At 42.1% G+C, this 144,179-nt stretch overlaps 1 protein-coding gene across 1 annotated transcript; it reads left to right on the top strand.

Annotated features, from left to right (window-relative positions):
• Positions 1–9,134: 9,134 nt before the first annotated feature.
• On the top strand, positions 9,135–115,505 carry GCNT2 (glucosaminyl (N-acetyl) transferase 2 (I blood group)). Its single transcript, XM_073631041.1, has 3 exons — positions 9,135–10,339; positions 98,508–98,597; positions 115,126–115,505. The coding sequence occupies exons 1-3, from the start codon at positions 9,424–9,426 to the stop codon at positions 115,314–115,316; spliced, it is 1,197 nt and encodes a 398-aa protein (XP_073487142.1). The 5' UTR covers positions 9,135–9,423; the 3' UTR covers positions 115,317–115,505.
• Positions 115,506–144,179: the final 28,674 nt, after the last annotated feature.

Consider the following 144,179-nt stretch of genomic DNA (forward strand, 5'->3'; position numbering starts at 1 on the left):
CACCAACAATGGAGCACTATTCCTCCCACTGACAGCAAGGATGCGGCACTATTTCACCTATTGACACCGTTGATGGGGCACTATTGTTCCCAAGGACAACAACAATGGGGCACTATTCCTCCCACTGACACTAACTATTGGGAACTATTCCACCTACTGACACCAGCTATGGGGTATTATTCCACCCACTGACACCAATGATGCTGCACTATTCCACCCATTGACACCAATGATGGGTCACTATTCCTTCCACTAACACCAATGATGCGGTACTATTTCATCCATTGACACCATTGATTGGGGTCCTATTTCTCCGACTGACATCAACAATGGGGCACTATTCCTCCCACTTACCCTAACAATGGGGAATTAAAACGCCCCCCATGACACCAATAATGGGCCACTATTACTCCCAATTACCCCAACAGTGGGGCATTATTCCTCCTATTGACACTCAATGATGGGGGACTATTCCTTACACTGAAACAAATGATGGGCCACTTATGCCTCCCACTGACACCAACAATGGGGCACTTTTTCTCCAACTAATACATGTGATGGGGCACTATTCCTCCTCCTACCTAATACAGGTGCTATGCAATTTTTTAATAGAAAGACATTCTTCATATACTTATGTATTCATGCACAGTCATGCCCTGTTCACACGATAGGATTTTCCGACAACAAAATCCATGGGATTTTTTCCGACGGATGTTGGCTCAAACTTGTCTTGCATACACACAGTCACACAAAGTTGGTCAGAAATTCCGAACGTCAAGAGCGCGGTGACGTACAACACGTACGAAGAGCCGAGAAAAATGAAGTTCAATAGCCAGTGCTGCTCTTCTGCTTGATTCCGAGCATGCGTGGCACTTTGTGCGTCGGAATTGTGTACACACGATCGGAATTTCCGACAACAGATTTTGTTGTCGGAAAATTCGAGAACCAGATCTCAAATTTTGTGTGACGGAAATTCCTATGGAAAATGTGTGATGGAGCCTACACATGGTCGGAATTTCTGACAACAAGGTCCTATCACACATTTTCCATCGTAAAATCCTTTTGTGTGTACGGGGCATTAGACTTTCTTGGACAGGTTTCTGTTAAAAATAGTGTAGGAATGAAATAATATGCTTTGTAATAGAAGAAATACTATATGTAATATTTCTTGCTTTACAGGATTTTATTTCATACTCCAAGAGAAAAGGCTGCGTTTTTACAAAGACATTTTAGGAAGGGGTTTGTTCAGCAATGAAAAAAACTGCTTTGTAATAAAACAAACATTATATAATTATTCCTCAAATTTTTTTTTTGGTCCCTATTGAAAATAATAAACCTGCAGTCAGATCAGTAAACAAAAAAAATACTTTGAAATGCATTTTTTTACGCCCGTGGCATAAAATTCTTCATTTTTGCAACTTGTTCTAAATTATGTACAGTATCTCACAAAAGTGAGTACACCCCTCACATTTTTGTAAATATTTTATTATATCTTTTCATGTGACAACACTGAAGAAATGACACTTTACTACAATGTAAAGTAATGAGAGTACAGCTTGTATAACAGTGTAAATGTGCTGTCCCCTCAGAATAACTCAACACACAGCCATTAATGTCTAAACAGCTGGCAACAAAAGTGAGTACACCCCTAAGTGAAAATGTCCAGACTGGGCCCAATTAGCCATTTTCCCTCCCCAGTGTCGTGTGACTCGTTAGTGTTACAAGGTTTCAGGTGTGAATGGGGAGCAGGTGTGTTAAATTTGGTGTTATCGCTCTCACTCTCTCAAACTGGTCATTTGAAGTTCAACATGGCACCTATTGGCAAAGAACTCTCTGAGGATCTGAAAAAAAGAATTGTTGCTCTACATAAAGAGGCTATAAGAAGATTGCCAAGACCCTGAAACTGAGCTGCAGCACGGTGGCCAAGACCATACAGAGGTTTAAGAGGACAGGTTCCACTCAGAACAGGCCTCATCATGGTCGACCAAAGAAGTTGAGTGCACATGCTCAGCGTCATATCCAGAGGTTGTCTTTGGGAAATAGATGTATGAGTACTGTCAGCATTGCTGAAGAGGTTGAAGGGGTGGGAGGTCAGCCTGTCAGTGCTCAGAACATACGCCGCACACTGCATCAAATTGGTCTGCATGACTGTCGTCCCAGAAGGAAGCCTCTTCTAAAGATGATGCACAAGAAAGCCCACAAACAGTTTGCTGAAGACAAGCAGGCTAAGTACATGGATTACTGGAACCATGTCCTGTGGTCTGATGAGATCACAATAAACTTATTTGGTTCATATGGTGTCAAGCGTGTGGGGTCAACCAGGTGAGGAGTACAAAAAAAAGTGTGTCTTGCCTACAGTCAAGCATGGTAGTGGGAGTGTCATGGTCTGGGGCTGCATGAGTGCTGCCAACACTGGGGAGCTACAGTTCATTGAGGGAACCATGAATGCCAACATGTACTGTGACATACTGAAGCAGAGCATGATCCCCTCCCTTCAGAGACTGGGCCGCAGGGGAGTATTACAACATGATAACGACCCCAAACACACCTCCAAGACGACCACTGCCTTGCTAAAGAAGCCGATGTTCTCTAACATCCACCAGCTCTGTGATGTCGTCATGGAGGAGTGGAAGAGGACTCCAGTGGCAAGTACTGTAGTGGAGGAGCCCGGCAGAAGAACCGGAGAGCGGCAGAAGAACTGGAGACCTGAAGAAGAGGCCGGAGAGCGCGGAGAAGAAAGAAGAGACCCCCAGAAGTCGGAAGAGACCCCCGGAGCTGACTAATAAACTACTTTAAAACCCTGGATAGTGTTTTATTTTTGACACTTTTTTCCCCAGGTTAATGGGTAGGGGTACGATGTACCCCATACTCATTCACATAGGGTGGGGGGCCGGGATATGGGGGCCCCCTTATTAAAGGGGGCTCCCAGATTCCGATAAGCCTCCCGCCCGCAGACCCCAACAACCAACGGCCAGGGTTGTCGGGAAGAGGCTCTTGTCCTCATCAACATGGGGACAAGGTGCTTCAGAGTGGGGGAGAATTGCCCCACCCCCAAGCACCTCCCCCCATTTAGAGGGCATGCGGCCTGGTACAGTTCAGGAGGAGGGGGGGCTTGCTCATCCCCACCCCCTTTCCTGACCGGCCTGGCTGCGTGCTTGGATAAGGGTTTGGTATGGATTTGGGGGGGGGGGGGGGCACGTAGTTTTTTTACCGAAGGGCCTGGTATAACGCCAATTTTTTTTTTCATTTTGGTGAGGGCTCCTCTTCATCCTCAGAACACAAGTCGCACCGCAAGTCGGATCATGATGATCCGACTTGCAGTGCGACTTCTATTCAACGCATGCATTTTCATCCCTGACCAGCTGGGAAAAAGTTGACGTGATTCTCATTGAGCTTTGCCGAGTGTAATTGCAGTTCTCTGCCCCCTTCTCTTTTTTTTTGACAGTCCAATCAAGCTTTATAAATTCTGCGCTTTGAATGTATGTAAAGAAGAGAAGATTTCAGATTAACAGGTACGACCTGAAGGGGTTATACTGCAGGCATCACCACCCCCACCCCCCATACCGTTTTTTAGAGCCAGCGGTTGGCTTTTTAGTGACAACTGACAGTAACAACCGATGTTGCTAAAAAGCCGCTCGGCTGTTATCCTAAGGAGCGGGAGGGGATGCAGCCAGCCGACACGTTTTACCAGCTGGCCGAAGACCGAATGAAGCTGGAATCGGCTCCAATTGGGTCTCCTATCTAGTAACCTGGAAACAATGTCATTTCCCTTCCGCTTTACTCGGCTGCCAATGGCGCCGAGTTTTAAAAATCCCTAGTATTCCAAAACCCAGATTTTGGCATTTTGAATACTTTAAAGTGCAAAGGAGGGATAAGGGGCCTTATAGACCCCAGATTCCTCCATAAAGAGTACCTCTCACTGACTATTACTGTCACTAAGGATGTTTACATTCCTTGTGACAGCAATAAAAATGATAAGAACAGTGTAAAAATTAAAAAATTTAAATAAAATAAATAATAATTAAAAAAATTGAAAGCGCCCGTCCCTCCGTGCTCGCATGCAGAAGCGAACACATACGTAAGTCGCGCCCACAAATGTAAACGTTCAAACCACACATGTGAGGTATTGATGCGATCAATAGAGCGAGAACAATAATTCTAGAACTAGACCTCCTATGTAACTCCAAAACTGTAACCAGTAGAAATTTTTAAAGCGTCTCCTATTGAGATTTTTAAGTACCATTGTTTGTCGCCATTCCACGAGTGTGCGCAATTTGAAAGCATGACATGTTAGGTATCTATTTACTCAGCGTAACATCATCTTTTACATTATACATAAAAATTGGGCTAACTTTAGTGTTTTTTTTTTTATTGATGAAAGTCTTTTCTTTTTTCCCCAAAAAATTGTGTTTGAAAGACCGCTGCGCAAATACCATATGACATAAAAGAGAAAGATTATATATAATGTTTGGGGGTTCTAAGTAATTTTCTATCAAAAAATACAGATTTTATCTTGTAAGCAACAAATGTCAGTAATAGGCATGAAAGGATTAATGCACTTTTGCTGTGCTGGGAAAGTGCGTTTTAGAGCGGCAAAAGTGCACCAGTGTGAACGGGGCCTAGATCCCTGTGAACCAGCAGAGGACAGAGAACATAGGTATAAACAGCTCAAAAAAAAAAAAAAAATAACACTAGGTTCACACCTATGCGTTTTTACAGGCCGCGTTTGCACAGGCAGGGTAGCCCATTCAAATTAATGGGCTGCCGTGCCTGCATTTCTGCAAAATATAGATGCATGATCCTTTTCAAAAATGCGGTAGCATGAAAATCGCATGGTCTTTTTGGCCATGCATTTTCCCTGCAGTTCCCACACCCGCACTGTGATTTTACATGCTGGCACCCCTGCGCATTTTCGCAGAGCAGTGCGATTTCACTGAGCAGCGACACACAGAAGTGTGAACCTAGTCTATTGCCTGGAACACACGAATGAGAAGATCGGACGAAGGATCACTGTTTTGTTTTTGTTTTTTTTGCATGCTAGTCTCATTTCGAAGATCAAGAGTTTACTAAAGTTACGTAAATTCTCGTAGGACAGAATAAAAATTTGTAAGCAATGTGTTGTAGTCTATTAGTATTGTATTTTTGAACAACAACTTTACTAAATAAACAAAAATCATTTGTTCTGGTATCGTACAACAAAATTTTTCATGCTTGTCCGATCGGATAATTTTGCGTGAATTGTCGTGATCGACTCTCGAAAGATGCGGAATTTTTCATCCGATTTTCGGAACATGTGTACGGACTATAAGACTCGGTTCACATATGTGCACATTGGATGCGTTTTGAACCGCATCAGGTTCACATGATATGTGAAATAACATTGATTTCCATTGAAGCTGTTCACATATATGCGGTGCATCTGCAGTGCGACTTTTAAAGTAGTGTGTTTTCTGATCACTGCGGTGCGGTTCAGGTGCGAATTCCAGGCTCATTGAGTTCTATGGGAATGCATATGAATTGCACGTGTTCAGTTGTGTTCAGAATTCCGTTCAGTATTTCAGCATGGATTGCTCTCCTACTACAGGAGTTGACACACTTTATCTGCTATGTATTGGCCAGAATTGAAATCGCAGCTGTGACAAAAATCCGGCACTGAGCCTTGCAAATTCGGATCAGAACCGCATCGAAAAAACACACCTGGACCGCTGAACAAATGCTTTTTTTTTATTCCACTCAATGAGAAAATTGTACAAAAAAATACTACTTTCAAAGCGATCCTATGATAATCTGATCCTTAGTACACAGCTTTCGAGAGCCGAACACGACAGTTCATGCAAAATTAATAATAATAAATTATTATTATTATTATTATGGGACAAGCACGAATATTTTTCTTATACGATACAAGATCATATGACTATCATTCAGGGCCAGTTCACACCACATGCAGTGCAGTGTGGGTTTTTTTATGCATCAAAAAACGCTTGGAAAGTAGGTTATATGATTTCCAATGGCATAGTTCACACCAGTGCTTGCAGTTCCAGTGCGTTCCAGTTCCAGAAAAAAAGTAGAGCATGCTGCATTTTTCCTGCACTGGAACGCTGTAAAACGCATCAAAAACGCACTGAAACAGACACGTCCTTATTTAGGGCCAGTTCACACCATAGAAAAGCAGTCCAGATGCGTTCCAGATGCTTTTCTGCATGCATGTTATTGAAACGTTTTTGATGCGTTCCAGTGCATTATTGATACAGTCCAGTGCATTTTTTCCCCATCCTTTTTCTTAACCTTAAAAAAGGACATGTGTGTTCCAGTGCATTTTTGGTGCTTTTTACAGCGTTCCAGTACAATCCAGTGCAACAAAAATGCAGCATGTTCTACTTTTTTTCTGGAACTGCAAGCACTGGTGTGAACTAAGCCATTGGAAATCATATAACCTAATTTCAATGCGTTTTTGATGCAGAAAAAAAAACGCACTGGACTGCACATGGTGTGAATTGGCCCTACAGGTTAAGGAAAAAAAGAGGGGGGGGGGGGGAATGCACTTTGGACTGCATCAAAAACACACCAAAAACGCACTGGAACGCTTTAAAAACGTGTCAAAAACACGCACGCAGAAAAGCATCTGGAACGCATCCAGACTGCGTTTCTATGGTGTGAACTGGCCCTTAATCAGTACAAATAAGATTTTTTAAAAATGGTCGCACTCTGAGACTCCAAAATATGCTTAATGTTACCTTTGTCACGAATTTGTCAGACAAACACAGGGAAAGCAGTTGATGTGTTTCACAAGCGATAGCTTCCTTGTTCACAACAAAAATAGCACTCACCAGGCAGGCTATTTAAGGAATTCGCCCCAATCAAGCTACACCCAAAAGCACCTCAGGTGATGCTACCTGCAAAAAAAAACATTTCAACTGAGATGCTTAGAAACATTGCAATGTTTAACCACTTGACATCTGCGCTATGGCCGAATGACGGCCACAGCGCGGACCTGAATTCCCGGGAGGCCGTCATATGACGAGCTCCCCTGTGCACACTGAGACTCGGGTGATCACCGATCTAATGCTGGCCATACACTATACAGAAAATCGGCCGAACCCATTTTCGAAAAACGAACGTTCGACCGTTACCGCAAACGATCGTGCCATCATATAATGTCCGATAATCTGTTCAGTGGACATGAATAAATAATCTTTTGTTCGTTTTTTTACATATACCTAGTGCAGGCAGTTCGGACGGGAAACACATTAACCTTGCAATTTATCGTACGTTCGGCAGAAATTTTCCAAACATGCCGTTCGTTTTTTTTCCACAAAAACGTCATAAACGATTATCGATTTGTACCCACTAACTTGCCGAAAAACGAACGAAGTGTCCATACGAACGATTTTTCGGCCGATTTTTCGTATAGTGTATGGCCAGCATAAGGATGGGGCCGGTCCCGGCCCCTTATCATGTGATCAGCTGTCAGCCAATGACAGCTGATCACATGATGTAAACAAAAGATCGGTGATCGTTTTTTTTTTCTACTCATGCTGACAGCGCGAGTAGAAAAAAAAGCCGATCGCCGGCTCAGATGTGAGGGACATTGGTCCCGAAGTGGAAGAGGCACATCTGCCTCATCAGTGCCATCTAATAGTGCCACCTAACAGTGCCCACAGTGCCACCTAACAGTGCCCACAGTGCCACCTATCAGTGCCCACAAGTGCCACCTATCAATGCCCTCAAGTGCCAGCTATCAATGCCCACCAGTAGTGCCAATCAGTGCCACCTAGCAGTGCTGCCTATCAGTGAAACTGATCAGTGCCCATCACTGCCACCTATCAGTGCCCATCACTGCCGCCTCATCAACGTACATCAATGAAGGAGAAAAATTACCTGTTTTAAATTTTTTATAACAAAATATAAAAAAAATTACCACCAAAAGAAAGCTCTATTTGTGGTGAATAAATGATAAAAATTTCATATGGGTACAGTGTTGTATGACCGCGCAATTGTCATTCAAAGTGCGTCAGCGCTGAAAGCTGAAAATTGGTCTGGATAGGATGGGGGTTTAAGTGCCCAGTAAGCAAGTGGTTAAAAATGTATATATATATATATATATACAGGCATACTCCACTTTTAAGTACGCAATGGGGTTTATTTACTAAAGCTGGAAAGTGCAAAATCAGGCTCACTTCTGCATAGAAACCAATGAGCTTCTAACCCCAGCTTGTTCAATTAAGCTTTGGTAATAAAACCTGGAAGCTGATTGGTTTCTATGCAGAAGTGAGCCTGATTTTGCACTTTCCAGCTTTAGTAAATAAACCCCATTGTGTACTTAAAAGTGGGGTATGCCTGTATATATATATATATATATATATATATATATATATATATATATATATATATATATATAATCAAACAACGACAGACCTCAAAAATAATAAAAAAATAAAACCAAAATGTATATAATTCATCATTTTGACCTTGAACAGGACAAAAAAACAAAACACAAAAAACAGAGAAAAATAGCCAGTGCATTGCTGTCTGGCCTCTTATTACCCAAAAACCACGTGTAAATGCACAACAAAAAACACCTGTTAAATTAATATAAAAATATATATGTAAACCTAATAAATATACAGGTGTAGATAGTAATCAGTACAGTCGTCATCCAAAAATACAATACAAATACACTACAACGCATTACATCACTTCCATATTTTTATTCTGTTGTAGGAGAATTTTTGTTTTTCTATTTTCCATATGAGACTAGCATGCATGCAAAAAGAAACGGGTGATCCTTCTTCCGATAATCTCATCGTGTGGACCAGGCATAAAAGATAAATATTTTCTTTTTTTTTAATATTGTTAGGCATGCTATGTGAATGGGAACACATAACAATCCAGTAGCCTGGGTATTTTTCAAATTGGACCACAAAAGTGGAAATACACATGAAACTTTTTTCCTGTAAAGAAGGGAACCAAGCCCCGCTTATTACACCCACAGTAGTTTGTTTTCTGTTAATCTGCTCCCAGCGAAGAGGGAGAGAGCCTGCATGTTGAAATCTAAGCAAGGAGAATAGGAAAGGACAGATTATCGCAGTCAGTGACATGCAGCTGGTTGCCAGAGCCTTAACCAATCAGTGCTGTGAATGTTTCATATGCAAATACTCAAGTGAACAGAAGGTCATCAGTGCCTCATGCAGCTTGCAGAAATTCATATGAAGAAAGGGAGACAACGAGGGCTGGTGCTGCTGAACAACACTGAGATGACACAAACACATTGTCAGGCGGACGACAAACGCTTTTCGCTGTCTTCCCAAAGTCACAATGACCTGCTCAGAAATCTGGGAGCTGACAGCAGCTGAGAAAAAACCTTTGGGTGGAGGTATAGTTTAATTTTTCATTTTTTTTTACCGATATATTTATTTAATAATGACTTCTTGGGTGCGCTACATGTTCCCAATCCCAGTGCTAAGCGTGACGCTCCTGTTGTTATACTATAACAGTAAGCTGTTAACGTGGAGAGCTTTTCACTGGTATAACGCCACCGAAGAAAGAATCCTACTGCTGGAAGCTTGTGATTCCTTTTTTAATGGGAGGAAATCTTCCTTTGAACCTACAGTGACAAGCTTGTATCACAGCTCTAACTGTCAAGAATATAAAAGACAAAATCATTACATCACAGACCCCCTCTCGGATGAAGAGGCAGCCTTTCCTTTAGCTTATATGATGGCAGTCCATAAAGAATTTGACACGTTTGAGAGACTGTTCAGGGCCATCTATATGCCGCAAAACATATACTGCATCCATGTGGATGAGAAGGCGAGCGCGGATTACTTGCAGGCGGTAAGTGATTTAGTGGATTGCTTTCCTAATGCATTTTTCGCCTCGAAAATGGAGCCTGTGGTGTATGCCGGGATATCGAGACTCCAGGCGGATCTGAACTGCATGAAAGATCTGCTGAAATCAAAGGTCCAATGGAAATATGTCATCAACGCGTGTGGACAGGATTTCCCTTTAAAGACAAATAAGGAGATCATTGAGCATTTAAAAAAATTTAAAGGGAAAAATATCACGCCTGGTGTGCTGCCCCCCGGTCATGCCATCCCTCGGACTAAATATGTCCACCGTGAGGATATTGTACATTCCTATGTACTAAAGACTGATACCTTGAAGCCCCCTCCTCCACACAATATGACCATTTATTTTGGCACGGCGTATGTTGCGCTGACAAGGGAGTTTACTAAGTTCATCCTGGAAGACCAGAGAGCTGTAGATCTACTGAAATGGTCTAAGGACACTTACAGCCCCGACGAACACTACTGGGTGACACTGAATAGAATTCCAGGTATGTAACAGTGTCCTACAACTCCTTGTTCAGTTTGTTTATTGGGGTAAAAAAACAAGGTACAAGATAGTGCAAACATTACATCAAAGAATAACAGTCCTCAGTAAAGTACAAAAGTAGCCATCGGGGTACATTGTGACTATGTTAGTGTCCTACAACTCTTAAGAGCCCTTCTTCCACTGTGTTGAAGGTAAACACAAACTGACATTTTTTACTATGTATTTCTGTATAGTGTGTTATGTTGTTGTCAACACCATTTGTGCTTTGGCAATATATATATGTAAAGCATGTCAGTTTGTGGGTCAGAAGCCATCTGTGTTGCAAACATGAAATACTTGTACGAAAAGTCATTAATAGTGCACCTGTCAAAAAAATCTTCAGCTGCCTTTGATGGCCAACTGAAAACCCTGGTTGCTTTGTGATGTCTGGCTACGCTACTTTTGAGTCAAAGATCCTAAATGAGTAGACATCCAGTAAAGGTTAGAATAAGAATGCATTATTTCTATATGTGTTCCAAATCACTGATTCAAAAAAGGCTTAAAGTAATATTGAACCCAAAAATGTAATATATTGCAGCCTATCAATACTTAGATGTGGTGGCCCCATTCATTTATTTGTTTGTTTTGGCATTTTTCACTCGGTTTTCACATGGTGATTTGGCCAGTAATACACCTTCTGTATTAGAGGATGAAGGAGAACAGGGGGCACCTTTGGACTGCAGCATTGTAGAGGGTAGATGTACTAGCAGATTTCAATTCTTTAACAAATTGAAGCTGAACTCCAGCTAACACTTTATAGGAAGTTACAGAAAACAATGGGATAAAGATTTTGCATGAATAAATAAAAGCTGATCATTGTAGGCATCTTCATCGGTCTTAAATGTTTTGTCTTATTCCTGTACCTGCTACATCTGCAAGACAGCTTGTTCGAAAAACAACAGACTAAAAAAGAAAACAAATGCAGCCATCACATCCAAGAATTGATAAGCTGCAATATAATAAATGTTTGATTTTGGGTTTTAATATCGCTTGAAGCCAACGCTAAATCGTGTGTCAGTGAACTAATGTTTTAAAGCTGGTGTTTAGGTGGGGTGGTTTGGGGATACAGCGCCAACCACATTACTTATTTGTAATGGTGTTTATCCCATTACATGTTACATGAAGCGGCTGCTTCTGGTAAAAATCTATGGTTTAGTGCCTTCTTTAGAGCCACCGGATTCAGCACTGAGCAGCTGTCTTCCAGCTTTGCGAAGGATAAAGTGGTTCTAAAAGCTGGAGGTTTTTTACCTTCATGCATTGTATGCATGAAGGTAAAAAACCTTTAGTATGCAGCTTCCTTCTCAGCCCCCCCTTATACTCACTTGAGCCCAATCCCGATCCTGCAATGTGCATGAGAGCAGAAACATTCCCGGGTCTCTGCCATCTCATTTGGCTCCAAATACCGAAAATTTTGCCCTTGAGACTTTAAATGAGGTGTGACTGGTATTGATGAAATAAAAAACAATAGATTTATTGGTTCACATAAGATCTACAGTAGCCACAAACAGATGTCAGGTATATGAACAGATTTGTAATGTTGTACACATAATATTACAGTAAAATATGATTTTTTATGATAAAGGTCCAAAATAAGTACAAGCAATGCATCCTAGTTACCCGATGTGTTTCGTGAACACCTGTTCACTTCCTCAGGGGTTGATGCAAACTTTATATCTAGAAGGTAAAAACTGTATAAATATATACGAAAAAGTAAAAGAATTGTATAGGGTCAAAAGGTTAAATGACTGCTATATTGTGCCCAAAATTACAAAACTGTTAGAGGGAATACACATGCTCATATTCACTGGACTACCGCTGAGAAAGTCCTGTCCCAGGAGCTGTGGGTGTATGATCCAAAAAGGCCTGGTAGGCCAAACAGGGAGGCCCAAACCAACATAATGGCCTCCATGATGATGACTGTGAAAGACATATCAGAAAATAAACCTCGCTGCCACAGTGTGTAACTATAGTGACCGAATGAAACAATGAATATGACGCTGAACAAAAAGTGCAAGTGTATGTCAATATCACTGAAGGTGACTGAAGTGATTTTAATATGTCAAATGCTCAGACAAGCCAGTGAGGAGGCAGCTCAGGAGTGACATAAAAACAGAGAGGCAGCTCAGGAGTGAGCACACATGGGTGCCCCCATAGCAAGCAGCTTGCTATGGGGCACTCAGCAGGTGGGAGGGGCCAGGAGTGCCAGCAGGGGATCTGAGAAGAGGGGGATCAGGGCAGCTCTGTGCAAGGGTAAGTAAGTATAACATATTTGTTATTTAAACGAAAAAAAGCTAAACCTTTACAAACACTTTAACAGCAGCTGCTGCTACTAGGAAAAGTTCACAGAAGTCATATTATTATTTTCCTGCAATGCATCCCATTTTGTGAATGGAGGAGAATCAGTGGAATGACGGGATCTCCACCGCCCATTCACAGAATGTGATGCCTTGAAGGAGAATAATAGTATGGGTCTGTGAATTGCAGGGAGGGCAGAAGCAGCAGGGGTGAATGGTGCAACTTTTCTCAGTCACAGAAGCTGCAGTAAACTCTCACAGCTCTGGAAGACAGCCTGTCAGAGCAATATCCAGCAGCTGTGAATGGTAGATTTTTACCAGAAGCAGTTGTCTGTGGGTAATGGGATACACACCAATACACTTAACAAATGGCGGCACGGACATTTGTCTCATGGCAGGTACACTTTAAGTGTATGGATCTGAAGCCCTCTAGTTCACTCATTTTCACTGGATATTTATTTTGGCCAATGGGCTGTGTACAGATGGTTGCTAAGTTTGTGCTTACAAGGCCTAATATTTGCAAGTGGTTACTGTAGTATAAGCATCACTTTTGGTGTATGCAGTAGCAAAAAATCAGGCATGATGGAAGCACTCATCACTCATAAAAAAAGACTTCCTTATGCCCATTCAAAAATCTGTCATTCGGACAGATTGTTTGTTTTTCGTCCAGTTAATGGGCACAAATCAATAATCGGTTGTGACGTTTTTGATCCAAAAAAATTGAAGAAAAAGTCTGGAAAACTTCTGCCAAACAGACTATAGATCGAAAAGTTAATATGTTTCTCAACCGTTAAAAAAAGAACCGTTGGTATTGCGCACGTGGGAAAAAAACTTTAAGCTGGAAGATAAACGTTTGTGTCAACAATAAAGAGCATAGCAACAATACACACAAGAAACATACAACCATCAAGATAGCCAGTCTTTTATACCCATTTTATTTCTATGAATGTTCCCGTAAAAAAAAAAAAAAAAAAAGTGATTGTAAACGCTCATATACCCAGCAAAGTGACAACTCTCAGGTGATACAAAGATATAAAACACATCCTCCTACAGATACTGGATTGATTCCTCCTTCGAGTGCCCAGCCATAGCTGCAGTTGCACAATGAGACCTATGACTTCACCAAGTTTAAAAGATAAATTTCTCAGGCACGGGGACATTTTAACATAAAAAATGCCCATTTATCTATGTTACATATTTTTACAGTCAGGTTGACAAAAAAAACTCATAATATACCCAAAAGGCAAAACCCCAATAAAGCATGTTCCAATTAGCTCCAGTGAGGGAAAATAATCCCTTGCTTCCTGATCCCACCGGTGGCAATCAGATATTCCCTGGTTCCCTGGTGTTATGACCTATTAATGTTAAAGAGTAATTAAGGTGCGCTATGAAACATTTTTTTAAGGCCCTCAGGTGGGTTATGCCATAATGTGCTAGAATGCACAGCATATTAGTACATTATGGCAGACTTACCTGCGATATGGTGTCCTTCAGCGCAGCGCTGGAACCGATCCGGCGGGCCCCCCATCGCTTCCATTCGCTTTAATTCGCCCGGTCTTCCTTCCGGGTCCTTTGCCTTCATTTGATAGGCCAGGCCGCGATGACACCAGTCACATCACCGCAAAACGAATCGGGGCCCATCGTGCCGAAACTGTTTGCTGATCTGCGCATGAGTGGCTCGATGAACATGACAGCTGACTGGCAGATGGATGCATTTATGGCAGAAGAGACCATTAGGCTCTTTTCTGTCATAAATACCCTGCCTGTCAGCCACTTGTTTATCCAGTTCAGCTCTAGAAGGTTTTACCCCCTTCCCGACCAGGCCATTTTTTGCGATACAGCACTGCGTTATTTTAACTGACAATTACACTGTCATGCGACACTGTACCCAAATAAAATGTATGTCCTTTTTTTCCCACAAATAGAGCTTTCTTTTGGTGGTATTTGATCACCTCTGCGGTTTTTATTTTTTGTGCTATAAACAAAAAAAGACCAACAATTTTGAAAAAAAAAAAATATATTTTTTACTTTCTGCTATAAAACATTTCCAATAAAAAAAATGTAAAAAATCTAATTTCTTCATGAATTTAGGCCAATATGTATTCTGCTACACATTTTTGGTAAATAAAATTCTCAACAGGCGTATATTGATTGGTTTGCGCAAAAGTTATAGCGTCTACAAACTATGGGATAGATTTAGGGACTTTTTATTTTTTTTAATATTTTTTACTAGTAACGGTGGTGATCAGCGATTTTTAGTGGGACTGCGGCATTGTGGCAAACAAATCTGACACCAAGTCACACTTTTTGGGGACCAGTGACACTAATACAGTGATCAGAGCTAAAAATATGCACTGTCACTATATAAATGACACTGGCAGGGAAGGGGTTAACATCAGGGGCAATCAAAGGGTTAAATGTGTTCCCTATGTGTGCTTTCTAACTGAAGGGGAAGTGCTTTGACTAAAGGACAACAGAGATCCCTGTTTCTGCTTAGCAGAAACAAAAAAAAAAAAAACAATCTAGTGAGCTAGCCAGAACTAGTTCTTGAGGGGGACCATTTCACATTCTCGCAGCTCTTACTGTGAAAAAGCCTTTCCGTATGCGAAGGTTAAAAAGTTTTTCCTCCAGACGTAAACAGTGCCCCCTTGTTCCCTTAAATGACCTGAAAGTGAATACCTCTACACCAAGTTCACTATATGGATATTTATACTGTACATGATGTTCATATCCCCCTTAATCTCTTCTTCTCAAGAGAGAAAAAAATCAGTTCAGCTAATCTTTCTTTATACCTGAGCTCTTCCATATCTTTTTTGAGCTTGGTTGCCCTTCTCTGTACTTTCTCCAGTTCTCCGATATCTTTTTTGTAACCTGGTACCCAAAACTGAACTGCATATTCCATTCTTTAAAGTGGCATCTGCATTTAAGCACCACAAATCAAAATTGCTTTTTAATTCATTTTTAATATTCAAATAACTCCATCCATCCATGTTTCTATGCTTTATTTTGCTGAGAAACAACTTTGAACCCCCCCCCAGCATTTCGGGCTGAAGTTATTTTGAGTTTGGGAAGATGATTGATGTAGCATTTACCTCCTGGAATCCATGGTGTGGTATCGTTTTCAGCCAAGGAAGCTGCCATCTTTGCCTCTGTTTAATCTACAACTGCCATGATGCTGCACATGTGATCAGTTATGACACCAGCCATTGGATGGTTTGAGAGTTTGGTTGAGAGCACAACCAATGGGAGTGTTACATTTCCAGCACATGCCGAAAATGAAACTTTTTGAAACTGGTAAATGGATGGGTTTACTTCCACTTTAACTAAGAAAACCCCTCCTCCCCTCCTGAAGACTCATGGGATATATGACATCATTTGCCTAGGCCTCGAAACCAGGAAGTAACTGAAGAAATGTAAAAGAAAGTTTAAAACAAGTAAATATATACTTTGTAAGTATATACTTTGCTATCCAGCTAGCAGCATAATACCCTGTACACACGATCGGACATTCCGACAACAAAATCCATCAGATTTTTTCCCGACGGATTTTGGGCCAAACTTGTCTTGCATACACACGGTCGCACAAAGTTGTTGGAAAATCTGATCGTTCTGAACGCGGTGACGTAAAACACGTACATCAGGACTATAAACGGGGCAGTAGCCAATAGCTTTCATCGCTTAATTTATTCTGAGCATGCGTGGCACTTTGTGCGTCAGATTTGTGTACACACGATCGGAGTTTAAACGATCGGCTTTTGTTGTCGGAAAATGTTATATCCTGCTCTCACACTTTGTGTGTCGGTAATTCAGACGGAAAAAGTCAGATGGAGCCCACACACGATCGGAATTTCCAACAACACAATCCGATCTCACTTTTTCCATCGGAAAATCCGACCGTGTGTACAGGGCATAAGAATTACAAATGGTCAATGTTGATTGAGAGAGTAAAGTTCTGCTTTAAATGTTTATAAAAAAAACTGCAATTAGTTTAGAATTATTGCCCCCTTCTTTACAGAAAAAGACAAGACCCTTTCACTGTGCATTAGGCCTCTTTCACACGGGGCGGAAACCATCCAAGCGGAACTGCCTGCTTAGCAGATCGGAGCAGAGATCAGTGAAGTGTCATAGATAGTGATCCCCACTAAGCAGGCGGATGACAGGTCCGTATCAGCTTCGCCATGCAGAGCAGACACGAACACAGCCCACTGTTCTCTATGGGGCGGTTGGATGAAAACGGACTGTCTGTTTCCTTTCGATTGTCATCCAATCTGATCCGTCATATGGATGGCGAAAGTATCCTCATCTGTCTGTTTTTAGATCAGCTGCCAGCAGTCACATGTTCGCTGACATCTGCCGCCTTGTTGAGGTGGTCCGATCCAGTCCGCCTAAAAAACGGACAGGTGGACACGATTGGTCCACTAGTGTGAAACGGGCCTGAATTAAGCCATACCTGAGTCTGCTAGAAGAGTAACAACTGTCTAGTGATCACATTTAAAAAAAAGCTGATCTCTCATCATACATTGATCTTAATGAGATCAGACTAGTTGTGATAATATACAGATATAATAATATCTGTCTTATACAGTATATTACAGTATATATATTACAGTATATTACAATAAATGTAGTGTGCAAGTTCTGCAGTCTACTTTCACTTTCTAATGCTGGCCATACACTATACGAAAAATCGTTCGAAATTTGGTCATTTAGACAGTTCGTTCGTTTTTCGCCCAGTTAATGAGCACAAAATCGATAATCATTGGGACGTTTTTGAGCAGAAAAAACGAAGGACAAGTTTGGAAATTTTCTGACGAACGAACGATAAATTGGAAGGTTAATGTGTTTCCCGTCTGAACTGTCTGCACTAGTGTTAAATAAGGTTAGGGAGTCTCCAAATCAAGACCATTTTCTGATAAGACAGCGAGTCCAAATCAATAAAAAGGAAACTGTGCTTTTATTCCATACACGGCAGTGGAGAAACACAATACACAGTTCTCAATAAAGCAGTAAAGTGAAAGTGTTTCTTACTTACACACATCAAGTTTAACAATATATACGTATGAATACGCATAAGGTCTATGCGTGTTATAGGTGTGATCGTATAGTTTAGTCCAATCAGCATTCATATCTTCTTAGTAGCAAGGGGACAGTTAAATGGGTGGTTACATCATGTGACTGGCAAAAAAAAAAGAGATTTCAGCAGTATCTGGTCAGTTCAGACTAGTTTTGGTATGAAAGCCTATTTTGAGCAGTTTTCTGGGTTCTTATCAGTAGTTTGTGTCGTCACATAGCCAACAGTTTCGATTTCCCAGGAATTGAAACAAGCCATCTAAGAAGGAAAAAACAAATCAAGCATATTATAAGTTCTTAAAGTGACAGTCTCTATATACATACATATATACATACACACATATATATATATATATATATATATATATATATATGTATATATATATATATATATATATATATATATATATATATATATATATATATATATATATATATATAAAAAACTCAACATTATCAGCAGACCCATATCATTCTACTCACTAGGTATATGTATAAAAACGAACAAAAAGTGCATTCATTTATATCCACTTAAAGATTTATCGGTCAGTACATGATGGCACTATCGTTTGCACTCACGCCCGAATGTTCGTTTTTCGAAAATGGGTTCGGACGATTTTTCATATAGTGTATGGCCTGCATAAATGTGTCTTTTCACGTTGTGTTAAATAGTAGTTCCCCTTTAGAAAGTGAGTATGCACCTACTTTTGATGCTTCCTAAGCCTATCATTTACATGCAGTATGTATTCATAAAGGCTGAATTGTGCTTTATTCATATGCTTAAAAGATCTTTTAGGAAGGCAGCTTTTGTAGAATTTTCCTTTAACCGCTTGCCGACTGCTTCACGACGATATACATCGGCAGAATGGCTCGTACAGGCAGAATCACGTACCTGTACGTTCCCCTTTAAGATGCGGGCAGTGGGCCGCGTGCTCGCGGCAAGAGCCGTGAGTCGGGTCGCAGGTCCCGCGGACTCGATCGGCGCGGGGATACCCGCGATCGCCTCACGGGGAGGAAGAATGGGGAGATGCTACTGTAAACAAGCATCTCCCCGTTCGGCCTAATGACAGTGTCACTGATCTCTGCTCCCTGTCATCGGAGCAGAGATCAGTGACATGTCACACACAGCCATGCCCCTCACAGTTAGAAACACGCCCCTAGGACACACTTAACCCCTATACTGCCACCTAGTGGTTAACCCCTTCACTGCCAGTGTCATTTACACAGGAATCAGTGTATTTGTATAGCACTGATTGCTGTATAAATGACAATAGACCCAAAAATGTGTCAAAAATGTCCGATGTGTCCGCCATAATGTCGCAGTCACGATAAAAATCGCTGATCGCCGCCATTTAAAAAAAAAACATATGAATAAAAATGCCATAAAACTATCCCCTATTTTGTAAACGCTATAACTTTTGCACAAACCGATCAATAATCGCTTATTGCTATTTTTTTTTTTACCAAAAATATGTAGAGGAATACAAATTGGCCTAAACTGAGGAAAAAAATTTTTTTTTTTATATATTTTTGGGGGATATTTATTATAGCAAAAAGTAAAAAATAATGCATTTTTTTCAAAATTTATATATTTTATTTTATATATTTTTTGTTTATAGCGCAAAAAATAAAAACCGCAGAGGTGATCAAATACCACCAAAAGAAAGCTCTATTTGTGGGGAAAAAAAGGACGTCAATTTTGTTTGGGAGCCACGTCGCACGACCGCGCAATTGTCAGTTAAAGTGACACAGTGCCGAATCGCGAAAAATGCACTGGTCAGGAAGGGGGTAAATTCTTCCGGGGCTGAAGTGGTTAAAGTAGAACTAAAGTCCAGAAATAAAATATATATCACTATGGCTAAAGTTATATCTGTAGTGCATGTTCAAACCTTAAGTGCTGGTTCACACTTGTGCGATGCGGGAACCCTGCAAATCTACTGCGGGTTCCCGCATCGCACCGAACTCGCATGGCAGTTCACACTGCCATATGCGAACTGCCGGGAGTGTCAATACAATGTTAATTACACCCCCATTTCTGCTAACAAATCGCACTGCAAACTGTCAGTTTGGACATGTTCGGGCGTGGACCAAAACGCACATCGGACTTGATTTGCACTGAGAGCGCAGAAGTGTGAACCCGTGCTAATAGCATAATAAATAACGTTATTCGATTTTTACTCCAGGACTATATAATGAGTTTGGAAATTCTAGAGAAATAATTAAATAATGCATTACAGTTTTACCTAACCCATTACATTTTAGTCGACAAAAATGTACTGGAGATTTTAGTTGACTAAAATACGCCTAAAACTAAAACAATTCAGAAGACTAAAATATAACTAAAACTAAAATGGCATTTTAGTCAAAAGACTGACTAAAACGAAATCGAAATTTGACATCAAAATTAACACTGGCAAACTTACTGTATGTTGTTCGCTACATTTGCAGCAATTGAACCTGTTCCTTTCTGCGATGCAAACCTGACATGATGCTTAAAAAATTTTGAATGGCAAAAGTAGTATACCTGATGTGCTATGGGTGGCAGACTTTGGGAAATCAAACCTTACTGATATTGTTTCAGATGCAGTATCAGTTACAACCAGGGCTTTTTTCTCAGAAAATAGGTGCAGGAACTCAGCCTCCCCACCCAAATCCCCGTCCACACCCATGCCAAAACTCCTTCCCCAACCACGCCCAAACCCCACCCCCAGACACACCTTCCTTAGAGGAGAGAAGTACAGTGGCGCCAAATAATTGTAATAAGTGAAGGCTTAGAACTGCGTATCACACATGGTTTAGGAATGTGTAACACACTTAATAACACAAAGGGCTTAGGAGTGTGTTTTGTGCAGTTGTGAGCAGAGCATATCACACAAGGCGCAAAAAAAAAAAAATCAGCAAACAAGATAGTAGGGGTGCTGAAATTAATCGTTGCATCGATGCATCGCAATTCGGGTGTCCCCGATGCGGCATCGATGCATAAGGACCGGAAAATCGATGTCCAGTGACGTCATTACTAGCCCCGCCCCTCCCGGGAAAGCGCTCCGAGCGTATTTTTAAAATGCCTTTATTTTAATGAATGTTGTATGACAATAGATGCTGTGCCCCCGCTGTATGTGCTTTTTAAAAAACAATGTGGCTTTATACCGAATTTCGCCGTAGTAGTATGATCATGTGACTCCCGGCCCATCCCGCCCCTCTCCGCTCTCCTCTCCGCTCTCCTCTTTCGTCTCCTGAGTCCTGACGTCAGCGGGGATTTCTCAGTCCCGCCCGCCTCTCTTCTGATATGATAACTATAGTCAGCGGGCGGGACTGAGAATTCCCCGCTGACGTCAGGACTCAGGAGACACGTGAGAGGAGAGCGGAGAGTTACATGATCGTACTACTACGGCGAAATTCGGTATGTGGTGACATTGTTTTTTAAAAGCACATACAGCAGGGGCACAGCATCTATTGTAATATAACATTAATTAAAAGAAAGGAATTGTGTGGGGTTAGTGATGGCTGCATTTAATGGGCACAGGTGGCTGCGTTTGGGCACAGGTGGCTGCGTTCGACGGGCACAGCTGACTGCGTTTGGGTACAGGTGGCTGCGTTTGACGGGCACAGGTGGCTGCGTTTGGGCACAGGTGGCTGCGTTTGGGCACAAGTGGCTGCGTTTGACGGGCACAAGTGGCTGTGTTTGACAGGCACAGTGGCTGTGATTGACGGGCACAGTGGCTGCATTTGATGGGCACAGTAAGGCTGCATTTGATGGGCACAGTAAGGCTGCATTTGATGGGGGAGGTTCAGTATTTTTCAGTTTGTTTGTGCCCCCCAAAAAAATTTTGAGCACCAGCTGCCACTGGTCGAGCACAGAGGCAGTACAGGGAACTTCACAGGGCTGTTTGTCATCTGTGGATTCTATCCCTTCTGACCTCCAAGCAGCCGTGTGTGTGTGAATCTCTGTACCCTGTAGTGCACCGGATTAGTGCACTTTTTAGGGAGTAAGGTTATTTTTAATTCAAAGCAGAGTTCCAGTCAATTTTTTGTTTATTAGAAGTCAGCAGCTACAAAAAAAGTGCATCTTCTGACTTCTAATAAAAAGACACCTGTCCCACAATCCAGCAACGTGGCCACCCAAACCCTCCATTCTCTCCCCTGCCTGTCCACAGCGCTGGCAATACTACTGTGGGCATCCGGCTGTGACAGCTTGCAGCTTCACATCCGGGTGCGCATGTCTCACTGCGCTTTCCTAGATAGCCGGGCAATCTTTTGGGAACTGTGATGTGTCCCAGAAGATTGCAGGGTGGAAGGGCCGCCTAGGTGGCCCAAGCGGAAGTGGGGGCTCGTCAGTAATCGTGATGCATCGTGATGCATCGCAGAATCGAATCGAATCGTTGACCAGATAATCGTAATCAAATCGAATCGTGAGACCAGTGAAGATGCGCACCCCTACAAGATAGTACTTACATTTAATGCAAAGCGTCCCTTGTTCTCAGAAATATGGAGAATATAGCCCTGTGTACAGAGTGCAGGGGTCAGGAATGTGTAACATAGAGCCCAGCACACAGAGAGCAGTGGTAAAGCGTATGTAATATGCAGTCCACCATACAGAGTGGCTCAGGGGTATGTAATGCAAAACCCATTGTGCAGAGTACAGCATTAACCACTTAAGGACTAGCCTTGTTTTGCATTTTAGGTGTTTACATGTTTAAAACAGGTTTTTTTGCTAGAAAATGACTTAGAACCCCCAAACATTATATATGTTTTTTTTGCAAGACAGAGGAGGTGTAGGGCTAGAATTATTGCTCTCGCTCTACCGGTCCATATGCGGGCGCTACTCGCGTAAGCGTTCGATTCTGCGCGCGAGCTCGTCGGGACGGGGGGGTTTTAAAAATTTTTTTTTTTTTTATTATTATTTATTTTACAATATTTTATTTATTTTTACACTGTTTTAAAAAATAAAAAAAATGGTGTCACTTTTATTCCTGTTACAAGGAATGTAAACATCCCTTGTAATAGAAAAAAGCATGGCAGGACCTCTTAAATATGAGATCTGGGGTCAAAAAGACCTCAGATCTCATATTTACACTAAAATGAAATTAAAAAAAAAAGTCTTTTGACGTTGCTTCCGCCCAGCAGTGTCATGGAGACAAGTGGGCGCCATCTTAGCCTCACTCGTCTCCAGACACAGGACAGAGACGGATGTGATTGCCTCCGCCGCTACCGACGGCTCCGGGTCGCAACGGGAGGGGGGTGGCCCCTCTCCCGCCACCGATAAAAGTGATCTCGCGGCGAATCCGCCGCAGGGACCACTTTTATCTGAAAACCAGCCACCGCACGAAAACGGGGATACCGGGGTTATGGCAGCTAGCTGCTGCCATAACAACGATATCCGCCGCCAAAGTTTGGACGTACATCGTCGTGCGGCGGTCGGTAAGTGGTTAATAATGAGTACCATCCAGAGGCCTTTAATATGTAACATACAGTACAGCATACAGAGTATAGCAGTTCTGGGTATGTAATGCATACTTTACTTTACATACTCTGTATGCTTTACTGTCCCCCAGCAAATTTCCCTGGCTTCCCCCTCAAGTATCCCCCCAAAAGCAACCATCAATTCCTCACTTCTGCTTATCTCTTTGCTTACATCCACTACATCCATTACATGTCCCCATCCACACCTAACCTCTGCAACCCTCATCCACAGCTCACCTCTTCTTTCCTGTCCACAGCTACACTCTGCACCCCTATCCACAACTCACCTTTGCCCCCCCCATAAACATCTCACCTCTGCACCCCTCTAACTATAATTACACTTCCAGTCCACAACTTGCCTCTGCACCCCCATCCATATTATCTCTGCTCCCCTTCTGAACCCCCGTCTACAGCTCAACCCAATCCACAGCTCTCACCTTTGCCACCCCCCGTGTTTCACCTCTACACCCCCAGCTTCCCCTACAGCTCTCACCTCTGCAAAACCTCCCCCACCCTCCACATCTCTCACTTTGCACAACTTGCCTTCTGCCCTCTGCAGTTCTTACCTCTGTATAAAGCTCCCCCATTCCCAGTTCTCCTCTCTGGACAAATTGTGTGAATAGGGCAGTGACCGGTCTCAGTAGGGCAGTGGACGGTCTCAGTAGGGCAGTGGACGGTCTCAGTAGGGCAGTGGACGGTCTCAGTAGGGCAGTGGACAGTCTCAGTAGGGCAGTGGACGGTGTCAGTAGGGCAGTGGACTGTCTCAGGAGGGCAGTGGATGGTGTCAGTAGGGCAGAGGATGGTGTCAGCAGGGCAGAGGACGGTGTCAGCAGGGCAGAGGACGGTGTCAGCAGGGCAGAGGACGGTGACAGTAGGGCAGTAGGTGGTGTCAGTAGAGCAGTGGACCTCCATCCAAAAGCCTGAATCAGCTCTACTGAACCCAACCCCATCCAAACTGTTCACAAAGCGGTATTTTACAGCCCTTTCAAGCACCTTTTAATTACAAAAAAAGCCAAAAAAAATCCAAAGCAATCCACAGGCACCCCACACATAGAGAAGAAAATATCAGATAAAGGCTACTGAGTGAGCACAGGAAAATCTAGTAAAGATGCCAGGATAGGACTACAGGGGAACTAGACTGCGATCTTCAATCAGCAGCCATGTCCCTGGAAAGACCAGCATGACAAATCCCCTGCTGGAAAGCTTGTGGACTGTGAACTTCAAGAAAGTAATGCAATAAGGAGGAAAGGAAGGACCCTCAGCTCTGCACTCAGCGGTTGTGTCCCTTAGCTTACGCGGTAGGCAGGCTCTGTACACTGGCTCTGTGTCTGTGGCGCCCACACTCAGGACAGATCATACTCGGCTTGCAGAGAGGAATAGCCCGGGGCTGTGTGTCTGCAGACTCTGCACTGAGCAGGCACTGGCACGCTTCTCCCCCCCTCCCCCTCACAGCACACTGTGTGCTGCACACAACACCGCACAACTCACACAGAGCCGGGGACTCAGGCAGATCGCCGAACAGCGTAGGCAGGGGAGGGAGACGCCTGCACGGAAAACCCCATTCAAAACCCGTACTGTCCAGGTGAAGAGGGCTGCCATAGGTGCCGGAACGGCATTCCGCCACGTTTCGGCAGAAAAAAAGCCCCGGGTTACAACATGATACAATACTGTGAAGTTCAACTATACATAAACTCTAAACAGCAAACTTGAAAGTTTGAAATGTTAAATATCCTATTAAAAAATGTTTTGTTAGATATTTTCTATAAGTGCACAAATTACCTGTTGATCGTTCCATGAATCTATTGATTTGGGATCACCCAGTGAAAATAAAGGAAAAAAAATCTGAGAAACAAAAACAAATGCAGCCACTACATCTAAGGGGTGGTAAGCTGCAATATATTACACTTTTGTTCTTGGGTTTGGATATGCTTACAGTTTTCCCTTCATTCTCTTAAAACTTAAACTGCACATTTTGATTTTTTTCTAATTCAATCTTTATTATAGGAGACTCTTAAAGAGGCCTCCACCAAGTACATATTCACACCCCCAAGTACAATTTAGTATAGGTCACATACAAAAAAGAAAACACAACAATTGACCTACATAAGCAGAGCGCACACAGACCTGTCACCCGTCTGCTCAGCGGGCAGATCCCTCACTGAGCAGGTGGATACACTGGTGGAGTCCACCCATGTGAAAGAGCTCTAAAGCAAAGGAGCATTTAAAGCGGGGTTCCACTCAAATTTTTAACTTATTCTTACCCCCTTCAGTTAATTGCATAGATGTTCAAATGCCGCATGAAAAAAATTTTTATCGCTGTAATTACCTTTATATTGTACTTTATTGTGGCACTTCCTGTCTCTCCTCCCATGGGAGAAGGCGTGTTTATTGCCTTTCCCCGGAGCCGCACTGTCTCCTGGGAGCTTAGTGTCAGGCTTCCCAAGATTCAGTGCGGGAAACAATGATCATGCGTGTGAACAAGCTGCGAATGAACAGCATTCACCGCTTCCAGGAAATCAATGCTTGTGGGCTTCACATGCCCACAAGCAAGATGGAAACAGCCAGCATCACATTTTTTAAGTTATTCTTCAGTACGAAAACAGACAGAGGCGGAAATATTACACCCAAATTGTGAGTATTATTTTGGGGTTAGCAAAGTGTCTCAATGACCTAAAAAAAAAAAAAAGATTGGTCGCCGGACTCCCGCTTTAAGTCGACTGAAAATAAATATCCTCTAATTGTATAAATGAAAATTTGTGCAAGGCCCTGCAGAAGACAAAAACCATATTCCATGGAGAAGCAAAACTGACACCAATCATGCCATGTTCTATGGAAGTTCTCCTCTTGATGGTAGAGTGAAGCAGTTAGATCTTTCATCTGCATAATCATGGAGATTCAGCTAAGCCAATGTCACACTGTAGGCTTTTTAATATAGTGTAAAAAGACAAATGAAAAATGTGACAGACTTGTACCCTAACAGGAAAGTACAAGGTATCTTTTCTTATAATTGTATTGCATACTCTGTACCTTCCGCACTGATGCTTATATAAGGTGTTCCTTCAAGCCAGCCATACATGGATGAAAATGTGGCCCGTTCAGCAAGCATCAGCTGAATTCGGATCCATGTATGGGCAGGGAGGTTCTACAGAAGTCGATCTACCGGTCAACTTCTCTACAACCACCCTGTCGGATTTTCTACACTTGATCAGCACCGCCAGCTTCAGCCGGCACCATGCACTAATCAGTGTATTCTGATGGCAGGGAAGTCTCCCCACTGTTAGAATACAAAGGCTCAGCAGGGAGGATTTCCCCATCCACCTCAAATGGATGGATGGGGGAACCAAGTCATTTTTTTTGTTGTTCAACCCATTGGTTGAATGACAAAAAAAAGACTCCTCTATGGGCTGTCTTACTGAAACAACCTTTGGCAAAATAGGCAATTTAAAGATTATGTACCAGCGAGTGTCATTTAGCAACATTGGTGTCATAAACCAACATTGTTCTTCAAAAAAATTGTGTTAAAAACATGTGGAAATTAACAAGGTGCATGGTTTATTAACTAGTTTCAGCTTTATTTATTGAGTTAGCTAAAGATTGGGTCTATTATGCCTGCAAATGTTATCAAGATCCCATCTCTCTTCTGCAGACTACTGAAAGGGTAAGATACCAATGTACCCTTTGTTCTATGGTATATTTATAACATACAGTTTCTGTTATGCTTGATAAACATGCCTATGTATCCATGTCTGCTCAAATGCTTTAAAATAAGCATTGCTCTCATTGCCTTGTTGTACCTATGTACAGTATGTTCTTGTAAGCAAAGAAAAAAACTTCAATAAACTCAACTGTTTAAAAAAGCATATACAGTATACAGCCCAAACTAAAAAATCCAAGATGTAATTTGTCACCAGAACAAAAGCCCCAAAAGAAATACCTGTTCTGGTGACAACTAAGAGGGGAATGTGGCGAAATTCTCTCTTTTTGACACAGTCCTCAATAGATAAAACACAACTATACCTTCATTAGCTATGCTGATTTTTACGTATTTTTTTTTTCCCAAAAACAGCAGCTATTAACTCCATCTCCATCTTTAAATCAATATTAAACCTAAAACCAAAATGTAATATATTGCAGGTTATCAATCATTTGGTGTCGTGGCTGCATTTGTTTTCTTTTTTGTAGACTTTTTCCCTCTGTTTCTATCCGGTGATCTGGCCAGTAACACATCTCCTGTATTAGAGTGCACCCACACTGGATGGAGGAGCTACAGAAAGCAGCATTGTCAGTCTGGGTAAAAGGGGAGTGTTAGATGTACTAGCAGATTTAGATACACTAACACATTGAAGCCAAGCTCAGGGTTGGTTTACATATATGCGAATTGGATGCGGGCTTCCCCGAGGCGAGTGTGACCGGCTCTCAATAGAGCTGGTTCACACAGGTCTGGGGTGGCCAGGGTCTGGTTTGCAGAAAGGTCCGGTGTGTCTTTGGGTCCGGTTCAGATGTGAATTCAGGCAAAAATTTGAACCTGAATCGACCCTGAACCGGTGAACAGACACGCACCAGACCCCAGACACAAACCTGCGACCGCATATATGTGAACCCGGCCTCAAGCTAACACTTTTTAAGCAGTTAGAGCCTCTGTTATTTTCTTTGGGGATAAAGGCTGATCATTGTAAGCACCCATATCAGTGGTAAATGGTTTGACCCAAACCATTAACTGCTTTACCTGCAGCAGGACAGCTTAATCTGCTGAAAAGCAACATACTTACTGGCAGGATCACCAGGTGAAAATAAGGGAAAAAACAGGCTGTCCTTGTTCTTGCTGATGCAAAACTGCTTAATTGCTATCAAACTCTCATTAAAGCGGAGCTCCACCCAGAAATTGAACTTCCGCTGATCGGATTTCCCCCCCCCCCTCCGGTGCCACATTTAGCACCTTTCAGGGGGAGGAGATACCTGTCAAATCCAGGTATCTGCTCCCACTTCCAGGCATAGATCGGCACACCTTGTGCGGCGAACTACACAATGTCCAGCCCCTCCTCCTTCCCCCCCTGCTGTCTTCTGGGAGACACACAAGAAGACAGAAGGAACCATTAAGACCGTGCAGCACAACTCACGCATGTGCAGTAGGAAACAAGCTTAGTAAGGATGTCGGCGCCTGCACCCAGAAGCCAACATCGAGGGCTCCCTGGACAGATAAGTGTCCTTATATTAAAAGTCAGCAGCTACAGTATTTGTAGCTGCTGACTTAAAATATTGTTTTTTTTCCCAGGCAGGACTCTGCTTTAAGAGACTGAAGATGATAAACCAGTAAAAAAAAAAATTGCAAACCCTTTAGGTCCAAATTCATGTGCGATTTCTGTGCTATTCACTGTGGTGCGATTTTCTGGCCATTCATTAGAATGGGCTGAAATGGCACTGCATTGCATCAAAAGTAGTGCATGCACTACGTTAAAAAACAGGCAGCAGCCTGGTCACATGGTACTTCAGTTTTTTGCGTTGTATTTGCGGTCTGTGTTTGGGATGCCGTTGCCCAGTGTGTTTTTCATAATAAGCAATTGACAAAATGCAGTTTTAATTTGTTTAGTAAGAAATGTGCATTAGAGTAGTACAGTGGAACCTCGGATCCATTCCAGGAGTATGCTCGTAATCCAAAGTACTCGCATATCTAAGCGAGTTTTCCCATTGAAGTCAATGGAAGCAAAAATTATTTGTTCCGCATTGACTTCAATGGGGTGCAATACCGCATGCGGCCAGAGGCGGGGGTCGCCGGAGAGCCTCGGAAAAGGGCCGAAAAGGCCCATAGACACTTCGGCTGACCTCGGCAAACCCTGGAAACCTACCCAAGATTTGTCAGCAGTGCTGTACTCGGGCCTTTCCGTGCATTTCCGAACGACGCCGATCGGCGACGTTCGGCTCTGCTTGGCTCCAGCGCCCCCCACCTATTGCACACTTCTTTGGCTAGAATCGTACTCGCAAACCGAGTTATGATTTTTAAAAATACAGTGCTCGTATTGCGAAACGCTCGTTAACTGCGTTACTCGCAATCCGAGGTTCCACTGTATATAGTAATTTCATATATATCATCGTATAAAGAGGTGGGCAAAACAGCATCCAAACGTGCTAACGCGTTTCAGCCCACAGGGGATCTAGTCATGACTGAAACACGTTAGCACTTTTGCTAATTTGTTCACCCCTTTATAGAAGATAATAAAGATTGCAGTTTTATGCAAAATCACTGAGTTGCCGGCTCTTTTTTTACCGGTTTACATTTGCTGTGATTTGTGGAGGCTTTTTACTAACTGTCACAAGGGGGCTTAGCCCCCTGTGTGATAGTAGTGACAGGTCCTCTTCAATGAGACATCATGGATCTATGAGATCTCTAATATCTCCTCTGTCACAAGCACAAACAAAGACAGAGAGCTCAGCCACTGGCTTCTGTGCTGGTATTTTGACAGATCTAATAACTCATGTGCTTAGAGCTCTGCACTTCTAGGTTCAGCCTCGGGCAATCTAGGTCCCAGAAAATTGCCCGACCTGCGCATGTGCAGTGGGCACCTGGCTGTGAAGCTGCAAGCTGTCACAGCAGGGTGCCCACACTTGAAATGCTGGCGCCGGGAAGAGGCAAGGGAAAGAACCTAGGGTTCGGGCGACCGCATCACTGAGTCGTGGCACAGGGGAGTTTGTGTTTATTAAAAGTCAGCAGCTACAGCTTTTGTAGCTGCTGACTTTTAATAAACACAAAAATGACTGGAACTCTGCTTTAACAACTAGGCTCCTTTCACACTAATTTCTGCAGCTGTTGTCATGTGTTCCCACATCAAAAAATGCAATCAAAAGAAATAAAATTCTGCACAGACAAAACGAAACCATATACATAGCATATAAATCTCTTTCACATGCATGAATAATAAACCAGTGCGACTAAAAAATGATCTGAATATCTTCCATCGCAAAATGTAGTGATAAAAAAATATATATAGTGAAAAAAGTGCATATGTATGTGTATAATATATATATATATATATATATATATATATATATATAGGAAAAAACAAAGGGACACATTCTCCAATGCAAAAATCGTATATTGTATCAATTGCTCTCAAGGCATAAAAGGTTACAAATGGCTAGTAACCTTTTATGCCTTGAGAGCAATTGATACAATATACGATTTTTGCATTGGAGAATGTGTCCCTTTGTTTTTTCCTATTGAATATTGGTGGAAGTTTGGGAGGCCACCCTGACATTGATCTCCACACGAATCCTCATAGAAACAGTAGAAGTAACCCAGCCAAAGATTTATTTTATATATATATATATATATATATATATATATATATATATATATATATATATATATATATATATATATATAAAATCTCACACACACCTATATATACACACACACAGTATATTAATAGTCCACCTCCTTTTTATGCCACCTTTTTCTTCCACTTACCAAGGGAATTATTTAACTTTGATCAGAGCTGCACAGTTTGATTTTATCTACAGACATCACTTATCTGTATAGACAATTTTTTGGTAAAGGTGAACTATGCCTTCATACCATACCATAAAGGGTACGTTTGCATTTTTTTGCACTTTCCTGTGGAGCACGTTAACAGTCCATTCATTTTAATGGGCTGCTAAACACACCAGAAAGTGTAAAAAAGTACAGCAGACGAGACTTTTAAAATCATGCCGCACCAAACTGCATGCTGTGAACACACCAGCATTTGCAAGATGTGTAGGGGTGCCAATAAAGGTTATGCAAAGCTCTATGATTTACAGCAATAGGGTTGATTTACTAAAACTGGAGAGTGCAAAATCTGGTGCAGCTGTACATGGTAGCCAATCGGCTTCTAACTTCAGCTTCTTCAATTAAGCTTTGGCAAAAAACCTGGAAGCTGATTAATTTCTATGCAGAGCTGCACCAGATTTTGCACTCTCCAGTTTTAGTAAATCAACCCCAATGTGTTCCAGTGGCCGTAAATCGAACAAAACAAGCATTGTAGTGAAGTTCGCAATAAAGCAATAGCTCATCCCTGGTCTACACATCTCCTCAAATCTCTGTCCAAAGGCATGGGCGTCCATTAAGGGCGCCGCCCCCCCCCCGCCCCCCGTCCATCGCCACCTCCCCATCCATGTATCTGGCCACTTTCAGGACACCAGCGCATGGATTCCAATGCAGAGGGGCTGTTTTTTTTTAAGCACCGATTAGAGCCAGAGGCTCTATTAGGCTTCAATATAGGGTGGGCTCGGGTCACAGAGAGTGTGCTCCGAGCCCACCCAGGTGTGTTACAACAGCGAATCATTATTCACTGTTGTAACACTGATCCTCTTCCCAGCCAATCAGGAAGTGGGTTTTGACACCGGTCACCGATTGGCTGAAAGGACAGGCGATCCTATAGGACGCCTAGGAGGAGGAGGGAGGAGCTGCACGGCGGAAGCCACCTTGATGCAGAGAGGACACAGAAGCCACTACCGGCCGCCCACAGGAGCCCCCAACCCACTGCCCATCGGAGCCCGCAACCTAGCCACTGCCTGTAGGAGCCTCCGCCTGCAACCAATGGGGAAAGTGCCGGGGTAGGGGGGGTGCCACCAGCCAACCAAAAAACCAGGGGGAGGGAGGGTGGTTGTTTTCCGCCCCCCCCCCCCCCCAAAAAAAAAACAAAAAAAACACCAGCTGCCACTGACCAGAGGGCATTTCAAGCACATCACTTTTGCATTTGGCTAATCTTTAATGGGATGTACGACAATGATGTTTAATTACTTTTTAGCAAGCAGCTATAATTATTCCTACATTTGATAAGCAACCGGCAAAAAACAGAGATCACATAAATAAAGGTATAAATAGTGAACAGCATTTATTTTCATTTGCAATTTAAAAAATGAGGTCCCTGTTTGTCCTGAGGATATTTGTAAAATACTATATTGTTCCTAGTACAGCAAACAGCATGAGCCATTTCAAACAATTGGGCCCCCACTGTTCCCATAGCCTGGGCTAGAGATACAAAATAATATTCGGACAATAGGTCAGCTACAGACAAAACCCAGACTGTTCAGGGGTTAAATCAATTTTCTCTTGCGAGGGGTTAAATATTAGCCACTGTATTTCAGCTACAAATCAATGACAGGAAATCAGGATTTGCGATAGGAAACCTGCTAAATTAGTAATGATTCACAAGTAATGTTTAAACGTCAGGTGAGATTAAAAAACGAGGTCAGAATGCAGAAAAAGGTTGTCTGAGCAGGCTCCATAATATGGAAATAATTAACTTTCTAGAAGATGCATGATGATTAGCATTTTGTGACTTTGTTTCATCATTCTCTATATATTTTTGACTGGGGATCTGTAAAGGATTGCTGGAGTGCTGAAAAGTGGATAATTACAACTCTTAAAGAGTATGTAAACCCAGCATTTCATATTCTGATATGTGCCTGCTGTACCATGTACTTGTATGAAAAAAGTATCCTGTTCTCTTTGCATTGCTTCCTTTGTGTGGAATCCCTGATTTTCCTGCCAGTCCCTCTACTTTCCTATTAAAAACTGACCACACTAGGCATGAGAGCACACTGTGGTCAGTTCTCTAGCTGTGCTGGGACCTCAGTTTGCTTTCCTCAGCTGGGTGAGGAGATACAGCAACACATTGATCTTCTCAGTGACCCCCCCCCCACACATCCTTTCACTGAGAAGATCAGTGTGTTGCTGTATCTCCTCCCCCAGCTATTATGCAGCTGAGAACAGCAATATTTTATATGAAAGGGAACAAAAATATATCATTCTTTTTATATCTATACACAAATGTTTTGCCCTTCATTTTTATTTTAACTGAATGGATTGTTTTACAAGGTGAGGGTTTACATTCACTTTAAAGTGTTAGTAAAGTCGGCTTTGTTATTTTTACCTACTGGTAAGCCTATGATGAGGCTTACTGGTAGGTAAAATGAATAACTCCTAAATGGGCACCGTTTTAGAGAGATTCACACTGGATGTAGCCGGTGTCCCCGGAGCATGAGCTTTGAAGCTCCGGCATACCGCACTGGATCTTCAGAGCACCGTGCCAGAACCGAGGCCTCCTGCGCGCATGCGTGGGAGTGACAACATCATGGCTCCTGCTACTCACACAGCTGGAGTCCGCGAAACTGGAAGGAAGACCGGGGGAAGAAGTTAGCCCTGTCAGCGGTGACAGTGTGCCGCTGGAGGGCTTTGTTCTAAGGTAAGTATTTCATAATGTACTAGTATGCAACGTATACTAGAACATTACGCAATTGTCTTACAGGGGAAAGGTTTTTTTTTTTTTTTTCTACAGCGGTTGAAAGATAATTTTATAGGGATATGACGGTTATGCCTCGTACACACGATCGGACATACCGACAACAAAATCCACGTTTTTTTTCCGACGGATGTCGGCTCAAACTTGTCTTGCATACACACGGTCACACAAAGTTGGTTGGAAATTCCGAACGTCAAGAACGCGGTGACGTACAACACATACGGCGAGTCAAGAAAAATGAAGTTCAATAGCCAGTGCGGCTCTTCTGCTTGATTCTGAGCATGCGTGGCACTTTGTGCATCGGAATTGTATACACACGATCGGAATTTACGACAACGGATTTTGTTGTCGGAAAAATTTGAGAACCAGATCTCAAACTGTCCGAAGGAGCCTACACACGGTCGGAATTTTCTGACAAAAGGCTCCCATCGAACATTTTCCCTTGAAAAATCTGACCATGTGTACGGGGCATTATAGTCCGGTCTATACTGAGAGCCAGATTTCAGTTACATTTACTCTTGCACCACTTTAAAAGAGAATTTCCTGTATCCACATAGATTTAAAGCCTCATAGTTCCCAATACCTAATTTTTTTTTGTGAAAGTATCTAATACATATAAGGACTCATGCTGACTGGGCTTAAAAAACATCGCTTGTACGGGTGTTTGACTTTTTTTTTCCCACGTGTAAATCACCCATATGTCAGACTAGGTGTCCATGCACACACACATAGTTTACAGTCAGATTAGAAGAGGAGCATCTACAGGCTAAAAAAAAAAATATATCAAAATAAAATCACCAGCACGTTCGGGAGAGGAGCTTTTGAGCAGAAAAAAAAGCTAGTCTAAATGAACGCTAGATGTATTTAGGTGCATTTGAGCATTAATGCATTCCAATGACCAGAATAAATTAATATTCTGGCCAATGAAATCCATTGATGCCCAAACATTTGACGTGCCTAAATGCGTGTGCAATATGCAGCTTTGGGAGCATTTTTTAACCGCTTGCCGACCAGCCGCCATCTTTATACTGCGGCAGTTTGGCACGATCCCGCAAAATGCCGTAGCTGTACGTCGGCTCGCGGGACCGAGATAGCAGGCTTGCGCGGGGGTGCCGATGCTCGCGGCCGACGGTCACGATTACCGCCGGCCACGAGCGATCGCGGGCACGAGAGGCAGAACAGGGATGTGTGTGTGTCTAAACACACACATTCCTGTTCTGTTCTGTGAGGAGAGACAGATCGTGAGTTCCTAATAGCTAGGAACCACGATCTGTCATCCCCTCTAGTCAGTCCCCTCCCCTATAGTTAGAAACACACACAGGGAACACAGTTAACCCCTTGATCGCCCCCTAGTGTTAACCCCTTCCCTGCCAGTGACATTTTTACAGTAATCAGTGCATTTTTATAGCACTGATCGCTGTATAAATGCCAGAGGTCCCAAAAATGTGTCAAAAGTGTCCAATGTGTCAGCCATAATGTCGCAGTCCCGATAAAAATCGCAGATCGCCTTAAAAAAAATATATAATAATAAAAATGCTATAAATCTATCCTCTATTTTGTGGATGCTATAACTTTTGTGCAAACCAATCAATATACGCTTATTGCGATTTTTTTTTTTTCACCAAAAATATGTAGAAGAATACATATCGGCCTAAACTGAGAAAAAATTTGCTTTTTTTAGAACAAAAGGGGATATTTATTATAGCAAAAAGTACAAAATATTGTGTTTTTTTTCAAAATTGACGCTATTTTTTTGTTTATAGCGCAAAAAATAAAAACCGCAGAGGCGATCAAATACCACCAAAAGAAAGCTCTATTTGTGGGAAAAAAAGGACGTCAATTTTGTTTGGGTGCAACGTCACACGACCATGCAATTGTCAGTTAAAAGGATGCAGTGCCAAATCGCAAAAATGGCCTGGTCATTCAGCAGCCAAATCTTCCGGGGCTGAAGTGGCTAAAGTGGCTGTAAATCTTTACAACATTCTATTCTAGTAACCTAAAATGAAATAAACTGTCAATTGTTCTGAAAAGGACTTTGATCATTTTGCCCCATAAAGCCTTGTGTATTGGACACGTTGTGTTTAATGTTCAGTAAGGGATATTTGAATAGCACTATGTGGGAATGAGTCTTCATTTCTTTTTTCCTGGGTGAGCAGTTGTCCTATACCTTCAAGTGTTACTAAACCGAGTGATATGAAAATAGTTCCTCCCCCCCCCCCCACAGTGCCCACAGCTTATAAATCTTCTTTTTACATTAAAATACTGCCACTATATACCTTTTTGGCAACAGTCTTTAACAGTTCCTAACACAACAGTTCTTTCACTTTTACTACAATCGCTCCTTGTAGTTCTTCAGCCCACTGAGCCCTCGGTCTCTCACTAGACCCACTGATTTACTGCCACTGAATCCCTTGAGCTCCTCCAATCTTCATGGTGGTATCCTCCTCAAGCGTCACCCCCGCTTCTCTGCTGGGTCCCTAGCTTGCCACTCAAGATACCTCTCAAGCTTCATCCCACTGGCCTGCTCGGTCCCTGGCTTGATACCCACTGAAGTTTCCTGATTCTTCACCGTCCCCGGTTGGTGAGAATACTGCGCCAGTACTTGCTTCAATTACTCATGGTGGTCCCTGGTAATTAGGCTAATAGTCCCTTAATGGCATCAGCTTCCCCTCTACCTCCGACCACAACAGGTTCTCCGACCACGACAGAACCGTCACTTTTGGTTGGACTGCAAGCTGCAGTGCCACCCCTGCGCTGCTCTCTTGCTTCTGGATAGGCCCTCAGACAGCCTAGCAGCCAGATGTGCCAAGGATAGGCCCAATCTCCAGCCTAACAGCCCGGGCAATACAACACACGTCCACACAGACAGCCATCCAGGTGGCACAGAACATAGATCATCTGACTCCACCCAAATTTATAGGCTCTCCCAGTAGGCCAAGGGATCCAAGAAAACCCCTGCCCATTGGCTGAGATACCCCATATACCCATAGCCTGACCTTCGCATTGCGCTTCTCATATCTAGTACCACCAAGTACCACACCTAGTGCCATCTAGTACCACACCTAGTGGTAGAAGAGAAAAGTGCAACAAGGCCAAACTTAGGGAGAAATCAATAGATCTCTAACAATCAACCAGGAAAATTATTCCTGGCAAGTAAATTTATGAGGAGCAACCCTGCCTAAACTCCAGGGTGCTACAAATGAAATGCCATCCATTGAGAGCACAGTGCGCATGCACCGGTGACATCACCACCAGCTGCTACTAATTGGAATATCTCCTAAAGGGTGCACGGTTAGGAGATATTCATTTTTATCCAGTTCAGCTCTTTGGACATACAAAACCTTTAATCACAAGCAGTAGCAGCCATCAGTTTGTGCAGGTTTTGTTCAGCCAAGTCCCGGCTTGAAAGTGAAAGTGAGAGCCCGCAGAGCCGTGCCTCCCCCAGTGGGCCCCCCTCCTCCTGTGGTCCCCTTGCTCTCCCACTCTTACCAGAGCCCAGGAACACAACCACTGGCTAGGGGCTGTGAGACCGAGACAAATCCATGTCTCGATCTCACATGCAAACAATGAAAACAGAAGTGATGTCTCTTCCAGCTTCAGATCCACCATTTCCTGGCCAGTACAGTCAGGGGACACTTCTAACCAAGCCGATCTGTGCTTGGTTAGATGGTGTAAAGGGCAGGGGAGACATTGGGGTCCAATAGACCCCTAATGTGTCCATAAAAAGTACCTGTCAGCTGCCCAATGCCATACCATAGCTTGTGATAGCAATCAAGCAAAAAAAATAAATACGTTTAAAAAAAATATACAGTAAATTATAGTATATATTAAAAAAAAAAAGATTACCGTTACCCTGTTAGCCGGTTAAACTTGTGTGTTTTTGCATTAAAATTCATTTATTCATATTTTTTCCTGTAAATTTGCGTTTAATAAATCACCTTTTTATTCTACAGGGCCTCTGCTTTCAGAAAATATATAATGTTCTGGGTGTTTAAGTAGTTTTATTGTAAAAAATTAGGATTTTTTACATGTATGCGAAAAAAAAAATTGCTGTGGAGCCGAACTGGTTATTATAAGCTTACCTGTAGGTAAAAGTTGCAAAGCAGACTTTACTACCACTTTAAATAGACTAAAGGCTCAGGGCTGTAGCTCCCTGCTGGTAAAGCATTGGACTTTCATGTTGTGTCTGGAGCTACCAGAGTAGAGAGGCATTGTAAGCCAAGCTTGTTCCTCTGACAGTATAACTGTTGAAAAAGATCTATTCCTATTGAGCGATACCATATGTAGAGAAATCTAGAAAGCCCTTGCAGGATTTTGAGGCTTAGAAGAACTGGCTGGAGGGGTGGACTAGAGCCATGATACACGTGGGATTAAAATACATTTGATTTTGTGCTTGCTCTGTAGCTGATTTAGAAAAAAGCTAATTTCTTGTATTCACACTGGAATGGTCACATGATCCTTAGTGAACATGATGTGACCCATGATGTGGCCATTGGTGTCTGCCGGTGCACTTATCTGCCTCTGCTGGTACAATGTATGTGGCTACTTATACAATACATGTGAAACAGTGCATGTTCGTGGTCAGCAACAGAAATGATCTTTTGAGTTTTGGGCCTGTTAAATCTCACCACCCTCAAAGCTTTAAATTTGTGACTACTGTATTGCACAGGATTATTGTACTGCTCTAACAAAGGACAAAGCACTTCTAGTTATAGAGCGCAACTAAACTGCATCAAACTGAAAGCTCATTTGTAATGTTCAAAGCAAACTCACCCATGTCTTCATGCTTTATTTTGTTGAGAAATCCCTTTGAAAAACACCATCCTAGCATTTCTAGCCATGGCCATCTGGAGTAAGGGCAGTGAATTCATGCAGCATTTACTTCCTGGAATCCACCGGCCCTTAGTTCAGCCATGCAGGCAGGAGGGTGTGCTTAGCTAAGAAAGCCCCTCCTTCCCTTCTCCAGATGAAAGAAAAAATGCGGCCTCCTGGGATGTACGACATAGTTTTGTATATGACTAAGCACAAAGCTGTGTGAAACGCGTTAACCACTATATCCGTGGATTCCTGTGGTTTTATCTGTGCACACTACAATAAAGAAGTTCACATTTGGTATTCTATTATGGTGTGCGGCTGTCTATCCTGAGTTCTACTATGTATCGCGGTGACGAGCCAGGCCAGTATCTGCTGCGGGACTGATATCCCTGTCTCACCCAAAGCGGTGAATCCTCTTCCTGCATATGACATCATTTTGACCTAGGCCAAAAACCAGAAAGTAACAGAAGAAATGTAAAAAAATAAAAAGGTTAAAAGAAGTAAATATAATTTACCTTCCTATCTATTTACTAATTCTGGCAGCATAAGGATTTAAAAAAAAAAATGAAATAAGAAGAACTCCGGGATTAATCTCCGACATTTATAAAATATTAAATGCTTACTCACTGGATACACAAGGTAAGCATCTCTATATGACTAAGTGGGAGAAAGCCCTCAAAGAGGATATCCCCTTAGAACAATGGCAGGTGATATGGTCTCAGGCAGCAAAGAGCTCACTCTGCACACTATATAAAGAGAATGCATACAGAATAATTTTCTTCTGGTACATGACCCCAGATGTACTCCATGCCATCTACCCTGCCAGCTCAGATCGCTGCTGGAGATGCCTGGGAGCTAGGGGCACTCTCCTCCATATTTACTGGGGATGCCCACTAATCGACACCTTCTGGAAAGAGGTCCAGCAATTGCTGACCAATCTTCTAGGATTACCAATCCCTATGACCCCTAAATTCTTCCTATTAGGTTTGTCCCCGCTAAAGATCTCCAAAACTAACAAGAAATTAGTGCGCCATATTCTCACGGCTGCATAATGTCTTATCGCATTAAATTGGAAAAAGAGATCTTCCCCTACTCCTGAGGCACTGTACACTAGAAGTAAAGATGTGGAGTTGATGGAGAAAATGACGGCCAGGATGCAGGACAGATTGGATGCCCATGACAGGGTTTGGAGGCTGTGGCACCTTCGGGAGGACCCTTCATAACCAGGTAAATGAGCTACTCTGGTGACCTTCCCCCTCTTCTCTCCCTATTCTTTTCTGTTTCTTTACTCTTCCCTCTGACTACTTTTGTTACTTTTATTACATTATATAAGACGTTATTTCTTACCATGTGATATTAATATGCAGATATGACTACGCTAGACAAGTAACTGCAACTGTTTTAGAATACACTAAAGGAAATATCCCACATATGCTTGTAAAACTGATTTATATCACGAATTGTATTTTTTTCTTCATTACACCTCTTTTTTTAATGTAAAAGCTGATAACAAAATAAATGTTATTTGAAAAAAAAAAAAAGAACTCCAAGCAAAAAAAATGTTTTCCAGGCAGTGGGGCTGTGCCCACACAGCATGGGTTAACTGCTTGTTTTTGTCTAGGGGTGAGGAGTGCGGAGATATACTTACCTAATCAGCCAATCCTCCGTGCGCAAGACTGGTCCCCGCCACTCCTGCCTCCCCCCTGCACGATTGTGGTCTTGTGCATTGACTGTTCCTGACGTCATCACGCCTATAGACTGGCTTTGGACATGAGGACAGAATGAACAGTCCTCTGCTGAACAGGAGAAGCACTGTTTTCTGGAAGATCGGGTAAGTATAGCTTTTCTTTGCGCCCCTGGACAAAACGAGCAGTTAACTCATGCTGTGCTGACACAAGCCCCACTGCATGGGAAATTTGGCCAGGAGTTCTTCTTTAAAGTTGATTGAGAGGGTTTTCCACTTTAAAGTTCAGCATGCCCTGTTTTGTGGTCATCTAGCAATAAAAGAACAAAACACCACATTTGCAGACTGACTCATAAAGCACAAAGCCAAAGTTTTACTATGCTGATTACTTGTACCGAAACAAGAATGTCTGATTTATGGGAAATAAATAAGGTTTCGCAATCTTTTTTGTGGTTTTAAATCATGTGATTTCTAAACTACTGATGGATAGTACCACAGTTGTGACAGGCTCAATATGACATTTTATGTAGTGATTTCAGATGACAAAGATTGCGCTCAGATTTCCAGGAGTACATAGAGAGTATGTTGTAGCCCAGGCAAAAACATGGCTATTATACGGTTATTGTACTTGGCAAGCACAGAGCACTGCATGAATTTATGGACATACAATGATGGACACTGTATAGTTAATTTTGTATATGTATGTATCTATCTATCTATCTATCTATCTATCTATCTATCTATCTATCTATCTATCTATCTATCTATCTATCTATCTATCTCTCTCTCGAGAGATAGATAGATAGATAGATAGATAGATAGATAGATAGATAGATAGATAGATAGATAGATATCATTTTTTAATTTCCGACAACGGATTTTGTTGTCGGAAAATTTGAGATCCAGCTCTCAAATTTTTGTTGTCGGAAATTCCCACAGAAAATGTCCGATGGAGCCTGCACACGGTCAGAATTTCCGACAACAAGCTCCCATCGAACATTTGTTGTCGGAAACCCCGAGTGTGTGTACGCGGCATAAGAGTGTAAGGGTAGCAATGGCTTGCACACATACTGTATATCAGTAATATTTGTATTGGTTGTTAAATTGTTTTTATCTGAGGCACAGGTTTGTTGCTTTATCTACTTTAAAAAAAGCAGAGTAGTTCCAGCTATTTATTCATATTCATATGCATATGCTGTACAAATGTATACAAAAAAGGATTGTAATGTAATAACTGCAATCATATTGGAACCTTTTCTGGTAGAAGAAATATGGAGGTCATAGACCTTTATTCCTGGATCACATTCACACTAGTGTGATTTCAGATGCGACTTCAGTTGCACAGAATCACATTTATTTAAAAGGTGCCTATTAATATCAATGTATGTACATGTGCTACTTGGTGCAGTTGCAGCATGATTTTGGCCCCATAGACTTCAATGGAAATGCACCAAAAACGTGTAAAATTCATGTTAAGCACCTGTACATGTGTTTTTAGTGCATTTTGTGGCAGAGTTTTATAATCCAGTCTCCTTCATCAACAAATAAAAAATCATGAAGCATTAAAAAAAAGTGTCAAAAACATGCAAAGTCACACTACAAAACTGCATTGGAAATCGGATCGTGTTGCAGCTGCATTTGTGTAAAACTAGACTTATACAATTATACTTCAAGAAGAATGTGGCTGTTATTGAACACATACAGTATCTGCAAACTGGCAGTGGTATTTACATAGTCAGCCTCAAAATATTTTCATTTTCTCTTGAAGTTGTATATTAACCAACCCAGGCTGATGGGGTGAAAGGTAATATTTAAGACTAGAGTTTGCAGAAATGAAACCAAATGTTAATTTCTCACTATGACTGGCTCACTGCTGGCAAATCCATAACCTAATATGACTTGAAAATAGTCTTCACTATGGCCAGTTGGTATAGAATATGCTTTATATTTGTTTGTCCTTTTTTTCCCCCAAAATATCATTTAAAATGTAACTGAAATGATATTTTTTCCTCCAAAAATGCCACCCCTCGTCCCACCCAAAGTAATGAATAGAGGCCACAGACCAGATTTTATTGTTTCAAATGGTAGACCCCAAAATTTTGGCTTGGTTTAAATCTGTACATCCAAAGTAGCTAGGTGCAGTCAGCTGCTTAGACCTCAGGTGGACAGTTTATACATAGATGCATCTATGGGAAGTGCAGAGATAGCCAATGAAAGGTCATCTCTGAGGTATACTTTTCATTACTAATGTGCTACAGTTCAAAGGGCGAATTTTTTTTTATTAATAATATTATTATTATACAGGATTTATATAGCAGCAACAGTTTGCGCTGCGCTTTACAACATGAGGGCAGACAGTACAGTTACAATACAATACAGGAGGAATCAGAGGGCCCCGATTGTTAGAGCTTACAATCTAGGATGGAGGATCAAGTGATACAAGGTAATAGCTGTGGGGGATGAGCTGATGGAGAAAATAAAAGTACAGTTGTTAAGTGGGGTCAGGAAAGGCTTCTCTGAAGAGAAAAGTTTTAAGGGATAGCCTAAAAGTTGATAGAGTAGGAGATATTCAGACAGATTGGGGTAGAGAATTCCACAGGATGGGAGAGGCGCAGAAAAAGTCCTGGAGGCGATCATGGGAGGAGGTGACAAGGGAACTAGGGAGCAGGAGGTCTTGGGAGGAACGAAAAGAACGGTTTGGTTGGTATTTTGAGACTATGTTAGGGATGTAGCTGGGGGCCAAGCTGTGGATGGTTTTGTAATTTGTTGTTAGTATTTTTAATTGAATTTGTTGGGTGGCAGCCAGTGGAGGGATTTGCAGAGAGGGGTAGCAGACACTGAATGGTTTGTAAGTTAGATGAGTCTGCCAGTAGCATTCATGATGGACTGAAGGGGGGATAGCATATGTAAAGGTAAGACAATGAGGAAGAAATTGCAGTAATCGAAATTACCAAGGAGTGGACTAGAAGCTTGGTGATGTTATTGGTTAGGTAGGGGTGTATTTTGGAGATGTTGCCGAGGTTGAGACGGCAAGCTTTGGAAAGTGATGGGATGTGGGGCTGAAAGGAGAGTTCAGAGTCCAGGATTCCACCTAGCACCCTGGCATGCGGGGATGGGTTTATGGTTAATTTTATGGGAAAATATGTAATTTCTGTGTATTTTAGACAGTACTGCTCATGTCACACTAGCAATAGTTAACAAGAGGATCTACATGCAAAGCAGAGTAAATACTTATATGGCTCTACTTGCTTCTGATGTAGGCATCAATAAAGTGACTCACTGAACCAGGGGAGTATTTGCAATGCAGCATGACGCAACCTTTATCAGTATGAATATTTAGTGCAGTTTTTCCAGAAGAAGGCTTCAACCTTCACCAGCTTATGAGCGTCACCAAAATATAGGAAGATGTGTATAGCTCTAGTTACTATAAAAGATAACACTAACCATTTCAGTATTGTTACATTTTTAATGGTATATTAAAAATCGGCATATTTATTATGTTTTTCCAGCCCAAGAGAAGTCTGCAATGCAGCAGGTGTTCTTAGCTGAGGTCAGTACCATGCACCTGCTGGTTGTGGGCAGCTTTCCTAATAAATAGATCAATAACGCTTGTTTTTTTAATGCCATATACTCGTCTTCATGTGGTGATTCTTTGCATACTGTAACCCCCTACACTGGTGGTCAGTGTAGGTGGAAGGACAATTTCCACTTCTTTTTGCTGAGGGTATCCCTATCAACCTTGGAGGCGAACCCTAGGTTTCCTTGGAACCCTGGTTTAAAAATGCTGTGCTACTCTGAAAGGGTTTATTTTGTTTACAATCCAAGCAGTCCATTACAGGCCTCTAGTGTTTTTGCGGGGGCGGGGGGGGGGGGGGGGGCATTAGGATAAAAAAAAAAACTTCAGTGTGCAGCAGCCCCCCTAATACTTACCTGAGCCCCATCTCGATCCAGCAATGTTGCATGAGAGCCTCAGCTGTCCAGGACTTTCCCTCCTTAATGGCTGAGACACAGCAGCAGGCGCCATTGGCATCCGCTGCTGTCAATAAATGTATATGAGCCAATGAGGAGAGAAAAGGGGCAAGGCCGAGCCACGCCTCAATGTCTGAATGGACACACAGAGCATCGGCTCGGGTGCCCCTATAAAAAGCTGCGTCCTGTGGGAGCACTCAGCAGGTGGGAGGGGCCAGGAGCGCCAGCAAGGGACCCGAGACGAGGAGGATCGGGGTGCTCTGTGCAAATTCATTACACAGAGCAGGTAAGTATTCTCTAAAAAAAACAAGACTTTAATATCGCTTAAAGATATGTACTCCCTTATCAATCTTGTAATTAATAATTTACTACAAAGTAATACAGTTTTCAAAATGACAGAGGAATTGCAGGATGGTTCTCAACTTCATGCTGACCCAGACATTGGAATAATTGTGTTCTTTTATAATGCTTCACCAATTTTTGTAATTATATGATCATTAACATTACATTTAAAACCAGAATTTTCAACTGGAGGCCGTCTGCCTTCCAATTTCTCATTTACATGCATAGCGGCCTTTATTATTTACAATTATCTTATCAAGAGTCAGTTGTTCTGTTAACTAGAGATAGACTCCTTCAAGGTTGTGTTTCAATAAAGCTGAACTCCAGGCACAAAAACTTACAATAAATATGTACTTCAATAGCTACAGAGCATATAAATTGACTTTGTGTTCACCTTTGCAAACCCAAATATTACTATACAGAGGGGACGGAAAGTATATTGCAGCCATTTGCTAAAATCATTTAAGTTCATTTTTTTCCTCATTAATGTACACACAGCACCCCATATTGACAGAAAAACAGAGAATTGTTGACATTTTTGCAGATTTATTAAAAAAAGAAAAAATGAAATATCACATGGTCCTAAGTATTCAGACCCTTTGCTCAGTATATATTAGAAGCACCCTTTTGATCTAATACAGACATGAGTCTTTTTGGGAAAGATGCAACAAGTTTTTCACACCTGGATTTGGGGACCCTCTGCCATTCCTCCTTGCAGATCCTCTCCAGTTCTGTCAGGTTGGATGGTAAACGTTGGTGGACAGCCATTTTTAGGTCTCTCCAGAGAAGCTTAATTGGGTTTAAGTCAGGGCTCTGGCTGGGCCATTCAAGAACAGTCATGGAGTTGTTGTGAAGCCACTCCTTCCTTATTTTAGCTGTGTGCTTAGGGTCATTGTCTTGTTGGAAGGTAAACCTTCGGCTCAGTCTGAGGTCCTGAGCACTCTGGAGAAGGTTTTCATCCAGGATATCCCTGTACTTGGCCGCATTCATCTTTCCCTCGATTGCAATCAGTCGTCCTGTCCCTGCAGCTGAAAAACACCCCCACAGCATGATGCTGCCACCACCATGCTTCACTGTTGGGACTGTATTGGACAGGTGATGAGCAGTGCCTGGGTTTCTCCACATATAACGCTTAGAATTAAGGCCAAAAAGTTCTGTCTTGGTCTCATCAGACCAAAGAACCTTATTTCTCACCATCTTCGAGTCCTTCAGGTGTTTTTTAGCAAACTCCATGCGGGCTTTCATGTGTCTTGCACTGAGGAGAGGCTTCCGTCAGGCCACTCTGCCATAAAGCCCCGACTGGTGGAGGGCTGCAGTGATGGTTGACTTTCTACAACTTTCTCCCATCTCCCGACTGCATCTCTGGAGCTCAGCCACAGTGATCTTTGGGTTCTTCTTTACCTCTCTCACCAAGGCTCTTCTCCCCCAATAGCTCGGTTTGGCCGGGCGGCCAGCTCTAGAAAGGGTTCTGGTCGTCCCAAACATCTTCCATTCAAGGATTATGGAGGCCACTGTGCTCTTAGGAACCTTAAGTGCAGCAGAATTTTTTTTGTAACCTTGGCCAGATCTGTGCCTTGCCACAATTCTGTCTCTGAGCTCTTCAGGCAGTTCCTTTGACCTCATGATTCTCATTTGCTCTGACATGCACTGTGAGCTGTAAGGTCTTATATAGACAGGTATGTGGCTTTCCTAATCAAGTCCAATCAGTATAATCAAACACAGCTGGACTCAAATGAAGGTGTAGAACCATCTCAAGGATGATCAGAAGAAATGGACAGCACCTGAGTTAAATATATGAGTGTCACAGCAAAGGGTCTGAATACTTAGGACCATGTGATATTTCAGTTATTCTTTTTTAATAAATCTGCAAAAATGTCAACAATTCTATGTTTTTCTGTCAATATTGGGGTGCTGTGTGTACATTAATGAGGAAAAAAATGAACTTAAATGATTTTAGCAAATGGCTGCAATATAACAAAGAGTGAAAAATTTAAGGGGGTCTGAATACTTTCCGTCACCCACTGTATATGAGTAGCTGAAGGTATTTAGACAGTTTGCTGGAGGATAAGAGCACAGGAAGAACCTCAGTAGTGCAATGAAAAATGCCACTTTGCAAAACTAATATAACAATTGCTATTCATACCATTGTCTAATTTAATGTATTAAAAAAAATATTTCAATCTACAGCAGCTCTTGATAAAACTTTGATAAAACTGTCAAAATTTGATATGTCCCTTCCTTTTAATATGGCAGCTTGGGGGTGCCAAATACAACCTTGGAGTATAGAATGCCTCCAGGAATCTTATTTCCAGTGTTTGTAATTAGCTTTCTACTTTTCTTAAATACAAATTTCAGGCATCCCCTGCAGTATGTCATTTTTTGCTGGGATAATCTAAAGCTTTTACTCTTCTAAAGAGATGCAGAAATTGCAGCTTTTTTCAGGGCAACACTGACTTTGCTTAGACGTTTAAAATAAAGGCTAACCTCCAAAGGGGACATGATTTGAGGAAGGCACAGGGGAAAAAACTCTGCATTTTTTCAGAAATAGAAATAAATAAATCTAAAAAATTGCTAAAATGTTTGTAAGGTATAGAGTTAACTGGAGCTACACTTTAATAGTCCATTGAGCTGGCTAGTTTTAATGCTTCCACTCTGCTATTGATACTATAAAGGTGCCACCAGCACCGACATGTGAACATAGCGGATCACAGTTTCCCCTTTTTTTAGATCCCATTGCCAGCTTTCTTGTAGAAATGATTTTCATTTTTTTTAGAAGCAGCCAGCCAGGTAAAGATACATGCAGGAGGCATGTATATCCTTATAGATAACCCCTATGATAGTAGTTTAGAAAGGATGACATTGGGTTTACATCCACTTTAAGGAATTAGTCACAGTCAGGTCAAGGTCCCCTGAAATAACAATAGGCATGTGGAAACATAAGGAAAAAGCTGTGCACAAACATGGACAGTCAGTCCTGAAGCATACACAGGGATGCATAATATGTAGGTCTGCAGCAGCAAAACCTCTCTGCATTGGAGGGCACCGCTAGCAGACATGAAGACTCAGACCTCAGCCAGTAATATAACATTCTTATGATTGTGCATAGTAAAAGTAAGCCTTACCATAAATGTCCTCTGATCTTGTGTGCCCCCAGGTTACAGCCGTCTACCTATTGACGGCTGTAACTCAGGGGGCAAACAAGATTAGACGACATTTATGGTAAGGCTTACTTTTACTATGCATACAGAGAAAATTAAACCAGAGAGTTTAAATAAGGGGTTTCAAAACACACTGCGGAATAGGTACAAAATTTTATTGATACAAAAATCAGAAATATAAACACACCATATGGCAAAATAGCCAGAGCAATTAATCAGAACCTTCACCAATAGAATGATTAAAACTTAATAACAACATTGTCATGATTAAAAAAAGAGTGTGCTGATGAACCATCAGCACACTCAGTCACTCCACATACACACGGGGATGGCTGATAATTCAAAGCCTGACATAAGGCATCCAGTAGCACCAAATCGCAAGAAATATTTTGTTCAAGGATCCCTTAAATTCTATGACACACAGTGGTGTGTCATAGTCTACGAATGCAACAGTTAAACCTCATACACACGCTCGGATTTTCCGACGGGAAATGTGTGATGACAGGCTGTTGGCGGAAAATCCGACCGTTTGTATGCTCCATCGGACAATTGCTGTCAGATTTTCCACAGACAAATGTTGGACAGCAGGCTTTAAAATTTTTCGCGGACAAATGTCTGTTGTCGGATTTTACACGAAATTAGCAGAAGGAGCCCAAAGGGTGGCGCTAAAGAGCTGAAAAAAACACGTAGTACATCACTACGTTCGTGATTGTTTGCCAACAATTGTGTGCCGTGTGTATGCAAGACAAATTTGGGCCAATGCCCTTCGGACAAAAGTCCACGGTTTTGTTGGCCAATAATCCGATCGTGTGTACGAGGCTTAACAGTCATCTCTAGAACAGAACAACTTTTTTGCGAGCATTTTACAGTGCTATACAGTATCTCACAAAAGAGAGTACAACCCTCACATTTTTGGAAATATTTTATTATATCTTTTCATGTGAAAACACTGAAGAAATGGGACTTTGCTACAATGTAAAATAGTGATTGTGCAACTTGTATAACAGTGTAAATTTGCTGTCCCCTCAAAATAACTAAACACACAGCCATTAATGTCTAAACAGTCATTAATGTCTTCTGGCAACAAAAGTGAGTACACCCCTAAGTAAAAATGTCCAAATTGGGCCCAATTATCAATTTTTTCTCCCCAGTGTCATGTGACTCATTAGTATTACAAGGTCTCAGGTGTGAATGGGGAGCAGGTGTGTTAAATTTGGTGTTATCGCTCTCACTCTCTCATACTGGTCACTGGAAGTTCAACATGGCACCTATTGGCAAAGAACTTTCTGAGGATTTGAAAAAAAGAATTGTTGCTCTACATAAAGATGGCCTAGGCTATAAGAAGATTGCCAAGACCCTGAAATTGAGCTGCAGCACGATGGCCAAGACCATACAGCAGTTTAACAGGATAGGTTCCACTCAGAACAGGCCTCACGATAGTTGAAGTTGAGTGCATGTGCTCAGCGTCATATCCAGAGGTTGTCTTTGAGAAATAGACGTATGAGTACTGCCAGCATTGCTGCAGAGGTTGAAGGGGTGGGGGGTCAGCCTGCCAGTGCTCAGACCATTTGCCGCACACTGCATCAAATTGGTCAGCTTGGCTGTTATCATTTTGCTAAAGACAAGCAGACTAAGGACATGGATTACTGGAACCATGTCCTGTGGTCTGATGAGACCAATATAAACTTATTTGGTTCAGATGGTGTCAAGCGTGTGTGGCGGCAACCAGGTGAGGAGTACAAAGACAAGTGTGTCTTGCCTACAGTCAAGCATCGTGGTGGGAGTGTCATTGTCTGGGGCTGCATGAGTGCTGCCGTCACTGGGGAGCTACAGTTCATTGAGGGAACTATGAATGCCAACATGTACTGTGACATACTGAAGCAGAGCATGATCCCCTCCCCTCAGAGACTGGGCCGCAGGGAAGTATTCCAACATGATAACGATCCTAGACCCACCTCAAAGATGACCACTGCTTTGCTAAAGAAGCTGAGGGTAAAGGTGATGGACTGGCCAAGCATGTCTCCAGACCTAAACCCTATTGAGTATCTGTGGGGCATCCTCAAACGGAAGGTGGAGGAACGCAAGGTCTCTAACATCCACCAGCTCCGTGATGTTGTCATGGAAGAGTGGAAGAGGACTCCAGTGGCAACCTGTGAAGCTCTGGTGAATTCCATGCCCAAGAGGGTTAAGGCAATGCTGGAAAATAATGGTGGCCACACAAAATATTGACACTTTGGGCCCAATTAGGACATTTTCACTTAGGGGTGTACTCACTTTTGTTGCCAGTGGTTTAGACATTGATTGCTGTGTGTTGAGTTATTTTGAGGGGACAGCAAATTTGCACTGTTATACAAGCTGTACACTCACTACTTTACATTGTAGCAAAGTGTTATTTCTTCAGTGTTGTCACATGAAAAGATATAATAAAATATTTACGAAAATGTGAGGGGTGTACTCACTTTTGTGAGATACTGTATGTACTTATTTTCCATTTTTACTGTTCTATTAAACTTTACAGCTCCTGGAAACATTATTACAGTAAATCAGTTTGATATTTGACTTTGGCTTTTTAGACAAAGTCAAGCACAACAATGTCAACTTATAACCTATAATAAACAGCAAGACGCCTTGCTTCTGAAGTCCTGAATATAGCAGACATCTGATAAGACTGGCATGCAGTGTACGTGGTATTTGCTTATGAAGTTCAGTAGTATGGAGCAGGTTTCTAGGATTATATCTGTGCACAAGTGTAGCATACTTTACCAGTGACCCCTGATTCCGTATTCTTTTAATTATGGAAATAAGGCATGGTATACTCGTGACCAGTTTTGTTTTGTTTTTTGTTGCAATGATCCTAACATGCATGTAGACCAGGATACAGAACACACGTTAATGTGCAACTGAGGGGACCAGATAATCTTTCAACCAACAACAAACACATTCTCAGGTAGCCAATATAACCATCATGAGGCTTTTAATATATGTGCTATAAATTATTATTATACAGGATTTATATAGCGCCAACAGTTAGCAAGCGCTTTACAAAATACGGGAGTATTGTAAAGTTACAATACAGTTCAGGACAAGAGGGGTAGAGAGGCGCTGCTCATAAGAGCTTATAATATAAAGTTGATATGATTTGCTATAAGTTGATATTTTGATCAATCTACCATCATCTCTGAATACTTGCTTCAAAGGTTGGTGTAAGCTATATAAAAGAACTACATTTTATGTGGTTCTAAAGCCTTAAAGCGGAGTTCTGCCGTTTTTTTAAAAGTCAGCAGCTACAAATACTGCAGCTTCTGACTTTTAAAATATGGACACTTACCTGTCCAGGACGCCCGCGATGTCAGCACCGAAAGCCGATCTGTCCCTCAGCTGTCAGGAAGTGAAGCATCGAGGCTTCACTTCCGGGTCCCTACTGCGCATGCGCGACTCGCGCTGCTCTATCCCACTGGTCCCTGCTGTTTTCTGGGACCCGTGTGTCTCCCAGAATACAGCGGGGAGGGGGGGATGGAAAGTGGCGTATATACCCGCAGGTGGATCGGTTATCTATGCCCGGAAGTGGGAGCAAAATACCTGTATTAGACAGGTATCTGCTCCCCCCTCCCCCCTGAAAGGTGCCAAATGTGACACCAGAGGGGGGAGGAACCGGAAAAGCGGAAGTTCCATTTTTGGGTGGAACTCCGCTTTAAGGTTTTCTTTACCTTAATGCATTCTATGCATTAAGTTTAAAAAAACTTTCTGTGCTACAGGATCCCCCCAGCACCCCCCCCCCCATATACCTGAGCCCGATCTCGATCCAGAGATGTGCACGAGAACAGCCGCTCCCCCAACTCTCTGCCTCCTCACTGGGTAAATTGATAGGAATGGGATCAAAACCTGTGATGATGTGAATGGGGGCAGAACCAAGACGCAATGTCTGTGTCTTAAAATAAAATACATTTCCCCCAATTCTATGAAACCTCCACCAAATTACATCCCTTTGCCCTCCCTTACCTCCCTCTCCTTCCTCACCCCCCCTCCCTTATTAGCGCCCCTCTCACTTATTACGCCCCCCTCTACAATCACTGTAGTACAACCAACGGTCCTAACCAAGGCCGACAGCAGGACTGTCAGCCTCGAAAACATCCCCAACTCCAGTCACTTATAATAAAGGCCATTTGACACCAGCAACACTAGAAGTATATCCACCATATTACCCCATAGGCTCACGAACAAATAACCCGTTAAGTTTTTAAATAACCGGTCCTATCCGCAGCTCAGTCAATGTTAAGGCAACACATATCTTTATATAGTTCAAGTACTTTCTAGCCTTAAAGGAATGATTCTTTACTCTCCCTATACTAATTGTTCAACATATCAAGATGTTCTAATGATTTCCGTTTTGTTATACATTTGCCACATAACCGGTAAAAACGTCTCGTTATTATTGTGAATACTGATCTTCAATGTATTCTCAGGCCATTGGGCCCATGTACCCTATGTTCTACCTTCTATTCTCCATATACCTACCTTTATATTCCCTCAATAAAAATATTTTGGTAAAAAATAAAATACATTTTACTAGACTAGACCATGGAGCCCAGCGTTGTCTTGCTTGAAGCAAAAGTTCTCACTTTACGTATCTTCTCCAGCTCCGCCATGTTTCATTAAGATCTAGCACATATGCAGGCACGCCATGAGTCTCTGTCAGGTCTACAGGGGGGTCGGCAGTGGATAGCGCAACTGAGTAGACATCATCCTGGCCTGCACCTGAATTTAGGAAGTAAGCTCTTCTGTTTTCTTCTTGGGTCCTAATCAGGTGTTCATATCACTGCCTGCATAATGTGGACACCTATTGATGGATGCAACACTTCCAGCCACTGGGTCCTTTCTCATAGGCTCCAGAGGCAGGAGAACTCATGGGGGTGGTGAGGGATCAGTGCTTCCTCACTGGACAAATTGATAGCAATGGGAGCCATTGGCTCCTGCTGTTGTCAATCAAATCCTGTAATAAAAGGAGTGGGGGCAGAGCCTAGATGCAATGTCTGTGTCCTAAAATAAAGAAACAAAATCACCAGACTAGACCATGGAGCCCAGCGTTGTCTTGCTTGAAGCAAAAGTTCTCACTTTACGCATCTTCTCAAGCTCCGCCATGATTCATTTAGAGCCAGCACATACGCAGGCATGCCAAGAGTCTCTGTCAGGTCTACAGGGGGGTCAGCGGTGTTTAGGGCGACTGAGGTGACATCATCCTGGCCTATGCCTGAATTTAGGAAGTAAGCTCTGTTTTCTTTCTTGAGTCCTAATCAGATGTCCACATCAATGCCTGCATAATGTGGACACCTATTAATCGAGGCAACACTTCCAGCGACTGGCTCCTTTCTCATAGGCTCCAAAGGCAAGAAAACTCATGGGGGTGGTGAGGGAATCAGTGCCTCCTCACTGGTCAAACTGATAGCAATGGAGCCATTGGCTCCTGCTACTGTCAATCAAATCTTATGTCGAAGGAGTGGGGTTGGAGCCAAGATGCACTACCTGTGTCATAAATTAAAAAAATACTAGACTAGACCATGGAGCCCAGCAATGTCTTACTTGAAGAAAAAGTTATCCCTGTACGCCTCTTCTCCAGCGCTGCCAGGATTCATTAAGATCCCCAGTACATGGGCAGGCATGCCATGAGTCTCTGCCAGTTGTGTGGGGGTGGGGGGGTGGTCAGCAGTGGTTAGAACAGCTGAGTAGACATCATCCTGGCCTACGCCTGAATTTAGGAAGTAAGCTCTTCTGTTTTCTTCCTTTGGTCCTAATCAGGTGGCCACTTCACTGCCTGCATAATGTGGACATCTATTGATGGAGGCAACACTTCCAGCCACTGGGCCCTTTCTCATAGGCTCCAGAGGCAGATGAACTCATGGGGGTGGTGAGAGGACTGGTGCCCAATACAATAAGAAGCAGTGAGAATGCCTGGTCCCCAGTGCAGGAAACTAGCTTTACTAATAGAGGAAACTGACTTAGATCCATTAAACTGCAGGATGGCCGACTGAGGAATAATTTAATTGATGCACAATGCACCATTTAAATTTCATTTTTGCTTGGAGTTGAGCTTTAAGCTAAGAAAAAAAATGACTTTGCCTGAACAAAGCCCAGCCAATTTTTTGTATTCTCCATAATCCTGTGAAGGAAAAGCACAAACACCCCTCTCTATACAGAATCAGTAGATGGACATTATGAGTTTACTCCTGAAGCTTGTGCTGTGTATAGTATCTTCCTCTCTCTGCTTCAGCATCACCATTAACAAAAAATATTTTGCCGTAGCTTCCTCAGAAGGGTGTGGCTCAGTGTTTCTGTTTGTGAGAATCATCACCAGCAGATGTGTTCCATTCCATTCCAGCACGAAAAGATAACAGACACGTACAGAATGTACTGTATATCAAGCTTTCATTTATAGTTTTGACTGGTGTATACATTAATAATTTAATTATTAATAAATAATAATTGTACGTTTCAAACCAGAAAACTAGAAAGATGCCACATGTTCCCAGCAAATTGTTAAAATAAACACTTAGCAAATTAAATACATACAGGCTGCCTGTATTTGCACATGTAACCCGGGCACCCAACTGCGACAGATCTGAGACAAATTTATCATTGTAGATGAGATTGATTTATAGAGGTAATGATAACTGTAGGCGCAAGTATAACAGTGCATACAATACTTGGGATAGGCATTTAGTCCATAGCTATGATACTGGCAGTCCAGGGGTTAAATCGGTATCTGACAGTTCAGAGTTTATAAAAACTGATATAGTGGTTGATATGAAAGACGGCTGCTGTCCTCAGAGAGCTGGCTCTGTAGTAGGCAAGAGAGGGGTAGAGAAAGGAAGCGCTACCTAAGTGCAGTATTAGGACTACGGTGTTTTACATACGTTGTGTCATTAAAGTTCCCACTAATACTGCACTTAGGTGGCGCTTCCTGTCTCTACCCCGAGATTGATTTATACTCCAGGCAAATCCATAATTAACCATTCCCTTTCTTAGGCCATATATATATATACTGCCTTAGGTTTAAGTGGTTAGACCAGGATCTCGGCTGCAGTTTCAGCCATGATCCTGGTATCATTTTTTTTGTTCAGCAGACGACCAGCTTTCCAGTAAAAGTGATCAGAGTGGCTATAAAGCCACCCAATGACTTTTACAGCATTCAGAAGGGGCTAAATGTAAACCTTTTTTAAATAAAATAAATATAAAACATTTTTTTAAAAGCACCCCTGTCTCCCCCTGCTCACGTGCAGATGCAGAGTGCATGTACTGTAGGTTCCGCAAACATATGTAAACAGTGATTGCGCCACGCATGTGAGATATTGCTGCAAACATTAGAACGAGAGCAATAATTTTAGCACCAGACCTCCTGTGTAACTCCAAACTGGTCACCCATAAAGGCTTCTAAAGCGTCGTCTATGGATATGAATAGATACCATAGTTTGTCCCCATTTCACATGTGTGCACTATTTTAAATCTTCACGTTTGGTATCTATTTACTTGATGCAACCTCATCTTTTATATTTTACCAGAAATTGGGTATTAACTACTTATGAACTGCCTGCTGCAGTTGTATGTTGGCTGTTTGAAGAGGAATACAGTTGTTATGGCAGTAGATAGCTGCCATAACCCCACTATCCTTTTCTTCAGCGGGTGGTCCGCTTTCAGAAAAAAGTGGTCTCAGCGGCGCATTCACTGCAAGATCACTTTTATCGGTGGCGGGAGAGGGCCCCCCCCCTTGCCACGCTCCAGTCGTCTCTGTCGCTTACGAGAGCTGTTGGTAGCGGCGGAGACGATCGAGTACTCTTCCCTCGCAGGCTGGATGCGGAGTGAAGGAAAGATGGCCCCCACTCCGCTCCACACCATTGGATGACGGAAGCGACGTCAAACGCCACTTTCACCCAATGGTCTGTAAAAGCAAAAAAAAAAAAAAATTTAATTTTTTTATTGCATTTTAGTGTAAATATGAGATCTGAGGTCTTTTTGACCCCAGATCTCACATTTAAGAGGTCCTGTCATGCTTTTTTTCTATTACAAACGATGTTTACATTCCTTGTTAAAGAAATAAAAGTGACCCAAAAATGTATTTTTTAAAAGGACAGTGTAAAAAAAAAAAAAAATTTGAAAGCGACCCGTCCTGCCAAGCTTGCACGCAGAATCGAACGCATACGTAAGTCACGCCCGCATATGAAAATGGTGTTCAAACCACACATGTGAAGTATCGCCGCGAACGTTAGAGCGAGAGCAATAATTCTAGCATAGACCTCCTCTGTAACTCAAAACTGGTAATCTGTAGAAATTGTTAAACGTGGCCTATGGAGATTTTTAAGGGTAAAAGTTTGTCGCCATTCCATGAGCGGCCGCAATTTCGAAGCATGACATTTTGGGTATCAATTTACTCGGCGTAACATTATCTTTCACAATATAAAAAGAAGATTGGGCTAACTTTGTCTTATTTATTCATTCATAAAAGTGTATTTTTTTCCCAAAAATATGCGCTTGTGAGACCGCTGCGCAAATACGGTGTGACATAAAGTATTGCAACAACCGCCATTTTATTCTCTAGGGTGTCTGAAAAAATATATATATATGTTTGGGGGTTCTAAGTAATTTTCTAGCAAAAAAAATTATTTTAACTTGTAAACACCGAGTCTGAAAAATAGGCCCGGTCCTTAAAGTGGTGTTCCACCCAAAAAAAACAAAATGCATAAATGTGCCTAAAAAAAAAAAAAAAAAAAAACATTTAGAAGAACATTTTTTTTTTACTCACCTCTAAATTCCTGTTGCTAGGGGGTCCCTCGTAGTCTGCCTCCTTCAGTGCCTGGGCTGGTGACATTATTTCCCCTCGGCGCAGGAAGGGCTCAGCTCTGCCCCCTCCCTCTTGTCAATCATATGGGACATGTGACAGGTCCCATATGATTGCGTGGCCAATCACAGCACGCGGCGCCGCTCGCGCATGCGCAATGGGTTCCCTGCTGTGAAGCCACAGCCGATCGCCAACAGTTGCAATGCTGGCGCCGCCGAACGGGGGGGAGACGAGCGGGGCTTCCGATCCCCCCATCGCTGGACCCTGGGACAGGTAAGTGTCCAATTATTAAAAGTCAGCAGCTGCACTATTTTTTTTTTTTTTTTTTAGTGGGAACTCCTCTTTAAGTAGTTAAATTGTGTTTGTGTGCACTATAATTCATTTTTAATGAGTATTTTTCATGTGTATTTTTTGTCTGAAAATTTGTATTTGATAAACGGCTGCCCAAATATGCAACATAAAAAATTGCAGCTGCCACTATTTTATTGTCCAGGGCCTCTGCTTTCGCAAAATGTAAACTGTTTTGGGGTTCCAAATAGCAAACAAAAATGCAGATTTTTAACATGTATGTGAGAAATGTCAAAATTGCCCCGGACAGAATGTCATTTGGGGTAGTTGTGAGCTAAGGTCATTACCAGGTTGTACAAGCATCAAATCAAACTAATCCTGATTTGATCTAAAGCTTTGGAGGGTAGAGGAGAGATCTGGGGTCCAACTGACCCCAGATCTCTCCATAAAGAGGACCTGTCACTGCCCATGCTATCATGTTGTTCATCCCTTGTGATAGCAATAAAAATGATTAAAAAAAACTTAAGGAGACAGTGTAAAAATAAAAAAATTCCTAAAATAAATCGTAAAATGCAAAAAATGTTTAAAGCGCCCCCATTCCCCCTGTGCTTGCACGCAAATGCGAAAGCTTGTGTCAGTCCCGAACGCAATGTAAACGGCGATCGCACCACACGTGAGGTATTGCTGCAAACATCAGGGCAAGAGCAACAGTTCTAGCTCCAGACCTTCTGTGTAACTCTCAACTGGTAAGCTGTAAAAGCTTTTAAAGCATTGCCTAGGGAAATGTTTAGGTACCGTAGTTTGACGTTGTTCCACAGGTGAATGCAGCTTTTAAAGCGTGGCATGTTTGGTATCTATTTACTCGCATTACATCATCTTTTATGTTTTACCAAAAAACTGAGTATTATTATAGTCCGCTGTGCAAATACTGTGCGCAAATACCATGTGGGGGTTCTAGATAATTTTCTATAAAAAGTAGTTAAAGAGGTTGTAAAGGTAATTTTTATTTTTTTTATATATATAACAAACATGTTATACTTACCTTCACTGTGCAGCTCGTTCTGCACAGAGTGGCCCCGAACCTGGTCTTCTGGGGTCCCTCGGCGGCTGTTTCAGCTCCTCCCCGCAAGAACTAACCACCTTAATGCGAGCTCCCTCGCATGGTGGTTAGTTCTTGCGGGCACGCTCCCGTGATACACCCGGCGATTATAGCCGCTCACTGTATCACTCGGCCCCGCACCCCGGCGCGCCGTGCCATTGGATGTGATTGACAGCAGCGCGAGCCAATGGCTGCGCTGCTTTCAATCCATCCACTGTAGCCAATCAGCGGCCAGGCTGAGCAGCTTAATGGATGTCGGGAGCGAGCAGCTGACTTTCGAGGTGTCAGGTAAGTAAAACGGGGGGGGCTGGGGGGCGGCGGTATTGTCGGAAGTTTTTTCACCTTAATGCATAGAATGCATTAAGGTGAAAAAATTTTTACCTTTACAACCCCTTTAAGGCCTCATGCATACCGGGCATTTGTCCATCTCTCCTTTCCCATCTCCTTTCCTCGTGGCAGCAGCATTTTGGCAGGAAAAATGCTAGAAGCTTGCAAATGTGTGTAGACATGTCTAGAAGCATTTAGACACGTCAAGCACTTAGGCATTAATTCAATTCATTAGCCATATTAATAATTTATTCTGGTCATTGGAATGAAGCTCTTAACACGCCTAGTGTTAATGTGCGTTTAGAGCAGGAGTCTCAAACTGGTGGTCCTCCAGCTGTTTTGAAAAACTACAAGTCCCATGAGGCATTGCAAGGCTGACAGTTATAAGCATGACTTCCACAGGCAGAAGCATGATGGGACTTGTAGTTCCGCAACAGCTGGAGGGCCGCCAATTTGAGACCCCTGGTTTAGAGGCATTTACAGTAAAACCTTGGTTTGAGAGTAACTTGGTTTAAGAGCATTTTGCAAAACAAGCTAAATTTTGAAATAAATTTTGGACTTGATATACAGGCGATGTCTTGATATATAAGTAGCGTCATGTCACATCTAAGTGTAAAAGAGAGGAGAGGCGCCTCTAAGTGTAGCAATATGGTTACATTTAATGAAGGTACAACATTTAGCAACTCACATGGTTGATGATTAAAAGTCTTCCCGGTCATGATTGCAGACTGACAGCGTAGAGAGCCGGCGGTGTGGGAGATGGTCAATGTGGACAGCTTTACCCCGGATGCCTGCATACTTAGATGTGATTGTTTTAATCATCAACTATGTGAGTTGCTAAATGTTTTACCTTCATTAAATGTAACTATATTGCTACACTTAGAGGCACCTCTCTTCCCTTTTATACTCTGTAGCTCCTTCTGGATTTTGCTTCTAATCCCCTTGTGGAGGCTTCCATTTGTGGATGGACATTTTATGGTTACACAACCTGGTCACGTTGCTATAATCTTTTTATATGGACTATAAACTAAAGGACCTATGAATAAATGGTTGTGGAATGAATCATCTGAGTTTCCATTATTTCTTATGGGGAAATTCACTTTGATATACAAGTGCTTTGGATTACAAGCATGTTTCTGGAACAAATTATGGAGGTGTTGGCAGTGGCGTTTATTTTTCGGCCTCTAAACTCCCCACCTCTAAATGCCTATGTGTGCATTGGATGCGTAGCCTACCATTCAGGAGCATTTAGAGACAGAAAATAAATCGCCAGATGCCACTAACAGCAGTGTTAAAAGTGTCCAGTGTGCATGAGGCCTAAATGTCCATTTGTTTATCAGTAAGGCAGCACAGTGGCTTAATACTTAGTTCTGCCTTGTAGCACTAGGGTATTTGGTTTGAACCCCAAGCATGACACCAGCTGCATGAGTTTGTATGTCCTCCCTGTGCTTACATGGGTTTCCTCCCAAACTGCAAAAACATGCTGGTAGGGTAATTCGCTCCTGTCTAAATAGGCCCTAGTATGTGTATATGTGAGGTAGGGACTTGAGATTGAGGGCAGGGACTGATGTATGTACAGTATACAGCCAGGGGCGGACTGACCATTGAGCAACTCGGGCACTGCCCGAGGGCCCTGGGCCACTAGGGGGCCCCATCAGGGTTGCCAGCCTCAGTAAAACCAGGGACAGTATGTATAAATCTGTGTTTTTTTACATCTGTCTGTGTATACTGTGTGTACAATTATGTGTATACTGTGTGATTGTATACTGTGTGTGTGTATACTGTGTGGCCCCATAATCTCTGATTGCCTGGGGGCCCCATAATCTCCTATTGCCCGGGGGCCCCATGAGTTATCAGTCCGCCCCTGTATACAGCACTGTGTAAATTGGCATTGCTATACAAATACATGAAATAATTATAAAATAAATTAGGTCCATAGCAACACAGTTTACTACTCATTCACAATTTCTGATAAATAGGAGATATATAAGACAAGATGATACCCTTATGTCTAAAATCTTTACAAGGTCAGAGCTCAAGTCACTTGTTTTACACTTAAAGCGGAGTTTCACCCAAAAAATGGAACTTCCGCTTTAAGGGAAGGTAACCCCCCCACATTTGGCATGTCATTTTGTGGAGGGGGGGGGGCGCCCACAGTGACAATGCCCTTTCCGCAGATAGGAGGGGGAGAGGAGCGGGGCTTCATTCCCCCACATCGCTGGACCCTGGGACAGGTAAGTGTCCAATTGTTAAACGTCAGAAGCTGCAGTATTTGTAGCTGCTGACTTTTAATTTTTTTTTTTTTTTTATTGGAACTCCGCTTTAAAGTATATGTGAAAACCCACCTGGTAAAACAACCCATTCAGTTTAAAACAGAAAAGAAAGTCAAAACACGTATATATATATATATATATATATATATATATATATAAAAATGATAAACACCTTTTTTCTAAGTGATCAAAAACAAAATGTTCTCGGCTGCATAAGGAGCTTAGAGAGCTGGGGGAGGAGAAAGAGCAGAACACTGGTCTTCCCAGTGAATGGCTGTGCAGGAGAAGTGATGGGGGGGGCACATAACAATCATTGGTGGAGAGCAGGATAAGTTCCCAGCACAGCCAGAAAACTGACCGTGCCTAGTGTGGTCATGTTTTAATAGAAAAGCAGAGGAACTGGCAAGAAGACCAGGTATTTTACACAAAGGAAGCAATGGTACATCGCTGCCTATTTCCAGGTTTGGGACGCATGCATGTGCCCCCACCCGCCTACTGCCCTGGGATTTGACACAGCGGGAGTTCATCAACAGATTCATGGCCGGGACCTTAAGTCACAGCCTAGAGCTCTGTGTTGGTAAAAAACACAGAGCTCTATACAGAGGAAGTGATCACTTTTGTTTCTTTTCCCTGCTAAGCCAGGAAAATAAATAAATTGATCTGTAGTACAAAGCAGCACACAGGAAACTCATTAACACTTGTTAGGCACCCCTTTCCAGCCAGTGTTATTAGTACAGTGACAGTGTACAATATATTTTTAGCACTGATCACTGTATTAGTGTCACTGGTGATGTCAGTGTCATTTAGTCAGTGCCCACAAAGTGTCAGTTAGTGTCAGATTGCTCACTGCACTATCATAGTCCAATTATAAGTCACTGGTCGCCATCATTCCTAAAATTAAAAATTACTTATTAAAAAAAAAAATGTATTAAAAAAATTTCCAGTGTATGTATACACCATAGTTTGTAAACGCTATAACTTTTAGACAAACCAATTAATATTTATTGGGATTTTTTTTTAACAAAAATATATGTAGCAGAATACATTTTGCCCTAAATTTATAAAGAAATGTGATTTTATAACATATTTTTATTGGATATGTTTTACAGCAAAAAAAGTAAAAAATTTTTATTTTTTTATCAAAATGTACTGTCTTTTTCTTTTATATAAGAAAAATAGAAAAACACACTGGTGATCATATACCACCAAAAGAAAGCTCTATTTGTGTTAAAAAAAATTATATCAATTTTAGAGGGCAAAATCTTCTGGAGCTTAAGTAATTAAGCTGACCATATACTGTACTAATTGAAATTCAGCCAGTACAGCTGGGACCGGGCAAATTTTGATGAGTTGGCAACCATTTCACGATCACTGGCTGCAACCAATCAACGGCAGCCGCTGATCAGCATGTTCTGACAGCTGTAGTGGTACGGCAGAAAGGGATTCCCTCATCCACCTTGTTTGTGTGGCTGAAGGAACTTGTTAGTTTTAGCATACAGTAGTTCAAAAGGCAATAATCTTTTTATGTGCATAATAACCCAGAGAAAAAACAATTTCAGTTGAGACCTAATCAGGGCCATCTACTGATTTTAACTGTGACCTCTGTTATCTATCTTACTGGTCATCTGCTACTTTGCTCATCAGACATTGCCTCCAACAATGCATTCGGTGGATTTCATTGGGAGGACATGTGAGAGGCATATGCTGCTATACATGAGACTAACACACACATTGTTACCACCAGATACATTTTACTTAAAACCAACTTCCCGTGAATGACAGATCTCTTCTTTTAACTATGTTTCGCTCTAGGCACAGTTTCATCAGCCTAATGGTTAAAGTCATGTGTTTTTTAATAGGATGTTTGCGACTTGTTTCTTCAAATGAATCATTTCTGAAGAATCCAAATATAAACATTTTAATGACTTTTTCTTCTAGGGGAATCATTTCGCACACTCACATATAAACCAGGACTGAGTGATAGTGCAATTAACTTCAGCTTTCATATTCCCCAACAGTTCACTTGGCAGAGTTCAGTAGAGGACGTGTATTGTGTAAATGTCACCCACATCTGTGTCTCATTTTTTCAGTCTACCAATAACAGGCCCCATGTCAACCTTTTCTGACTTCTTTTCTTTTTTTTTTTTAATGACGTAATTTCCTCCTCCCACCTCATTTATTGAACTCTGTTTAGTGGAGTCAGACTTTAAATTGTATTTACTAACTCTAGACAGATATATCACTAAACTTATCTTGTGATATCACCCAAATTGTCTACTCTGCTCCTCCAAAGATCTTTTGCTCTCTACCTCTGGTGTTACCTTCTATCACGCTCCTCCAAAGACCTCTTGCTCTCTAGCTCCGGTGTTACCTTCTATCACGCTCCTCCAAAGACCTCTTGCTCTCTAGCTCCGGTGTTACCTTCTATCATGCTCCTCCAAAGACCCCTTGCTCTCTAGCTCCATTGTTACCTCCTATCACACTCCTCCAAAGACCTCTTGCTCTCTAGCTCCGGTGTTACCTTCTATCATGCTCCTCCAAAGACCTCTTGCTCTCTAGCTCCATTGTTACCTCCTATCACGCTCCTCCAAAGACCTCTTGCTCTCTAGCTCCGGTGTTACCTTCTATCATGCTCCTCCAAAGATCTTTTGCTCTCTACCTCTGGTGTTACCTTCTATCACGCTCCTCCAAAGACCTCTTGCTCTCTAGCTCCGGTGTTACCTTCTATCATGCTCCTCCAAAGACCTCTTGCTCTCTAGCTCCATTGTTACCTCCTATCACGCTCCTCCAAAGACCTCTTGCTCTCTAGGTCCATTCTTACCTCCTATCACGCTCCTCCAAAGGCCTCTTGCTCTCCAGCTCCTTTGTTACCGCCTATTATGCTCGTCTCCAGGACTTTGTCAGAATCTCTCCTATTCTCTGGAACTCCCTACCACAGTATGTCTGGTTAGCTCATACCCTCTCTGCCTTTAGGCTATCCCAGAATTTTTTTTTTTTTTAAGGGAAGCCTACCCCACCTCTGCCTTAAAACTATACTTTAACCAACTCCAGCAGATCATCCCTCTCAGCTATCACCTTTTGTACCACTTCCCCCCTCCCTTTAGATTGTAGGCTCCATTAACAGGGCCCTCCTATTCCTTTTGTATTGAACTGTATTATAATTGTACTATCTCCCTTTATATTGTAAAGCACTGCGCAAATTGTTGGCGCTATATAAATCCTGTGTAATAATGATAAGCTTTTCTGTTTCTGCACTAAAAAACAGGTCAGTACCAGTGAGAAAGACACTGGATAGATGGGTGAATAGATTATTGAATAGCTGTAAACAAATAAAATTACATAGCGTATTGATAAGACTTTTACCTTTTGCCACCTACTGTATGTAATATACAGTATCTCACAAAAGTTAGTACACCCCTCACATTTTTGTAAATATTTTATTATATCTTTTTATGTGACAACACTGAAGAAATGACACTTTACTACAATGTAAAGTAGTGAGTGTACAGCTCACAATGTAAATTTGCTGTCCCCTCAAAATAACTCAACACACAGCCATTAATGTCTAAACAGCTGGCAACAAAAGTGAGTACACCCCTAAGTGAAAATGTCCAAATTGGGCCCGAAGTGTCAACATGTTGTGTGGCCACCATTATTTTCCAGCACAGCCTTAACCCTCTTGGACATGGAGTTCACCAGAGCTTCACAGGTTGCCACTGGAGTCCTCTTTCACTCCTCCATGATGACATAATGGAGATGGTGGATGTTAGAGACCTTTGCGCTTGTAACACTAACGAGTCACATGACATCAGGGAGGGAAAATGGCTAATTGGGCCCAATTTGGACATTTTCACTTAGGGGTCTACTCACCTTTGTTGCCAGCAGTGTAGACATTAATGGCTGTGTGTTGAGGTATTTTGAGGGGACAGCAAATTTACACTGTTATACAAGCTGCATTCTCACTACTTTACATTGTAGCAAAGTGTCATTTCTTCAGTGTTGTCACATTAAAAGAGATAATAAAATATTTACAAAAATGTGAGGGGTGTACTCACTTTTGTGAGATACTGTATATGTGCGGCAGCAAAGAAGGTGGGTTTTAAACGCCTATACGCCACACATATGCATTCGAAGATGGCCAAGATTTCTGTGTCGAGAGCATTCTCACTGCACACTCCGAGTTCCCTTGCTCGATGAGCTCCCAACAATGTGACCACTGTTACAGCCAATCACAGTGGTCACATGATCAGTGAGTATGTTCGCCCCCCAGGTATAAAGACCCATTTAAAGAGATGTCAGGGCTGGGAAGCCAAATGCCTGGAAGGCTTATATAAGTATCCTTTAGGAGGTTATCAATGCCAGCACCCACTCCTCCAAAGTCTTATGCTGCGTACACACGGTCGGACTTTTCGTCTACAAAAGTCCAACGGACGCTGACGGACTAAAGCTGGCTGGTAATCCGATCGTGTGTGGGCTTCTCCGGACTTTCAACGGACTTTTTCAGCCTCAAATCCGACGGACTTTAGATTTGAAACATGCTTCAAATCTTTCCGACGGACTCGAGTCCGGTCGAAAAATCCGCTCGTCTGTATGCTAGTCCGACGGACAAAAACCCACGCTAGGGCAGCTATTGGCTACTGGCTATCAACTTCCTTATTTTAGTCCGGTGTACGTCATCACGTAAGAATTCGACGGACTTTTGTGTGATCGTGTGTAGGCAAGTCTGTTCGTTAAAAAGTCCGCCGCAAGTCCGTCGAAAGTCCGTCGAAAGTCTGTCGGACAGGCTGTCGGACTTTTGTAGCTGAAAAGTCCGACCGTGTGTACGCCCCATTATACTTACCTGTCCACAATACTTCCAAATCCACACTATCTGGCCTTGTTGTAAGCCCTCTGCCCAGTTCTATTTATCCCCATAGATACTGTCAGTTACGGTTGGAACATACATTTTTTTTTTATATACTGTAATGTGCACCTACATCCACCATGTAAAATTATGAAAATAAATTGATACAAGTAACCTAAAATATATGACAAATCAATGACATGTGAATTAAATAAAAAAAAACACAGAAACATTATATCATAATATCCAAATTAATACATGTGTCATAAAATGTCCAGACAACATCATTTAGTCCTGTTGTGACAAAATGCATGGAAAGGCGGATATATCACGCATTGGTTTCCTCTGATGGTTCATTATAAACTTTAATGTTTTCAGGGCCAGTGCACACTATAATGCATGCATGCATTTTTACACATTCCCACACGGTGCATTTTTGACAGCCCATTCATTTTAATAGGCTGCCAAGCATGCTTAAATGTGCATAAAGTATGGCACAAGTTTTAAAATTGCATCGCACCAAAACACATGGTATTGTGGTACCATGTGTTTTGGTGGCCGCATTTGCTAGATGCGTGGGGGTGCCATTAAAGTGGTTGTAAACCCACTTTTACAAAAAAAAAAACCTAACACCTGCAAGACAAAGGCATAATGAGCTAGTATGCATAGCATACTAGCTCATTATGTAATACTCATCTGAGATCGAAGCCCTTGCTGCGGTGCCCATACACCGCTCCGGCGACCGACATCACTCCCGGGGGTTACTTCCGGGTATTGCGGCCCCAGCACTGTGATTGGCCGGAGCCACGATGACGTCACTCCCGCACATGCGCACGGTAATGGCACACTCGCTGAAGCAACGGCACATACGTGCCATTGCTTCAGTTTGTGTCAGGGGATATTATTATTATTATTATTATACGGGATTTATATAGCGCCAACAGTTTACGCAGCGCTTTACAACATTAGGGAGGACAGTACAAGTACAATACAATTCAATACAGGAGGAATCAGAGGGCCCTGCTCGTTAGAGCTTACAATCTAGGAGGGAGGGTCAAGTTATACAAAAGGGTAATAGCTGTGGGGGATGAGCTAATGGAGAAAATAGTGCAGTTGTTAGATGGAGGCAGGATGGGCTTCTCCGAAGAGGAAAGTTTTCAGGGATCGCCTAAAAGTGGATAAATTTGGAGACAGTCTGACAGATTGGGGTAGGGAATTCCAGAGGATGGGCGAGGCTCGGCAGAAGTCCTGGAGGCGGATATGGGAGGAGTTGATGAGGGAGCTAGAGAGCAAGAGGTCTTGGGAGGAACGAAGAGGGCGATTAGGTTGGTATTTTGAGACTAGGCTAGTGATGTAGCTGGGGGCAGAGTTGTGGATGGCTTTGTAACTTATTGTTAGTATTTTGAATTTAATTTGTTGGGCGAGTGGCAGCCAATGGAGGGATTGGCAGAGAGGGGTAGCAGACACTGAGCGGTTTGTAAGGTGGATGAGTCTGGCAGCAGCATTCATGATGGACTGAAGGGGGGATAGTCTATTTAAAGGTAAGCCAATGAGGAGGGAGTTGCAGTAGTCGAGGCGAGAGATAACCAGGGAGTGAATCAGGAGCTTTGTGGTTTTGGATATCAGGTTTAGGAGATATCCTGAATAGCTACAGGTAAGCCTTATTATAGGCTTGCCTGTAGCACAAAGTGGTCTGTAAGGGTTTACAACCACTTTAACAATGAATGCATCTGCAGATGGCAGCATGTTCCCCTCATGTAAGTGAGGGGAACATGCTGCCATCTGCAGATAACCATTCAAAGTCATATCCAAATTGCACCCATTCAAAGTTGCGTCAAAGTTGCACTCCAAAGTCGGTGCAACTTTGGAGTCCTACAAGTGTGAATAAAGCCTTACAAGTGGTAGGCTTTGAAGAGGAGATGTTTTAAAGGCTTAGTTTACCTAGTTATAACATGTAACATGTTCCAGCATATGCCCCACTCGCTCCCTTCACCTCTGCCCCACTCCCGCTGGCTCCAGATCTGCCCTACACAGCCGCGTCTTTTCTTCACAGGAATTCTTAATGGACTGGGAGTGTGCTGATACACATCTTATTAGTTCATTGACGGTTCCTCCAGATTTCTAACAGAAGTATTGGCAAGAAAACTGGAATAGGTGTGAGCAGGAACTCGACATTGCACCCGCAATCCACTGATTGTAAGTTCAATATTTTGCTGGCTCCTTAGGGGATTTAATGAATGCACATTTTTTTTCTGCAAAAATATGTGCATTTATTCTTTTTTTCTAAAATGGTGAACTTAGCTTTTAAAGGGAAGTGTTACTAAGGGCTGTGAAATCCTCCTATGTGGTGGTTGTGAAATCCCCCTGAGTGGTGGTTGCTAGTATGGAGAACTTCTCAAGATCAGAAGATAAAATAGTGCATGACGGTTTTAAGATTATCTAATCTTCTTGAAATATAGAGGTCATTTTTTTCTGGTGTGTTTGCATAGAGATGGAAATCACTGGACAATGGGTGCTGTGTTCTGATCACAAGGTGTGACACACTGTACATAGAAGATATTTTCAAGCCGCAAGGGTTTGATACAGAGTCACTACTGAATTTAGAAATCTACACATTGCTACAAATAATACTGTCTGGACATTTTTTGGCATGTGCATTCTTTTGGAGATTGTTATAATGTTTTTGAATTTGTTTGTTTTATGTATGTCATTGACTTGCCACATATTTTAGGTTACCTAAGAGTGCGCTGTATCATTTTGTTTTTATATATTCCAACAGTAGAAGAGATTTTTCCATGCATGCACAGATGAAGCAAAGGACCATCCAGGACCACTCCTGATGACGAAACACGTTGGGTGGGCTTCCTTATGTCACCTGTGTCACAATGCTTGTTTCCGGTCTGTGGAACACAGGAGTGTCCCAGACATACTGTTATTCAATTGTAGCTTGCGTTTGTCAAGCACACTACTGATGTAAGTGTTTTTAAATGGTATTAAAGTTTTAATAAAGTAACAATGATGCACTATTAGAAGCATTCTTGGTCTGTTTCATATACCTCTGTATTGGAATTCCTGTACCTGGGAGGAGAAGCATTGGTACCTGCATACTGCTAATGAGGGGCGAGAGATAGCCTGGAGGAATAACAACAAGCATATAAACCCCCACTTATTTGGTTAAAGTGTTTGTTAAGCTTCGAGTTTTTTTTTTTTTTTAAATAACAAACATGTGATACTTACCTCCATTATGCAGTTGGTTTTGCAGAGAGTGGCCCCGATCATCCTCTTCTGGGGGCGGCGCTGGTATCTCCTCCCTACATGGTATAACCCCCCTAGGAAAAGCGCTCACCCAGGGGGTTACCTTGTGGGCACGCTCCCAAGTCCAGCATTTGCGTCCATAGACGCAGAATGCTGAACTCGGCCCCGCCCCCCGGCACCGCGTTATTGGATTTGATTGACGGGAGCCAATGGCTGCGCTGCTATCAATTTATCCAATCAAGAGCCGAGAACCCCAGGCAGAGGAAGAGCGCGTCTCCGCTGTGGGAAATTCCAGGGCTCATGTAAGTAAAAGGGGGGGGGGGCTGGTCCCTGCCAGGTGTTTTTTCACCTTAATGCATAGGATGCATTAAGGTGAAAAAACACGAGGGTTTATAACCCCTTTAAGGGGTCATGGATGACCGGTAAGTGGGGTATGTAGAGGGGAGGACAGAATCGGCACTCGAACTAATATACCATTGCACTTTACTTTAGCACATGGACACTTTATATTTTTGTGGAGCATGTTTGTTTTTAGTGTACTGGATCGGATGCCAGCGAGTGACAGTGGACACTCCGCTAACATCTGCCGCCCCATAGAGAACAATGGGTGGTTCGATCAGGTCTGCCTGATAAACAGACAGGCAGACCCGATCGGTCCGCTGGTGTGAAAGGGGCCTAAGACTTTGAGGGGATGCTTGAGAGGTAATCAGATGAGCGCTTTGGACATATGGTGTATGCCCTAAAAAATTTTAATGCAAAAATGGACATTTGCTGTATGTTTTGTTTATTTACCCCCGCTGCAGTTCTCCCCAGCAACTATTGCCAGCAATTCCACGCTGCCATAGTGAACATCATTATGTGATCTGTACCACAGCAGCAGCTATAGCTTCAGAATTATCAATTGAAGAAAAAAAAATAAAAATCAAAGCAGGTTTGAATACAGGGAGATGGAGAGAACCTAATTAAAGAAGGCGCTATGCGAGTCATATTGTGTTTTGCCATAGCTTCCTCAGAAGGGTTTGGCACAATGAGAGGCATCACTATGTGCTCCAGCATTACCAGATTACAGACATAATGGTATGGTGGACTGATGCAATGTGTAAATACAAAACTAAGCTACTCGGGTATTTTGTGGCCAGATGTGTATCAAGTAGCTATAGCTGTTGCTATGCAAAACAAAGCTTCATTGAGCAATGTGATAGAAACATTATTATTTCATCATATTTAATTTTTGAATCATGTGCAGATCAGCCTTTGATCGTCATATGATATTATAAAGCAGCCCTTACAATTAAAAGAAAAAAAAATGTAACCCCTTATTGCCACCTAATCAACTTTAAAAGAGGAGGGAATTTGAGGCTTTGAATGAGGAAATTTGACTTGATAAGTGTAATTTGATATAAGTTTATTAGTGTGTTGGCATATGTCTGGGTATCAATACATAGCATAGACATATACTATGTATATCCTCCACCACCTCCACCCGCCAACTCACTCACTGCCCAGGAGATCGCCAGTCACTTCAAACAGAAGATTGATACAATTCGCGAGGAGATCTCTACTGTTCAGATACCCTCCATGCTTTACACTTCATGCTCACAGGTACAATCATTACTTCCCTCTTTCAATCCCACCACCTTAGACGAAGGTGCTAAACTACTTGCTAACATCCACCTTACAACCTGCCCTCTGGATCCTGTTCCCTCTTAAATGCTGCGTTCACCCTCTGGCTCTATGCTACACTCTCTAACCCACATCCTCAATCTCTCCCTCTCTTCTGGCATCTTCCCCAACTCCCTAAAACATGCACTTGTCAGACCCATACTTAAAAAGCCCTCACTGGACCCATCCAATCTTAACAACCTACGCCCCATCTCCTTGCTCCCTTATCCAAACTCCTTGAACGTCTGGTCTACAACCGACTGAGCGTCCACCTCGCTGATAATAGCCTTCTTGATCCCCTTCAGTCTGGATTTTGTCCTCAACCTGCCACAGAACCTGTTCTCCTAAAACTAACAAACAATCTACTAACGGCTAAAACCAATCAACACTATTCTGTACTCCTATTCCTGAACCTCTCTGCTGCCTTTCATACGGTTGACCACCCCCTCCTCCTCAAAAAACTCCACGCCTTTGGTCTCCGTGACTGTACTCTTTGCTGGTTCTCTTCCTACTAATCCAACCGCACCTTTAGCATTTCTTACAACTCTACTTCTTTCTCTTCATTTCTCTGTCGGGGTCCCCCAAGGTTCTGTTCTTGGACCTATTTTCAATCTACACCTCCTCCCTGGGTCAGCTGATAGCCTCCCATGGCTTCCAATACCACCTCTACGTTGACGACACCCAAATCTATTTCTCTACCCCTCAGCTCACTCCCTCTGTCTACTCACGTATCACTAATTTACGATCGGATATATCAGTCTGGATGTCACACCACTTCCTCAAACTCAATCTATCCAAAACCGAACTTATAATTTTTCCTCCCCCATATGCCCCTTCCCCTTCCCCTGATCTCTCTGTCAAAATCGATGGTACAACTATAAGCCCATCCCCACATGCCAAGGTTCTTGGTGTAGTCCTGGACTCTGAACTCTCCTTTAAGCACTACGTCCAATCACTATCCAAATCTTGGCGCCTCAACCTCCGCAACATCTCCAAAATACACCCCTTTCTAGCCAATGACACAACAAAGCTCTTAATTCACTCGCTGGTCATCTCCCACCTCGACTACTGCAACTCCCTTCTCATTGGCTTACCTCTACATAGTCTATCACCTCTTCAATCCATCATGAATGCTGCTGCCAGAATCATCCACCTTACCAATCGCTCTGTGTCTGCTACTCCTCTCTGTCAATCCCTCCACTGGCTTCCGCTCACCCAACAAATTAAATTAAAAATACTAACAACTACTTACAAAGCCATCCACAATTTAACCCCAGCTACATCACTAGCCTAGTCTCTAAATACCAACCTACTCGTTCTCTTCGTTCCTCTCAAGACCTTCTGCTCTCTAGCACCCTCGTCACCTCCTCCCATGCTAGCCTCCAGGACTTTTCCAAAGCCCCTCCAATCCTATGGAATGCCTTACCCCAATCTGTCCACTTATCTCCTACTTTGTTAGCTTCAGAAGATCCCTGAAAACCCTTCTCTTCAGAGAAGCCTATCCTACCCCCACCTAACAACTCTATTTTAATTTTCTCCATCAGCTCACCCCCCACAGTTGTTATTACCTTTTGTTTCCACTTGACCGACCCTTCTAGATTGTAAGCTCTAACAAGCAGGGCCCTCTGATCCCTCCTGTATTGATCTGTATTGTAAGTGTACTGTCTGCCCTCATGTTGTAAAGCGCTGCACAAACTGTTGGCGCTATATAAATCCTGTATAATAATAATAATAATTTCATTCATATATATATACACTGTATAGCATGATCGTCATATTAACATCCATATGCACACACACAAAGGTTAGGCAGCACAATCAACTTTGCAGTACACAACAGTTTAGGATATAGATTAGTACCAGATGTCTGGAAGTATGTATGAAAAATAATAAAAATAGGTTAGAATAAAATAGTTATATATAGAGATGGAGTCCTTAAAAAGCATGTAGCTACATCCTAAATTTCCCGAAGCGCTTCATGGATTACAACACTTCTTCAGGGGAAGATGTTAAGGAATATCTGTAAAAGACAGAGTATAAATATATCTAGTTTTAAAACTAAATTTTATAACAAGAAACCGGGATCCTAAATACATACAACCAAAGGCAAAACAAAAAAAAAAAAATATATATATATATATATATATACATATACATATATATATATATATATATATATATATATATATATATATATATATATATATATACATACATATATATATATATATATATATATATATATATATATATATATATATATATATATATATATATATATATATATATATATATGCAGCTGTGGAAGGTGGGGACCTCCAGGGCTTGAAAATTTGTCTGCCCCGGGAGGTATTGAAGAGCCCCATGGCAGTGGGACGCAGGCAAAACAACCCCACAAAAAGAAATATCCATTTTCATAATGTGGTAAGGCGTGATGGCCAAAGGTAAATTAGGCAAAAGGATCTGTATTGGAGAAATAAAATATCCATCAAATATGCTGCTTGTTTTTGCCATCCAGGGCCGACTGTGTGAAAGAGTCAATAGTGTCATTATAAAATTACAGAATAAAATGTATTATTTTGGACATAGTCATTTTAAAATTAACACTGGTCAAAAGTAGAAAAAAAATGTTTTTTTTTTTTTTGTTGCATTTGTAAAACATTTGCAGGACAATATCACCAAAAAACATCTGTCTGAAGAGAACCACAATATGTATTACTTCATTATCTTAACCGATTCAATACAGGGCATTTTCACCCCCTTCCTTCCCAGACCAATTTTTAGTTTTCAGCGCTGTCGCACTTTAAATGACAATTGCGCGGTCGTGAGACGCTGTACCCAAACAAAATTGAAATCCATTTTTTACCCCATAAATAGAGCTTTCTTTTGGTGGTATTTGATCGCCTCTGCGTTTTTTATTTTTTGCGCAATAAACAAAAGAAGAGCGACAATTTTGAAAAAAAACACAATATTTTATACTTTTTGCTATAATAAATATCCCAATTTTTTTTTAAAAAAACAAATTTTTTCCTCAATTTAGGCCGATACGTATTCTTCTACATATGTTTGGTTAAAAAAATCACAATAAGCGTATATTGATTGGTTTGCGCAAAAGTTATAGCGTCTACAAAATACGGAATAGATTTATGGCATTTTTTAAAAATTTTTATTTATTTAAATTTTTTTTTACTAGTAATGGCGGCTATCTGCGATTTTTTCGTGACTGCGACATTATGGCGGACACATTGGACACTTTTGACACATTTTTGGGACCATTCACATTTATACAGCGATCAATGCTATAAAATTGCATTGATTACTGTATAAATGTGACAGGCAGGGAAGGGGTTAACTACTAGGGGGACACGAGGGGTTAAATGTGTTTCCTAGGGGAGTGATTCTAACTGTGGTGGGTGGGGACTCACAAGGGGAGGAGACCGATTGGTGTTCCTCTGTACTGGGAACACAGATCGGTCTCCTCTCACCTGACAGGACATGGATCTGTGTGTTTACTCACACAGATCCACGGTCCTGCTCAGTTAACGGGCAATCGCGGGTGCCCGGCGGACATCGCGGCCACCGGGCACGCGCACTGTGTCCCGAGCAACGCGGCAGGCGCGCGCACCCCCGAAGCCCAGGACGTCATAGGACGGCACCCAGGATCTCAGAGATCCCATCTGCGGCCGTCATTTGACTATACACGGGTATTGAAGTGGTTAAAGGAGATGTGGGGCCAAAGCTATTGTGGTCATACTCCTCCTATGGATCACAGGGGTGCACTTTGATCTGCACTCCGGCTGTGACCTATTTTTAGCCGATAGCAGGCTAAAGCCTGCTGTTAGCTAACGTCATTCAGATGCTCCAGATTCTGGAAAGATCCCGACTTCAGTAGTGATCCACCCAGATGGCTTGACTGGCAGCTGGCTCAGCCTCTCAGCAAGCTGCTGAGAGGCTGAGCCAGCTGCTCCCACCCCTCCACAGCCCAGCACTCCAGTGAGCCCTGGAGGAGCAGAGCAGAGAGCTGGTGGCTGACAATACCCGCTCTCTGCTCAGAGCGGAGGGGAGAACTGAGCTGTCTTTGATCACTCAGTAGCCAGTGCAGAGCCGGTGGGGGACAGATGTAGGATCAATGCTGCATCCTCGTAGAAGAGTATAATTGCTCTGTTTTTTTTTTTAACCCCATACTTCACTTTTAAGTAATAACAAAGTATAAATATACCTATAGCAGAAAAGTAAAAATTGCTCTAGTTTAGGGATCTCCAAACTATGGCCCTCCAGCTGTTACAGAACTACACATCCCATGATGCATTGTCAAACTCTGACATTCATAGACAAGACTAGGCACGATGGGAATTGTAGTTCCTGAACAACTGGAGGGCCGTAGTTTGGAGACCCTCTAATCCATAAGGGCCAGTTCACACTACAAAGCAGCCTGTTTTTTGTGCGTTAAGGAGCACTGCATTAGACTTAAGCCTCGTACACACGCTTAGATTTTCGGATGACCTAACGTCCGTTTTTTGTGGCATGCTAGTCTCATGTCGAAAGTGAAGAGGTTACTCACAATACGAAAATTTTCGTACGACAGAATACAACGTCAGAAGTGATGTAATGTGTTGAATAGTTTTGTATGTATTCTTTCATTTCTGAGTATGCGTAGTCTTGCTTTTACGATTTTTTTCATATGAAAACCGTACTAATGAAACGAAAATCAGACTTGAGTTCCCATCTGACAAAAATTTTATAGTCTGCGCATCCAGCTTTTGTCTGACGAAAAAGCGAAATCGGCTGTCGAAAGCACCGTACTAACGATCCGAAAATCGGCAGACAGCTCGTTGTACGAATTTTTCTATCTGATTTTCGTATCGTGTGTATTGACCTTTAATTGCACCTCCAAGCATGTAAAATGAGTGCAGCACACCATGAAGCACACAAGTGTATTGGTGTGCCCTTCAAAACGGATTGCACTTACAGTTGCCACCTCATCCCTTTACCACTTGAGGTCCGGGCCATAGCCGAATGATGGCCACAGCGCGGACCTCAATTTCCGGGAGGCCGTCATGGGACGTCCTCCCCTGTGCACACGCACCGTGGGGCGCGCGCTGTGATCACCGAGTCATGGAGACTCGGATGATCACAGATCCGAGTAAGGGGCCGATCCCGGCCCCTTACCATGTGATCAGCTGTCAGCCAATGACAGCTGATCACATGATGTAAACAAAAGCTTGGTAATCGTTTTTTTTTTCTCCTCACGCTGATAGCGTGAGGAGAAAAAAAAAGATGATCACCGGCTTAAGTTAAAGGGACATCGGTCCCGAAGAGGAAGAAGGCACATATGCCTCATCTGTGCCTGCCAGTGCCACCTGCCATTGCCACCTGCCAGTGCCCACAGTGCCCAGCAGTGCCACCTATCAGTGCCCACAAGTGCCACCTATCAATGCCCACAAGTGCCACCTATCAATGCCCACAAGTGCCACCTCTTAATGCCCACCAGTGGTGTCAATCAGTGCCACCTAGCAGTGCTACCATAAGTGTAAGCAATCACTGCCACCCATCAGTGCCCATCACTGCCACCTATAGGTGCCCATCAGTGCCGCCTCATCAGCATACATCAATGAAGGAGAAAAATTACCTGTTTGCAAAATTTTATAACAAAATATTAAAAAAAATATATATATTTTTTTAATTCGGTCTTTTTAAATTTTTTTAACAAAAACTAAAAACCACAGAGGAGATCAAATACCACCAAAAGAAAGCTCTATTTGTGGGAAAAAATGATAAAAATTTCATTTGAGTACAGTGTTGTATGACTGCGCAATTGTGACAGGAGCGCTAAAAGCTGAAAATTGGTCTGGACAGGAGGGGGGTTTAAGTGCCCAGTAAGCAAGTGGTTAAACCCAAACACCTTTGAATTACACAAGTTCTGAGGCTAATTAAATGCAGATAAGACACCAAGTGAGTTTAATTACCACCTAATCAGTCACAGAATCTGTGCAATTAATATGTGTTGGTTTAAAGGGATGAGGTGGCAACCCTCCATTGTTCATACATCTGTTACCACAAATTGCGGTATTACAATTTATTTTTTTAACACACTTTACCACAATACAATGGTTTGAACAGATCCCAAGGGTTATGCAGGTGCAAGAGCTACACTGGCCAAAAGAACATGTTTTTTCTTGAAAGATCTGAGCAGTTATATCATTACAATGAGTGATTGATTAAAGGTAATGCAAACAAAAAAATTCTGAATAATAAGATATTTGATTTTCTAGAGTAAAAAGCTTGATTCGTCATATTGCGCAGATGTGCTACAGCAATTATAGATACCATATCTGTAATGAAAACAACTCTAGAATGAATTATTATCTTGGGCACATAGTACTTCTGACTTTCCATGTGGTGTGCTTTTCTTATATGTCACTCACAAAGGTTTGCTCATTGTATGCCTATGCTACTATACTGCAGATGGGGTTAAACAGCATAAAGCCAATTCATTTATTAGAAGGCTGAACACACGCCTTTGCCATATGGTGTGCTGTGGTAATGCTGGAGTCAGCACAACCCACAAAAGTGTGAATCCATGACTTCCCTGGCTTTTTTTGTCAATTTTATTTTTTATTTTTACACTGTCCCCTTAATTTTTTTGTGATCGTTTTTTTCGGGAAGTGGATTAAGGTGCATTTTTTGAAACGACTAAAATAATGCCCTGCTGACAACTGAATGTTTAGAGTTAAAAAAAATAATGGAAGAACTACGTACTCCTACATTTGAACCCTCATGGAATATTTATTTTGATGTGTAAAAATTTAGAATGATCAAGCTAGAACATGGTTTGTTATTCTTCATGCTCAGTCACATCTAGAGATTTGAAACAATGTCTTTCCATAGCCATATAGACATGCAACTTTTTCCTACTGTGTGAATATGCATAAGCTACGTAAGGATTTTTGCCATTCCTTTTTTAAATGTTGTTGTTGGTTTTTTTTTTTTTTTTTTTTTTTTTTTATTTGATCAGCGCTCTTCATTGCCTTCATTGTCTTCAATGTATAGAGAGTAGTGCCTTCACACCAGCATTAAAGCAGAAGTAAACTCTCTTAATCGACATTAACTATTTTTAATCCTTTTGCATTAGTAAACAGATAGGAAGGTATATTATATTTACTTGTTTTAACCTTTTTTTTTTATTTTTACATTTCTTCAGTTGCTTCCTGGTCCTAGTATAGGTCGAAATTATGTCATATATCCCAGGAGTCTTTCATTTGGAAGAAGGGTGGAAGGGCTTTCTTGACTAAGCATGCCCTCCGGGGCTGCATGCCTGAGCTAGGGGCAGGTGGATTCCAGGAAGTAAATGTTGCATGAATTATCTGCCCTTACTCAAAATGGCCGCAGCTAGAAATGCTAGGGGTTTTTTCAAAGTGATTTCTCAACAAAATAAAGCATGGATATATGGATGGATGGGTGAGTTTGCTTTGAATATAAAAATTAATAAAATAGTGTTTTCAGTTTGTGATGCTCGGATACAGTGTAGTTCTACTTTACTGTAAGCTCCCATTTAAACACAAAACCTCCAATCTGCGACTTGCACTGAACTTGGCAACCCAAAGGTTAAGGCTGAGTTCACATGGGTGACAAGAAATATAAAAAATGACGCATACATATGCACAAAGGACACCCCTCAGGGACTTTAAGACAGCTCAAAAAAGGAGAAGGCAAAGTTTAAAAGACAAACATCAGTTTATTTGCATAAAAAGGACATAAGTCCATAAAAATTACAATATAACATAACATACAATGCAAAACATATATGTAGTACCCTTAACTTCATGATACAACCCACAATAGCTGCCTGCATTTATTAGGTTATCTGGGGGGATCTCAATGTGCATTACATGGGTGACAAGGGCATACTTAGCAACAGTCCCAGATTTGCCAGGACAGTCCCGATTTTCATACATGTGCCGCGAGATGTCTGTGTCTCGTGGTGTGTCCCAGCATCAGGGCACTATTAGTACAGCATCCAGACTCCTCCCCTCTCTATTTAGAACAAGGTTCCTCCCATGTTTTCTTTCGGTGCTCAGTCTTGAACGGGACCCTTCCTACGGCAAACTGGCTGGAAAAGACCCCACCCCTGTCCCCGCCTCACTCACATTGTACCCGCAGCTGGGCGCACACTTTTCTATGATGCAGGCACTGCTGGGCTTAGGATGCCATTATATAATAGTGTGGGGGAGCTCCACTCCTGCTGGATAGTCTCGTCTATCCCCTATTTCTGCTCCCTTTTCAAGACCACCTTCTGCCCGAATGGCATTGGAGTACAGGTGAGTCTAAGGAACCGTACATATCAGAGTGTTGGAGGGGGCACAAAACTTCACTTGCATTGTGTCTGTACTGGGGGGGGGTCCTACTACTGAGGGGTCGATACTTTGGGGGGGATGGGGGTTGTCTGTGCCAAGAGGTCTGTACTGGAGTGGGGGGTCTGTCTGTATTGAGGGGTGTGTTTTGGGGGGTGGGGATTCTGTACTGAGGGGTCTGTACTGGTGGGAGAGTTAGATTTATGAGATTGGTCTGTGCTGGGGGAGTTTTTTTTTCCAGGGAGGAGTCTGTGCTGGGGGGTTGTTCTGTTCTGGGGGGCTGGTCTGTACTGAGGGGTCTTTGCTGGGTGGGTTTGGTCTGTGCCAAGGGGTCTGTGCTGGGGGGGTCAGACTGTGTTGGGTGAGGTCTGTACTGAGGGATCTTTTCTGGGTGGGGTTGGTCTGTGCCAAGGGGTCTGTACTGAGGGGTCTATGGAAGAGGGGGTCAGTCTATGCTGAGGAGGGCCTGTACTAGGAGGGTAGGCTGGGAGGGGGGATTTAGGGGAAATCTTTACTTTGAGGAAGTTGGGGGGTAATTTGCACTGGGAGGAGGGGGTAATTTTGGTTGTTCTCTGAAAAGTGGCTGTGCATTATGCACACCTAACTCCTGCACTAGACACTTGCCCACACACTAAATTGGAGCGGTTTAGTGAATGGGCAGCTGTCCATTTTGGGCTGCAGTGATGAGGGGGAGGAGTGATGCACATTTTACCACATCACACAACTCCCATTTTTTGGGAACTTTATTTGAAGTCTACAAAGTTACACTGCATTCATGTCACTGCACAACAGTGTTGTGCGTTGCTCTGCTGTGCTGTCCCATGTGATGCCATCCAGTGAGGTACAATAAAATGCAGCATTTTATCACACCTTACTGCACCACACCTGCAGGCTGAGTTCTAGTGAGAACATGGCAAATAGAAAACAATTGTTTTATGCTTTAAGTGTGGAAAAACTCCAGTCACTGCTCTAGTGTGCGTGGGACTTTAAGAGAATTTATCAAAACTGGAGCATACAGAATCTGGAGTAGTTGTGCATGGCACGAATCAGCAGATAGCTTTCATTTTAAAAGCTCAACTGAACAAGCTGAAGATAGAAGCTGATTGGTTGCCATGCACAGCTGCCCCAGATTCTGCCTGCTCCAGTTGATCAATTCTCCCCACCATGTTTACAAAAATCTCATACTTTGCATACTTTGTGGGTAAAAGGACAGTGGCGTGTGTGTTCAGTAAAGGGGGGTTTTATTCATCTATGCCCTAATAAGTCCCTCCCTCTGTTAGCGCAGTTTGACCACATCCACAATTTAGCACCGTGCACACAGCGTGGCACTTTATTCCTTCTAGCCTTTTTTTTTTTTTTTTTTTTTTTTTTTTAAGGGGGGGGGGGGGGGGGGTGTAAGAATAATTCGGTCTGGGTGCCAGATGTGCTAGGTATGCCACTGAAAAAGTGTCCCTAAAAATGTATTTGAATTGTTGGCAACTATGTAAGGGGGCAGTAAAAACAGGAGTGATCCCTGGTCTTTGTAGACACATCATTTTGGGAATGTGTTAATGTAAGCTCTGTTTGAAGTGTAGCACATCTGTTCAGCTGAATATCCAATTGCTATGAAACTTGTTTTGCAGAAGCTCTGTTATTAAATGAAATGATAAGATCAGATGTGACCTGCAGGAAACTGCTTAGTGATTGAATGCAGTGGAAAGAGAAAACAAAAAGTTATCTTTATAGTAAACTGTTACTAAGTACTATGAGGCGTAAAGGACCTAAATGAAAGGCTTTTAGTAGACACACCAGAGTTCTAGGAAATAAACAACAGCACGTAGCTTGTGGCTTCGAGCATTTATTAAGTCATATCATTCCTACATGACCTCTATTGTATTTATCTATCTCTCATTATCAACACTATACAACAGATGGAGTTTTCATGACCACTTAGGCCTCATACACACGGACGTTTTTACAGCTGCGTTTTTGAGCTTTTTTTGCAGCTTAAAAACGCCACTTCATGTTATTCAATGGCCTCATACACACCATGGAGTTTTTGAGCTGTAATAGGCATTGGCATTTTTAAGCTCCAAAAAAAAAAAAAACAGGACCACCGCGTTCTGAGGCTCCATCGCTAGAGCTGTAAAAACGCCAGACGCCGGTAAAAGGTGTTAAACGCAATTTAACGAGGCTTAACGCTGTATACACAGTGTTAAGCCTTGTCCGGCGTCTCTCTGCCCCTATTCAAAATCAATGGTTCCCTATGGAAGCCCATTGATTTGAATTGAAATTGCACCAGAAGTCAGATGAAGATGATCCGACTTGCGGTGCAACTTGTGTGCTAAGAATCTTGAAGGGGAAAAATGTAAAAAAATTTGCATGAGATTCCCCCCCAAGACGATACCAGACCCTTCGGTCTGGTATGGATCTTAAGGGGAACCCCCTACACCAAAAAAATGGCATCGGGGTCCCCCCAAGATCCATACCAGACGCTTATCCGAGCACACAGCCTGGCAGGTCAGGAAAGGGGGGGATGAGCGAGCACCCCCTCCTGGACCATACCAGTCCACATGCCCTCAACATGAGGGGTGCGCCCCCCACCCCAAAGCACCTTGTCCCCATGTTGATAAGGACAAGGGCCTCCTCTTGACAACCCTTGCTGTTAGTTGTCGGGGTCTGGGGGGCTTATCGGAAACTGGATGCCCCCTTTAGCCAGGGGGCCCCCAGATCTCGGCCCCCCACCCTAGGTGAACATCGTACCCCTACCCATTCACCTTAAAAAAAGTGTCAAAAATAAACACACTACACAGGTTTTTAACATATTTTATTAAGGCAGCTCTGGCTCTTCTCCCTCTTCTGGAAAGACCAAAACATTCCCCTAGAGCGGGACTTTTGAGGCACTACCATCAATGATGCAATGTAAGTAAAAAATATATAATTTTATTACAAAATTCAAAAGTACAACAAAAAATATATACAAAAATACGAATCAAACACAAACAATATATACAATGGGATACATCAAAAAGCAAGGACATGTAATTTGGACACAACTGCATCACATTGAGAGGAAAACCAAAAGTGGAAATGTAATAAGTCTCACTGGACCGACGCATTTCGGGGAATCCTTCATCAGGGTTCATTAAGTGAGAGTTACCATTTCCAAAATACATGTGCTATAGAAGTATCCAAGGCATAAAATCAGCTTCACAATGGTCTCCCAGGCCATGTGAATACAAAGAGAGCCAGATCACGGACCATGTAGAGTAAAATTGTAATGACTGGTGCATATAATGCAATCCCAATGGGTGCTGAAAACCGCCGCGCCTAAGATTTGGCGCGGCGTTTGTGCGCAGGCTGGGGTCCAAAAATTAACCGGACCTGTAAGCTAGATCCAAACGGGGGAGACCTACAGGTTGTGATGTAGGGGGAAGGAGGAGGACTCGGGGTCCAATCAGAGGAGAATGCCTCGTTGATACTATGCTGTTGGACTGATTATACAGCTTTATGGTTGTCAGCCCGGACCCCGAGTCCTCCTCCTTCCCCCTACATCACAACCTGTAGGTCTCCCCCGTTTGGATCTAGCTTACAGGTCCGGTTAATTTTTGGACCCCAGCCCGCGCACAAACGCCGCCCCAAATCTTAGGCGCGGCGGTTTTCAGCACCCATTGGGATTGCATTATATGCACCAGTCATTACAATTTTACTTCACATGGTCCGCGATCTGGCTCTCTTTGTATGCACATGGCCTGGGAGACCGTTGTGAAGCTGATTTTATGCCTTGGATACTTCTATAGAACATGTATTATGGAAATGGTAACTCTCACTTAATGAACCCTGATGAAGGATTCCCCGAAACGCGTCGGTTCAGTGAGACTTTTTACATGCAGTTGTGTCCAAATTACACATCCTTGCTTTTTGATGTATCCCATTGTATATATTGTTTGTGTTTGATTTGTATTTTTGTATATATTTTTTGTTGTACTTTTGAATTTTGTAATAAAATTATATATTTTTGACTTACATTGCATCATTGATGGTAGCGCCTCAAAAGTCCCGCTCTAGGGGAATGTTTTGGTCTTTTTGGATTTTTGGGATGTGGCACACCCTCTGCTTAGTACTACTCCCTGTCAGAGACCTATTTTTCTTCTCCCTCTTCTGGCGACGTCTTCTCCCTCTCTGGTTCTTTTCCCTCTGCCGGTCCTTCTCCCCTCTCCAGTTCTTCTCCTCTCTGCGCTGTCTTCTAGCTCTTTTGCCGGGTCTTCTCGCTCTTTGGCTGGGTCTTCTCCCACTGCTCATCTTCCGATGTTGACTCAACGCAATTTACCGGTGTAATGCTGGGTCCGCCATGTGCAATGACTTATATTGGCATGGGGCAGGGCCACCCGATGACGCAATTTGGAGGCCACGCCCCTTGTGACATCATCGGCCGGGGCATGATGGGGTGATGACGTCACAAGATGCGTGGCCTCCAAATTACATCATCGGGTGGCCCGAGAATTGAGCGACGTACGGGTACATGATTAAGCGCCCCCGTGCCACTTTGCCGATGTATATCTCGGCACAAGTCGCACTGCAAGTCTGATCATCTTGATCCGACTTCTGGTGCGACTTCTATTCAAATCAATGGCCTCTCAATGGGAACCATTGATTTTGAATAGAGGCAGAGAAACGCAGCTGAAAGCTAGCGCAGCCAAACGCACTTTGACGCCAACGCAAAACGCGGGTACAATCGCGTTTTTAATGCCATTTTTTTCCTGGTGTAGGTACTAGCTTTACAGCATGTCTGCATTCTATAATTGTCTTTTAGCATTTTGGTAGCCTTTAGTAGTCTCTCTTTTCAATACACAGTGCAACATTTTTCAGGCAGGGGTGAAAAAATGCTGTAAATGCTTTCAAAAATATAAATTTTAATTGTTTACTTTTATCAATTTACAAAATGCAAAGTGAGCAATCGGAAGAAAAATCCAAATGAATTTAATATTTGGTGGGACTAGCCTTTGTCTTCAAACCAGCATCAATTCTTCTAGGTACACTTGCACGCAGTTTTTGAAGGAACTTGGCAGGTAGGTTGTCTGGAGAACTGGTCACAGATCTTCTGTGGATGTAGGCTGCCCCATCCTTCTGTCTCTTCATGTAATCCCAGACAGACTCAATGATGTTGAGATCAGGGCTCTGCGGGGGGCCAAACCGTCACTTCTAGGACTCCTTCTTCTTTACACAGAAGATAGTTTTTAATGTCATTGGCTGTATGTTTGGGGTTGTTGTCCTGCTGCAGAATAAATTTGAGGCCAATCACACGCCTCCTTGATGGTATGGCATGATGGATAACTGCTTGTATTTCTCAGCATTGAGGACACTATTGATCCTGACCAAATGTCCAACTCTATTTGCAGAAATGCAGCTCAAACTTTCACCATGCTTCACTGTTGCCTGCAGGCGTTCCAAGGTAGCACACAGGGGCCCAAGAACTGATTCCCTCCATTTTCCTTCTGCAGCTCTTGATTGCCTACAGGAGGGAGAGGAGGAAAAGAAGGTATTTAGCAACTGTGGATGGAAAATGAATGGGATCAGTTCTTTTATATGCTGCTCCCACAGCCCCTCCTAATCACGTGTACAGGGGAGACCGCATGGGACCAGGTCGCAATTGCGACTCCTGAAGTTACACCCCTGGTACACAGACTATGTGGTAGTCAGTGACCAAAGGACCTGGAGAGGAAGAATGCTCCGTACCCACCCTGCTCTAGCGTAAATCTTTTATGCTGCTCTAAATCAGCAAACTAAAGATATCTTTAATAGTGAGCAGGTCTCTGGCCAGGCTGTGTAGTTAATAGCGCTAAAGTGCAACTGGCCAATCACATATCGCCCGGGAGGTGTAGTATAAGCTGGATGTTGGTAGAAGTCCATAAGTTTACTGCTTATAACACCACAAGGGAAAAATGGAGGATGATACTTTTCCTATAGAGTATAGACTAGAACAACCATTCTCCTTTAGAGTTCTGTAGAACCCTAGGGTTCCTCTAGAGGTTGCTTGGGGGTCCTTGAGCTGTGGCTGATTGACCCGTTTGAAGGTGCCTGCATAGTTCCAGGGCCAGCCACCACTGTAGGGGGCATTTTTCTCCCACTTACCCCAATGGAGTGGTTTTAGCAGAGGTTCCATGAGACCTGAGAATTGTTTCAAGGGTTCCTCTATGGTACGGAACTTGAGAACAGTTGGACTAGAAAATGGGGGTCCTGTTTCCCATCCTGTCCTCCCTTCACTCAAGGGATGGAAGCAGCAGAGGTTACTGATTTATGTCACATGACATTATGCAAAGTGATACTAACTGGCTACTAGATGGATTGCATATGCAAAATTGAATTCACCAAGACAGGAATAGAAATATATGGTGCTGGACACATGACATTGAGTACATCATGTTACAAAACAGGCACAAGGCTGTAATCAATTGACACACAGTTAAAAGGTGCTCCTGGTTGTTGAGAACTTTTTAATTTTTTTTATTTATGCAATTTCTTAAAAAAATTCCACTCAGCACTCAAAATTCACTGTTGTGTGGCATCCAGTAATGCAGGCACTTAAGTCTCTCACTATTGATAATGCTTCTTCCTAATGGTCCTGTTTTTTTTTGGGGTGGGGGGGGTATATTAATGCCGGCCATACACAGTTTGAATTTCGAAAAAATCAAAGAATTTTCGTACGAATTTTGCACCATTAGTGGGCTGCAACAACGGCCGATTTTCGTGCGGCAATCAAATTTGAGGAATCGGATATGTTGGAAATTTTTTGAAAAACGAACGATTTTCTAATCAATGATGGGAGAATCGTGCGAGAAATGTAATAAGAAAAGAAAATTTACGGAGAGAAAAGAAGATTCCCGCCCACGAAAAATTATTTTCTGTAGCAACATGAGGTAAAATTGAAGGCTTGGTCAGCCGAATTTTGAAAATCAATGGTGGCGTCATCAGATCACAAAAAAAACGAACTTTCTGATTTTGAAAAGAAAATTTGTTCGAAATTTGATCAAGTATGGCCTGCTTTAAATAGTATACGGATAAAAGATGTTATCAATTCATGAATTACATGACCCATAATATCATTCAAAAATCTTAATTTATAGTAAATAGATTTCATTTGCTCATGTTTGCAGTTATAAAACTGAAGAAACAGGAAAAGTAAATAAAGTTGCTAGTATCAAACAAAACGTGGAACCTTATGCAGATGTGTTGTATATCTGTAGTGAGGACACTGAGCCCTACAAAAACAAGCTGAAAAAAATCAGGATAGCAGAATGTTTATAAATATTTAGGTCAACGATTCTGAGCCATTGCTTTCAAATTTCATGGAAGACCTCATTGTACTGCTGAGATTTCCAGTATCGCACTGCAACTTGTGTAAACAGATTCATCTTCACAGCCCAGTTTCTTATTGAGGAGACAGCTGATTTATTCCAGTTCTTTGTTTGGCAGCATAAATCATGCCATTAGATTATTTTTTATGAAATTTAAAGGGAATCTATAATTTTTATAGTTTTTTTCTTTGTTGAACTCATTTTCACAATAAATTATTTTTTAAACAAGTAAATATATAAATTATTACATAGGGATAATAGATATGTAATGTGTATGAATGCATGTGAGTTAGGGACTGATGTGAATGTAATATATATATTGTATGTAAAGCACTGCGTAAATCGAGAGTGCTATATACCTGTAATTAATAAATAAATACAGCAAAAAAATAAAAGGTAGATTTTGTGAGATCTTGATGAAGGTTACAGTCCCCCCCCTCCCCACCCAAATACACACACATTTCCTCTAATAGCACAAACAGCAACATCTTAAAACCTTAAATTAAGACTGTCATATGAGAAGAACAGGGGTAACCATCGCTGGCCTCCTCACCTTCCTTTAATATAAAAAATAGGTTTCCAGTGGGATCAAGTAGATTACACAGTAGATAATAAGGAAACCCATAATGGGTGGTCCACTTGTTTCACAATAGCTTATCCCTTTCCCGCCGAGCGTACGCAGATGTGCATACTCGGCTTTCCGGGGTTATACCGGGATGATGCCCGCAGCTGCAGGCATCATCCCGGTACTGTTGTTTAGAGTGGGCGATCGGCTTTCCTGGTATAACAACCAATGCCGCTAAAAGCCGCTTGGCTGTTATACCGGAGGAGCGGGAGGGGACGTCCCCCCTCCCGCTGCCTCCCGCCTCTCTTACCGGGCCTCCCGTTCCATTGGGAGGCCTGGTGACCAATCGGCTGCCTCCAGCGGCTGGAAAGAATCTGTGGGCAGCTTCGTTTCAGCCTCCCAATCCTGAACACGGAAGCGACGTCATGACGTCACTTCCCGTTTACTCGGCTGCCAATGGCCCTAGTTTTAAAAAGATACACAGTATTCGGAATCGCCGATCTGAATACTTTGAAGTGCAAAGGAGGGATCGGGGATCTTTTAGACCCCCGATCCCTCCATAAAGAGTCCCCGCAAGCTCGCTCAGCAAAGAAAACGCATATGGAAGTCGCGCCCGCATATGTAAACGGTGTTCAAATCACACGTGAGGTATCGCCGCGATCGTCAGAGCAAGAGCAATAATTCTAGCACTAGACCTCCTCTGTAACTCTAACCTGGTAACCGTAAAAAAAATTTAAAGCGTCGCCTATGGAAATTCTTAGGTACCGTAGTTTGGCGCCATTCCACAAGTGCGTGCAATTATAAAGCGTGACATGTTTGGTGTCTATTTACTCGGCGTAACATCATCTTTCATGTTATACAAAAAAATTGGGGTAACTTTACTGTTTGTTTTTTTTTAAATTCATGAAAGTGTCCCTTTTCCCAAAAATATGCGTTTAAAACACCGCTGCACAAATACGGTATGACATAAAATATTGCAACAATCGCCATTTTATTCTCTAGATTCTCTGCTAAAAAATATATATATAATGTTTGGGGGTTCTAAGTAATTTTCTAGCAAAAAATACGGATTTTAACTTGTAAACACCAAATTTCAAAAATAGGCTTAGTCATGAAAGAGTTATTAAAACAATCATAAGGCTCGGTTCACACTAGGACGACTTGTCAGGCGACCTAGGTCGCCTGACAAGTAGCGTCCCGTTCAGTACAATGGAACCGTTGACTTAGAAAAAGGTTCCTGTACGACTTTGAGGGCGACTTGGGGCGACTTGCATAGACTTCTATACAGAAGTCGTTTTGCAAGTCGCCTGGGCAGTCGTGTGCAGGTCGCCTCGGTGAGGCGACCTGCAAGTCGTGCCGCCTCTGGTGTGAACCGAGGCTTAGACGAAAAAATGTACTTGTCTCTTATCATTTGTATCTTCAGTTCTGATGATATTTTGTTTCAACCACTGAAAGTAAGTGGGTGGTGTTTAGCTAGGATGTAAATTTCACACATAGCTAAGAGCTGTTTTATTGCAGACTCCACATATAATTGTAGGTTTAGAAAATGGAATCCTATTATTCAGTGGCGGCTGGTGGTATATTTTTTGGGGGGGCGACAAACAATCCATCCGCTGACAACCCTGACCCATCTCCCCCCCCCCATGTCAGTCAGGTCATAGGCACCCCCCAGGTTGATCGGTCAGTCGATCGGTCACCAGCCCCACGTTTTCCCCATCTAGGTCAAGGGCAGCGCTTCACCCTGCATCTCCTACTCCTCCTGGGCTTTACAGCGGCTTCCCCTCCATCTCCTCCCTCCTCCTCCTCGGCGGCCAATAGGATTGCTTTTCCTCTCACCCAATTGGGTGATGGGTTTCTGATTGGCCGGGAGCACACCCTTTTTTTTTAAGCCAATTAGAGTTTTAGGCTCTAATCATGTGCTTCTAATAAATTTTTTTTTTTAAACTTTGGAATCCATGCATACGGTGCCCTGCATGTAGATTAGGTGCAGGGTGCATGGGGATTAGGGAGAATCTGATCATTTCAAATTTCTATCTTGAAGTATATGCAAGAATAATAAATCCGTTGTTTCATCGGTTTGGGAAAACATGATATAGGTAATTACATTTCACAAATGTGCGTGGGAAGAAATCGTTTGGTTCACCTGTATTGTCATATCACCTTTTACCAAGCACAAGAAGAGCTTCTATTTTAAGAATATGGAACAATTAGAAAATGTACACAAAGGGATGAGATTGCAGTAAGCCAATATTTTAGTTATGTGAGTCATATGAGCTCAGATATCTCGGTAGTTATTTCCAGACACTGAACAGCATAGCTACAACTGATTGGTAAACATATGGGTGTCAGTTTATGAAACTGTGATCACCGCTGATCACAGTCCATTAACGGTTTACGAAACAGAGATGATCGGGGGGAGAACATGTTTGAACATTTTCTCCGCCGATCATCTACACACGCTGAGAAGCTGTCATTGACTGACACAGAAACAGCCAGTTTATGAAGCTGTGATCTCAGCACTTCACTGACAAACTGAGTCAGAATTCACCCTCCCCGATTCACAAGCTCAGAGGTGGAGAATCGGGGAGTGAAGAGAGAATCCCGGAGGAAGGAGGAAGATTTTTGACTTTCTCCTTCCTTGTTCAGACCCCCGAAGTAAGGTGACCAGATTTTTAAAATGAAATCTGGGGACATCTATTTTTTTTTTTTACTTGTAATGGCAGCAATCGACGACTTTTCGCCCGTCTTCGCCCCCCGCCTCACAGCCTGTCAAGTCTAAAGCCCCATACACACTATCAGATTTTCTGCTGATTTTTTTTTCCTTCAGATTTACCAAAACCATATAATATGAGATCAAACCTTAGGAGTTTCAATTTGTATACAATCAGGCAGGCCCTTGCACTACATGGTTTTGGTAAATCTGAAGACAAAGATATCAGCAGAAAATCTGATAGTGTGTATGGGGCTTTACTCTTCAGGCCCCGGCTACTACTGGGTGGGGAGCAGAGGGAGATCACTCCATTAGGGAAGGGTAGGAGATAAGCAGGCAGGCGGCTGGCCGGGCCTTGAGCCAAGGCAGAAGAACATGCGAGTGGAGCTGAATGGGCATGCCCCCGAAACTGAAGAAATAGTCCCTCCGCTCCGACCAGCACATGATCATCAGAAAGGGGAACAGATAATGGAAAAAAATAAACCCCCATAAGCTAGTAGGAGCGGCAGACGAGGGGGGGGGTGCAATTCAGATTTTTTCTTTTTATTCTGCATGGGCCATCTTTGAAATTGCCCCAGCCCCTGTTAAATCCAATCAGGGGACAAAACTGGGGACAGACTTGGTCCGGGGACAGTGTCCTCAATCCGGGGACTGTCCCCAGAAACCGGGGATGTCTGGTCACCCTACCCCAAAGACAGTAAACAAGTCCCCCTGCCATGTCTGTGTGTGTGTGTGTATATATATATATATATAATGTGTGCGTGTGTATATATAGTGTAAGGGGACAAATATTTTATTACTAGGTTGGCGGTCTCCTCCAGGAATGTCCGTGTAATGAGCAGTGATAATTTATTACTGCTTAACCACTTGCCGACCGGCTCGTGCCGATATACATTGGCAAAGTGGCCGGAGGCGCGCCCTCGGCGATCAGATTCGTAGCAGAACCGATCTTCAGGTCCAGGCCAAATGCTTCCCCTGTCTGTAAGTGTAAACACAGACAGGGGAAGTAATGTCATCTCCCCTCATGGAACTCTTTTCCGTTCCAGAGAGAGGAGAGAGAACATCTTACCGTGAGTGGCACAACACTACAATAACACCAGTACACGTAGGTACACTTGTCACCCCCCCTAGTTAACCCCTTCACTCCCTGTCACTGTGTCACCAATTGCAGTTTTCAGATTTTTCCACTGATCACTGCATTGGTGTCACTTGTGACTCTAATCAGTGTTAGGGCAATTAGTAGTAGGCCCCGTTTTAGGTTTAGGGTACACCTCCCAAACCTCCCTAATAAAGGTTTAACCCCTTGATCGCCCCCGTTAACCCTTTCACCCCCTGTCTGTGTCACTAATAGATTTTTTTTCTGATCGCCATATTAGTGTCACGGGTAGCGCTAGTTAGCCACTTAGATGATTAGTTTCACCGTCAGGTTTTTATAGCGTCAGGTACCCCCATATATTACCTAATAAAGGTTTAACCCCCTGATCACCCGGCAGGTGACATCAGTTAGGTTTCAGCGTCAGTCAGGGTCTGCGTCGCCCCAGGCAGTGTCAGATTAGTGGCAGTAGCGCTAACACCCACGCACACACCATACACCTCCCTTAGTAGTATAGTGTCTGAACTGATCAATATCTGATCTGATCAGATCTATACTAGCGTCCCCAGTAGTTTAGCGTTCCCAAAAACGCAGCGTTAGCGGGCTCAGCCCAGATACCTGCCAGCACCTGCGTTTAGCCCCTCCACCCAGCCCACCCAAGTGCAGTATCAATCGATCACTGTCACTTACAAAACACATAACTGCAGTGTTCGCAGAGACGGGCTTGATCCTTGCGAATGCTAACAGTTTTTTTGTTAGCGTTTGAAGCAGTCGCTGACAGTCAGGTGCTCTTTTTCACCGTCAGGTTTTTATAGCGTCAGGTACCCCCATATATTACCTAATAAAGGTTTAACCCCCTGATCACCCGGCAGGTGACATCAGTTAGGTTTCAGCGTCAGTCAGGGTCTGCGTCGCCCCAGGCAGTGTCAGATTAGTGGCAGTAGCGCTAACACCCACGCACACACCATACACCTCCCTTAGTAGTATAGTGTCTGAACTGATCAATATCTGATCTGATCAGATCTATACTAGCGTCCCCAGTAGTTTAGCGTTCCCAAAAACGCAGCGTTAGCGGGCTCAGCCCAGATACCTGCCAGCACCTGCGTTTAGCCCCTCCACCCAGCCCACCCAAGTGCAGTATCAATCGATCACTGTCACTTACAAAACACATAACTGCAGTGTTCGCAGAGACGGGCTTGATCCTTGCGAATGCTAACAGTTTTTTTGTTAGCGTTTGAAGCAGTCGCTGACAGTCAGGTGCTCTTTTTCACCGTCAGGTTTTTATAGCGTCAGGTACCCCCATATATTACCTAATAAAGGTTTAACCCCCTGATCACCCAGCAGGTGACATCAGTTAGGTTTCAGCGTCAGTCAGGGTCAGGGTCTGCGTCGCCCCAGGCAGTGTCAGATTAGTGGCAGTAGCGCTAACACCCACGCACACACCATACACCTCCCTTAGTAGTATAGTGTCTGAACTGATCAATATCTGATCTGATCAGATCTATACTAGCATCCCCAGTAGTTTAGCGTTCCCAAAAATGCAGCGTTAGCGGGATCAGCCCAGATACCTGCTAGCACCTGCGTTTAGCCCCTCCACCCAGCCCACCCAAGTGTAGTATCAATCGATCACTGTCACTTACAAAACACATAACTGCAGTGTTCGCAGAGACGGGCTTGATCCTTGCGAACGCTAACAGTTTTTTTGTTAGCATTTGAAGCAGTCGCTGACAGTCAGGTGCTCTTTTTTCCTGTGAGTTTCACGAGTTGTACCAGTAAATTTATTTTTTATATATATATAATATAAAATATTCCATGGACTCAACATGTCTCTCAGCAAATAGCTTGGGGTGTCCACTTTAAAAAATGGGGTCATTTGGGGGGTTTTATGCTATCTGGCCATTTCATGGCCTCCGAAACTGTTATAGGTAGTGAGGAGTGAAATCAAAAATTTACGCCCTTAGAAATCCTGAAGGCGGTGCTTGGTTTTTCGGGGTCCTGTACGTGGCTAGACTACCAAAAAGTCTCACACATGTGGTATCTTCGTACTCAGGAGAAGCAGCAGGATGTATTTTTGGGTGTAATTTCACTTATGCTCATGGCATGTTTGAGCAATATATTATTTCAGTGACAACTTTGTGTAAAAATGTATTTATTAATTTTTTTTGTCATTTTTCAATCACTTGTGACAAAAAAATAAAATATTCAATGTGCTCAACAAGCCTCTCAGCAAATTCCTTGGAGTGTCTACTTTCCAAAAAGGGATCATTTGGGGGGGTACTGCCTTGCCATTTTAGAACCTCAAGAAATGAGATAGGCAGTCATAAACTAAAAGCTGCGTAAATTCCAGAAAATGTACCCTAGTTTGTAGACTCTATAACTTTTGCGCAAACCAATAAATATACGCTTATTGATATTTTTTTTTTTTAGCAGAGACATGTGGCTGAATGCTTTTTGGCCTAAATGTGTGACTAAAATTGAGTTGATAGAAAATATAATTTTTTTTTTTTTTTTTACATTTTCAGTCTTTTTCTGTTTATATTGCAAAAAATAAAAACCACAAAGGTAATCAAATACCACCAAAAGAAAGCTCTATTTGTGGGAAAAAAGGACGCAAATTTCGTCAATGTGTCAAAAGTGTCCGATCTGTCCGCTGCAATGTTGCAATACCGCTAAAAATCCAGGATCACCGCCATTACTAGTAAAAAAAAAAATATATATATATATATATATATATATATATATATATATATATATATATATATATATATATATATAAATGCCATAAAACTGTCCAATAGTTTGTAGACACTATAAGTTTTGCGCAAACCAATCAATATACGCTTATTGAAATTTTTTTTTTTACCAAAAATATGTAGAATATATATTGGCCTAAATTGATGCAGAAATAGTTTGTTTGTTTTTTTCTTTTAAATTGGGGGGGGGGATTTATTATAGCAAAAAGTAAAAAATATTTTTTTTTTTCAAAATTGTCTCTCTTTTTTTGTGTATAGCGCGAAAAAATAAAAACCGCAGAGGTGATCAAATAGCACCGAGAAAAAGTACTATTTGTGGGAAAAAAAGGTCACAAATTTTGTTTGGGTACAGAATTGCATGACCGCGCAATTACCAGTTAAAGCGGTGCAGTGCCAAATTGTAAAAAGTGCTCTGGTCAGGAAGGGGGTAAATCCTTCTGGGGCTGAAGTGGTTAATAAACAGACACCTCAGTGTTTTGGTGAATTTCTGGTACTGTAATCTTGTAAAGTCTCACGAGATTCCAGTATCAGGGGCCGTTCTCCACTGTTTGAAGCGTTTGTAGATCGCTTCACTTAGCGATCTACAAAGCTTCATAAACTGGCATCTAGAGGAGAACGAGCTCCTCTGTGAATGCCGGAGAATGGAGCAGTGACATTTTTTCACTGCTTCATAAACGGACACCATGGTCCTTTTGTAAATCTTTGGAAACTCATCCTCTATTGAGTTGTAAAAGTGTCCAGAACTTCTGCAGTAGGTCACCCAACCCCATTGATTTGCTTTCAACTTGGGTATTAGGATCACTTTGTTTTCCATATATTCCTATAACTAATCCAGTAGGGACAGGTGAAAATGATTGTGCCTACTACTCTTTCTTTCTATGTGCAGTTACTTCCTCCCATAACACTGACAGTAGAGGCACAAGAAGACATAATTGTGTTCCCTTAATATGCAAAATGAAATATATAGAAAAGATCATAGGCAGCATTAATGTTGGGTGGATAGAACCCTTACCTAGCATTGGGTCCTAGCTGTGATCCCTTATAAACCATCTACATGGAGTCTGTGTGTCCTTCCTCTGGGTTCTTTGTACCTTGTCCAACTTGGCTCTACAGTATGCATGAATGATTATGATAAGGAAATTAGACTGTAAGGCACCTTTCACACATACGTTCTTCTGTTTTTCAGCCATCCGTTGATGGATGAAAAACTGAAATCAATGCATTCCTATTGAAAAACGGATGTAATTGGATAATCATCTATTTGCATTTGTTTTTATCTGCTTCCATGAACATCTGTTTATTTGAACGGATCAAAGCCCTATTTTTCATCCGTTAAAAAAACGGATCGGACGAAAAACGTATGTAAACGAACGAATGGACTGTTTTTGCATGAAAAAATGGCTCTGGGACTCAAGTGGTTAACCACTTCAGCCCCGGAAGGATTTACCCCCTTCCTGACCAGAGCACTTTTTACAATTTGGCACTGCGTCGCTTTAACTGCTAATTGTGCGTTTTTTGTTTACACTTTTTTTTGTAACTTTTATAACTGTAACCGGTTCCAGGTTCGGGTCTCTCAAAATGCGATGGCATCTTGGGAGACCCTGTGTTTAGTGTGCCTAGTCTGTGCAATGCTGTACCCTACGCTAATACTCAACTAGTGTATGGTAGCGTTCAAAACATTCACCAATGCAAAGACCAGGATTGTCAGGACAGGAGGGACAATAATAGCGAGTGTCACGCCTATATCCGCGCTTGCTGCAGACACAACATCTTTTTTGGGGGGGTTCGTTGGGTAGGGGTACTCGGGAGGACATAAAGGATGGGGGGGTGATCGGGGGTGTATTGTGTGCCTGGCATGTTCTACTGTGTGTGTGTGTGTTTGTGCACTCACATTGCAGTCTTCTCTCCTCGGCACCGGGAACGGAAAATACAGAGCCGAGGAGAGATTACATCATTTCCTCTGCTGCTGTTTACCATACAGCAGCAGAGGAATGATCCCATTGGCTGGGGGTGATCGGTAGGGGGGGCCACGAATGGATGGCCTCCCCCTCACCTCCGATCACCAGGGGACAAATGCCGACCGCCTCGGGCACCGGGGGGGGGGGTCCGATCGGACTCCCTGCCCGCGGGAGGCAGATCACATACAGGTACGTGATTCTGCCTGCCCGTGCCATTCTGCCGACGTATATCGTCATGAGGCAGTCGGCAGGTGGTTAAGGACTCAAGCTGGCAGATATAAAAAAACGGTTGAAAGATGAACGAAAAACGAATAACAAAAGGATGAAAAACTGATGCATTTTTTCTTTGAAAAAAAGTGACTGAACTGATCAAACGAAGGGTCCGCATGTGTGCAAGGGGCCTTAGTGCCTTTAAAGACAAGGTCTAATATAAACGGTTCTGTTTCTGTAGAGTGCTAAGGCCTCATGTACACTGCTGCTGGTAAAGGACATTTAGGAGCAGTTGGGAATTTTTTTCAACTGCTCCTGAACTCTCCTCTATGTTATCTTATCAGTACATGTACACAGGTTCATTTAAAGTCGTTTTTAGGCAGTTGCATTTAGAGGTTTTTTTTGGAACCCAAAAAAATGCATTCAGAAACTGTGTTAGAGGCATTTCAAAAGCCAAACGTGGATAAACGCTGCTTCCCGTGTTTAGGCACATTTTTGTCTAGTAGCGTTTTTAAAGGGAAACATGTTATTTTTTGAGCCTGGAAAATGCTAAAAACACACCAAAAACTCAATTATCACTGTATGCAAGCTTGATATACCATGTGATATTTCCCTCATTAGCCAATTATGCTGTACAATACACAACTTGCATTACTTGACGCTGAAGTTGAGAGTCACCAACAGACGTTCCTCTGGTGGCACGCTTTTCCTCATGTTGGTGTCCATGCGAACTAGACGGGGTCTAACCTTTTCCAAGAGAACGTCAAAGGTGGCAATTGACATACGTGTAAAATTTAAAAATTTCTCTGGGTAATTACGCATCTGAACATACATATTAGAAAAGTATCCGTGGACATGCGTTGAGCCATCAATGGATGTGTCCAGTAGCGACGAACTCTGATCCTCTCACGCAATTTTCTACATCTTTGGAGCCTCAGCAAAAGCAACATCAGGAGCATTTCCTCACACGTGCTCATCATGGGATCCATATTAACAAACCAACCAAAAAATAACAGCTAGCTACAAGCACACTGCTTTCTCAGCTGCTACTCACACTGTTCTCTCACAGAATGGCTGAAATAGTTAATAAATACTTGTTTTTAGTGCTTTCCAGTCATTTGGGAGGGTCTCCTGAGGTTATCTTTAGTAAACGCTTCTGAACGCAAATGCGGCTAAACGCAGCTAAACATGGCTTGTAAACGCTGCTAAACACAATTTTTTAAACGTGGATTAATAGCTGTGATGTTCCAGCATTCAGGAGAGGTTGAGAAATGTCTCATGTACATGAAGCCTAGATGAAGATGTCAGATCAATAACAATTAAGAAGATAAATAATAATTGTTTCAACATAAAATCAATTAAACAGGATAACATTTTCATAGAAATACAAATAAAAATGGAGAGTTCAGATCTAAGTCAGGTTTAGCAAGAATAATAAGAAGTGTCCTGGGGAGCATATGGGCGTTTGCCCTCTAGGCCAGTATACATGGATATGTTGGGTTGGTGGCCCTGAGTAGAGATACTTTACTATTCAGACAACGTTCATAGCAAGACCTGCAGTCAGTGACACATACGAGGCATTACATATTTACCTAATCCCTGTTCAGACCTAAAATAACAACTGACAGTGCAGATTTCCTTTGCGGCTCTGAGATATCATGTGACTAAATGCCAAGGAAGCTGATGCTGGAAAATGTAGGTTACAATAATCCATGTCCTTTAGGAACACCCATCATTTATCATGCCTACCAATCCGTATGTCACCATGTTGCATTTTGCAAGGTTCACTTTCTTTAGCCCACACAATTCTGCCCCTAACAGTACAGGGCTAGTTGTTTGTGTGTTTGAAAACTGAAAAAAAATTGTCAATAAAATGTGGAAGGGTCAGAACTCAAGTATGTTTTGTAATTGCTGTGTAACCACATGGCAGATTCTCCTTAATACTGAGCCTGGTGACCGTTGTCTCCACCACAAAAAGAGATGGAAAAACCAACATTTTTGAGTTGTCACGAGAACAGGAAGTGAGGAGAAATTTTTAACTGACTAAATCTGTTCTGGTGACAACTGTCTAAGAGAGGATATCTACTTGCTTTGGAAAGATCTTTGCTTACTTCCTGTGTCCCTGGGACAGGAAATGAAGAGAAATCTTCTAGACAGGACACAGATAAGGAAAAAAAACGACAGGAAATGTAACCATTCCTTACTACTTCTACTTCTTTAGTTAAACTTTATTGTTATTCCTCAGCTACTTTTGTTTAAACCTGTAAAACTAGTGTCAACTAGTACAGTAACTGTTTTTTTTTTTTTTTTTTTTTTTTTATAAATTGACTCCAAATTAAATTAACAGTGTTTGCCATTCTAATAATATACTAAAAGATGTTTTTTTTTCTCTGTTTTGGATAGTGTTAGAGCCTCCGTCAGGTTTTAATGGCTGTTAGTGTCCCCATTGGAGAGATTTTACCTTCATCCTGACAGAACAGATAAGCAATGGGAAATGTTAGAATGCCTGCTGTCTGTACCTACTGCTCCACACCCCCTTTCTCATACAGGCACTACAGGCAGAAAGTGATAAAAAAAAATCTCCCCGGTGGGGTCCCTATCCAAAAAAAAATAAAATAGGTTGTCAAAATTAGTCCTCTACAACATTTTTCTCAGAAAAACTTAAATGCTGTCATAGATGACTTCTTATTTGCAATTGCTATTTACCTGGTTTAAAGTAGTTGCTAAGCCAGTGACATTGCTAAAATCCCCTCTGCTATATTAAATAATGTACCCAGTGCATGTGTTTTTAAAAAATAATGCCGCTGTGTACCTCATCGTGACCTGCCACCTCTGTTCTCTCTCGATCGGAGAACAACAGCAAATGGGGCTGAGAAACCCCCCCCCCCGCTGACGTCAGTCAGGAGGAGGAGAAGAGGAGAGAGGCAGCCGGTCATGTGAGCTCCAAATGGCTCTATAAAATAAGGTAAAACAGCGTCATTTAAAAAAAACAAAATGTATGCAATGGGGACTGGGGAAGGAGGAGGGCTCGGAAATGTCATACAGCAATCTTACCCGGAAGTGGGAGCGGGTACCTGTCAAAACCAGGTACCCGCTCCCCACTCCCCTGCCAAAAGTGCCAAATGTGGCAGTGGAGGGGGGAAGGGCACGAACAAGCGGAGCTTCACTTTTTGGGTGGAGCTCCACTTTAAAGATTTTAATGATTTTATTTGAAGACTGTCAGTCAGTGACTACTGTTTAGGACACTATTGAATAAGATGTTAGCTGGTGAAGATGCCAAGTATGAGCTGAAATAACTACTAAGCTATTGCTTACCATTTACATTTTATAATTAAATTAGGCTAAATATTGCTTATTCCTCTCCCTTATAATTTATGAAATGTTGTTATACAAGGAATATATAATGAATAACAAAAAGTAATTCGCAAACATCTATTACTCTTATGCTGGAAGCACTTTTGCCAATCTGCTTTTGAACTGATCGATTTAATGTAATGTTTTCAATTTTAGATGTACCGGGATCAATGCCAGATGCGCAATGGGAAGGTGACCTCAGAGCAATTAAGTGGGGAGACATGAATGATCACGGCGGTTGTCATGGTAATTCTTCCTTTCGTTTCATTACTACTTTAGCATCTGATGTATGAAAGTGAATCATGATAGTGCACCGAATTATATAATAAAATATAAATGATTTCAAAATGCAAGTCACAAGGAGAAATTATGATTAAAACATGTCAGGAATGCATTTTAATATTCCAGTAAAAAAAATTATTATATACTCCCTGAATATCTTTCTGACATCTTTTCAGCAGAGCAGCCAACTACTGTCTGAATGGGCAGAAATTTTATGTGTATATGCACTCCCCCAACAGAGCCAGGCATCTCCATGAACAATCATTCTTAAAATAGTTGTAAACCCTCACATATACCCAGTGAAGTGATTGGGTGATACAAAGAGATGAAACAAATCCTAATACATAAGTTGTATTTGTTTACTGTATCTGTAGACCTCTCATCTTTACAAAAGTACAAAGTGCACATTTTACACAGCATTTCTGAGTTTCAGAAGGCAGGGGGCAGCGATCTGATGTCACACACTGCACAGCTCAGAAAGGAGAGCTCAGTGTACTCTGAAACCAGAGAGGAGAGAACACACCATCTCTACACAGTCTCATAGGGAAACATGCTGTCAATCAACTGCTGTGCGCAGAAGTAGGAGCAGAGCCTTCTCCTGGAATCACTTGGTGTCATAATAGACTGTTAGAACTGACTCATGCAGATAACAGAGGAATGACAGAGCAGACAGAAATCACACTTAGTGCTTTGGGTTTGAGGCAAGTACACACTATAGAAGGATATGCTTTGTTCATCTTTTTCATTTCAGGGGTTTACAACCATTTTAAGCTGGCCATATACAGTTACATTTGTTTCATATGCACATATCACATATGTACAAAAATTATTAAAACATCTTTATTCTTTCTTGCCATCAAGTTGCCACGGAGTTATTTAAATTTGTTTTAAAAGCCCTTAAAATTTCATCCGGATCTTCTATTTGAATGGAATCCGATACATATTAAACAGGTTTCATTGCAATATGTACAGTATTTCCTGAGCGAAAACCATATCCACATTTGGAATTAGTCTTATTTGAGAAAACATTTCCATCCTGCTCCTTTGAATTTTCTAATTTCTCTAGTGAAAAAAAATGAATGTCAATTTGACCCCACTAATCATTAGAAAATGGAACAAATTTTCAGAAAATTAAAATTTGGAAGCTAAATGGTGTAAGGCCAGTTTTAGGAGACAAAGCAATCAATGGGGATGGACTTTACCAGATGACTGTCATTGTTTTCAGGGGCGCCCAAGTACTCCTCTGATCTAAATGTGGTTGGAATGTGCATACATAGCCTATTGACATCTTGGGTAGATTACCCTCTGTGTTTTTATAGATTTTGATAAATACTTGTCCTATGAAGGAACATGTGACTTCCTCCAAGGATGCAGTGCTGGGGCCTGAGTATCCAGGTTTGAATACTGTCAACTGACCAAAAGATGGAAATAATTTTCGTCTTTAGGTTCAACCCCATCTAGGATGGGGCTTACACAAATTTAACACTTAGCTATCTGGCAAAGGTACAAAGGAAAATGCAGGGAAGGGAAGTATCAGCCGGTGTTGGGTTTTTCTTACAGATGTACCCGTCACTGTAACAATACTATACAATCACATTTTAAAGGGCTATGCCAATCTGTGGAAACTGAAAATAAACAGATAACAGGAATGTTTAATCCAATAACATTAATCTCTGCTCTTTCAAACAGAATTTGGTGGAGGATATGTGTTAGTAATTGATGTTGTCATCATCCATATGGTTGTTGTCCATAAGCCATGTTGTCCACCCAAAACCTTTTGGGTTTTGGATAGAGTGAAGAATGAACAGTTGTCCTATTAGATTTTACTGCTGTCTGGGCCGTTGTTACGGTCAGACATTTTACAGTCTGATCATACAATCTCTGAATAACCAACTTTAGTTTTACCAAAATATGGATTATGAGGACCTACCTGAATTAGCCTATTTGTACCCAATTAGACAGGCCCTTGCATTACATAATTGTTGGTAGATCTAAAGGAGGTTATAACGTGTATGGTGGAACAATAGGGATTTTTGCTTACTTACTGCCAACATGACGCACATTTTAACAAAGAAATTATAGAGGAAATATGTGACAGGGTCACAGGCAGAAATAAAAATACTTTTTTTAGATTAGGTAGAGTAAAGGAAGTCTAGAACCCCTGTCAGCTTTTAAATGCAGTCTGTGTCCCTGTTGCAGATTTTCCCTTGTTTCCTGTCTTTCTCTGTTGGTTGTCCTCATGACAATAGGTGAGAGTAAACCACCCTAGCAAAGAACCAGAGACAGTAAAATCCTAATGCTTACTCACTCTATACAAAACTAAAAAAAAAAATATACAAAGACAAAAAAGTTTTGGCTGGACTTACATCATTTAAATATTACTGACTGTTCCTCTTAAAACTCTTTAGGAACTACCGTATTTGTATTACATTGTATGTGGAATTCTCTTTGGCATCATACATATTTATTATAGAAGTAAGCAGTAGAATATAAATAATAGGGGAAAGATAATTCAGTTTGTGCTCTGCAAAATCTTTTTTGTTTTATCTCCATAGCAGTTTAGACATCAAGGGAATATTAAAGTATTCCTTTGTGAGAGACCCTACGAATGTGTTTATAGTATGCTAGCGTCTGGGGAATAAGACCTGTGTGAGTCACTTTTTGCAGTCTGCAGGAGAAAACATTTATCTCAGTGCGGTGCAAACACAGTTATGTTATGCCAACACAAAACTCTATACCTGCAAAAAAAAAAAGATTTAATTATTTACCCACCCAAAACCTATCTTTAAAAAGCTTTTAAACTACAGTAAATTTAGGATTCTTAGGTAATGCATCTTTGGGATAGGAGACCTGTAATCAGAAGTGATATTTCATATATATGGTGATAACTTACTTACCAACAATATGGGTCCGGCTCCCAGTACACAGTTAATCCTGCCCATGGTCTATATTTTATCGGCCCTCTTTCTGGGTGGGGATGCCTGCTGCCTTCGGTTGAATCCTGTGATGAGGTTGCAGGGGGCAGGACCAAGCCTCGCTGTCTGTGTCTATGGACACACGCAGCATGGCTCAGGATCAAGCCCACAGTTGTGCCACAATATGAAGCAGCTTCCTATGGTGGCACACCGAGAAGAGGAGGCAGGATCACCAGAAGAGGAGGATCAGGGCCGCTCTGTGCAATTCTGTTGCACAGGAGCGGGTACATATAACATGTTTTTATTTTAAAAAATGTAACTTTACAATCACTTTAACAAACCATGACAAACATGTGCCTGTTGGGGCCTAAGACCTTGCCATTAAAGTGTGAATAAACAAAGGCTTTGGCTCTTCTTACATGCTATATAACAGAGCGTCCATATTCACAAAGCCATTAAAGCATTTGTTTTGTGTAGATTGAAATATTCCTGGTTGATCCTGCCTTCAGCTGTTCCTCCCATCTTCTTTGTGTCCCCACTGCCACCTGAGATTGTATAGACCAGCTGGTGTCCTCTATGGAGCATGCATACTTGCCAACAGTCCCGATTTTTCCAGAGACAATCCTGAAAATTGGGCCCTGGTCCCAATCTGAGCGTGTCCCACTCAAAATCATGATTTTTTTGCTTTTGTCCCGGGAATGGGGATAGGACTCTATCCCCGTATGTTCAGTGGAGAGGAGAGGGGCCTCCGATCCATGCAGATAATCGGCTTCTCTCTTCAGTGCAAACAATTCGCTTGTACACTGAAGCCGGTTAGCTGCGCGAATTGGAGGCCTCTCCCCTCTCCACTGAACACACAGGGAAAGAGACCTGCCAAGCTCGGCCTCCACGATGGTGAGCTGGTCTAATGTAATGACGGTGGTCAGCGGAGATCAAATCATGCAGGAGGGACTCTGCTGGGGGCACCTGTGATGTAAGGAGGGACTATATTGCGGGCACCTGTGATGTAAGTAGAGACTCTGCTGGGGCACCTGTCATGTAAGGAGGGACTCTACTGGGGGCACCCATGATGTTAAGAGGGACTCTACTGGGGGCACCTGTGATGTAAGAAGGGACTCTGCTGGGGACACCTGTGATGCAAGGAGGGACCCTACTGGGGGCACCTATGATGTAAGGAGGAACTATACTGGGGGCACCTGGTGTAAGGAGGGACTCTACTGGGGGCACCTGGTGTAAGGAGGGACTCTACTGGGGGCACCTGGTGTAAGGAGGGACTCTGCTGGGGGCACCTGATGTAAGGAGGGACTCTGCTGAGGGCACCTGATGTAAGGATGTAATCTGCTAGGGGCACCTGATGAAAGGAAAGACTCTACTGGGGGCACCTGATGTAAGGAGGGACTCTACTGGGGGCACCTGATGTAAGGAGGGACTCTACAGGGGGCATCTGATGTAAGAAGGGACTCTACTGGGGGCATCTGATGTAAGGAGGGACTCTACTGGGGGTATCTGATGTAAGGAGGAACACTGATGGAGACACCTGATGTAAGCAGGGACTCTACTGGGGGCCCCTGTGATGTAAGGAGGAAATCTATTGGGGGCCCCTGTGATGTAAGGAGGGACTCTGCTGGGGACACCTGTGATGTAAGGAGGGACTCTGCTGTGTGCACATCACAGGTTCTGGGGGCACCTGTGATGTAAGGAGGAACTCTTCTGTGGGCACGTCACAGGTTCTGGGGGCACCTGTGATGTAAGGAGGGACTATTCTGTGGGCACCTGTGATGTAAGGAGGGACTCTGCTAGGGCACCTGTGATGTAAGGAGGGACTCTGCTAGGGCACCTGTGATGTAAGCAGGGACTCTGTTGGGGACACCTGTGATGTAGGGAGGGACTCTGTTGGGGGCACATCACAGGTGCTGAGGCACCTGTGATGTGAGGAGGGACTCTGCTGGGGCACCTGTGATGTAAGGAGGGACTCTGCTGGGGCACCTGTGATGTAAGGAGGGACCCTGCTGGGGCACCTGTGATGTAAGGAGGGACTCTGCTGGGGCACCTGTGATGTAAGGAGGGACTCTGCTGGGGGCACCTGTGATGTAAGAAGGGACTCTACTGGGGGCACCTGTGATGTAAGGAGGGACTCTACAGGGGGCACCTGTGATGTAAGTATGGACTCTACAGGGGGCACCTGTGATGTAAGGAGGGACTCTACAGGGGGCACCTGTGATGTAAGGAGGGACTCTACAGGGGGCACCTGTGATGTAAGGAGGGACTCTACTGGGGCACCTGATGTAAGGAGGGACTCTGCTGGGGGCATCTGGTGTAAGGAGGGACTCTGCTGGGGGCACCTGGTGAAAGGAGGGACTATGCTGGGGGCACCTGATGTAAGGAGGAACTCTAATGGAGACACCTGATGTAAGCAAGGACTCTACTGGGGCCACCTGTGGTGTAAGGAGGGGCTCTACTGGGGGCCCCTGTGATGTAAGGAGGGACTCTTCTGGGGGCACCTGTGATGTAAGGAGGGACTCTGCTTGGGACACCTGTGATGTAAGGAGGGACTCTGCTGTGGGCACATAACAGGTTCTGGGGGCACTTGTGATGTAAGGAGGGACTATTCTGGGGGGACCTGTGATGTAAGAAGGCACTCTGCTGGGGACACTTGTGATGTAAGGAGGGACTCTGCTTGGGACACCTGTGATGTAAGGAGGGACTCTGCTGTGGGCACATAACAGGTTCTGGGGGCACCTGTGATGTAAGGAGGGACTCTGCTGGGGCACCTGTGATGTAAGGAGGGACATTGCTGGGCACCTGTGATGTAAGGAGGGACTCTGCTGGGGACACCTGTGATGTAAGGAGGGAATCTGCTGGGGCACCTGTGATGTAAGGAGGGACTCTGCTGGGGCACCTGTGATGTAAGGAGGGACTCTGCTGGGGCACCTGTGATGTAAGGAGGGACTCTGCTGGGGGCACCTGTGATGTAGGGAGGGACTTGTGACAGACTCACCCAGGACAGAGGCTTTTGGAGGGGACTGAATGTGAGCCTCTTGCCTACAGATTATGGGCCCTGGCATTTGGGATACCCTTGAGGTGTTGTTACTTTGGCTTCGGGTCCTTGTCCCCCAGGACACAGACTCTGGGGACCCTGTATTTGCCATATTAGCAATAGTGAGTCATACTGTTGGTAACACATAGTGTGAGGAGATGCTAATATCAACTCCACTCACCTGTCTGATGTCTGCTATAATGTGTTTAATGTAAATGAGTCAGTCTGGCTTACCACGACTTCTAAGGGTATTCCACACATTGTTGTTTGTTCTAATTAACCCTGTGTTGATGTTTATGGTAATGAGCTAGGAGACGTAGTCACCTAGTCTGGGTAAATGATTTAGTAAACTAGCTCATGTTAATTAGGTTACAGTTGTATTGTTAGAGTAATATGAGCAGGAGGGGGGAACCTCCTCTAACGCCATATAAAGTCTTGTAATTTTGATTCTAAAATAATAGTCCATGTTAGCAGTGAAACAAGTGTCGCCTTGTTTTGTGCTTATGACTGGTTGGAATATCTGATATACGTATCCAGACTGGGAGGAAGTGGTATACTGACGGAAGCACTCAAGTGGAGTGGGGAACGTTCCGTGACATTGGTAGCAAGCAGTGGGACGCTTCCTGCAGTCTGGGATATCCAAACCTCCACCTGGATCCAAGATCAGGATAGCAGACTTCGGTCACCCCAGCAGAGATATGGACCTGGCATCAGAATAACCGGGGCTGCTGCGGATTGTCCTTTCAGCATACTCCTGGACTGTGTCTGAGGATGAATACCTGGAGCTTAGGCAGCAAATTCGGGTGGAGCTCTGGATTGGAGCCCTCCAGCTCGCTGGTATAAAACAGGGTAAGTGCTTTCTGACCCCAGAGCAACGAGCCAGTGACCAACGGGCATTGCAGATGGCATTCCTGGGAGAGCAGCCCCAGGAGCAATGGGTGACTGAGTTGGACAGGTTGGTCCAGCAGGAGATAGAGCTGGACAATCATTATCGGGCTCTGCAATGGCACGCAGAGCAGGGATATTTAGGGGAGACAACAGAGGGATATGACTTTGGAGGCCCTGGATTGCTGTGGGAGAGCCTTACAGATCGTTTTGTGTTTGGCGATAAAGGGGAACCTGCCCTTGAGGACCTGCGAGAATATAGAGAGGCTATGCTCGGTCCGGCAGGGGTCTCAGAGCTCAAACCTGATCTGGACCATTTGCTAAGGAAGGAACAGCATCTGGAAAGGGCATACAGGAAACTGCTAGAACACGTTCAGCAGCATGCCAGAGAATCGGCAGTGGAAAATCTGGAGATTGCCTTCCCCAAACCTAAAGTGCTGACAACAGGGCAGAGCTCTGCTAACCTCTGCCCAGCACTGATAGCATCTTCTGGGTTCTATGGACAGGAGATGGTGAACCTCTATCCCCAGACATCAGTTGCAGAGACAGGGGATTTGATAGACTTTTCTGCTGAGGAAGAACAACCTGATGAGCCTCCAGCAGAAGAGTTGCTATCAGGGCCAAAGTTCACTGTGCTCTGCCCAGCACCAACAGTGGCTTTGGTCTTCTTGAGAGAAAAGGTAGTCGGCCTTTCTCCGAAAACAATGACAGGGACATGTGATTTTCTGCCAGCAGTATCTATGGAGTTACAACAAACTTCTCCAGCTGAAGATCTGGTAACTGAACAGAGGGTCGAAGACATCTGTTCCACACTTTTAGCAATTCCAGAGACTGGGGATTTAATAGATGTCTCTGTAGAGGAGGAACCAAGTAGCAAACCCCCAGAAGTGCTGGCAACCGGACAGAGAGTCCAAGACCTCTGCCCCACACCTGCAGCAATTCTGGAGGCCCAGGGTGAGGAGGTGGCAGTCTATCGTGAGCTGCAGATCAGGATCCAAGGAGAGAATGCAGTCATCACCTCACAACTGCAGCTTGATTTGGTGTCGGTGGATGGGCCTGTGGCCTCCACTAACAGAAAACCAGCAGAAGTGCTGGCAACCGGGCAGAGTGCTACCAACCTCTGCCCAGCACCGGCAACAACTGCGGAGTTCCAGGGAGCTTGGACAGTCGGCCTCTCTCCCCAACAGTTAGCTGGAGCAGATAATATAGGGATGCTCCTACGCCAAGCTAAATCGCTGGCAACAGGGCAGAGCGCTGTTGGCTTCTGCCTAGCACCTACAGTTTCTTTGCAGCTTCAGGGAAATGTAACAGTGGGCCCCTCTGCCCAGCAACAGGCCAAGCCATGGAATGTTAAACACCACCCAGCTGAAGCGCTGACAGATGGACAGAGAGTCAATGACCTCTGCCTCACACCTACTGAGGTCAACTATTCCTTGCAGTCAAGAAAGGAGATCATGCGGACAGACTTTGTGAGTTCACTCTGCCTGACTAACGCATGTCCAGACCAGGTGGAGGTCTGGGACCTTGTTAGTCAACTTTTGATGGGGGAGAAATGTGACAGACTCACCCGGGACAGAGGCTTTTGGAGGGGACTGAATGTGAGCCTCTTGCCTACAGATTATGGGCCCTGGCATTTGGGGTACCCTTGAGGTGTTGTTACTCTGGCTTCAGGTCCTTGTCCCCCAGGACACACAGACTCTGGGGACCCTGTATTTGCCATATTAGCAATAGTGACTGAGTCATACGGTTGGGACACAAACTGTGAGGAGATGCTAATATCAACTCCACTCACCTGTCTGATGTCTGCTATAATGTGTTTAATGTAAATGAGTCTAGTCTGGCTTACCACAGCTTCTAAGGATATTCCACACATTGTTGTTTGTTCTAATTAACTCTGTGTTGATGTTTATGGTAATGAGCTAGGAGACGTAGTCACCTAGTCTGGGTAAATGATTTAGTAAACTAGCTCATGTTAATTAGGTTACAGTTGTATTGTTAGAGTAATATGAGCAGGAGGGGGGAACCTCCTCTAACGGCATATAAAGTCTTGTAATTTTGATTCTAAAATAACAGTCCATGTTAGCAGTGAAACAAGTGTCGATTTGTTTTGTGCTCATGAGCGGTTGGAATATCTGATATCCGTATCCAGACTGGGAGGAAGTGGTATACTGACGGAAGCACTCAAGTGGAGTGGGGAACGTTCCGTGACAGGACTCTACTGGGGGCACCTGTGATGTAAGGAGGGACTCTACTGGGGGCACCTGTGATGTAAGGATGGACTTTGCTGGGGAAACCTGTGATGTAAGGAGGCACTCTGCTGGGGGCACCTGTGATGTAAGGAGGCACTCTGCTGGGGACACCTGTGATGTAACGAGGGACTCTGCTGGGGACACCTGTGATGTAAGGAGGGGCTTTGCTAGGGACACCTGTGATGTAAGGAGGGACTCTGCTGGGGGCACATCACAGGTGTTGGGGGCACCTGTGATGTAAGGAGGGACTCTGCTGGGGCACCTGTGATGTAAGGAGGGACTCTGCTGGGGGCACCTGATGTAAGGAGGGACTCTGCTGGGAATGCCTGATGTAAGGAGGGATTCTGATGGAGACACCTGATGTAAGGAGGGACTCTGTTGGGGACACCTGATGGTATCTGGTGGCAGGCGACGTGGCAAGGCGATGCTCAGGGCTCCCACTGATTCTGCATTATGGTGAGTTGAACTATTTCATTTTATATTACAATGTAATAATAGAAATAATGCACTTCAATCATCCTGACCTCAATACCAACCATGGTGCCGTGATGATTGAAGCACTAACACCAGTTGTTTGGAGTATCTTTATCTGCTGATTGTTAAACTTTATGGAATACACACCCCCTTTGAGCCACGCACAATATGTAGTTTAACCACTTCCCTACCAGGCTAATTCTGACATTTCTCTCCTACATGTAAAAATCATCATTTTTTTGTTAGAAAATTACATAGAACCCCCAAACATTATATATGTTTTTTTAGCAAAGACCCTAGAGCATACAATGGCGGTTGTTGCAACTTTTTATCTCACACAGTATTTGCGCAGGAATTTTTCTAACGCGTTTTTTTGGAGAAAAAAACAAAATAGTAAAGTTAGCCCAATATTTTTACATATTGTGAAAGATGAAGTTACGCCGAGTAAATAGATACCTAACATTGCACACGCTCGTGGAATGGCGCCAATGTTCAGTACTTAAAAATCCACATAGGCGACGCTTGAAATTTTTTTACTGGTTACATGTTTTGAGTTACAGAGGAGGTCTAGGGACAAAATTATTGCTCTCGCTCCAATGTTCGCGGCGATACCTCACATGTATGGTTTGAACACCGTTTCCATATGTGGGCGGGACTTACGTATTTGTTCGCTCCTGCGTGGGAACACACGGGGACAGCGGCGCATTAAATTTTTTTTTTTTTTATTGTTAATTTTATTTTATTTTTTTTATTTTGACATTTTTTTGAAAACAATAAAATTTGATCACTTTTATTCCTATTACAAGGAATGTAAACATCCCTTGTAATAGGAATATGACATGACAGGTCCTCTTAATAGTGATATATGGGGTCAATAAGACCCCATATCTCACCACTAGGCTGGGAAGCCTGAAATAAAAAAAAATAAATAAAACGATCACTGCTTCCCAGTCGAAGCGGCGTAGTTTTTTTGAATGGAGAGGCCGGGCGTGACGTCATAACATCGCGCCCGGCCTCCGATGATCATAGAGACTCCGGCGACCATCTGGTCTGCCGGAAATCTCTATGATCTACATCCGGCGCCGGTGGATCTGCTCTCCGCCTCACCGATCGTAACGGTGAGTCGGAACAAGCACTGGAGGGCGGTGGGAGGGGGGGACGTCCCCTCTTGCTTCCCATAGGAACGATCAAGCAGCGGAACGGCCGCTATGATTGTTCCTATGGTGTAGAGATTCGCCGGCTGAAACCAGCAATATCTGAATGATGTCTGTAACTACAGGCATCATTCAGATATACCCGCTCAAAGCCCAGGACGTCATATGACGTGGGCGGGTGGGAAGTGGTTAAACTACAGCCATTTTTCGCCACATCACGCTTCCAGTGCTGCATTTTTCTTCACCCGCAAGTGATGCCTACAAACGAATGCCTCGCCCCTTAATTATAATAAGACTCCGCCTACAGACAAAAAAGTGTCCCTATAAAGTTTTTCACAATGTTGGCAACTATGAGCATGCTCAATTTCCTTGTCAAAAGAAGTTTATTGAGTATACAATGTTATAAAGATACATAAAGTAAGTTTACAAGGATCTATAAAGTAAGCTCATTGTTTTACGGTAGGGTTTCTATAGGTAAATATAATGAAATTTCAAATATTAAACATTGGGTTTACGTAAACCTAAATTAAAGATATATATCATTTCCTTAGTTACTTTTGTAGGTATTTAAATGATTTATACCTACTATACATATTGTTTACAAGTAGAGTGTATATAGGTCAAATAAATTCTGATAATGAGCTTTAATCGTAAGGTGGAGAAAAGGAAAGAAAAAGAAGAAAAAGGGTTGAAAGGTAGAGGTATGGTCCACAAGGTTGTCCCGCTCGTCAGTTTATTATTCTTTTTAGTTCTCTTTGAGAGCATGCTCAATTTCAATTTCCTTCTGAAGTAATCTATGCAATATTATACAATCTTATATATATCCTATATAACTATTGCATACATGTATTAACTTGCCTATCCCTATAAATTAGCTAGTCTATAAGAGTCTGATAAGCACAATGATATAACAAACACATCTGCTTAGTAAACAATCTTACATTTATTTCCCAAGAAACTAGGAATATACTAAACAACAGAATTAGGAAAACTAACATAAAGGTATTAAAAGAAATTACAATGTTACAAAGCTTACAATCAGAACACAATACAAGAATAATTCTTATCACATCCTCTAGACTGGATTCATCGGCTGGTCTCAAGATGTTGAAAGAGAGGGCCAGAGCCATAAGGCTTAGGCCCAAGCCATGATCCAAAGGGAAAGGGGAAGAGGCTCAGGCCAAGGCCAGCATCGGAAGAGAGAGAGGGCAAATTGCCTGTGTGTGCTCCTTTTTACTCAAACATACACGCCCACTCGTAGCCACCCCCACTTGCCTCCTCCCCATAGATATTGGCAAGAGGTATTCCTAATATCCATTCTCCAGGAAGCATGCTGTATTGTCTACTAGGGGGCAGCACTTGTCCATGAATCGCCACTGTCTGACCTGGGTCAAATCTTAGCTTGACCCATCAGTCATCTTGGCAGCAGTGGCTCTCTTTGAAGCTTTGTTTGCAGACGTGCTAATCAGGAATTCTCATAGACAGATCGGAGTCAGTATTGTCATGCAGAGTTAGGCTTAATTGACTACACTCCAACCTAGGCCCCCTGGCTGTATCAACCAGGAAGTAAACCTCCAGAAATATGATACTAATTCATGTTGAACTCCAACAGCCTCTAAGCTCTTTATGTCCTCGTTTTTCTTATGTGTGCAGCCCGCGTGACTATAGAGTCACACATGTTGGCGTATACACAATGGTAAATGACACTCCCCTCCCTCCTCCTCCTCCTTGTCCTCTTATTGCTAAACACTGTGGGGTTGATATATAGTAAGAAATTAACAAAAAAGCTTAGTTTAAATATACATCAATATTAAATATATCAAATGTATTTGCTAATATCCGTAAAAAAAAAAAAAAAAGCCTTGGATGGAGATGCCGTCTAAACAAAGTGAAAGATAGTCTTTGTCAAGATAGTCTCTTTGAGCTGTAAAACAGTAGTAAAACAGGTTTTTGATATTTATAATTTAACCCCCTTCCTGCCCAGAGCACTTTTTACAATTTGCGCGGTCATGCAATGCTGTACCCAAACAAAATTTGTGTCTTTTTTTTCCCACAAATAGAGCTTATTTTTGGTGCTATTTGATCACCTTTGCGTTTTTTATTTTTTCGTGCTATACACAAAAAAAAAAGAGCAACAATTTTAAAAAAATAATATTTTTTACTTTTTGCTATAATAAATATCCCCCCCCCCCCCCAATTTAAAAAAAAAAAAAAAACAAATTTCTTCATCAGTCTAGGCCAATATATATTCTACATACTTTTGGTAAAAAAAATTGCAATAAGCGTATACTGATTGGTTTGCGCAAAAGTTATAGCGTCTATTAACTATGGGAAAGTTTTATGGCATTTTTATAATTTTTTTTTTTACTAGTAATGGTGGTGATCCTGGATTTTTAGCTGTATTGCGACATTGCAGCAGACAGATCAGACACTTTTGACACATTTTTGGGACCACTGACATTAATACAGCAATCAGTGCTTTAAAAATGCACTGATTACTGTGTAAATGACATTGGTAGGGAAGGGCTTAACACTAGGGGGCGATCAAGGGGTTAAATGTGTTCCCTCAGTGTGTTCTAACTGTATGGGGATAGGACTGAGTAGGAGAGGAGACATTTTGCTGTTCCTACATACTAGGAACAAACAGCATGTCTCCTCTCCTCTGACAGCACAGGGGCTTGTGCGTTTACACGCACAAATCCTTGTGCTGGCACTCATGCACGCGATCAACAGCCACGTGCATCGGGTCCCCTGCCATGCAGTTGGCAAGCGCGCGTCCTCTGGCGGCTCTTAAAGGAACCCCGTATATATACGGGGTTTCGCGCAGCGGTGCCATTGTGCCGCAATATATGTACGCAAGCCAGTCGAGAACTGGTTACTTTGAATTGCTCTTCTGAAACTGTGTTTTTAGTCATGTGAATGGCACAGCACCAATCAGGGCTAGGTAGACACAGACTCACATTGTAGAGAGCATACACCAGTGAGTAATAGAAGCCCCTCCTAAAGATCTTTACCTGAAGATGTCAAAGAACAGGGAAAGATCATGTAATAACACATCAGTGCTGCAGGAATAGAGTACTTAGAGGATTTATAAACCACTTAAGGTCCACCCTATAGCAGTTTTACTGCCACAGGGCAGCAACTCTGCACTGGATCACGTATATATGTGATGTGGCTCTGCCGGGTTGCAGGCATGAATACACGCTGCCGACAGCTCGCTTCCGCTATAATTATACACAGCGGGAACTGATAGGGGGGTACCGCGGTCTCCATGTTTGGTAAACAAGGCAGATCACCATTCTGTCAAGAGGGAAGGTATGGATCCTGTGTCCCTGCAAAGCAGGGACATAGATCCATGCCTTCCCCTGTTAAAAGCACCTCCCACAATACACAGAAACACAGGCTAGGCACACAGTTAACCCTTTGATTGCCCCTGATGTTAACCCCTTCTCAGGCAGTGTCATTAGTACAGATACGGTGCATATTGTTTAGCACTGATCACTGTGTTAGTCTCACTGGTCCCCAAAAAGTGTCTGTCAGTGTCATAATGTCCACAGCAGTGCAAAAAAATGCAGAGGTGATAAAATACCACCAAAAGAAAGCCCTATTTGTGGGGAAAAAATTACATCAATTTTATTTGAGTACAGTGTTGCATGACTGCGCAATTGTCAGTTAAAGTAATGCAGTACCGTATCACAAAAAATGGCATGGTCATGAAGGGGGCTAAATCTTCGGGAGATCAAGTGGTTAAAAAAAACTAAATACAGTGGCATGATATATTGTATGTAGCAAGGTCCTGGGGCCCAAGAGGCCTAATGGTGACCTCAAGGGTTAGGGAGAGCTGACATCTTTTCTTGTAGAGTGGGTTACCAGGCATGCTGGGTGTGATGCAAGAAGAATGATGGGCGCCAGTCACTTTTTGAACGCATACAAGAGATGTATTGTCTCTTAACAGAACTCGGGGAGAGAGGGTTAGGGCCAGGACACCCTTGAGTAGATGCAATCTTAATTGGCAGACTCTGAGACTTCTATAGGTAGACAGCTATACAATGGAAGGCCTCCAGCCGGATAACACTTCTGTATAGGTAGGACCGCTGTCTCCTATGGCAACTAATCTTGCAAAGTCACTAACGATAGTTGTACATAACTTTTGGTAACACAGAACAGTCCTTTTACTTATCTCACAGTATCCCACTGCAAGTCTTCACTCACTGAGCTCCCAGTCTCTCACTAGACTTCCAGATCCCATTCGTCACTAGATCCCCTGAGCTCTTCCACAGCTATCCCGCTGTATACTCCTCAAGCGCCACCCCCACTATCCTGCTGGGTCCCTGGCTTGGCACTTGCTGATGCTTTCCCACTTCTCCACCGTCCCCGGCTGGTGAGAAGACTGCTCAAGTATTTGCTTCAGCTTACACTGTAGTCTCCACTAACAAAGTGGATGGCCACTTAGTGGCAACAGCTTCCCCTCTACTTCCGACCACAACTGGTTTCCCGTACGGCTGAACCTTCTCAACTCGGTTGGACTCCAATCTTGCAGTCCCAACCTTACACTGATTCTCCTGCTCCTGGATAGGCCTCAGGCAGCCTAGTAGCCAGGTGTCCCCGGGATAGGCCTCAGGCTTCCGGCCTAGCAGCCTGGGGCAACATAACACACGTCCACCCAGACAGCCATCCAGGTGGCACAGAACCCCTATCACCTGACTCCAGCCAAATATATAGGCTCTCCCAGCAGGCCAAGGGACTTAAAGAAACCCTTGCCTATTGGCTGAGACACCCCACCCATTCATGATCTGTCCTTACTATGCCCTTGTCTTATCTAATGTCACCAGCTACAATGCCACCTAGTGACAAAAGAGATACGTGCAGCAATTCCAGAATTAGGGGAAAATCAGTGGATCTCCTAACAATTAGCCTGGACAATCACTACCTGGCAAACTAAATTGGTTAGCAACCCTGCCTAAACACCAGGGTGCTACATCTATATGATTCATGTGAATGAATTATGGCACGTAACACTTCTCTGTTTAGTATCGCTTTAAGATAGCTATGATCATGCATTACCAGAATAACATTCTACTACTAATCCTGTCTGAGTTTCATCATTTCCAAATCTCTTCTGTTTTAGAATAAAGACTGTATTCCTGCCAGTCTAGTTTATCGACGCTCTTATCTCAACAATGATTTTACTTACCCCACCTATTTTATTTGGCAAGCTTTTATTATTGATGTAACTGGAGCACAGTTATGGTATTATGTAACCCTAGATTCAATATTTTCTGCATTTATTAACAATTATACAGTATGTAAATTGCTTGTCGTGAGCTTATTGTGTATGTAATTAAAAGAAAAATACTTACCTTTTTTAATTGTTTTATTTTCAAGACCTACTTGATCTTTGATTAGCTCAGACGTTGATATATGTATAGACACAGAAGAAAGGAAACCTCCGTTTTTTTCTTTCCTTCGACTTCATAGTATCCTTCTGTTAAACTAAATTCCTGGGAAAGATATCTTTCATCATGTATGAGGTGACTTTCATAGTTTATCTTGGTTGCAGATGTGAATATCCCCATATAGGTATCAGGTCCACAACTCAACTCAAAAAGATATAGATTTAAACCTAGCTGGAGTGAATTGGGAAGAAACGAATGGCAAATAACTTGCTAAAACTATATTCTAAATGTCAAATATCTTTCAAACGATTAAGATATATATTACTATGATACATCAGGAAATTAAAACATGTTTTAAAGCTCTTATTCCTTATTTTTTTAGGCCATTACGTTCGGGGTATCTGCATCTATGGAACAGGGGACTTGCAGTGGTTAATTAATGCCAATAGTATTTATGCCAACAAGTTTGAATGGAAATCTTATCCTCCAACACTGGAATGCCTAGAAATGAAGATACGGGAACGAGCGCTTAATCAGAGTGAGGTCACTGTGCAGCCTGACTGGTACCTCTAAGCAGTAGATTCTGAAAAAAGAAAGAAAAAAATAGAAGAATTGATAAAAGTGCTCTAATATGGATAAGAGACACAGAGTACACAACTATCTCTTAACCGCTGTCCTTAAAAGGCAATTTGAAGTCAAGAAGCAGATACCATTACCCAGCTTCCTCCTTTTAAGCATTTGTGAAGGGTTTATCGTTCGCAATGCTTGTACCATTATCTTTTCTACTTGTGTTAAGAAGCTATGATTATATTATGCTGCTATTAGATGCAGTTCTTATGAAATGGATTGCATCTATATCATGCCGATATTTGTGTCATATGGTGTCAGCCTGCACAAAGAAGAGGAACATATTAGCAGTTAGATTGTATGTTTGCAAACAGGACCTACAAATGAAGCATAGCAATGGAGTGTTCAGACTAAGATGACTAACAGACTGGAAAGCATCCAGTCTATATACTGTAATTCTTACAGGCATTATAAACTCCTCGTAGGAGTAGTTTAACATCCTCACCCACACCTTTGTGTATAGAAATAATAACATATATAACCCCTTCACACTGACCGTGCGCAAATTTGCATTCATGGCTTGAAAGGATTATACTGGGACCTGGTACGTTTTTTTAGAGCGGGTCGTCGGCTCTATAGTAGAGCTGCACGATCAATCGTTAAGAATCGTTATCGCAATTTTTTTCCCCGTTGCCATCTTGACAAGGTATTTCCCGATTCTTTCTATGCAGAGAATTCTCTCTGCTCCGCTAAAGCTGGCAGCTGTTAAAAGAAAGGGGGAAAAAAAAAAAAAAACAGGCAGTCTGCCAAGAATCACAACATTTTTCAGCAGTGGAACTTAAGTATAAACATTGTAACAATTTGTCCTTTAGATCAAAGGAATACATTTTGCTGTGTAAATGAGGGAAGTTTAACCACTTAAACACTAAACCTTTTTCTGACATTTGTTGGTTTCAAGTGAAAATCTTCTTTTTTTTTTTTTTTGCTAGAAAATTTTTTAGAACCCCTAAACATTATATATATATATATATATATATATATATATATATATATATATATATATATATATATATATATATATACACACATATATTTTTAGTAGAGACCCTAGAGCAGGGGTATTCAAACTATGGCCCTCCAGTTGTTCTACAAACTACAATTCCCATCATGCCTAGTCATGTCTGTGAATGTCAGAGTTTTACAATACCTCATGGGACACGTAGTTCCGCAACAGCTGGAGGGCCGTAGTTTGAGGATCCCTGCCCTAGAGAATAAAATGGTGGTTGTTGCAATATTTTATGTCACACTGTATTTGCGCAGCAGTCGTGCAAATGCAATTTTTTGGGAAAAAATTACACTTTAATGAATTTAAAAAAAAAATAACTAACCAGTAAAGTTAGCCCAATTTTTTTTTATAAAATGTGAAAGATTTTACGCTGCGAGAATCGTGAGAGAATTGTGATCTTTTTATTCTAAGCAAAAAAAATTGTGATTCTCATTTTGGCCAGAATTGTGCAGCTCTACTCTATAGTGATAACAACCGATGTGGCTAAAAGCCACTCGACTGTTATCCTCAAGGACTGGGAGGGGACATCCCCCCGCCACCTTCCGGGCCTCTCGTCCTACCGGGAGACCGGAGCCGGGGCATCCGCTGGCTAGGCTGTGACCCGAACAAAGCTGGATTCGGCTCTGATCGGGTCTCAGATGTAAAATCCCGGAGGCGTCACAAAGTCACTTCCGGTTTACTTGGTTGTGAATGGCGTCAATTTTAAAAAAAATGACAGTATTCAGAATTGCCGTTTTTGGCGATCTGAATACTTTTAAGTGCAAAGGAGGGATTTGGGGTCTTTTAGACCCCCGATCCCTCGATAAAGAGTACCTGTCACCACCTATTACTGTCACAAGGAATGTTTACATTCCTTGTGACATCGATAAAAATGATCAGATTTTTTTTTTTAAAGGGACAATGTAAAAAAAAATATTAAAAGAATAAATAAGAAAAAAAAATGTTTTTAAAGCATCCCCGCATGCTCGTGCAACAAAGAAAAGGCATACTTAAGTCGCGCCCGCACATGTAAACGGTGTTCAAATCACACATGTGAGGTATCGCCGTGATCGTCAGAGTGAGAGCAATAATTCTAGCAAAAGAACTCCCCTGTACTTTTAACCTGGTAACCATTACATTTTTTAAAGGGACACCTATGGCGATTTTTAGGTACCGTTATTTGTCACCATTTCACGAGTGTGCGTAATTTCAAAGCATGACATGTTAGATCTAATAACTTGGCGTAACATCATCTTTCACATTATACAAAAAAAAAAAATGGGCTAACTTTACTGTTTCCTTTTTTTAATTCATTAAAGTTTAATTTTTCTCCAAAAATTGCGTTTGAAAAACCGCCACGCAAATACCGTGTGACATAAAATATTGCAACGATCAATATTTTATTCTCTAGGGTCTCTGCTAAAAAAAAAAAAAAAAAAAAGATAGATAGATATATATATATATATATATATATATATATATATATCTATCTATCTATCTTTTTTTTTTTTTTTTTTTTTTTGATCGGTACTTACCTCTCCGCCAGCTTCAGGAAGTTGCATTGGAGATCTCGTGATGTCACGGACATCGACGTCACCGGACTCCTCCCCCCTTCCCCAAGTGCCTCTGTCCGTTAACGAAGGCCTGGCAAACCAGAGCCTACCTGGAGAAACAGTTGAAGTCATGAGCTGTGGCTCTACATTCTGCAGGGAGAGCAATCTAGAGCACTGGGTGGAGTGTGGACAAGGAGATGAAGGTCCAAGTCCAGGAGGTGGAGGAGAGGTGAGCAAGGTCTAACCTTGTACGGTGCTGAAAATGATTCAGGGATCTTATCCATGTACAGTTATCTTAATGCAGCAAAATTTGACCCTTCGGTAATCCGATGGTCATCTTAAAGTGTATCTAAAGGCCAAATAGTTGGATCCTCTTGGTGGGGAAATCAACAAAGAAAAAGGAGGAGATGGCTAAATACTTTTAAAAAGGAGACAGAATCTTTTTTAGGTTTATTAATGATGGATGGAAAAAATACCATGGCATCACTAACATGAAAACTGGGTACAACACTTGTGGGGCAGTGCAGCGGGAGTAAACACTTAGATTCCAGTTACAGTAGCAGAACTGTATTGTAGTTGATTGAAGTTCAATATAACACAACTACCCAATGAAACTAACTAGTGTCGGGTGATTGTATATAGTGTATACCACATTTACCACTGACTAATGCAGAGTTGCAATGCAAGGAGATCAGCTAAAAGTAGTTGGATCTGTATGTGCGTTATAATTAATCGAAATTAGTCAATTAATCGATTTAACAAAAATAGATTAATCGAACGCGAAAATTTTAATAAGTAACAGCCCTATAGTATATATTTATCAATATATGTTCGGGGGTTCTAAGTAATTTTATAGCAAGAAATACTGATTTTAACTTGTAAGCAACAAATGTCAGAAATAGGCTTAGGCGTGAATGGGATAAAAAATGTTGAAAAAAATAAATATAACACATTGAATTTTTGTTCTGCAACATTTATAGTCCATCGCACTTAGTATGCTGTCTAAGTCACTGGGGTTGACTTACTAAAAGCAAATAGACTGTTCACTTTGCAAGGGAAGTTGCACCATGCAAGAGGATTTTCCCCAGAACTTAGTTAATGAGGTGAAGTTCTGCTGACTTCCATTATGCAATCATGTGTGAGCAAAAATACTTTTTTTTTTTTTTTCTTGCATGTCAATGGGTATTTTTCGCAATGTGAAACTGCACAACATTCACTAAACTCTGAGGAAGATTCCCCTGCAATGTGAAAAGTCTATTTGCCCTGAGTAAATCGACCCCACTGTGTCCCAGATTTACAAGTAAAGTAAAAAAACAACCATGGTTATAACACTGTTCTCCACATGAAGAGTGATAGACGCTTGCCCGGTGCCGCAAAATTCACTTCACGCTTATTTGCCTGTCTCTGAGCCCACAGGCTGATAAACTGCATTTGTTTACTGCTTCATATGAAAAGTAGCAGAAGCTGTCAAGTGCTATATACAATGCTCCCATCAAGGAAACAATGTAGCATTAAGGCCTGGTTCACACTTATGCATTTTTTAGCTCATTTTCAGTTTTGCAGAAACACACTACAGTCCCTTTAACATGTTTCCTATGGGTCGCGTTCAATTCTGTGCATTTTATGGAAAGTGCCAGGGACTTTTTTCTGGTTTTTGGTTCCATAGACTTCAATAGATCAAAAATGTGAATTGAAAAACGCAAACTGCAACCTGCAGAGGTGTGAACCAGGCCTAAAACATTGGGTTTGATTTGCTAAAACTGGAGAGTTTTAAAAATCTAATGCAGCTCTGCATCGAAATCAATCACCTTCCAGTTTTTTTTTATTTTTTTGTCAAAGCTTAACTGAAGAAGCTGAAGTTAGAAGCTGATTTGCTACCATGCACGAGCTGCACCGGATTTTGCACTCTAGTTTTAGTAAATCAACCCCATTATGTCTTTTATTCATCTGTTTTATCTTTTAATATGATAATTCTTGTTCTGTATCACTGTAAAGAACCAAATAACAATGTATGCATATATAGCACAAGTACCAGTTTCAAAGTTCGTAAAAAAAAAAAAAGAGAGAAATATAAGTTAAAAAGAAAACAAACAGTCCAATATATCAAGGGCTAGCTAATGTTCCTGACATTAAAACAGTAAGACCCCATACACACTATTAGATTTTCTGCAGATTTTTGTCTTCAGATTTACCAAAACTATATAATATGAGGTCAAACCTTAAGAGTTTCAATTTGTATGCAATCAGGCAGGCCCTTGCACTACATGGTTTTGGTAAATCTGAAGACAAAAATCTGCAGAAAATCTAATAGTGTGTGTATAGGGTCTAATCCTAGCCATTTGACAGATTTTTGTGATTTGCCTCAAGGGCATAACTTAAATGATTTCAGCTCCTCCCACCTCAAGCAATCAGAATTGCCATTGGGAGTGAGCACGGGGTGTTTGCTTCAGAGCCTTACCAGGAATAAACTGATGCTTACCTTGTCTGTTGGTCAAGGCCTGCTTGAAGTATGTATGCACTCTGTACTTCATCAGGTATGCAGATTCAAGTTAGGCAGTAGCATACCTACACTGTGTACTAGTGGCCATCCCTCCACTGGTCAACAAAGAAGGCTTGTAGCTTGCAGGAAGCAGTATAAAAGCTGCCTGGAATCCCATGTTAGTTTTTCAATCATGGATTTGGCAGAGAAGCTCCTCGGAAAAGAATAAACAATTGTAGCATAGTCCTGGAGAACGTATTTGCTGAGAGAGTTGGCATGCCTTATTTTATCTCCAATGGGTCATAGCACCATTTTTTTCCAGTAAAAAGACCTTTTAGTGGTGCTAAAAAAGGTTAAACGTAACTGCAGCACCACCAACAGCTTATACTTGCCTTCTCTTCCCCCTACTGATGCTCTGTTATTATCTCCAGAAATGAAGAAAATGACCTGGTATTTCCAGGTATGTGGAGCATGTAACTCACACCGTACACCACATGACATTGATGACACTTGGTTATTGACTGCTCAATCACCCAGTGCTCCCGCATGAAGTGGGGTGGGGGGGGGACCTCCCCTGGAACTTACGCAGGGCTAATTCTGGTCACTACTGGAAGAACGTAAGGATAAGCTGATAGTGGGGATGCAGTTAAAGAGAACCTGTTGCTTTGTCCTGCATGGGAAAATACATTGGTTCACTAGAATGTTTTCTAGTCACTAATACAAGGTAAAAAAAGAAAATTACTTGTTGCCAGAAAGTATCCTAATCTATTTATTTGATGTTTATAAGGGGTCTCAATTTAAAGTATATTCTTCTTTCACAGCCAAATTGGGATAACACCTACTTTATATTTGTTACATATTCTCATTCACATAGCATAACTATTTAAACATTGCAGCTTACCTTTTTTTAAATGTCCCAGCCTGTCCTTAAGAGACTCAGCTTGTCTTTAGGACATATTTACTCTGAGATCGTTCAAACATTCTTAAAGTCAGCAATGAGGCGTTCTCCTGAAAAATATCTAAAAGGTAAGCAATACTAAAAAGAAAAATGGTATGCTGTTTGAATGGGATCACATAAAAAGCTACAATGGGTACAATTTGACTGCAGAAGTGGAAATATACTTTAAGTCTCAATGATGTCAGTGACTTCTATTGAAGGGCATTGATTTTTTGAAATGTTTTTTAAAGCGGGGGTCCACCTATCTATCGTTTTTTTTTTTTTTAGTTCATTCACAAACTTTTCTTCTCAGCATTACATACTCACATATTGTGTGTAATATGTCCGCCTGTGTCAGATTTCGTCGGAAAGAATAACTTATATTATTCACTGCAGGCGGTTTCCATCTTTATTGTGGGCATTTGAAGCCCACAAGCATTTATTTCCTGGATGCGGTGAATGCTGTGCTCCCAGCATTCACTGCTCGTTCCCGCACATGCTCAGTGGCATCCTGGGAAGCCTGAGACTAGCTCCCAGGAGGCTGTGCGGAGTCTGGGAGAGGCTAGAAACACGCCTACTCCCATGGGAGGAGAACCAGGAAGTGCAAAGAAGAATAGAAAAATAAAAGGTAATTACGGCGATTTAAATTTTTTTAAACAGCATGTCAGCATCTAGGCAAGGAAGAGAATACATACAGATATTGTTCAAAATTTGGGTGGAACCCCGCTTTAAGCACACAAATCAAGTCCCTTACTCATTAAAATAATGTACTATTTTCAGTCAGAAAAATAGATGTTGTAACATGATAATGTAACCACACTTAATGAGTGTAGGTTTAAAAGCAGTGAAGCTGTTTGTTTCCTTATATATTTTATACGTTTATATTTTTTTATAAAAAAATGTTCTTAACTGATACTACTGAAGATAAAAGTAAGACTAATATATATGGTACTGTAGTTTGCGTTTGGTAAGGCAATGTGATTCTGGTGTTTTCCAACCAATGCACCTGAATCGTCATTTAATAATACCTAAGCTATTCTGATTTTTGTCACTCCAATTCTTATGCCCCGTACACATGATCGGACATTGATCGGACATTCCGACAACAAAATCCATGGATTTTTTCCGACGGATGTTGGCTCAAACTTGTCTTGCATATACACGGTCGCACAAAGTTGTTGGAAAATCAGATCGTTCTGAACGCGGTGAAGTAAAACACGTACGTCGGGACTATAAACAGGGCAGTAGCCAATAGCTTTCATCTCTTTATTTATTCTGAGCATGCGTGGCACTTTGTGTGTCGGATTTGTGTACACACGATCGGAATTTCCGACAACGGATTTTGTTGTCAGAAAATTTTATAGCAAGCTCTCAAACTTTGTGTGTCAAAAATTCCTATGGAAAATGTGTGATGGAGCCCACACACGGTCGGAATTTCCGACAACAAGGTCCTATCACACATTTTCCATTGGAAAATCCTGTCGTGTGTACAGGGCATTAGTATTTGCATTCCCTAAACATTCCAGAAACAAGTTTGCCTTGCGTAAATAGAAAAGTGTCATACACTTCAAGAAGTACCGCTTGTCTGGGCAATAGTGCCATCCTAGCTGTGTACAAAAGACATTCATGGGATGACATAATCTGTTCAAAGCTGCACTGTTGTATTACTTTATGCACTGATATTGCTGCTGAAAGAGAATATATTTAATTTATGAGAATTGACTAAAATATTTAATAGGTATTTTATTAGCAAAGATTTATCAGGGCATTATGTAAATTATACTTACTTAATTATACTTTATACTTATACTAAAACATCAAAATGTTCATGCAAGCGCATTACAGTATCAGAAAGACTCTTACCAGGGAAGTGCAAGTGCATTTAATATTCCTTATAAATAATGCACACATTTTCATTCTTATGTTCATATCGTTCAGTGCACTTTAAATACTTTTTATTTTAGTGGTTAGTAGGCATTGTAAAAATTACAAGAAAGCTGAAATTGATTAACATCAGAATAAAAGATATACCCCATAATCGGTGATTACAATGTAAGGTGGAAAAAAATGGAAACAGCAAGATCAAAACAGTATCCTGCAGTGGGTTTAAATAATGAAGACAATACACAGAGATAAGACCTCTTGCAACTGTACCAATGAATGAATGACCAGACATTCCTGGCACAAAAAAAAAAAAACAATGATAGACTGTATATCTCTTGTGCATATTTGCGAGTATGCACACACATGCATAAAAATTCTTTTAGCTTTATTTAACCGCTTCCCGACCGCTGCACGACGATATATGGCAAAAGGGCATACAGGTACGTCCCCTTTAAGAAGCGGCACTGTGGGTGCACACGTACCACGTTCTACGTGATCACGGACTCGATGTCCGCCAGGTGCCCGCGATCATGTCACAGAGAGGTAGAACGGGGAGATGCCTTTGTAAACAAAGCATTTCCCCATTCTGCCTAGTGTCATGACAGAGATCACTGCTCTCTGTCATTGAGAGCCGTGATTGCTGTCATGTGTTAAAGCCCATCCCCCCCCCACAGTTAGAATCACTCCCTAGGACACACTTAACTCCTTCATCGCCCCTAGTGGTTAACCCCTTCACTGCCAGTGTCATTTACACAGTAATCAGTGCATTTTTATAGCACTGATCGCTGTATAAATGACAATGGTCCCAAAATAGTGTCAAAAGTGTCCGATGTGTCTGCCATAATGTCGCAGTAACAATAAAAATCGCAGATTGTCGCCATTACTAATAAAAAAAAAAAATAATAAAAATGCCATAAAACTATCCCCTATTTTGCAGACGCTATAAATTTTGCGCAAACCAATCAATATACGCTTATTGTGATTTTTTTTTTCCAAAAATATGTAGAAGAATACATATCGGCCTAAACTGAGGAAAAAAAATTGGTTTTTTTAGATATTTTGGGGGGATATTTATTATAGCAAAAAGTAAAAAATATTGCCTTTTTTTCAAAATTGCTGCTCTTTTTTTGTTTATAGCGCAAAAAATAAAAACCGCAGAGGCGATCAAATACCACCAAAAGAAAGCTCTATTTGTGGTAAAAAAAAGGACGTCAATTTTGTTTGGGTACAACGTCGCACGACTGCGCAATTGTCAGTTAAAGTGATGCAGTGCCGAATCGCAAAAAGTGCTCTGGTCAGGAAGGGGGCAAATCCTTTCCGGGGCTGAAGTGGTTAATGAAGCAAATGTGGCATATACGCGTATTTGTGCGTATTTGTGCATATACATGCAAACATACTGACTGGCAACTCAGATTTCTGTATTTCTTTTTTTGCTGATCTATACGCAGCTCATGTTTACACGCTCGTGTGTACAGGCACATTGAAAACAATGGGCTGCATTCAGATCAGTAAAATAAAAAATGCCTGTATGCCTGAAAACGTTTTCAGGCAAAAGTGTGCAAGAGGCCTAATGCCAGAATTGAACTTACTTGCAAACTTCAAAAAAAAAGAAAAAAAAGGTAGAGTGATGTGTTATTGCAGTTTCCACTTTGAAACAATCAGGTAAAACAATAGTAAAAGATACCCATATGCACATAACCTTTATTTTTGAAAAATGTATTTACTATAAGTATGTTGATATATTTTTATCAAGTGCAATTTTAAATGTTAAGCTTAAATTTATGACAAATACAGACAAATTATTAAAATATGTCTACTTTAGTTTAGGCCCTGTTCACACTTGAGCGATTTTCAGCTTGTAAAACGCTCATCTCTGAAGCTCCAAAACGCCCAACAAGCAAAATCCCATTCATTTCAATGGCCCCTGTTCACATATGAGCGTTCTGTCGCCTCAAGCAAAACGCCTGAAGCTCAAAAAAGTACATGAGCTTCTTTTTTGGCAGATTACAAGCCTTTTTGGCCCCATAGACGCCAATAGAAACGCCTGACTTGAGCAGAAAAACGCTTGTAAAACGTTCAAATAGCAGCTCTCCACCCCTAATTTCCTCTCCCTCTCCTCCCCCTAGTGCAACTAAAATGCCTAAAGCTGTAAAATGCTTGTAATACACTTGTAACATGCTTTAAAAAAAGCTTTAAAAAAAAATGCAGAAAAACGCCAGTAAATTGATACGCTCAGGTGTGAATGGAGCCTCAAAGAGATTGTGTCACTGGTGTTATGGGGATAAACTGATGCAGGTACATACAGTATGCTTTGCACATACCTGCAGCAGACTCCCAAACCTTCTTGTCACAGGCCGCTCTGACTGGCTAGACCTGTTAGAACAGCCCGGGATTCGGCCATGGCAGGAACGTTTTGGAGGCTCCTGCAGGTATGTGTAGACCAGGGTCTCAAACTGATGGCCCTCCTGCTGTTGCAAAACTACAAGTTCAATGAGGCATTGCAAGGCTGACAGTTACATGCATGACTCTCTCAGGCAAATACATGATGGGACTTGTAGTTCTGCAACAGCTGGAGTGCCACCCGTTTGAGACCCCTGGTGTAGACACCTCCAGATTCTGCTCAGTGACAGCCTGTTGAAAAAAAAACTGTCTATTATTATCTTATCTGTAGCGGGAGCAGACACGCAACCTGTTGTCCATTAGTCCTTTGTCTTTACTTGTCGTACCAAACAACTTTAAAACATGGATGCAAATAGAAACACTTTAGAAAAAAAGCCACATAAAGCATATCCCAGCATGGCATGGCACAGATGTCATGATTTACCAACATAAAATCAAATACTCCTAGATGTCAAAGTGGCAACACTATACACAGGGTCACTGTGCCCCCCCAGTATCTGTAAATTGCTTATTTGTATTACCATTATGAGGCCTTATGTGTGTTATTTTCAATCTGTGTGCAGGGTTAAAAGCATGGACGGTTGTGTTGTCAACCAGTTGACTTTACAGTTAGGCATATTTTTTTGCCTCAGAATAACTTTTGGTTCTGCTTAAATTAGTCTGTCTTTTTAACCCTTGCTTCTGTATTCTTTTTTTTTTTTTTTTTTTTTTTTAACAAAGGTTGTACGCAACTCTTTAAACCTGCTTCATGGGAATCCAGTATTTAAAAAGCCAATGGGATACTCTCAATTATTAGTAGCATATAGCTGATTTTTGCATTCACTGGTTGTATGATGTTCACTTGTTGTATGATAGTTAACTCAGAACTAACCACACAACTTGCACTGAATTAGGTTTGCGCATTGCTGTAATGCAGCCACACAGCTGTCATACACGGTGTTAAGTTCGGCAGATTGCATTGAAGTCTTGCAGCATATGTGCTATTTGCAGCTTATTTAGTAGCAGGGCAAACAGAATTGCTTTACTGTAACTGAAAGCAAAAATTTTGAAAGAGTTTCTCATAGCCTTTCACGTGTCTGTTAATTCATCTCTTCTGCTAAGGTCCCATTCCCGAGTGCATGGAGAGTTTTGTATCATTGTTTTTAAAAGTACATTTCTCACCTATATGTTTTTGCTTTTTTATCTGCAGTTTTTTGCATGCATATTTCCCAAAGAAATACATTGTACAGCATTTTAAACATGATTTAATCCTGCATATTAATGCATGACTTATCACCTATATACATTAAGAAACCATGTTAAAATTAAACTCCAACCAAAATGTTTATCTGTGTCTGGGTGGACTGTTGTCGGGTTAGAACCTCCGTAAGGTAGGATTTCACCTAATTTTGGGAAGATTTCTGCTCCTTTTCTCTGTGACAGAAAGGAAAGAAGGATTTCCTCATTGGGAACACAGATGGCAATAGCAATAAAAACCCAATAGAGGTCCTAATGCTTACACAATCTAGTTAAAACTAAAAAATGTAGCATCCGTCCTACTTTAAAATGAATCAAGCGGATCAAAAACATAATCAAAAGAATTTGTTTTGTTTTTTTTAGTTTTGGGTAGAGGAGTTAAAGCATATGTCAAGGCAAAATTAAAACCTACTGTATGCAGTCCATCACTGCAATACATACACATTTCCCCATGTTTTATCCCATTGAATATCTTGCAAGTACAGCATAATACCTGTTGGTCTGCCAGAAATGCTCCAAGCTCCTGATTGTGTATAGTATGCTGACAACACACAGAATTTTTTTAGACTGGGTGATGTCAGTCCACTGTCTTCCTATCCACAACATACAGAACTAATTGACTTGTAGTTCAAGTTAAGAACAGAGAGGGCTAAATAGTCTCTTTGCAATAACATTGGCTGATAATACAGGACACAGAACGGCTCTGAACTTTTGACAAGATCAACAGGTATTTTTTTTACCTATATTTTAAAACAGATATAATAAAATGTTTCCAATTGTTATGGTTTACATACACCTTTACATTTCTGTGCTATCTATACTTCTATCTGTGACCTCACTGGGGAGATTTCCCCTTACTTTCTGTACCTGTGATACCCATACTAAAAAAGGGGATTCAGGCCTTACCAGGCCAGGAGGGTACAGGCAACAATAAAAAAACATTTCTAGACATTCTAAGGCCAACCATAGATTATGACCAAGCCAGGAAAACAGTGATTATTGTTAGCAGCTGCTAATAGTCGCGTGTAAAAATCTGACATGCTGATTGTACCTAAGTCAATTGATGGATCAACTTGGTACAATCAGCCTGCCCGTAGATGGTTCGAATCTCGGCCACTCAAACCATCTACAGTATGGCCAGCTTAATCCTTCCTCATCCTACTGAAAATCTGTTCTCATTAAAGCGGAACTTCCCACAAAGGGGGAAGTTCCGCTCTTCCTCCTCCTCACATTTGGTGCATCATTTTTTTTTGGGGGGGGGGGAGCAAGTACCTGGTTTTGACAGGTACCTGCTCCCACTGTTGGTTGGATCGCTGCGGTGATCTGAGTGGAAGTTCTGCCCCCCCTCTTCCTAAGAAGCCTTCTGGGACACAGCACAAGTCTCAGAAAGCTGCGGAACCATTCAGATAGCCCAGCACAGCTGGCACATAGGCAATGAGGAAGTTTCTTCACCAGGCTTTGGTTCCTCACGCTGGCATACTAACTGTGGGCAGCCATCTGTGACTGCTTGCCTGCTACCCACAGTTAGGATGCCAGCATAGGGCACCAAAGCCCGGTGAAGAAACTGGTTGGGTGAGGACAGCGCCAGATCCTGGGACAGGTGAGTGTCTGTTTATTGAAAGTTAGTTTTTGTAGCTGCTGACTTAGAATTTTTACACAGACAACTGAAGAATTGCTTTAAGGAGATTCCCCTGCTCTGACAGGATGTGACTTGAATCTCACCAGTGGGGTCACTTACAGAATCTTCCCAATAGGGACACCTGACAGGGTCTCTATCCACAATTTAAATGAAAGGTTTTGGCTGAATTTGGGCTATAAGACCCTCAAATGTTGTTGTCAAGAGTTGATGCATACCACTAATGTGCTGTGTAGCCCCGAACCATATTGACTACAAGGCAAAATTGGTAAGATTTAGTTGCTGCCAGTCATTGATACCAGTCATATTATTCTGCATTGTTTATCAATGAAAACAAATACCAGTTGTTTTGTTACAGTTACATTTACAATTGAAGTGAACAGTTGGAACATATCATGGCCAATTGCAGCACATTACATTTTCATAGACTGGGCTATTTAGTTGTGTTGTCTTTTTCAGTGCTACTACAGTTGTGTGTTACTGTGAAATTTTAAAGCTTTGTACATATTCCAATGATGCACAAGAGTCAAGCTTTTCCTTCTTTAGAATTCAAACTATGTATTGCACTGAGTAATCAAGTATTGTGTGATAAAAGGACTCTGGTTTTATTATGACTGTGATAATTTTTGTTCATCTGAATATATTTATTTAAATACTGTAAATTGAATTAATTAATGGTGAAAAAATATAGCCATAATAAAGTGTTTACGATCAGTTTTATGAAGGAAACCCATTACACGGTACATATACTGTACAATGCGTGAATATTTAATCAATTTTGAGACTGAAACGGTTGTAGCACCATTTGGCATAGGATGTTATACTGTGATGTGGCTTTCACTATACCTTTAAGCATAACTCCAAAGAGTTGCAAATTGCACATGTGTTGTAGCACTCCTGCATGCCCTAAATGTTTCAAATATTAATTGCACAGTTACAGTATTTTTTTTATTAGACATTCCATCCTTCGTCTGGTTGAATTGTAGGGGCTTCTGCTATAAAAAGACTATGTGCCTCAGAAAAGCCTGCAACTTGCCTGTGTCACCTTCAAAATGCAATGTCTACTTGATGATACTATTGTGACAAATAAAACAAATTGAACGACACTTGTGGTGTGCTCTTAATTTCTTTAGCTTCCTAGGTCACCCAAACCCTGCACCATCCTGGCATTTAAAAAAATAAATAACAAGGTGGGTTGAGAGCCTAACCCCATCTTCTTCTACCATCTTTAACCTTTCTATTGGTCCGTGAAGCTGCACATGACACCAAAAGAGCAATAGCAAGTTTTAGAAGACGAATTGGTGGGTCAATACTTGCCAGAATGCCCTGGTATTAACTGGCTTGCAGGCACTAGAGAACCTTCTTCATGGTGTCTGAGTTTAGGTAAGTATATTTACTTTAGTTTTGCTTCATTTGTAGGCAAACAAGGTGTCTCCCATTTCCACTGTCCTTATTTTAAAACCACAAATATATTCAATGATGGTCATTTATCAGAAAATTATCCAGCCACTTAAAGCGGAGTTCCAACCTGTAAAAAAATAAATAAATAAAAGTCACCAGCTACTAAAATCCTTGCTTCCTGCTTAAACATGGTCATACTTTCCCTAATTCACCCTGATTAAACAGGCTTTATGCCGGAAAAGAATACTGCTACGAATATTAGATGCCTATTTATGAAATTACAGGCGTCTCATGAGGAACTCGGTACACGGGTGGTAGTAGCTTTGGAGGCTGCCAAGGCTTTCGGTTCAGTGGAGTGGAATTACCTATTGGAATGCCTGCAAAACTTTGGGTTTGGCCCAAATTATAATAGATGGGTTCGGCTCCAATATCAGTGACCTAAAGCCTGAATATTTGTAAATGGATGGCTATTAGATCAATTTTCTTTGGAGAGAGGCCCCCGTCAAGGCTGTCCTCTCTCCCACCTTCTATATGCATTGGCAGCTGAGCCCCTAGCCATTGCCATTAGATCTGACCCAAATATCACTGGGCTAAAAGTTGGAAATATTACAGAAAAAATTGGTCTCTATGCTGATGATACAATTTTATACTTAGCAGACCCTGGACCCTCATTACAAGTGGCGCTACAGACAATAGAAAGTATAGGGAGACACTCAGTTTGCATATCAACTGGTCTAAATCCCAAATTTTTCCCCTTGATCACTTTCCCCCCTCTCCAATACACCCCCCTCTTCCTATACCCAGGGTGTCCTCTATTAAATATCTAGGGGTGGTGGTCACTAGACAGCTTAAAGACTACTTCTCTCTCAATATGGAATCCCTTTTTACACTGGTAAAAACTAAAACACAAATCTGGGCCAGGCTGCCACTGGGTGTGATGGGTTGAATAAACCGAATTAAAATGATACTCATACCCAAGACACTGTATCTAATGTGGCATGCTCCCCTCTATATACCCTTAAAAATTTTTATGACTTTAGAATCTATCCTTAATTCTTTTGTCTGGGGACATAGTAGTCACAAATTAGCTTGGGTAACCCTTAAAAAACCCACTTCCCTATGTGGAGCTGCTCTTCCTGATTTTCATGACTTTTACCTAGCCTCTCAACTATCTAATTTCTATTATTTTGATAAAACTGATCTTCAACGTTATCCGTCTTTGGTTTGTCGCAATTCTGACCACCCTGTCTACACTCCCCTACAGGCCATTTTTTGTGGGAAATCACATCAGGGTCCCCCTCGATATAATGATGGGGTACTCTTACACCATCATTGAATATGGTAGCTTGCATTACATAAACTTAATGTACAGTCAATACATTCTCATACTCCTTTATGGTTCAATAACCACCTACCAGAATTACTTACCATTCCGGACCCTATAGTGTGGGCTACTAAGGGCATATTATACCTACACCAAGTTATGACCACTTCCGGACCCAAAACATTTAAGGAGGAATTTTCTTTCCCTAATCATCTCCTCTTCCGATATCTACAGCTTTGGCACGCCCTGAAAACTCAGTTACCATTACAAATCTCTCCTTAACTACCCCCCGATATTAGATACTATATTTGGAACAGAACCCACCAAACTAACCTCCACCCTGTATTCCACTATTCGTCTTCCTCAAGCCACAACATTGGCTTATAAAGCTAAATTTAGATGGGAGTCTGATATTGGAGTTATAGAGGATACTGATTGGGAGGAAATCTTGGAAAACACTAAATCAGTCTCCCCCAAATTATCGGACAGATTAACACAATTATATATATTGCACCGGGCATATAATCGCTTGCTACCAACCCACACGCAGTCCACTTTGCCCACTATGCGCCTCTGCATCTGGTTCCTTCTATCACTTAATATGGAGTTGCCCGATCATACATGCTTTTTGGTTCCAGGTGGTTCACTTTTTACATGATGTGATGGGCTCACCAGCGGTCTTAGACCCTAAGTTGTGTTTGCTGGACCTACTCCCAGAAATAGAGAAATTCCTTGCTATCTTTTTGACCGAAACGCTTTTCATGACAAAGAAAACAGGGGCACGGAACTGGATGCAGGCAATACCCCCTAAGATCCAGGGTTGGAAAAGAGAAGTGAACAACACCCTGCCTTAAAAAAACTGATCTATATGAACAGAGGCTGCCCACCTAAATATTGTAAGATATGGGACAGATGGATATCTGATGGCGAGACATGCACCTAATGGACTGAGCTTTATTATAACTATTAGAATCGGTATCTTACTTTACATGTGACTGTAACCCACTATAATCTACCCTATATACAGTCTATTTTATGACATTGGCTTTGTGAAACTGTGAAGAAATTTGTGTTGATCTTTTTTATCTGCAACTGTTATTCCTATGTTTCCTTTTGTTTTGTCTGATCATTGTACCACCTACCTTTTCTTAATAAAGTTGATTATTCCCCAATTAAAAATAAAAAGTCAGCAGCTACAAATACTGTAGCTGTTGGCTTTTAATATAAGGACACTTATCTGTCCAGGGATCCCACGATGTCGGCACCCCAGGCCAATCCGTCTATCGGCTCCAGTGCAGGAGCTGGTATTGCAAGTAAGGGAAATTGGCAGTGAAGCCTTCAGGCTTGCATGTGCGAGTCATGCTGCGCTTTATGAATGGTCCAGTGGTTTTCTGGGACACACACAGTTCACAGAAGGCAGCCGGGGGAAGGAGGAGGGGCCGGACATGACCAGATCGCCGTGTGGGGATCTTACCAGGAAGTGGGAGCAGGTACCTGTCAAAACAAGGTACCCCTCCCCCCAAAGAAGGGCCAAATGTGGCAGTGGAGGGGGGGAGGGTGCGAACAAGCGGACCTTCCCCTTTTGGGTGGAGCTCTGCTTTAAACATGCTTTGTACACCTAATACATACAGTACATCTACTCCTAAATATGTCAAATGATCTAAACACAATCCATGGAGATTGTGCCAACTCTTGATTCATAATAGGATGTAAGGGGAAACTGCAGGACACATCCCAGCTTATCTATGAACTTTGTGCCACATCGTTTATCTATCGGGTGTGTCTAAGCTGAGCCAGCCTATCACAAAAACCAAGAAATATTAATGTGCATATTATTATCATTAGCCTCAAATGAATTACATATTTAAAAGTCACTTTTTATTATAGCACAGTCAGAATGATATACAGTATTTATCAACCATCTGGCATCAAAACCCTTGCCCTAGCAACAAGAACGTTTTATTACCTGTTTGAGTTGTGCTTAGTTTTAGGCCAATGGTGCCCCAAATGTCGGTGTGACATTGTTTAGGAGCAAAGAGGACAATTTGTCACTCACTGTTAGTGGCCTCACAGCATAAAAAACTGTGGCACAAACAGAATTCATAAGAATGTGAGGATTTAAAGAGGAACTTCAGTCCCCTTGATCGTGGCTCCACCCGCTTCACCAGCGCCACTATTTTTGAATGTATGGCAAGTGGGCAGATGTGCCAAAGAGCTCTGCCTGGCCTTCGGGATCTGACAGAGCTCTGCAGTGTATTTACACTCATGCTGAGCTGTTTTCATGCTCAGGTAAAGAGTTGCTCAACACTCTTCAATGCGATGTCCCTGTACGCTGTCGCTTGGAAACCCACTGGTGTGCGGATGTGCGGAAGGTCTCTGCTGGGTTCAGAAGCCTGACAGAGCCCTTCAGCACATCTGTGCCCACGGTGTGCAACCTCATTCTCACCCAGGCAAAATAAGAACATAAAAAAAAAAAAAAAAAACACTAATATACACTCACTGGCCACTTTATTAGGTACACCTTGCTAGTACCAGGTTAAACCCCCTTTTGCCTTCAGAACTGCTCTAATACTTCATGGCGTAGATTCAACAAGGTGTTAAAAACATTTCTCAGAGATTTTGGTCAATATTGACATGATAGCATGACGCAGTTGCTGCAGATTTGTCGGCTGCGCATCTATTATGCGATTCTCCCGTTCCACCACATCCCAAAGGTGTGCTATTGGATTGAGATCTGGTGACTGTGGAGGCCATTAGAGTACAGTGAACTCATTGTCATGTTCAAGAAACCAGTGGTGAGATGATTTGAGCTTTGTGACATGGTGCATTATCTTGCTGGAAGTAGCCATCAGAAGATGGGTACACTGTACAGGCAGTCCACGACTTATGAAAACCCGACTTATGAACACCCGACTTATGAACAACAATACTTGCTAACGGCCTCAATCCCGGCTGCTTGTGCTCCACGCTGGTCCTGGATACCTCCGAGCAGCTATCTTGCTACATTCCACACTGCAGTACTTCATGTACTGCATGGCCAGAGGAGCCCCAGAAGTGCCCGGAACATCCCACATCTCTGCACAGGCGGAAGTTACACTTGCAAGCGGTGTTCCGACTTACGAACAAATTCCACTTACAAACAAACCTACAGTCCTTAATGTGTTCATAACCCGGGGACTGACTGCCTGTAGTCAAAAAGGGGTAGACATGGTCAGCAACATTACTCAGTTAGGCTGTGGCGTTTTAAATGACGCTCAATTGGTGCTAAGGGGCCCAAATGTGCCAAGAAAATATCCCCCCACACCATTACACCACCACTGCCAGTCTCAACCATTGACACAAGACAGGATGGATCCATGCTTTCATGTTGTTTATGCCAAATTCTGACCCTACCATCTGAATCTCGCAGCTGAAATCAAGACTCATCAGACCAGGCATCTTTTTCAATCTTCTATTGTCCAATTTTGGTGAGCATTTGCAAATTGTAGCCTCAGTTTCCTGTTCTTAGCTGGCTTAGCTAGGAGTGGCACCCGGTGTGGTCTTCTGCTGCTGTAGCCCATCTGCTTCATGTGTTGTCCGTGCAGAGATGGCATACCTTGGTTATAACGAGTGGTTATATTCTATACTGTTGTCTTTCTATAATTTGGAGCCAGTCTGCCCATTTTCCTCTGACCTCTGACATCAACAAGGCATTTTCGTCCACACAACAGCCACTCACTGGATATTTTCTCTTTTTCAGACCATTCTCTGTAAACCCTAGAGATAGTTGGGCATGAAAATCCCAGTAGACCATCAGTTTTTGAAATACTTAGACCAGCCCATCTGGCACCAACAACCATGCCACGTTCAAAGTCACTTAAATCCCCTTTCTTCCCCATTATGATGCTCAGTTTGAACTTCAGCAAATTGTCTTCACCACGTCTAGATGCCTAAATGCATTGAGTTGCTGCCATGTGATTGGCTGATTAGCAATTCGTGTTACCAAGCAATTGAACAGGGGTACCTAACAAAGTGGCCAGTGAGTGTATATCTCTAATTGTGGCAGAAGGAGGGGGCTGGAGCCAGATACACCCATATTGTCTTTTAGAGTGAAGGGCCACTTTATAAAATGTATTTATTGACTGCATTTAAGGTTCTAACCTATAGAGTATGTACCTCTGAAGACAATACAACAGGGGAAGATTAATGCAGAAAACAAACTTCCCAACTGTAAGTTTACATACAGTATCTCACAAAAGTGAGTACACCCCTCACATTTTTGTAAATATTTTATTCTATCTTTTCATGTGACAACACTGAAGAAATGACACTTTGCTACAATGTAAAGTAGTGAGTGTACAGCTTGTATAACAGTGTAAATTTGCTGTCCCCTGAAAATAACTCAACACACAGCCATTAATGGCTAAACCACTGAAAATGAAATTGAGTACACCCCTAAGTGAAAATGTCCAAATTGGGCCCAAAGTGTCAATATTTTGTGTGGCCACCATTATTTTCCAGCACTGCCTTAACCCTCTTGGGCATGAAGTTTACCAGAGCTTCACAGGTTGCCACTGGAGTCCTCTTCACTCCTCCATGACGACATAATGGAGATGGTGGATGTTTAGCTGGTCCTTTTCCAGGTCACAGAATGACATGTGAGCTCTGCTTAGTCTCTCCACCCCTCAGGTGTTTGTTAATTTGAAAAAAGGGATACATACTTTTATTCTTGAGGTCTTTTAACCAGGCTTTTTTGGGGTCACATAATGACGTGTGAATGCTCAGTCCTGAAAAACTGTAAGCCCAGCCTGTTTGATGATATGTCCCCTTGGGTCAGTGTGAAAATTCTAGATTTACTCCTCCCAAAGAGACCTGCTGCTGCTGTAGCAAGAAGAAAGTTGGAGACAGTGGTGGAGTGTACAGAGGGTATATGGCATTAAACATACTGTATATACAGTATACACAGTATTTTACCTGGGGGTGGGGGGGGGGGGATCTAATGAATGGCAAGAAAAAATACTAGAGTTCTACTTTAGAGTAGATCCAAACTCTAATTAGGTTTGCTACAGCACTTAGTACCTTAAAGAGGAAGTTTAGGCAGGAAAAAAAAAAAAAAAAAAAAAAAACACACCCTGTAAGGCAAAGGCATAATGAGCTAGTATGCATAGCATCAGGACTGGTGCCAATATGTAATTCGTAGGGTTGAGCTGGGTCTGTGTAGGCCAGAACAGGGGCATTGGTTAAACTCCTCTTCAGTTGGTTAAAGGCCTGTTCACACTGATCGATTTATCTATCCTGTATTGACTCAAATCTTTCTAGGCCTCTTGACCTAACAGGCCTGTCTTGGCAATTCCTATTCATCTCCATCATCTTCACATTTCAGCAGTTCATTTAGGGATGAGGCTATTTTGATGAATCCCTCCACAAACCTTCAATAATAGCAACAGAATCACAGGAATGATCTCAGCTCACTCACGTTGCAAGGCCTTGGCCAGGAGGTGGCAGCTTCCAATTTCATGGAGTCGGTGGCCACTCCTTCTGCAGAGAAAATTTGCCCAAGCTAGGTGACAAAAGGCTGATAAAACTGACCCTTTTTAAGGGACAACTTCAATCCCTCATTATGAAGACTCATTGCCTTCCAAGTATATCAGAACCTTAGTCAAGTTCATGACTCCACTGTCCACTCCATCAGTCACTGGAGGGTCACAGGAGCTTCCGAAAGACCTTGGGGAATCCTGTCAACTTTGTAGAACCCCAATGGGCAGATGATGGCAGATCTTCTGTGTGCACGGGAATCTGATGATATCCACTCCTTAGGTCTCACACACTGAACCACTTTGTCCCTGACAGGCATTGTAGAGCATCCTCTACAGTGGGGACGGAAAGTATTCAGACCCCCTTAAATTTTTCACTCTTTGTTATATTGCAGCCATTTGCTAAAATCATTTAAGTTCATTTTTTTTCCTCATTAATGTACACACAGCACCCCATTGACAGAAAAACACAGAATTGTTGACATTTTTGCAGATTTATTAAAAAGAAAAACTGAAATCTCACATGGTCCTAAGTATTCAGACCCTTTGCTGTGACACTCATATATTTAACTCAGGTGCTGTCCATTTCTTCTCATCATCCTTGAGATGGTTCTACACCTTCATTTGAGTCCAGCTGTGTTTGATTATAATGATTAGACTTGATTAGGAAAGCCACACACCTGTCTATATAAGACCTTACAGCTCACAGTGCATGTCAGAGCAAATGAGAATCATGAGGTCAAAGAAACTGCCTGTAAAGCTCAGAGACAGAATTGTGGCAAGGCACAGATCTGGTTACAAAAAAATTTCTGCTGCACTTACGGTTCCTAAGAGCACAGTGGCCTCCATAATCCTTAAATGGAAGATGTTTGAGACAACCAGAACCCTTCCTAGAGCTGGCTGTCCGGCCAAACTGAGCTATCGGGGAAGAAGAGACTTGGTGAGAGAGGTAAAGAAGAACCCAAAGATCACTGTGGCTGAGCTTCAGAGATGCAGTCGGGAGATGGGAGAAAGTTGTAGAAAGTCAACCATCACTGCAGCCCTCCACCATATGGGGCTTTATGGCAGAGTGGCCCGATGGAAGCCTCTCCTCAGTGCAAGACACATGAAAGCCCGCATGGAGTTTGCTAAAAAACACCTGAAGGACTCCAAGATGGTGAGAAATAAAATTCTGGTCTGATGAGACCAATATAGAACTTTCTGGCCTTAATTCTAAGCGGTATGTGTGGAGAAAACCAGGCACTGCTCATCACCTGTCCAATACAGTCCCAACAGTGAAGCATGGTGGTGGCAGCATCATGTTGTGGGGGTGTTTTTCAGCTGCAGGGACAGGGCGACTGGTTGCAATCGAGGGAAAGATGAATGCGGCCAAGTACAGGGATATCCTGTACGAAAACCTTCTCCAGAGTGCTCAGGACCTCAGACTGGGCCGAAGGTTTACCTTCCAACAAGACAATGACCCTAAGCACACAGCTAAAATAACGAAGGAGTGGCTTCACAACAACTACGTGACTGTTCTTGAATGGCCCAGTCAGAGCCCTGACTTAAACCCAATTGAACATCTCTGGAGAGACCTAAAAATGGCTGTCCACCAACGTTTACCATCCAACCTGACAGAACTGGAGAGGATCTCCAAGGAGGAATGGCAGAGAATCCCCAAATCCAAGTGTGAAAAACGTGTTGCATCTTTCCCAAAAAGACTCATGGCTGTATTAGATCAAAAGGGTGCTTCTACTAAATACTGAGCAAAGGGTCTAAATACTTAGGACCATGTGATATTTCAGTGTTTCTTTTTTAATAAATCTGCAAAAATGTCAACAATTCTGTGTTTTTCTGTCAATATGGGGTACATTAATGAGGAAAAAATGAACTTACATGATTTTAGCAAATGGCTGCAATATAACAAAGAGTGAAAAATTTAAGGGGGTCTGAATACTTTCCGTCCCCACTGTATATCTGTGGAAGTGTATTGGTCAGGAATAGTCAGGAATAGTCCTCCTGTTGAGGGTCCAGTAGTCAATGCACATCCTCAGGGTACTGTTCTTCTGAACCACCATTATGGGACAGGCATAAGGAATCCATGACTCTCGAATATTTCCCATCTTCTTGGAGGTCTTCCAAATCACCCAGTGGAATCTGTTGAGATCTTTCCCTAAATGGCTTGTCTTTCTGAAGGCAAATTCAGCACTGGGTACTGTTTGTGCACCCCACATCGAAATCATTCTCATTCTTGGAGAATATTTCCCGCCATCTCAAGAGAGTTATGCTTGGGTCCTCACCTTTTATTCAGGAGTAATATGGTGTTCTTCTGGTCCACTACTGGGATCTCACACCAAATCACTTAGTGAGATGGGGGTAGCAGTATTCACTTTTCCTATTAGCATATGTGCCCATAACTTCGCTGGGGAGATGGTAACATTGCAAAAGCTGACAGGAACTCTTCGTTGCAAGTCTCTTGTCGACACCATTGCAGGGATTAGCTTCACCCCAGCATCCTATCCATGTGTCCTATCCCTGTGGTTCAGCTTTAAGGACAACATAGGGGCCTGGATGGTCCCAGTTCAACTTGGCTGAAGCTCATTGACATGCGACTTCTGCTGGCTGCAGTATCTTCTCACCCTTGTCCAGCATCCATAGCTTTCCCACTCCTTTTGCTGTGACTTGCTGCTCTTGCACCAAGCTTTTTTACATCTTCTGTAGCATGAGGTACACCCTTTTTAATGCTGGGGAACTCATTGAGACAAGAGTCAATGACAGCCCTGTGTGGTCACCCCTTTGCTGGTGCTGCAGACCAGGGCTATAAACAATTACAGAACTACATTCTTTTGTGTGTTTTATAAGATGTTAATAAAATAAGTATTAGAAACAAACTTGCATATATTCATCAAATAATTTTAATAACTGTGATCACCTGCATCAAAGCTAACTTAAAGTACAAACTTTAACAATACCTAATAGTGTGCTTTTCTGTTTAATACAAAACAAAAAATGTGTAGGAGGTTTCATTAATTGCTTGGTAACGAAAAATATGCAGAGCTTGTATTAAGTCACTTTAAATACAATCCTGCTTACAAGAGCAACTGCAAATCTTAACATCAGGAATTCAATGAATCTAGTGCAAAACAACAAACTCATTCAAGTATCTTACGACAGTTATTTAGTAAGTTAATACTTTTAGGGAATGTGGCAAAATTATAAACGGAATCAGAATAGTTTAGAGTAACAGTCTCCGTTTGCCTTGTAAAGATTCATATACAGTGCTTTAAAAAAAGTATTCATACCCCTTGAAATTTTCCACATTTTGTCACGTTACAACCAAAAATGTAAATGTATTTTATGTGATAGTCCACTAGATTGATGCTGGATTTGTATACACACCAATCACCTTTATCCCAGTGAAGACTTATTATGTATTACCGGTCCCACACTCCATTTAGCTACATATATGCTGCCCCCTGTTAAGTGATGGGGCCCTTATGGGTTTTTGCATGCACATTTTTAGCCTGCATGCGTTTTTGCATGCACATTTTTAATGCGTTTCCATCAGCATGTATTACTTTATTTTTTTTTTTTCTGGAACTGAAAAGCACTGGAACGCACTGCACTGGTGTGAACTATGCCATTGGAATGGGTTCCAATGGCATAGTTCACACCAGTGCAGTGCGTTCCAGTGCTTTTCAGTTCCAGAAAAAAAAAAAATAAAGTAATACATGCTGATGGAAACGCATTAAAAATGTGCATGCAAAAACGCATTCAGAAAGAATCTGGAGGACATTTTTGTGGTGTGAATGGGCACTAACAACTTTCACTCAACTAAAAACACAAAGTGGCACATAATTGTGAATTGGAAGAAAAATGATAAATGGTTTTCCAATTTTTTTTACAAATAAATATCTGAAAAGTGTGGTGTGCATTTGTATTCAGCCCCCTTTACTCTGATACCCCAAACTAAAATCTAGTGGAACCAATTGCCTTCAGAAGTCACCTAATTAGTAAATAAAGTCCAACTGTGTGTAATTTAATCTCAGTATAAATACAGCTGTACTGTGAATCCCTCGGAGGTTTGTTAGAGAACCTTAGTGAACAAACAGCATCATGAAGGCCAAGAAACACACCAGAAAGGTCAGGGATAAAGTTCTGGAGAAGTTCAAAGCAGGGTTAGGTTATAAAAAAATATCCCAAGCTTTGAACATCTCACAGAGCACTGTTAATCCATCATCCAAAAATGGAAAGAGTATGGCATAACTGCAAACCTATCAAGACATGACCGTCCACCTAAACTGACAGGCTGGGCAAGGAGAACATTCATCAGAGAAGCAGCCAAGAGGCCCATGGTAACTCTAGAGGAGCTGCAGAGATCCACAGCTCAGGTGGGAGAATCTGTCCACAGGACAATTATTAGTCGTGCACTCCACAAATCTGGCCTTTATGGAGGAGTGGCAAGAAGAAAATCGTTTTTGAAAGAAAGCCATAAGAAGTCCTGTTTGAAGTTTGTGAGAAGCCATGTGGGGGACACAGCAAACATGTGGAAGAAGGTGCTCTGGGAGATGAGACCAAAATTGAACTTTTTGGCCTAAAAGTAAAACGCTATTTGTGTGGTGGAAAACTAACACTGCACATCACCGTGAACACACCATCCCCACCGTGAAACATGGTGGTGGCAGCATCGTGTTGTGGGGATGCTTTTTTTTTAGCAGGGACAGGGAAGCTGGTCAGAGTTGATGGGAAGAGCCAAATACAAAGCGATCTTAGAAGAAAACCTGTTAGAGTCTGCAAAAGACTTGAGACTGGGGCAGAGGCTCACCTTCCAGCAGGTCAACGACCCTAAACATAAAGCCAAAGCTACAATGGAATGGTTTAGATAAAAGCATATTCATGTGTTAGAATGGCCCAGTCAAAGTCCAGACCTAAATCCAATTCAGAATCTGTGGCAAAACTTGAACATTGCTGTTCACGGACGTTCTCTGTCCAATCTGACAGAGTCTGAGCTACTTTGCAAAGAAGAATGGGCAAAAATGTCACTCTCTAGATGTGCAAAGCTGGTAGAGACATGCCCAAAAAGACTTGCAGCTGTAGTTTCAGGGAAAGGGGGTTCTACAAAGTATTGACTTCAGATAATTATTTGTAAAAATTTTGAAAACCATTTATCATTTTCCTTCCACTTCACAATTATGTGTCACTTTGTGTTGGTCTATCACATAAAATCCAAATAAAATACATTTACGTTTTTGGATGTAACATGACAAAATATGGAAAATTTCATGGGGTATGAATACTTTTTCAAGGTACTATAAACATTCAATTCTAGGTTTTGGCAGTAAAGCCTTTAAAATGAACTTTTGCTTTCCACACTTACTATTTAAAGATCCTGTAAAAATAAAGCCAAATGTTTTTGTTGTAAAAGTTTTTAAATGTTGAAAATAATGTGTTAATTTCTTTAGAACTTGAGAACTTGAGAACTTGCCAAGCTTTCTCTTTGCTGCTGGAAGCTCTCCAGACTTATGTTCCGCTATAAATGTCAGTTTACAGTAAATGTTCTACAAAAGAAATATAAGATCTACCACTGATGACTTTAGAAAATGTTAGGTACCTACCTCCTGGCCCTCTGGCTTCAGTACTTTCTGAGTCATTTGAAACATTTATGCAGGTTGGGAAAGGTAGTCAAGTGAGAAGCCTTCTCTGTGTATGTGTTTCCAGATGGGAATTCAAAGTATTAGGGTCAGAAGGTCTGCATTACAGTTAGGCAACTAACATTTGCAGCATACGAAAGCAGCAAGTCCTTAAAAAACATTTACACAGATTGAAAAAAATCTGCGTATTGCACATTTAGGTATGTATAGAGTTTCAGTGCAAATGCATTCTCCTGGCCAGAGAAGTTAATAAAAAAAAAAATCTGGCCTTTGGAAAGCATCAACATGCATACACTTTATGCATCTAGCATTTATGCACATTTAGATGCGCATAGTGTTTTTTATGTTCTTAAGCTCCTCTCAAGAACACACCTTTGTTGTTTTTTTTTTTTCCCTGTAAACACTCCTCTTCTAATACACCTGTAAACACCTGTGTGCACAAACATACCTCCCAACATTTTAAGATGAGAATGAGGGACACCTACTAGCAAACGTATGTATGCATAGGACATGCCCCCTGCCATGCCGCTTAAAGGGGAAATAATCATTTTTAAAAAAGGTTAATTAAATCCACAAGTGCAGGGGGACATTGCTCGAAATCAGGGACAGTCCCTCGAAAACATGGACAGTTGGAAGCTATGCACAAATGCATAGGCTTACATGGCTTCTACAGGCTGAAAGAAAAAACACTCAACACCTGCATAAGGGGCCTTATGGCGCATGGGCATACAGAGTAAATTAAGGCTGTAGTTGTGGTGCCTGGGAACCACGGCTACATCAAATTTTTACAACTATAAGAAGTGCAGCGCTGGACTAGATAATATAAATAAATAGTGATAAATTCTGTTAATCAGTATGGCAAAACACAGTGACAAAATCCATATCATTCGTGATTAGGCAATGTATACAGTGCTCTAAAAGTGATAACTTGAAAAACACATAAACACAAAAAACTCTAAAAAAAGTGAATAAAATCATAAAAGTCCAAAAAATGTATTTGTTTTATGAATGTTCTATGCAGGTTCAGGGATGAATCTCCATCATTCGATGTTTGCCCACCACCAGATAGAAAAAAATGAAGGCTTACCAAAAAGCCTGTGACCGCCCTTATTCAGGGGGGTCCAAACAAGCTTAGTAGATGGAAGTAGACCACCACAGGGATGCTTCAAAGGACACCGCTAAGCCAATGCATCGGATTTCTTTCTAGGCAGCCAGCTGGCAGCAGCTATGGATGCTTTCCACGATCCTGTCCCGGGATGTCCTCTCATGGGACAATTCGTGATGACTCCCACGAATCCAGCACGAAAATTGTATTAAGTGCCAAAAAAGAAACAAGAAGAGAAGCCCCACTGGTGCAAATAACTTTTGACTTGGTTTATTCAAGGTATATGGCCAAATAGAGTATAGAACATAAAACTTGGTAAAATGATAAAGAAACGACACTACCGCTGTTTAAATTGAAAACGCGCATGCGCGGTGCGTTCAATGTTGTGACCCTACGGCCGTTTCGTCACAACTGACGTCATCAGGGGTACGCAACGACGCACGCGCATGCGCATTAAATACCCGGGCATCATACTGGAAAGCGCTGTGATTGGTTTATAAGAAGCAAAGCCCAACTGCAATTAATTCTAAAAGATCCCAACGATGTACTTAGATAGGTAATCACCACAGATGTAAGCGCCATCAGTTAATTATAAAGAGGAGCTATCCGATCATTAAGCCTAATTATATAGAGATAGCATCATAGAAACATTTCACTGTTGCCATCTAATGGAATATTAAAGGCATTACACCAAAACTCTTGACAGCCTTACACCAGGCAATTATA

Source organism: Aquarana catesbeiana, linkage group LG05, assembly GCF_042186555.1.
Source record: "Aquarana catesbeiana isolate 2022-GZ linkage group LG05, ASM4218655v1, whole genome shotgun sequence".
NCBI lineage: Eukaryota > Metazoa > Chordata > Amphibia > Anura > Ranidae > Aquarana > Aquarana catesbeiana.

Coding starts and splice junctions, on each gene's coding strand:
- GCNT2 (XM_073631041.1), top strand. CDS start 9,424: ATGACTTCTTGGGTGCGCTACATGTTCCCAATCCCAGTGCTAAGCGTG. Junction 10,340..98,507: donor GACACTGAATAGAATTCCAG/GTATGTAACAGT, acceptor TTTCAATTTTAG/ATGTACCGGGATCAATGCCA. Junction 98,598..115,125: donor TGATCACGGCGGTTGTCATG/GTAATTCTTCCT, acceptor TTATTTTTTTAG/GCCATTACGTTCGGGGTATC.